The sequence below is a fragment of the Oreochromis niloticus genome, linkage group LG19, assembly GCF_001858045.2.
Source record: "Oreochromis niloticus isolate F11D_XX linkage group LG19, O_niloticus_UMD_NMBU, whole genome shotgun sequence".
NCBI lineage: Eukaryota > Metazoa > Chordata > Actinopteri > Cichliformes > Cichlidae > Oreochromis > Oreochromis niloticus.
In genome coordinates, this window is record NC_031983.2 from 13,340,472 (window position 1) to 13,478,143 (window position 137,672).

Consider the following 137,672-nt stretch of genomic DNA (forward strand, 5'->3'; position numbering starts at 1 on the left):
CTCACAGTGACGTGTTTAAAGATCAGCAGAACCATTTTGCTTTCCATAATAATTAAACCAGAAAGACTTTTATCGAGTCTGTCTTTTAATCAGGATTTCTCATTGCTGACTTTAATCAATGAAGATTCACTGCAGCTCAGGGGAAAAAGTAATTTTATTGACTGACTCACTTATAATTGTAAAATTAAAAATGTAGCATTTTTTTTAATTAAATAAGAAACACACACTGGAAATGTTTTTTCCCTAGTAATCTGTGAAAGTGAATTTTGATGCAAGCATTTGTTTCTTTATGATTTGTTACTGATGCTCCAAAAACATGTCATTTTCCTGTGTAGCCCCAAGGTGAAAAGGTTTCTGTTACGGCTATGACTGATAAAAACACTGCAGGCATATAGTAAAAGAGAATCATACAGCATATAGCACCTTAAGCTACTTTCTGTGGATCCAATTCACAACTAAAAGAGAATGCTCAAAAATGTCTAAATGGTTGCAACTTCAATGGCATGCTGGATTTTTTAACTTCCTTCTTGTGTGTGTTTCTTCACTCTGCACTCTAATTATCAGAAACTATAAAAGCTTCAAATATTTGTTTGTCAGTATGGTAGCTCGAATTGTCCATGTTTGAAAAGTAGCGATAATTTAATCTGAAATTGCATAAATATGAATCCATGCCAGATTGATGAGCCAGTGTTACACCAGTATGCATATATGTATGCAAAATGTAAAACTTCTACACACTCTGCAAAGCTGTCCAGTGGGCCAGATTAGACCTGTGGTAGGCCACAGTTGGTTCTTTTTTTTTTTTAATCACATTTAAAATTACTTTTTATCAACAATGTATTCAGAATAGCTCATTTTGCCTTAGTAGTTCTCTTTCAGCCTTGTGAAGGATAAATATAACAGTCAAAATCCAGCACAGCTTGGCAGTTGGAGACAATAATTAAAAACTGAATAAGCAATGAATTGGCAGTTACCAAACAATGTAAATGCACATCTGTGAACAGTGTGTAGTGAGTTCACTTTCATTTGAATATTGGCTTCCCTCTTTAGTTGTGCCATACCGTCAGGTGTTATGAAAAGTGTTTTTTTTATTGAATTCGACATCTGGTGTGCTGACTAGCAATATCTGAACCCAATTTAGGTTGTAATAATGTTGGCAAGCAAACAGCATTCAGTTCAGGTTTTGTCCAAAGAGGTGCGTTTCGCCAAACTGTTGGTGGACTGGCCTGTTACTCAGCGTGCGCTAGATCCACCCTGCAGGAAGTCTTTATAATAATAGTTGGTGGTTTAGAAATTCTGAAAATAAAGTGATGATCTATAGTATTGTGCAAAAGTCTTGAGCTACTCCCCATTTATTTCTATTTTACTAGGAAAATGGGAAGTATAGTGATGTATTGAAACATCTGCAAACATACATTGAAATGCAGTATATAATGCAAAGGCGGAGCTTCTTGAAGAACATCACAAAGCTCTTTGGATGTTGGCTGACCTGTTACCACTGATTTTCAGTCTAGTTCTGGTGTAATTTGGCATACAGCAGCCTTTTCTCTGTTTCTCTTCCTTAAGAATGGCTTCTTGACAGCAACCCATTTCTAATGAGGCAGTAAATGGATCAACTTAAAGGCCAGTTACATCTTTCAGGTCCTGTGTCTGGTCTGTGCTATGTTTTTTTCTTATTTCATAAGGTTGTGATTTTCACTCTTCATCTGCCTCTAAAGATGCCACTTCTTCTTTTGTTCTCCACTTTTCCACCTTCCTCAGATTTTGTAAAGGGCACACTGCACACCACTTTAAGATATGCCACATTTTAAGTAAACTGGTCATTGGGTATCACCTTGTTGTTGTAAAAATACAACTATATGCCTGTGAGATTTAAATAAATTATCTGTGTGTTGGGTTTTTGGGTTGTTTTTTTTCTTTTATGACAGTCTGATAGTGTCTAAAGTGTCTAAAGGTGCTATTTAAATTTGGTTTTTAAAGCTAAGCTGTCTGTTATGTGTAGATAAATACTGATTCGTCCATTGAGTTAGGTGCCTTTTTCATGCTTGAGTGACTCATAGGTCAGTTTTAAGTGGCTTAACAAATAAAAAGAACATTACTCTGGAAGTGGCCAGGTGCAGGGATGGATTGGAAATTAGTAAAAAAGCAGCCAGTGTCCTTTAGAAAGCCTGGGAGTATTACTCAAGAGCAAGAAAGTATGGATCCTGGGAAGAAGAAATGAGGGGTGGCTCAAGACTTTTGCACATGACTGTAAATCTAAAGTAAACTTGGCTTGTGGAGATTTTGTGTTGTGCAGTTTTCTTTAAGATGCGAACATTTTTCTTTTGACACTGAAAAATACTCATAATATCCGGTTATGCTGAGATAAAGACCAGAGACCTTTAAAAAAACATGCAACATTCTAATCCCATTTAAGTTGCAGCCAACACAGACCAGAGCCAAAATATCATCAAAACCAGGCAGCTTTGATGCCCGGGCCAAGACTTTAAAGACAGAGGAATGTGGTAGTGGGGACTAGTGCCAGGTGTACAGTATAATTAGGCCTGAGTCAAATTATAAAGCAGCATATAAAATATGATGTTACTGATCAGCAACATATTTGAAATATGTTAGTGTTACTAAGCTAGCAGATGCTCAAGAAAGGAGTGAGAGAAACCATATCAGCTAACAATAAAGTACGAAGGGCCAAACAACTTGTCTGCTCATTAAATGCATGGCCCTTGAGTGATCCATGTGCGTAAGAAACAAGTGTTCTACGGAAGTCGTCAACACTTCAGACCAGTATCAACTGGATAATGACTTGTATATTTCAAAAGGAGGAGACTTGTGAAACAGGCGTCAAGTCTTCAAAAGCACAAACTGACCCAAACTGCTTTTCACGGCTTGACAGCTCACTCAGTGTCCACACATTTCCATGCAACTATTCCCATGTGCGGTGCATTTGTGAGATTAAAAGCACTTCAACGCAACATGCAATGTTTGCATGTGAATAGGAGCCATACAGGCACTGTCACATCACTTATCTTTTGTATAAAACTGCGGCGTTCCTCTTGTCAGCTGCAAATAAGCCCATTGTATCCCGCTGATAAAAGGCAATCAAACAAAGTATATAATTGTGAAGTCAAGCATTAATTGCCTGTATAACTACCGCCTAATGCTGAAATAATTAAGAATGTCTCTTACTGGGGACTGGCAATGCAATTATCACCTTGATGACTGTGCCATACAAAGACATTCAGAAGAGAGACGGAAAACGAGCGAGAGGCAAATAACTAAAATGACGAGGATAATACAATTAGAACATGGCTGAGGGGGGGAAAGAAACAAAGGGGAGACAGCCTCAAGGCTTTTTTCCAGCAGGGTTGCCATGTCTACACACTTCATTTGCATCCTTATAATGTCACAATTATGCTTAATAAGCTTCCAGAGCTGTTCAAAAAGCTTGTGGAGCCCTTACATAACCGTTTTAATATTTTTTTATTTCCAACAGTACATTTAATATCTGCAAAATATCTGCTGCTTTGGAGTTTGTCTTCCTCCACCCACCAAAGTCAACTTTAAAAATAATTCAGAGTTAAGTGTCAAACAATGCTTCACTGTACTACTTAAACCTTCATCTTTCTGATTTACTGCATTACAACTGCGACCAGTATGCTCGAAGGTGTGACATAATGTCCACTAAAGCAGGTGCCATTATTAACTACACCTACATTACAGGTACTGATATATACATTCGTGGACACGCAACCATCTATAGGAGAATGGGCAATGTTCTTTTCCTCATCTTGCATTATTAAAGGTGCAGATCAAATGAAACATTCAACAGATGATATGCTGCTTTAATATTCATAGAAATGAACTTTATATTAGCGAACACATTTTTATGGGAAGTAGACTGGAGGCCACTGATTAAATTTCATTGTTTGATCACTATGCAAGGACATTAAGGGGTATTACAAGGACTAGCCAGTGCCCCCTTTAGCAAACATTTAGGGCCAGTGTGCAAGGCTGCATGACTTGAGCAGGGCACATCATGAGATTACAATACTTAGATACGTTTCAAAAATGGAAAACACAGTATTTTAATGCAGTGCCTCAGACATTTCTGCATGAATAAAAGCAGGAGGTGCGGTGGAAATATGTAAGTCACAGCATGTCTGAAAAAGCAGTAATACATATTCATGTATTTACAAGCAAAGATATCACCTAAGGCAATCATGATTCTGTAAATATGAATAAATCAGATAGGCCCCTGTAGTGTTGTTTCTTTACTTTCATATGCTAGGCTGACTCTGGTGTTGCTTTGTTTTATTTTGGTTTGTGGTGTTTACATAAGAATATTAAAGAGTTAATTAAGTTTAAACTATAAACAAACAGGAACCATTACCCAACTATCAGGAGAGATCCTTCAGATACTGATATGTTTTAGAAGTTGGATGAGATGCAGACTAGCTGCTCTATCTGTCAAGACTATTTTTCAAGCACACACATCCCTCCCTGACACACACACACACACACACACACACACACACACATACACACTGGCCAGAAAGATCAAGAGGGGTATAGGGGTCCCTGCTGCGACTCTTAACAAGATGGCATTCTCCAAGGTCGCAGAGGTTGCCAGAGTTCGTGTCTACTTTTAAGGGACGTGAAACTCTACTCAAGGTTTTCTAACAGTTATCTAATTGGATTAGGCCTCAAAGAGAGGCCCCTTTTTCATCCTCTGCTTTTGTGCATTCACCTCAGTGTCGAATGGAGCTTAGAGGGCTCCAGACAGTGAGAACGAGAGGCCATGGATTAGGTGAAGTATCCTGACCAATTAAGACGAGGCCAGGTGTCGTGCTGATTGCGGGAAAATTGAGACGTCAGCCGCGATGTGTCTAACTCCCCATTCACTGTCCCACAACCACTCATTTGCTTCTCAATCACATACTGCTTTCCCCTTTCCCCTCCCCTTTTTCCTTTCCTTTCCTCCTTAAAGGTAACCTGAGCTGTCTTTTCTTGACCCTTCCCTTCCGTAGAGAACTAATCAGACCCACCTGGAGCTCCCCAGGGTTCTGTTAGCTGCTGGCTCAGCTAGCAACAGCTGATCCTAAAAGGATTCTCTGGCACCCTGCGCACACTGACTCAAAATCAGTTGGGGAGATTTTTCTAACTGACTGAACACATTAAACCTTGAGAAGACTTATAACTACCTTGCATCAAAAGCAGGGAGTGCGGGTGCATGCTGTATGGGTTTGCATATGCACCCAGAGTCTCTACGGGGTTTTGTTTGTTTGTTTGTTTGTTTTTTTAATGCATTCCACTTGTCATTACGAGACCCTGCTAGATGTCAAACAGAATACATAGAGTCATAGGGTCTGCTAGATCCCTCTGGGCCACACAGAAATGAATCTACATACATAATGTGAGGAGTTTGTACATATGAATTATATGCTGACTAAAATAATTTGGATGAAAACCTCATTTTTTCCCCATATAGAAGCTTCTGGAAGGAAATGACTGGCTTAAAACTGAGTGTCTCTTGTTTCTTCCAATAGATGCCTGCCCCTCCCCACATCTGGTTCTGCAGGAGGTCTTCCTACTACCAGCAATAATAATAAATACATTAAACAAGTACTGGGAGAAACACCCTTCAATTGTTATTAGTGTTGATGTTGCAGAGTTTGTCCACCAGAGGGCACTCTGTAACCTCCCCATTGGTAACAAGTGCTTGGAGAGCCATTAACACAACAATCAGCTGGTCTGTTAGCTGATTGTGAGCAAGAGCTTAATCAAGTAATCTGCTGCTTGTTATAACATTAAAACAAGACTATTATAAAACTGCAAATGCACATAACAATCGTCAGGGGAATGTGTTTATTTTTGTGTCTGAAAGGACAAAAACTATCAATGGACATATCAAATTTTTGAATCACTAAATATTGAGTTGAATGAAGAAATAAAAGCATTATAAGAAAAAAAACTGATTAACCAAGTGAGTGACTATTTCCATGTTTTTGAGTCTATTTTTAATATCTTAAAATTAGCAGTTGATCACGTGGCATTGTTTTAAATCCACACAGACACGGTTTCAAACACTGCAGCTTAATCACACACCAGTGTTTTTCGTGTCAGTTTTTTGGTTTTCTGGTTGGGAACTTTACTGTTTCACTTTACTCAATTTGCTCCAGTATTGTGTTAAATGCTACCTGCCATATAAGGATGGTAATGACAGAGTAAGTCAGTATGTTACAGCCATGTAGAAAGGTATTGCAAGATGTTCATAGGATACATCACAAAATCTGTGTAACCAAAAATGAAAACACAAAAAGCAGGAATTATGTATTTATGTTTTATGATCATTATTCAGTTTTCATGGCATGTCAGTTCAATTAATTAGCTCTGTCACTGACTTAACCCCACTGCTTGCCATTTTCCTCATGGGAATTCCTTCTGCTTCAGCACAAGCTAGTAACTTTCACTGACTCTCATTCATTTGACAAGTGCCACTGAAATGATGGGAATCCGTTTAGAGTGGCTGCATGTTTTCATGAAAATGTTGATCTTATCAAAAGTGTATTGCGAGAGCATGTAATACAATATACTGTTGTTTTGTCCCAACCTTATTGCTCAGCATTACAAAGCAGAACACCGGCGCTGTTTTATTTATCAAAGATAAAACATAGAGATATATATATTAGAGACTGAAGTAATCAAAATATTCAGAATATAGGTTTATTAGTTTATTGGATGCCAAAACACTGAAAACTGTTTTGTTTTGATGACAGAGGCAAGAACAAAGTCAAAGGGACAGTGATTATTTAACATATATTTGCAAGATCCCCAGATTTCATATGAATACTATGTATAATATGAATATTATACGTATAACATGTATAACATGAGATATGTTGTTTTAGATCCAGAAAACTTGCTAAAAAGTTTTCCAGACTTGATTAGTGATAATGCTGACCAAGTAAAATGACTAAAAACATAAGTGTGTGCACTTCATATAAAAATATGTAGGTCTCTCTACAGGACACACAATTAAAACTGCAAATAGTTTATCGTTTCATTATGAATATGCAGCACTGTACAGAGATATGTATATTAATATCTTTGGCTCTTTGCTTTTGCTTTGTACATTTTGCTACGCTGCTCTTTCTATGAAGGAAAAGACCAACATAGTCAAATAACTGTCACATGCAAACAACCTCATTTTCTATAACGCAACTTGGATTCCCTTAACTATTTATCAAAAGAAGCAATAATAGCAGCTTTTTTTCCCATATTATTTGGAGCATTAAATTATTTTAATATAGCCCAAGGCCAACTGAAATGGAAACAGGAACATGCAGATTCAGTCCATTATGCATTGTTAAATGTTGATCTATGGTTTAATATTTGCTTCCCAACAGCAATGACAATCTGTTATTACCTTGACAGAGGGCCATAATGTGCGTTGACATGCTGGTGATTATTTAAATAAGCTGCGACAATAAATACGACTCCACATGAGCTGGAGATGGAGCCTCACAGAGAGAATGTGCAGACAGGAAAGTGAAATCTAAGTGTGGAGCTGAGGTAATCAGAGTGTGAGGGTAGAAAATATCAATCAGGTATATCAAGCAGAGAAAAAAATAAAACCTCATTGTTACACTAGGATTAGACTCCAAAACAAAGCTCAAGTACAGTGTGACAGGAAACTACTGATGAATGATTTAAGACTTTCATGTGTTAAAGCGAGCAAAAAATTGATTGTCTTAGTTGTCAACATGGAAATGACTAGTCCTATATGGCTAAGGCCTAAGGCACTGGTGAAACCACTAAGGCTCCTCAAACACTGCTTTATCTCCACAGCTGTGCCACAGTCTCCTTCTCCATGTGCAGAAGTTTGCTTTAAACAGTTACAGAAAAATATGAACACATCAGACTGTTGCTGGAAGTTTCACTGTGAAGCAGGTTGGGGCAGCTGGCATCAACATCCATGAGGAACGCACGCATTTCAATTCAAGAGAGGATGCTAAAGCATTCCTTTGACAAAGACAAACTAAGTAGCAAAGCATCAGCTAAAATCAACATAAAAGCTTCCTGCCAAACACCAACTGTTATGAAAGGCAGCGGATAGCGAGCATACTGGCATCCGCAGCAATTAGACGAGAAGGGTTAGTGAGGACTCCGCCTGTCCCAGACTCACGCCTGCTCCCGCACCTGTTTCTGCTCCCGGTCCAAAAGCGAAGAGAGGGAGAGGGAAAGAAAGAGGGGCTGGTTACTTTGTCGCTGTGCCATCTTAGCCCAGCATCGTCTAATGAGATTAGATGGCTCACTAATGAGCTCTACAGTGAGGAGAGTCAACTGTGAAGTGAAGGTCAGAAATGTCATCACTCAAATGTGCTGTTGGACTTCAGGAGTCATTAACTAATAACAAACAAATGATTTAAAAGAACTGGCTATGGTGTTTCCGTCGGTCCCTCAAGAATTTCTCTCTCCACTTTGTGAATGGAAACAATTTGGGAAACAAAGTCAGTTTAATTTTTCTTCCCAAATTATTTTCTATAGGAAGCCATACGTGTAAAGAAAAAAAAACGCAGTTTGCGCAGTTGCACAGTAATTTATGTTTTCTGCAGATTGAGATCAAATCACACACATAAGCACATTGTATTCATTATAGTCCTTTGAGAGGGTACATAATCTGCTGAGAAAGACCTCAACCTTGTCCAATAACTTTTCTCTGTGTGATCTTTACCAGATGCCTCAGTGGTGAGGTAAGCATCAAAGCAGAAAACGAGCCTTTTTGCTGGCACCTTTAATAATGTGCTGACATAAAGTCATACATCTTTAACCAGGTAACAGAAGGCTGCAAAATAATGATCCATATTTGCTGTTAAGACAAGTATTAATCTCCAGTCTACTTTTGCCCTTTTTCTCTATGACTTTGTTAAGCAAGGGTTAAAACAGATTGACCTCACTTCAAATAAAATTAATTGTTTTTTTCCATTCGTTTTATTTGCCGCAGGTAAAAGATGCAATGCTAGTAGAATTTCTTACCCGTTTGTCAGCATTTCCTGTTATTGACTCCCTACTAAATGTTAGCTTTTTTCCTACCCCGGAAGGATTTCTTATTATATGTAATACCCTGTTAGCCAATGGTAAAATTAATTTTAGCAATACCAGGCAGATATAATCAACATGCAATCTGCTTAAGTGCACAAAACTATAATTTTTGTTAGCACTGCATATTTGCTGAAGACATATTGCATACCAGAGTGTATTAACACAAGGGGGCCGCCTTGTCTTTGAGTCCAACCTGAGAGATCCTTGTCACCACTATCTCCTGTAATCTGTTTTAATACTGTTTATGTCCATTGGAATTGAAGGTGTGGTGTGGAATGACTAACGCTCGTGTCATAATTTAGTCATAACAGCCTGTACACTATAAGGGCCTTCACTGGATGCTCACTTCATGAGCAAACTGCATGAATAGTGATCCATTCACCCCTCACCTTTAAGAGCCCTGATGGCAAGCACCATCCACATGCAGCCCCTCTATCAAGCACAAGCCATTCTTCAGAGACAACAATAAAGATATGATGTGAATATGTGTGCGTGCGTGTGTGTGAGGATGATCTCACTGACCCACAAGCTGAAGGAGAAAGAAGAAGAGAGCGCTCGAGGTGATGACTTCTCCACTCACTTAAGGAACTTTGACTTATGAGGTGCACTGCATTTAGCCAAGCTAATGCAAGTGAAGGCTGTGCCATTAACCTCAGGAAAAGAGGCAGTCCTAGGCAGTATGATGCATTCAGATTGGCAGAGGACAATATTTCACTATGACAGGCATTACCAATGAATAATTAAGTGTTTAATATAATGATCTTGAGAGAGAGAAAGCGCGAGAGTAAAAAAGAAAGAAAGAGAGAGAAAAGAGAAAATGTCAATTCCGCAATTCATTGCCCTTAAAACCTATCTAGCATTATTACCCAGCAGCAGTGCATGGGGGAGAGGGCTTTTGTTGAAACAAATAGGTTTTTGATGGCTCCGCCAGAGTAGTAACGGTTATTAGGTTTGAGAACTCTTTCATGATGGAAGTGGTATCCTGCAGAGCGGAGATCATGAAATTTTAAGTGGGGAATTTACAGCAGAAAGGCTGCGGGACAGTGAGGCCGTCTGGGCCATGCCTGGGGACACATGTGTTTTGGTGAAGCATTATGCTGGTCTAATGTCACCGCAAATAAATAGTTAACAAGCCAGAGATACTTGTGCATGTTTGAACTGCAGCCTGGCTCACAAGGACATCTTCCTTCCTTATTTTTCACCAGAAGAATTTGGGTTTGGAAATAAAGTGACAAGTCAGTCGGGAGAAATGAAAAACATCTACTGCAGGGCTGAATGTTACTCTTACAAAGCCATACCTAGTTCCAAAGCATATAGGATGGACTGCGTGCAATCAAATTCCAATAATATCAAGCTAAAAAAGATGCTGACATAGAGCAAAAGTACTGAGGCTACTGCAGTGCAACTGCCAACATCCCAATGTTGTGCAGATTTTTTATTCAGTGTTTAATACAACAGCTTCAGAAGGAAAAACATTGAAAAGAACAACTAAAGTTAACAGATAAAGTTAATAGGCTAACATTTCCTTGCAGTTTTTCTTCATTTTTTATCTAACGTGATCAATTCACTAGTCCCATCACTCGTGCCTCATGTGTCACTACACTGAGTTCCTGATTCCTGCCGAGCAGAGAACGAGCGACCGTCACCATCTTCAGCATCACTATCTAACCTCCTTATCTTGTGTGAAAAAATAAAACTTTACTGTCTTTTTGTCATGGGACAAAAACAACAGGGGATTTTTGGTATTTTCGCTCGGTGTGAAAAGCACACAGTGGGTGGTCTATATTTACTCATGTAGTTTAAGCCAAGCAGGGAGGCTAATGAAAACTCAGTCTCATAATGTAGTGTTAACACATTTCACTTAAATTTCCACAGCTTTTGCCCACCTTTTATTATAACCAGGCCTGCTGTTCCAAAAAAATATGTGAAATAGTTTCAATATTTGTTTTCTGTGATACACTATTACCAGTTGTTTCTTGCTCTCCCTTTTTATTTTCACTTAAAAATACACCTCTGTGCAAGTACATTAACTCTAAAAGTATACCTCAAAAGTATACCTTGTCATGCTATGGCCTTGTACAAATGAAAGTTATTTTTTATATCTTAAAGATTGTAAGCAGTTTTTCCCTGTAGCATCAAAATTGTTAGAGAAAATGAATATTTTTAAAGCATTTCATAGCCATGGCCAGAAATTTCAAATTATTATTTTTTTAAAGTTTGTGAAAGCAAAATATATGTTTTATACATTTTCTCTTTTTATTACCAGCACCTAGTAGTATGTAATATGCCACTACTACCTTAAATTGACAGCATCTACACTAAAACAATATGATAAGATTTTGATAATTACCGCAGTGGCCAGGTAACAAGTGGGAAGGACAGCAACTCATCCACAGAGCAGGTTCAGCAGATGCTGAGGTGCATGGTGCACAGAGGTGGCCAACTTCTTGCAAAGTCAATCACTACAGACCTCCAAACTTCATATAGCCTTTGGATAAGGCCAAGAACAGTGGATAGACAGATTCATGGAATGATTTTGTATGGCTGAGCTGCTGCATCCAAGCTTTTCATCACCAAACGCAACGCAAGGCATCGGATGCAGTGGTGTAAAGCCCCCCTACCGGACTCTAGAGCATTGGAGAAGTGTTCTCTGGAGTGATGAATCATGATTCTGTTGTCTGGGTTTGGCCTTTGCCAGGAGAACAGTACTCGTCTGACTGCATAGTGCAAAGTGTAAAGATTGGTAGAGGGCGGATTATGGTGTGGAGGTTGTTTTTCAGGAGTTGGGCTCAGCTCACTTCCAGAGAAAGGAACTCCTAATGCTTCAGCATACCAAGGCATTTTGCACAATTTGCTCCCGACTTTGGGAGCAGTTTGGGGATGGCCTCTTCCACCATGACTGAACACCAGTGCACAAAGCAAGGTCCATAAAGATGTTGCTTTGTCCATGAGCGAGGTGTGGAATAACTTGACTGGCCCTCACAGAGTCCTGACCTCAATCTGTCAGAACACCTTTGGGATGAATTAGACTGGACACTGCGAGCCAGGCCTTCTCATCCAGAAGACTTGAATCTGTTCTAGCTGCAAGGGGTGGGCTGATATCATATTACACCCTAAGGATTAAGAATGGGATGTCACTCAAGTTCATATACATGTGAAGCCAGACGAGTGAATATTTTTGCCCATAAAGTGTATGTTAGTGTGTGGTCTGTCAAAAAAAAAAAAAAAAATGGCAATGAACTCCAATGCAAACTACTAGTGCTACATAAAGCTAGCATATCACATTTCTAACACAGTCATTGGAGAGTGGGTGGGATGGAGGGAGTCTTCTGAGAATAGTCAAGTAGTTAACAATGAACATCAATCAATGCTACTTTCAGCTGCTTCCTTATTCACAAGGGGATGCTCCAGAAAGAAGCTTTACAGGTTTGATTTAGCAGATTCTTTTGCCAAATGCCCTTCCTGATGCAGTCCCCGAGGGATCTGAGTGTCCTCCCAGAACTGAACCAGGGGTCTTTCACTGGATGGGCAAATAATTTATAGTAAACCACAATAATATAGATCCACTTAAATGTCTAGTATTGTATTGAAATTTGAATGAGTTTCCCGCAAAAACATTACAACACTACACTACACATTACACTGACACCACTATGCTAAACAATACTATTCTATGCTATACTATACTGTAGCGTTAGTAGACATAGAAAGTCTTATTACAGTGTGGTTAATGACAAACATAGGACTTTGATTCCTGACCAAACACTGTGTATTGAATTCTTGGGCAAAAATAGGCATACTTTTATATATCCTTGTCTTTAAAGCAAACCTGAGTTTACCTAAGTATCTTCTTGGGTTTTCGAGAGGCACACAATCCATCTTTTTCCATTTCCAATATGATGCAGTACCGATCCACTGCCAGCGTTAAATGAATTATTTGTATTCCCCACTGTGAGGAAGAGGATGGGAATCATTCTTTATGTGTAAGGAATCATCAACCTCAAATTAAACACTGCTTTCCTGACTTTCCAAAATGAAATCCCTCTGTTGTATCACTGACTTCACTATCCTCTACCTCTCAATGAATACAGATAATATTAAGTAGCCAAAATTCTCAATCAATGTTGTCCTCTAAAATTGAGCCAAGGACTAAACTCGCACATTAGCATGATTCACAGTCTACCCACGCCTTCCAAACATAGTCTTACATCTCCAAATGCCCAACAGAGAGTCAATTTCACTCCTCACACTGGTGGCCTTTGGCATCATATATATGTAGTCCTTGTTGCCTGTATGACAGATTCCCATGCATATTCATACCTACATATGGCCCATCGGAATGAAGTCTGCCTACTTGCTGCAGACTATAAAGCGCACGAGGAACTTCATTACTGGGAGTTCTCAATTGGGTCCAGTTAAACCCTGATGATTTCCTTTTCTGTATGTGTGTGTGTGGAGAAGTGTGTGAAGGGACTGTTGGTGGTGGAATAATTTTTAGTTAGTTGTATACGAGCTTGTGTGGGTGGAGGATGGATCCATGTGAGTTTTGCTGTGGGTTGCAGGGGAGAGTGGGATTGTGTTTGAAAAAAACAGGGGGGTATATAAGCGTGTGCGTGTTTTCACGCATCTGTCGTGGAAATGATGGCGGCGGTGTGAAGCGTGCATGTGAACGGTGGGGGTTGAACATGTCTGCATTTGTGCGTGTGCTTGCGTCTTTGAGCGGTGTGTGTGTGGGAGTGTGTTTGTGTGTGTGTGTTGTGGCACACGCTCACAGCCTTCTCTTGTTTGTGAGGTGAGAAGAGAGAAAAGTGGAGTCCCTCAGCATGCCTCCACCTCCTCTTGCTCCATCTGCCCATTTCGCTCAGTTCTCCATAAATTAAAAACGCCCTACATCTGCTTTGGGGTACATTGTTAGTTGTGTGCATTCGGTGGTTCCTCTGTTTATGAAAAATTAAACACTTTTTCTGCATTCGATTATTTCCCCACTCCCGAGAGCCCCACTGCTGCATGACAGAGGCCCATGCTTCACCCCAACATGTTAAGAAGACGACCAGGGCTTCCACCTTCAGGAGGGACGAACATCTCAAGTAAAGTGGAAAAAATTAACATCTGTTCATGGTAATGGTAAGCACGTGTGGAGTCTGGAAATGCCACTCATCACTGGTATGATTATCTGCATTCACAGCAGCAATGTGCTATATCAAAATAGCAGTTTGATAAACACTGACACCAAAATTGCATGTGCTGTACAACGTGCTATTCATATTAGTATATTGAAACTAATAGAGTAAAATGGCAGGAAAATTGTAATGTTAACTCCATGCAAATACACGGAGTGTTCTGCACAACAGCAAAACAATGTTAAAACAAAAAAGTTCCACTCCAACTGTCAATTAAATACTCGTACACTGAAAAAAATCCCAAATGTGCACTCGTTTCTTTCCCTAAATGGATACTCACATAATAGGGCTGGCCCGATGAAATATGCTTTCCAGTAAGCCAGAGCATCTGTATGCAAGAAGACTTGTATCTGGAGATGAATGGACATTTTAAGGGACACTGTAGCTAATTGGGACAAAAGGGACCACAGGATGGCCCCAAGAGCAGCCAGGCTTGAGTGGAATAATGAGTCTAATCAGAGGTTGTGGTCACAGTGTTGCCCCATACAGCACACCCAGGCCACTGGGGAGGACCTGTGTTTGTCTTTGACATTAACATGCACGGCTCCAGGGCAGTCATATTTGGCCATGGTTTGGTAACTGTGAGCCTTGTAGCAGAACAGGTGTTGCAGGCCGATGAGGCCATCAATCTCTAGCACGCCTGTCTCTGTAGGATTCAGGGTTAATTATCATCAAATAAGCCATTAAAGAGAAGGATGGAAGCACAAAGTATGAGGGGATGCTAACCTTGGCAAGAGGGGGACAGCTGGGTTGTGGAGTTAGGTTAAGTTGGCTTTTGATTGTGTTGCTAAGGTAACTAATTTCTGGAAAGACTACTTTTGTAGCAGTGCCAAGTTCTTAGAGGCGACAAGCCAATTTCAGGGAAGTGAGTTTCTAAATTGGGTTTCACTGTTTAGAACATACCATAAAAAAAGTTTACTACTATATAGTCTACCAGAAAGCATTAGTTTGGCCATTTACTAGAATAAATTACAGTTACATTAAATAGATAAATGTAAAATTTACGGTGTAACTGTAACTACAACTAATGTTTTTGTAAAAACTAGTGTGGTGCAGTTTTAGTTTAATCTTGTGCATGTATCTAATTAGTAACAATTACCTTGTAACTGTGACTGAACCTCCTGTTGCAACCAATTTCAGGTACAGCACAGATGCCTTTGTCCAGTGCCGTGACATACTGTGAACTATTTTGACCACTATGCTCAGGTGATCAAGGAGGAACATGTATTCAGGTAAAAAGTGACAGGAAGGTGAGGGACTATGTTAGAATTATATAGATTCATATCTATATAAAACACCCTCATAAAGCACCTTTTTACTGCAGTGCACCTTTCGACTTAACAGCATCTATCTTAGTGTGGACTACTTCATAAAGCATAAATGGAAAAATGCCATTTGGGTTACTTTTCATGCTCTTAACATATTAATTGGCATTACGGTGAATGTCAGATCATACAGTAAATTGTATCCGGTGGATTCAGTGACATCTGACCTATTGAAAATTTTACAGTGTGCTTATACCTTCATTTATCTACTCAATGTGCCCATGAATATTAAAGGCTGACAATTAAACCCCAGCTGACCTGCGGGATGGGGCGAGACCAGCGCTGTCAAAGTGAGGCAGCATAAATGCACCCGCACAATCACACTCATCTAAATCGCACAAAGGCGAACACCCCCTTCCCCCCACGCCCCCAGACTCCCATCTCACCCGTACACAAGACTGCACATAGGCATACAAGCTCTGTCACGGTGTCACACGGTCACAGTGACATGGCTCATGTATGACAGGCACGTCACGCATGTGTCATGTGTATGGTGGGGTGCATCAGCTGAGTTGGTCTGTGTATGTAAATGTTTGGGCAGGGTCAAAGTTAATGCATGTCTCCACCTTGGTTTAGTGATGCAGAACAGAATGTGAACAAGCCACGCTGCATAAAAAATACTGTGCTGTATCTTAAACAGGTTCCCATGATTAGAAAGACATTTTAGACTCATTTGCAAAAAAAAACTACACACTGAATTATTTTAGATCTGTTTTAAGACATTATGGCTTCATAGGCACCATTTTGCTTCTCAGAGCAACAGTGTATAACTGAACCATTTTAGTTACTCTCACTGATTACCTCACCATTACTTTTGGCTACGTCTCGCTGATACATAATGTATTTATCGAATAATTGGGAGTTGGCTGAAGCCAAAAACAGATCTGAAAGGAGAATATTAAGACTAACAACTCAATATTGTGCCTGAATGGCTCTGCCCGTGAGGACACAAACAAAGCACCAGGGCAGCTGCTGCTGCTCTGCAAACCTGCTGCAAACACTACACCTTCTACGCAGACAGTGTCAGACTTGCGCTCACCAGGTGGTCAGAAACAGAGCTCCAGATGAATGCTAATCTTGCTCTACAGCTGTTAGATGTGCAAACAATTTGCTAAAAAATTTCTCATATTAAAATAATCTTTAATATTAATTTAATTGTCATGGCCTTGGGACTTCTACGCTGAGTTTAATATTTCATTTCTGTTTATTATTGTGTTTTCTACCCAGTTTGTTTTTTGCTTTTTATCGTAACAAGTTTATTCTCAGTTTTAGCTCTATCACCTTTCGTAATTGATTTTTAGAGCTAATTATTTAGAGTTTCAGTTTTCCTGCCCTCCTGTGTTCCCTCTGTAAAGTCTCCATTTCTGTGTACTCTTGTTTTGTTACTTCCTGTTTTGTGTGCTATGTTTCCAGTTTTGCTTCCCTCGTCTCATCTTTTTAGATTAGATTAAGCTGAGTTTTGTTACCATGGTGTTTCCAATATCTCTGACTACCTTGAGTGTCTATTTATAGCATCGACCCACCCTTTATCCAGTACAGTACAACATAATAAAGTTGTACTGTTTTCCCAACATGCTCTCTGTCAGTCACCTGATTTAGTTTGCTATTTCAAGTGCATCTTTGCCATTGTTTTTCATGGAAAAAAATAATGCAGGATTAAGGCTCATTGAGTTATTGTCGAGAGGCAGAATAAAAAATATAATATCGTTAATTTTCATTTATTGAGTATTATAGTACAAACTCATAAAAACACATTTCATCACTAGCAAATGCACAGAGTCCAACCAATGTTTCCCTGATGTCAAACTCTCAGGCTACATTTACTGTAATGCTGTATTTAATCCACACTAACTGCATTGCATATTCCCCGAGATATTTATATATACAGCCTCGTGTAATCACATTATGCTAGAATGATCAGGTTGATTTAAGATGACTCTCTGGAAAGTGCCTCCACTGTCACCTTATTTTCCTCTCCAACCTTGTATTGGTGCCTTTGTCCTCTGAATATGTTTTTTTTAACAGTCCGTCTGGTTTTTAATGACGTAAATAATGCAGTAATTCTGTTGAAATTAAGCAAAAGAAGGTTCTCCTACTTCCACATCCAGCACGAGCCACTGTGTCTATAGGTCAGATTACTTTTTCATATGGTATGAAATATAAATGAACTAAAGCTTTTTCTACCCCCCTAATCACTTTCTTATTTTTTATCACTGTGGCCATGAAGGTGGAGGGGGAATGACTTCCCATTCTAATCATATTATCATACCCTCAGGTTAGAACTTCCATTTTGCATACTAGAAGAAAATGGCATTGAAGGAGAGCCTTGATATGTGGAAAAGGTGCTCCATTTTTTTTCGTGCCATAGCGGAGCATTGTGCCTGAATGTAAAGCCATCAATAAAAGAAAAGGCAAAGTAAGACAAGACTGATACGAACTTGCTCAAACTTTTTCTTGTCTGTCAACAGTCTTTTCTCAACTTCACCGTGTGATTCTATTTCAGCTTTATTACCTTAAAGCATCCATGATGCAGCAATTTAGTCCAAAACATCTTCTCTAAATTGTTCCACACATCGCCATACCCATAGTCAACTCTTTTCAGGCCCGCATTCCAGTTTCCATTTATGGAAAATGTCTGGTTAGGGATCTATCATTACAGCAATCACTCTCACTGTTGTATCATTTTTTCTCAAACACACATCACATCTGAGGGCCCGCAGACCGTCCCAGGGCCAGCATTTCCAGGCACCCTATTATTCTTCCACAAACGGTGAATCTCCACAGGCAATTTGCATCTAGCTGTGGTGTGTGTTTGCCATGGGAATAGGTATCAGACACCTGACAGTGGGACACGAGGGTGGGTTTTTGTTGCCATTTTTTTCCCCTTCGACAGCTACCAAGCAGCCAGGCATATCAAAGAAGAAGAGCGAAAAAGTCTCCTTGTGGAGTACGAGGAATTTACATTGTAAAAAAAAAAAAGAAGAAGAAAAAAAAAGGAAATGTATTATGGTTGTCAGGCTTCAGGGACTAATATAACAGTCCTCCTCGATGCCTCCATCATCACTGACATCTGGAACAGTAATCATACCTTAAATGAAATCACTGCAATGGTGTCAGCGTTTTGGATTTATCATTTTCACTAAACACTGTTATACTACTTTCATTTTCTATCAGGTGCAGGGGATCATTCGGCAAAATAGTAAAAGAAGTAAGCATTCTTCAGTGGCAGGAAAAGCAAACTTTCAAATGAAACATTCTTCAAGAGAGAAAAGAGAGAAACTTTTTTTTTCTTTTTCATGTTTTCTGTGCACATAAAAAGTCACATACTGTGGCAGTTAGGATGTCTGCATTTATCTACCCATTCTCCTCTCATTATCCTTCCCTTTTTTCCCTATTTTACAGTCTGTTAAAAGCAGCTGTGTGACGTGAGATTTGAGTTACAAGCAGTTTTGATCGGCCCATTTTCTAAATATACCCCCGGAGGAATGCTTCAAATGTGTGATTTCAGGTCCTGGGGGAAATAACAGCAGTTGCGAACCACATATTGACAATGTTCCTCGCCCAGGTGTTTTCACTGTCAGATCAGGATCTGCTGGAAAGCACAAGGAGAGAATCGTGTTAGAAGGTCACAGAATTAAAAAAAAAGATCACAAAACCTGTGAAGAAAAAATAGCTTTGTGGTTTTAAAAATATATGAGTGCTCTGAAAAAGGTAAGTGCATCCTAACTCAGTAGATATCATGAATTTATTTTTCATTTAATGCACACTGAGGTAGCTGTGCAGACTGTGGACTGTATACAGTTATGGGTAATTTATTCAGATTTATTTATACTGCCAATATTTCATACTGTATATATTATTGACTCTTTTCGAATGTCTTAAGCAAATTCATTCCGCTCCTACCTCTGAGGCTTCATTAATCTCCAGTTGCATCCATCCTTGTATATTCGACTGTTCATTAACCGAACCTTTTTCCAGAGAATATTCAGTCGTAATGTGAGTCAGGTCAGGCAGGACTACAAAGCCACGAATTGTGATTCTAATCATGTCCAAGAGGACAACATGCACCCATACACATTTAATTGGCCTATATACTGATGTTGAGCAGGTGCTGATAACATCCCACATGCACTATTTTCCACAAGTGGGTGGCTCCTCCATCTTTGCCTTCCGTGTGTGCCCGAGAGAAGAGGGGAGTGGAGAGGGTAAGTAAATGGATATTCTGCTTTACATTTTCTTTGAGTAATTTCTCCCTGTATGTTTGAAGCTTTTCAGAGGCCCTGTTTAAAGAACCCCACCCCCACCCCCATCCCTACTCCACGCCTGCACACTATTATATAAAAAACATTATTAATATTCACCAGAATTTACTAAGGAGAGCAAGAGAGGAGTGCTGCAATATCCAGATGGATGCCCCTTAAATCTGTGTTCAATTACTCTCCACTAACTTACATCTTCCAGTTGAATCCTGATTAGCTGATCTGGCAATTTGCTCAGCCTGGCTGGAGAGCACTTGGTTCCCCTCCTGAGTGCAACCTCGCTGCTTTTGAGTATTGTGCACCTTTGATCAGTGCCCCCTTATTACCTATAAAAGCCAATACCATTAAATTTAGCACTGCCTCATCTCCTTGTCCGTAGAGCTTTCCTCTCTTCTTCCAAAGATCATAGGCTCGTGTAAAGGAAAAAAAAAATCCTAGTGTGATCTATAAATGTAAGGCTGAAGATAATATCTTTTAGTTAATATATTTCAAATCTCTCCAGTGTGAGTATGAACCTGTGGCCTGGCTCCCATCTCTGCAACTAGCTGCTACCCTCTTGTGGCCAACCAGGACACAGAGATGCGCTTACTAAGGTCAAGGTGCTCATTTTCCTCCTACTTGCATGTTTTTAAAGCAACATGAAGATCAGAAATGCGTACAATGCAACAACACCCTACAGATATTCATCTTTAGTGCTGGTAGCATGCCCCTCTCCTCCCTCCCCCCTCCTCTCCGCTTGTATCTCTATACAAAGTGGATCTCAGGGGTGAAACCTGGCCATTAACATATAGAGTTTTTATTCAAATCCCATTCACTTTGCCATCCATTTAGAAAAACGATGCCAGGAGGTTACAGCGATGCCGTTGCGGGAGGACCTGATTGAGCTTCCATTTTAGCATTTGATTTGATTGTGAGGCAAACAGTAACATGATGGATAAGATCTCATTACAACAGGAATGTGAGAGTTTAATTTCCTGTACATGTTCTGTCTTTATTAATGTCACAGGCTGCGGGTCTTCAATTGCAGCGCAGGCCGCGGCGCTCTGGCTCCAGCTTGACATAAATGAGGCAGAGGGATTACATTTGGCACCATCCACTTGAGCCAGTTTTAATTTAGGTTTGGTATTAACACGGCATCTCTCCGAGCGAAATTAAGTTTGTGTGAAAAATAAATAAATAAATAATTTAGTGCCATTTTAATCAAACTGCGTTCTTGTTACGAGTCCCCTCTTGATGTCTTCGCTGGTTTCGAAACAGTAGCCTTGTTGCATGTGAAGAATGAAACTGCAGAACATGGTGACTATCGCACCCTCACTTATCTGGTTCAGGGGAAAAACAGAGAGAGGGGGAGGACAAACTTCAATAATAAACCTGTCAACACTCCAATTTGAATACCCAGGAGTCACAACCATCTCAACTCTCCTCCACTGGCAATCATCATGATCACGGACCCTCTTGAGAGACAGCATCTCATCTATCAGTCAGTCTCACACACACACAAACACACAGCTCCTCATCACACCATCTCTATTTGTCCCATTATATCCTTAACACAGTGTAAAATACCTCTGCTTCTCCAATAAGGGAATGGTTGAGAGGCAAGGGCCGGTAAAGTCTGTGTGTGCCTGTGCTTATGTGTGTGGCATCAGGGGCTTCATTGCAAGCATGGGCTACTGCCTGCGCCTGCTGCTGAGGTTCTGAGACAGCCCTGCTTGTTTGTTTCCCCTTACTGTAATCCTCAGCTCCTCAGAGGTCTGACGTGCAGCGCAGAGCCTTAGCTGTGTTACCCGCAGGCCTCTGGGAGATAGAGCACCGCAGCATATGCTGGGAAAGGGAAGAAGATAGATACAAGAGACCTACACCCACTGCACCTGATCATTACCATGCCAAATTTATATTGATTGCTGTAGCTTGAGAGCTAAACTGTGACTTATTCCCCTGATGCAGTCCCTGTGTGGAGTCTGCGGTGAGGGGCTGTTGGTAATCCAGAGAAACCATGACACATGCACCATGTTTGGCCACAGATATGGCAGCACACATTATACTATGGCAGGGAACATTTACGGGAAGCTGGCCGTGCCTTGCAGCAGTGATTTTTATTGATGATTGCACAGCTGTTGGATTTTATCCACATCCATATCAACTACATCCAAATCTGAATACATCAACTCTCAGCGGGGTGGCGGTGGCCCTAAAGGGAACAAGAGGGGAGTGGACAAGTAGTGGGTACTTAAACATATTCACCATTTTCCCTGCCTTTGCTTTGCTGGATAAACTTGTATATTTGTGGTGTCTCTCTCCCCACAGGCACCTTTCATCACGCATATGCATATGTGCTTGCCCTTGACATTATCATCAGCAGATTTGTGCAAAGGGCCCTGAGGTAAGGTTGAAATACTGCTGAGGCTTCTGAGGAGAGTGGCCTGCTTTAGAGAGGCTGTCCGTGGGCTAAATACGCACCAAGAGACAGAGTCAGAGGAAGGGAAAAAGCTCAGTAACTGAACCTAGCAGAGCGCCCCTCTGGGGACAGCAGTAATTAAACAGTGATTAAATTAAGGGGCAATGCGGGCAAAACGCTGGCTGATTGACACTCTGCTGGTTCCTCTCTCTCGCCGTCTCTCAGTCGCGCTCTCTCTTGCTCTCTCTGCGGGTTCAGCTCTGTCGTGGAGCATTGCTTTCTATTGACCTCCAATTACTCACCCACTCTGAATTCTTCAAGGTCCAATTTTCGAAAACTATTTTCTTAACTGTGTTAAGAGCATGGATCACTGCACATTTGTTTCTGAGAAGGCTGAGCAGCAGGAGTGAAATACACAGAAGTTGGAGGCGGGGTAAAAAAGAGACACTTGAATGTATAGTCTCATTGTGCTTCCAATGCTATCAATGTTTGCACTCACAAACTGCAATCACTCTACCATTGCACCCGCTATCAGTTTTTACTGCAGATAGATTCACAAAAGTACAATCACGAGAAGCTGGTAGTGATTTAGAAACTGTACTCATGCAGAATCAAAAGTGAGTTTCCCTTTCTCGAGCCTGTAGTCGGGCAGCTTTCGAGTGCCCCATCAAATACTCTCCTAAGGGGGGAAATACTATAAATTACCTTTGGCGACTCCTTAAAACCCAAAGCAAATAGAGCGACAGAAGAGCCGAGCAACAGCAATAAAACCAGCTTTAACAAAACAATCAGAAAAAGGCAAGATGCTGAAATTGCCTTCCTCCAAATCTGAAATTCTCCACACGTTCACGGCTTACCCTTCCTGCCACACCGCCCCAAGTCTCCAGGCCCTTGTATAGATTTTTATAAACCAGGTCTTGTGCTTATGAAAATAGTACTGAGGGTCCTTAAACAATCTGTTAAATCTTCTGATAGTGAAGAAGGTCCTTAGGTCTCTAATACAAATTCAAATAGCAGTATGGAGATGGATTAAGGGGAAGACAAAGAACAGGGGCCCACTTTAGAGGATGAGATCAAGATGACAGGTATTGATTAAGTGCTCAATGAGAGCACGCCTATGAAAGGCCAGCCACCACACAGCTCATGAAAGAATCATACACAAGGTGCTCGGCAAACATACAGGCGTGGCATGTAGGTGTGCGCACATTCAGGCTAAATAGTAGAGAACCTGCCTGGTTTTCTCTGATTAAAAAGTCATTAAAAATTGATATCAAACTTTTCTCGTGTAGTTGAACTCCTACTAGTACCTACATATCTCGTTAACTATTCAACAAAGACACAGCAGGTAGATTGGGGCACAGCTGTGGATGTGGTTTGGCCCACAAAAACATTTTTTTTCAATCCTTATGTCAGAATCCACTACTCCTTGGCTTGAAAAGTGCAGCTCGACACCACACATTCCTTTACTTTGGCACTGTTGTTGGAGGGAAAACAGGAAGGATATTCTCAAAGATTACATGTGAATGTAATTTCTTGGCGAAACAGTCGAACTGGAGGACTTAGCCCTTTTCAGAGTTTGTGATGATGTAGTGCGAAGACAGCCGTAATCACAACAGCACTGCCAGCCTGACCCACCTCATCATCCTTGACATTTAGCACAGCGCTGTTTCTCTCGCTCTTCCCTTCTTCACTGTAAACAAATGGTTTAACCCTGATTTGTGTAAGTGTAACCGGAGGACATGCAGTGACACCAAGTGTGGAAACCCTCTGAGAGTAGAGGGAGTAGAAAATAGAAGGAGAAAGGCAGGGAAGTGAGTACTGGGAAGAGAGAAAGAAGCTAAACAGACACTAAACCCTAACTAAAAAAGAGAAAGTGAGAGAGAGGCGGCATGGTGAGCAACTTCACCAAGACTGCCACCACCAAAGGCGGGGGGGGGGGTATCTGAGATTAATCTCTATGGAAAGCTGTTGGGTCTCTGCAGACAATGCTCTGATGGAAACGAGGCAATAAATGCCTCTTAAAGCCATCATAAATGCAGCTTCCTGCTTAACAGTCACTACTCAGACCTGCGTCCAACCTCATTATCCTTCGTCTGTGCCGGCTGGTTTGCATGCCAACTTACAGGCAGGATAACTAAAACCCCTTTCACTTAAGCCTCAGCGGAATATGTGGTTTACTTATGAGACTTGAAAACAAACTCATCAAATCAAAGGATGTTTTTCCATAATTTAGAGGGGGGGGGGAATGACGCGAAATGATGGGCATGACGTGCGAGGTGTGCTTAAATCAACATCTCCAGTTAAATTAAATATATCAGACAGAATTCACAGAAATGTTACCTACATACAGTATTTCCTTATACACAGTTTTAAATCCATTGACAAATGACACATTTGACTTGATTACCTCTTGACATTTCCCTCTGTGAATGAAGGCGGCAGTAGATAAGGCAATCATGGCACCTACATAGTGTAAATATAAAAATATGCTCATTTGTCTGGTCTCTAGATAAAGACATAAGGTCACATAAACGCATGAATGGGCAACTCTCAGCACACAGCACCTCCCAGCCTGCCCGCTTCCCCTGCCTGTCTGTCTGTAGTGGCTGACGGTACAGCAGCGTGCCCTTCATTATCACTGGGTAATGCTCATCACAACGGCCGTGGCTTTTCTCCATAAAAACCCCCAAGTCTCACTCACAATGAGAAATAGGGGAGATAAGGTGCAGGAGACCATTTCTTTTGACATTCACGATGGCAAACTCATCAGTCATGCTGTCAAAGGCACTGGTCTTGGCTAGTTTGGGATTTATGAGAAATAATGATGGGTTGAAAATAGCTGGTAAGGGCTTTGCTTCTACCTTTTGGTTTGGGAGTGTTGTGTATTGAGGCACGCTCTGCATAAAACCCAATTTCTTTTGTCAGTGACCCTTGCACTGATTTCACATCCAATCTCGCCATGTTCGGGAGGTTTGGCTGGTCCTGTTTGAGCTGGCACTGACATTTCCGACTCACAAGATAAAAGAGGGAAGCAGGGCAGCAATAGTTGTTTTTTTCCCCCCCTTAAAAGACAGCACATCGCCACAGGAGCATTACGATATGGTGTACCACTCCCTCTGATTCACTGAGCGTTATTCAAGTATTCAAGGCCTCAGTGCGGTTAATCGGACTTAAAGTCGTCTTCAGAAAGCTAAACAGCTCTGACTGAAGAATATTCACACAGAACTCTCTTCATCTGCCCATACCTGAAAACGGGGACAATAACAAACAGTAATAGCATGTGTCAAACACTTAGATTTTCTCTTAAACTAGTGACAGGCAGTGACAGATGCTCCCATTGCAATTCTCTGTAAACATTCTGGGACACAATATATCATTCAGTTACTGTGACGCACCTCAAGGTCTATTAAACTTAACATAAATTATTCATTTCAAAGTCATTTCAAAGTGGATTTGAACATGTTGAAAGGGCAGCATTGTTGGATTCTATAGAACAATTGCACAACTATAGATTATAGTCAGTAGGACTTTTAATGGAATCCCTATGGGAACACACGGAAGGGATGTCCTCAAGCACCAAATTATTAGTCAATTTCAGATTATCAGATTTATTAATTACTATTCTTAATATATCTTATGAAAGTGCCAGGAGATATAGCCTAACCACCTAAAGGCTTTAACTGAAATGGTCGACATAAATTTATATTAAACATATTAATGAAATGCTAGATTGGCTGGGTGTTTAGCTCGCCTTTTACTTGACAGTTCAGGGACCTGGTAAAATTGCTCAAAACGTAACATTGCTTATAACCAAAGTGTTGCGAAATTGCAGGACAAGAGAGTTTGGGGCAATTTTGATTCAAGTGTGCGAATGAGACCTCTTAGAGCTCAAGGGTGCTTGGATCTGTGTGGAAATTAAGCCGTGAGATTGTAGCTAAGGGGACGCTGGATTGACAGCGACATTAGCCCCACGGCACCCCTGCCGTAGCGCGCTATAGTCACGTAAAATAGATGGACAGGAATAGCAAATTAAATCTTCTTAATAGTAGCAAAGGATGTACAGTCAGGTTAGACTGAACTGTAGGACTGTACAAGTGTGGAGATGAGGGGTGGTGTTTTTAGTGGGATGAAATGAAGTGGCTCTGAAGTGTTTTGGTTAATAAGCCTACTCCAACCAACTTCATACAGAAGACCCTGCCATCTTTACATCAATTTGAAATTAGCTCCTTCACAATGTTTCATGGCCCCTTTCTTGAAACACGTTCACAGGTCATTTCAGTCGTTGCCATTAATTTGAGTATATTTATTAAATTCATTACACTGCAGACTAAAAGAGTTACTCAGTAACAACAGAGTGAGAAAACACTCGTAGCTGCAGCTCTCACAGCACCGAGCAGCTGGCGGCGGCTTTGTTGATGCGTTTGTCACAAGTTGTTTTTTCTCCTTTCCAGGTTCAGTGACACCGCATTGCTTTGCCACAAAGACCAACCTTAATGTAGACAAAGCCAAGTCGGCAAATCTTTGCACAGCATGCACGCACACACTTCTAAAAGCGGGACGTACACAGAGGGAGCAAAGCGTTTTTCAATGCATTTAGATGAGACCTTTGACAAAGGTCCCTAATGCAGATATCAATGAACCAAGGGACTGTGCTATCGGAGCGAAATTGGCTGACGGAGGGATGTCACCCTTGTGCATGAAAAATGATGGATCCCATTTGTAAACTTCTCTCTTCTCTTCCCTCCTGCCCATCCTCTCCCCCTCTACCCTTGAACACATGCGCAACACATACGATTCCTCCCTCCACCGTCAACCCTATTTTCCAACACTGGTTATTGAACAAGGAAGCAAACCTGTGACTTTGCTGGCAAATAGCAAGTGGTCTGGTAAAATTGGCACTTTAGCGACCATTTCATCCGACTGTCAGGGAGCCCAAAAAGGACCTGTGAGATTTCAGTGATGACAGGATAGATTAACATCACAGACTTTGTTTTTTCATCTTCCTTTCATTTCCTATACTATTCTCTGAGGAGATCAGCAAAATGAAACCAATATCTATGAAACCAGAAACAAATAACCAGAGCTTTCCAAATATTAGATTTTGTTTGCTGGATTGGACGATCAACTGTTTCTTTCCACTCGCTTCATGGTCGGTGTTGACTTGAGAGAGAAAAGAAACACCCTAATCCACCTAATAAACAGGAAATGAACAGCTCGGCCTACATGGCAACATGCACTCCTGTATACCCTGAAATAAAATAAATTTCGCATATAAAATTCCACACATTTTGAAAGTGTAGGGCTAGGCTCTGAATGCAAACATCAAATGATTCAACACATGTCTGCACAATAACCTATAATTTACAGAGCTTGCAAAAATCATGCTAAGCATATAAAGTGTGATAAGCAACGTAATATGCATACTGAGCACTTCTAAGGAAACAATGATATATTGCTAGTTATCCTAGAATGAATTACTGCATTCTTAAGCAGCATGTTGAGTCAAAGGTGGGGAGGTTAATATAGGCAAACAGGCATCTCTGCAGGAAAATGAAAACTTCCCAGTGGAATGTGATGGCCAGCCTAAATGCTGACATTGTGGTTTCAGTGATGGAGTGACTTTGAGAGGGTTTGCGGTCTGCCAGTGTTCAAAGCTGTGCCTTGAGGGTAAGGGGTAAATTTGCTAAGTTAATCACATAATGAGGCCAATTAAACATCGGAGAACCCAGGTGAAATGGGAGCTGCCACTGAGCCTCCACTAAATGAGGCTCTGTGGCTCAGCCAATTCCCTCTCCAGACCGATGCTGGACAACCCAGTTTCAGCTCCAATAATCTTCTATAAAATTCAGCAACATTTATAGGCTTTATCCTATTGACGCACAGGCATATACATCTTACAGGCCAGGAAAAAGAAAAACGTTGTCATCACTTTACTTTGTTCATATTGATATCTATTTTTTTATTATTTTTGTTGGGTACATATTTTCATTGCTTTTCATTCAAAACTATAAATTTATAATAGCCTATAAGAAAACACATACATACATATATATGTATATATAATATATATATAAATATCATGCTGTTTTGATAATTCCAGTCTGCATTAGTACAATATGTGTTAAACAGTCTGATAAAAAATAAAAAAACCTAAACACTTAGATTCATGCTAAGGTTACACATACATGATTAACTGAGGACAACATGAGATTCGAAACCTTGGTTTAAAAGGGATTTCAAGATAAACCAAATACTTCTCAAAAAGTGATCTAGGCTAAGTTTAAATGATTTAGTTGTTTCCACACAAGTCTAAAAGCACCCCAAAGTTCAGAAGGAGTTTCAGGCACTCTGTTACTTGAACTTTGAACAACACCAAACCTTATTCACCCCCAATTAATGCTAGAATTTATCAAATATCTCCTGACATTACACCTCTTTATCACATGAAAGCATTTTGGAGACATAGACCATAGTACCCCTTAATTATAATTGCTGGGGTGTGTTGTTGACCAAAGCATCTGAGTATTCAAGAGCCCTTGGGGGGTCTAGAAGAGGATAAATCACTCCAGCAGCACTTACACTTCCCTGAGTGCTTCCAACATACCTGTATTTCTACAGGCGCAGAAGGCTTAGGGTCAGAGAATGTAAAGGCTACACACTGAACAAGATGAATAGCGGTAAAACAGTAAATTCTCGTGGCATCCTCCAGTACATAAGAGTACCTAGAGCTCAATAATCTTGGCATATAGCCCCCTTTCAAACCAATTCCATTTCCCATATGATGTGAAAGGCTGGAGCATTATAACACTTTGGCTTATGATACAGAAATCCCAGCTTTACCTGTGCTCATCAACTGAGAGGTCTGTGGGTGTGTTGGTTAATTTTGAATGCCAACCCGAACCAGCCAAGGATGAAATATCTTGCTTGCAAGCTGTAGGGCTCATATAAATGAAAAGCTGTATCACTGTCACGGACACAACACAAGGCAATAAGAAACTGCAGAGAGAGCAGTTCATTAAAACGTGAATACATGGGGACATATATGGACACTGATGAAAGAATATTTCATCACCATCAGGGGTTTATAAAAAGGCCCACCACTCTGCCCACCACGATCCAATAATCTGGATGTAGAGGATTTGCACAGAGTAAGATGGACAAGGGAAATTAAGGCAGGCACATTTTACCAGATCATATTGCCATGATTTGTTAATAAAATGCAAAACGACAGGCTAGATGTGAGACAGCGACTAAAGCGCGGCGGTGATTTAGACTTAATCCGTCATTATCCCGCCTTTGAAGTGACCTCACTGTGCATGTTCCCACTGTGACCCAGAAGCACACTCACAGCTTCTTCATTAGCTGGGATGAAACAGAGCCAGTGCATAGACGACTTTGATGTCCCGTCCTCCTCACACAGACCAGTACGCGCGCATAAATGACACCTACATGCACGCACTCACATCACAGATATTCTTATCACTGACTACACTGAGCCATGAAAAAAACATGGTTTTAATCAATTATGGCTCTCACCTTTGGGGCAGCACATTCATTACATATGATAGGAGCAGCTAAGGGACAATATTCCGATTGTGTGCTGAGATTGAAATGAAAGAAATTGTATGGTTAGAGGGTAGACAAAGACTGCAATTTCACTCAGCTGAACATCGTTGGCTTGGATTTACATATGTGCACACAAAAGGCCTGCACTGAATGTGATTTCACTGATATAATTTATGTGTACCCAGCGATTTATCATCCTTACATCACAGCATGGAAATCAAGCAGATGACCTAAAGAGATCCACACATGTTGCCTTTTAAAGGATAGCTGTTCTTAAAGTTTATCATGGAAATTGAAAAAAAAAAAAAATCAATCAATGAGACACAGTTTGTCAGTATGCAAACCAGTGACCAGTACAAGGCAAGTGGGTATGACATTATATATAAGCTTAAAGACAGATCATATGGATTTGTGCACTTAGTTTTTCACAGGGCTCTATTCAGGCCTGTGAAAAACTAAGTGCACCCTTACTGCTTCCATAGGAATTAATAGGGTAGCAGCAGACAGGTGCTGCTAATCACATGCAGTTGATTAAATGATCATCGGCAAGTGTGACCACCTCCATAAAGGCAGATGTTCTGGCATTTTTACTGCTCTGGAGCATTCAGATATGTGTTAACACAAAGCCACACTTTTCCCAGGAGTCAATATCCCAGCAATTTCACTCCAAGGTCAGACTGTGCAAAGCAAAGGAAAACCCAAGAGGTGCCTCTCAGTCTCTAATGGCCTCAGATGGCACGTTAAATGTTAAAGTTCATGACAGCACAATTAGAAAAAGACTGAACAAGAGAAACTTGTCTGGAAGCTTTGCCATGAGAAAGCCTCTTCTTTCTAAAACAAGCATGGCTCATGTTAGGTTTGTAATGTTGCATCTGAATAAACCCACGAAATGTCCTTTGAACAGATAACACCAACGTGGAGATGCTGTGCTATAATGCGTAGCACCACATTTGGAGAAAAACAGATGCATCAAATCGGCATAAACACCTCATACCAACTGTCAAGCAAGGTGGTGGAGAGGTGGTCACTGAGTCTAACACATCAAGCAAACCTAGAAGAGAATGGCCAAAAAAGTAAATAATAAAGGTTTTGCAATGGCCCAGTCAAAGTCCAGACCTCAAACTGACCTCAACCGATCTTGGTATAAACAGATGTCCACAAACATCAATGAACTAAGGCTACGTTATAAAGAATAGTAAGCCAAAATTCCCCCACAACCACGTGGGAGACTGATAGTCATAAAGAAAATGTTTACTTCAAGTTATTTCTATTAAAAGTGGTTTTACGAGCTACTGCATAGTGCATTTATACTATATACTGAAGTTTTTCTATACCAACAACCGTGCTAAAACAAATCTATGTGTGTATCTGGTGCACAGACTGTGAGGGTCTACCAGTAACAAAAAAGGTGTGAGCACCCATGCAGTTAGCTGCACGACACACGTTTTCTGCACAGTGTATTGGTAGAGTTCTTTCCCCAGGCAATGGCCCGTCAGGCCAGACAAGGAGGCCGGGTGTTAAAGTGCTAGCCGGGTACACGGAGTAACAACAAAGCCATCTGCCCTGGGAATGCACACATCCATCTTACTAAAGACAGCCAGTGAAGGAAAAGACAAAGGGGGAAAGAGAAAGGAGAGAGAGAAGCAATGAAAAAGAAGCAGTAGGGAAACTAGAAAAAAACAGAAATGTAAAAACAAATTTGTAAACATATGTATGGGCACGCTGCTGGTGGTGGCAGGGAGCTGCAAAAAGGTGAATGAGCAGACTACTGGTGTGAAAGAGTCCCGGGAACTATACACTTGTTTTCGCCTTTCTGCACAGATTAGATCTTTTCGTTTTTCAGCTTGCCTGATTGCACAGCTGCTGAAAGCCGCTTCCCTCGTTCACTATAGACGGTAAAAGCCAGTGGCATATGATTGGCCATAAACTAAACCTTGCACTGAATGTATATGCCTGCAACAAAGTAACAGATGAGAGCATATGGTATGAGAGTATGTCTGGAAGTGGGGCATGCCAGAGCTGATGGAGGGACCAAGTTAGTAAGTGAAAGGATGAGAAAAATTAAGCCAATTTTAGACCAGAAATAAACATATTTACATCCTGACACACAAAAAACAATCATCTTTATCAGGGATGTGGCCTCTTTTATGTAACGTAGAACAGGCTGCTAGGTGGACTGTTTAAGTGCGCCAGGAATAGCGATTCAAGTCACTGAACAGGATTGTTTTTCTGTGATGTTGCTGTCTGTTGGAACATTTTTAATTCGGTTACATAACAAATAACAGGACTTGCGTTGGAGACTGTCCAGTGAATTTTCTTTTATTTATTTGTTAGCAGGTATCTGCGTCTGTAAGATGCACCCATACAGTCTATGAATGCATCTTGCCAACCTAACTGGCTTTGACAGTGACTCACAATCGCTGTAAACACTGAACGTCATAATAATAAAAATACAGGTAATTTTTTTTAATGAAGCTCTATGATTCATGAATCTGTTTGCAAAGCATAATGTCATCCTCATTTATTTTATTAAGCATGACATCAGGTGAGAGGACAGCAGTAAGTCCCAGCTCCCACTGTCATCCCTGCTTCATAGCCATCTGGATGTGACTCAAAACACTGTCGTCAGCATTCCGGGCTCAGTGATATCATCACAGCATTTTCCATTTGTTTTTTTATTTTTTATTTTTAGAGCATTTCCTCATCCCTGTATAGTCTGAATATATATCCCACTTATATAGCGCTCTTAAACTCGCTCGCTTTCTCTCTGACTCTATACTATCTTATCAGACTGAGAGCTTTCAGCTGTGTTACCAGCCATTAGCTTTAGACAGTGGGTAGCTACAGAACAGAGTGAGGGAAAAGTGGCCTCCTGGTGGCTCTGGGTGATGTCAGTTGTAAAAAGGTCTTTTTATAACACCAACTATCCGTCCAGGTTTGAAGGCCCATGATGCCTCTGTATAAAATGACCTTCAGCAATTTTCAAATACGTTTCTGATACAAATGCTAATAGAAGATTTTGTGTTACTAGGAAAAGGGCACTCAGTAACTTTTTACCTGCACAAAGCTGCCCCATACTTTATCATACAAGACTGTTGTACAGGTAGCGCAACTACCATATGCTACATTTACACTGTTTCCAAATAAGTAAATTTAGCTGGGTAAAGATTAAAAAGCAACACGTGCAGTATTGTCTAAACGTCTTGAACCATCCCTCACTTCTTTATTTTATATCCAAGGAGCCAGACTTTCTTGTAATTCTTGTAAAAAGTGATGATGAGTATCAAAGCTTTTTCAAAGTCTTTAAAGGTTTTTCTGTGGACATGCTATGGCTGCTTTTTCACTCATTTTCAGTTCAGTCCTTGTACCTGACCATTTTCAAAGGAATGTTTTTGTGTTTTTTATGCCACATACTTTAACACTGACATATATCAGTCAAGCATAAAAAGACATCTAACTCAAGAGATGAACCTAAAGCAAAAGCATATAATAATTAGCCAAAAACGTGGCATATCTCAGCATGGTGTGCAGTGTGTTCTTAAAAAAGTTTGAGGAAATTGGACGAGTGGAGGACAAAAGAAAGTTTTTGCATCTACTGTTTGCAAAAGCCTACATAGAAGCCATTCTGAAGGTAGAAAAACAGGGAGAAAAGGCTAAGGTAAACCAAATTACACAAAAACTCGAGTGAAAAATCAATGGCAAAGGTATCATGTAGTTATGAATCCAAATTAGAAATTTTTGGTCATTATGTATAGAGGAGGCCAGTGTTGGGGGGAGGGTTGTCAAAATTGTCAAGACTGGATTGGATTTATGAAGACAGAAAAGTACCATCAGATTTTTATCCATCCTGCAACATCATCTGGAACGTGTCTGATTTAAGCATGACACTGATTTCAAACACACTGTCAATACAGTAAGTATATTAGGGTTGAAAAACACATAATGAAACACTATCAGTCATGGATCGGCCTCCCCACAACCCAGACTTCAACATTATTGAAGCAGTGTGGGATTATCTTGACAGAGAACAGAACAAAAGGCCTGGAAAACTATTCCTGAAGACTACTCAAAGAAATTACAAGAACGTTGCCTAAGGGAGTTGAGATTAAGAAGAAAATACCCAATACTGACTTTCAAGCTCATTAGATTGTACAAACTCTTTCTTTCCTTATATACTGAATTTCCATGTATGTTTGCTCATGTTTCAGTAAATCACTGCAAATAGTTCCCATTTCCAAGCAAAACATAAACAAATGAGGCATGGCTCAAGAATTTTGCAGAGTACTACATTATGTATGTAGATGCATCATCTGTTTCTCTGAGTTCTATAGATTGAATGCAAACACAAATCTATAATTTATAATCACTGCAATTATATCACAACTAGAAAATCGAATCGGTATATACCCATTACTTCCAGACAGCATTGCGGACCCCTGACTGAAACCAACCTGAAACACTTCAAAGCAAGCGTCAAGCATCGGTTAAAAGCAGAATGTGTGATTTACAGAAACATCACACTGAGAACAATTGTTCAGCTCTGTGAGCCAGTCAGAGTGCCCGCCGCGCACGATGACTGACGTGTTATTGGCAGATGGCTAGACTCCTGCCCTCCATGGGAGGCTTCCAAACAAACAGCTCCTGGTTACACTTAGGTGATTTTCACATCAATATCGATCAATTATTCACATATTTGTGCTGTCTGAAGAAAAGCAGCTGCAATCCCTTTCATATGTGCTAGACCAGTATTCATTTTGTGGGAGGTGAAAGGAAGGAGCACCGCTATTCCCTCGCATTTTATCCCACATTTATGGTGAACTAAATTTCGCAACGTCACAGCGTGATATAGAACTGTGATAAAGTGGGTCAGTGACTCTTACTGTCAGCATTACAGCCATTAGCTTTTATGGAAGAATACATCAAGTGCAATAGTTCTGTATTTGAGGTAACATGCGGAGAAGTCTGTTTTATCCATTTTTGAAATGTCTTTTGACATAAAACTGAGGTCAACCCTTAAACTTTTCTCAATGCAGTGAGCATTTGAAGCGAATATATAACACTTGAGCAATACTGTGTGGGTGTCTAAGCTATAGTACATGCTGGAGAGGAAGATGTGGCTGTAGCAAAGTGCTGTAGTTACACAAGCAACTGTGCTTTGTGGATTTGGCAGTACTTGAGGGTGATCTAGTTTATTATTCCTTGTTTAGTCAGCCTCTCTGGACTTTTTCCTTGAAGTGCTTTATATGAAGTATAAAGTAAAGCACTATGACACTATTTAAAATGAGGTTTGCTTCAGTACATACCATCACACACTTTCCCTCCCTCGTGTTACAGAGAAATATTAAAGCTGTGCCCCAAGGTCAACAGCAATAGCCCTCATTCTACCCATCACTGTGCCCTTGTGTTATTCATGACCAGCACTATGAGAGGCAATGATTCTTTTTTTTTTTTGGGCCACTCCAATATCATTAAGTTATTAGTTGATTTCAGTGGATTTAATCAGCATAGTAATTCCTCTCCATGGGAAGATAAGTCCCTCTCAAGAGCAGTTACGCCGTCCACTATGCCCGCTGATTAGACACAAGCCCCCAAAATAATTCATCAGAAAACTACAAAAAATAATTTATCAAAAGTGCTTCTCGCAAAGCCCGCTCAGGACCTTTGCTTCTTAATAATTAAACTCTGCAATTAGGCGTCTTACCATGCACCCAGTGTGAGGCTCCATGTAATATTCATAACCATACATAATTATGCAATATATTCACTGGAATAAGAGGCCATATATTCACGCCGGGGCTGTCAAGAGAAAAGACATTTTTATTTGGTTTATAACACTGTTTCATCTTATACATGAGCAGCTGGCTTCTTGAGACAGAAGAGAATGAGGACGTCTGGTCCTTAGCAGTGTGACACTGTATTCTATGATTCTGAGAAACAGAGAGAGGGTTGAAAAGAGAGGACAAGAGAGAGAGAGAGAAAAGGCACTGAGGTTTTCTTTTTTTGTGGTCATGCTCAAATGCCACAAATTTCAAAGTCTGTTAACTGGACACAACAAAGACATACCTGAGTAGTATCATACACTGACCACAGTCAATGCAAGATACGGAAAGAGAGAAGAGGCTTTAAATTAAAATGGAGTGGAGACAGGGTGCTGTCTCAGGATCCACTGTATGATAAATTATACATAATGCAGTATGGTAAAGAACTGTAAAAAAGAATAGTCCCAAAGCCCTTGATCATGCCTGAAGCAAATAAGCAACAGCAGCGGTCTGCAGTGGACATACTGTGGACAAGGTTGGCTTTCATCTTGAGACACAGTTCAAAGCTGCGGGGCCACGCACAGAACAAACTAGCAATCAAAGCTCATGTGTAACTGGGCAGTGGTGCACTTCACAGAGCCTGTCGTCTCAAGTGTTGCGAAGATCACACACAGATGCCTCTTTCACATCACAATGGCTGATTTCTAACACACAGCCTTTGGTCCTTCTTATTCTTCACCATGGTAAATTAAAGAGAAAAAAAAACATATTGCTATTGAGAAGCGCAGCTTCTTGAAGGCCACTCACGACATGTATATGCTGAATAAGAAGAAAAGCATATGTTTTCTTCCAACTTTGAAGAAAGGCTGCTTTTTGTCATTGGAAGTGGAGACAGTCTGATATTTGATTTAATAAAAACTGAAAGCTAATAAAAAGCAAATGAAGAATATGCTATATATTCTGTAGTAAACTGGATTAACAGCCATTGAACATGAGATTATTTACTGCCAAAGCTATAATCAGACTCTTTGTAGAGGGATTTCATAATCATTTCCCACCAGGTAATCGTAACGCTCACAAATTGTTATAATTTGTACATGCTGTATGATTAATGAACACTGCTGTGCTCTATATGCAGCTCGACTACACAGCAATATGTTTTGTGCATTTGAGCTAAAAGTTCAATCGATGAAATCATTTATAGTGTTTGTATAGAGCATACCTCTGGAGTGAATCTCATGCAGATCTAAACAACTAATGTTGAAGTTTCAGTTTTCTTCCTGTAAAAAGAGTTTGAAAAAGAAAAACACAAAAACTGGTAACCATTCAAGATTTTGAAGTCTTACTTCACGTGCTAATAAACAAAGCTTGTGTGTGTGTGTGCCGCAGTTCTACTCTTTTCCAGAAAACAATGACCTTTTCAAATATGACACAGTTTTACTGTGGGCATAATACAGATGTGATTAACATAAATAAGAGTTAAAGTCAAATAGGCGTAAAGGTCGTCACTCAGGACTAGTCTCGGGTCCACGAGGTGATTTACAACAACTTAATTTGACTGTGTGGAGTAATTTATCTGTGACAGAGCAAGCCGTGGAACTGTGCATGCCGCGCGCACATACAGGCAACAATATGCCATGACTGCACACATCTTATATCTACCCAATCAGTCAAGATGCTTTACAACTTCTGTCAGAGGGCCTAACAGTTCTCATAAATTATAAAGCCATTGTACATGGTGCCAATAACTTTTGAAGGAGAATCTCCACCAAACTGAACCCAGTATCTCTTCCTATTATATGTGGACATCAAGACGCAATACTCCTGAGATGTAAAAAAAAATGTGAAAAAAGCAGGCCAAATGCTTTGATGGTAGATTTGCTCTTAGAAAACTGTGCCAACAAAAACCTTCTAGGATAAAAACTCGTTCAGATATTGACATTTTGATGCAAAGCAGGTGGCAGGCAGGTATGATTCTGTTAGAGATAACTTGCATTTCCTATCACATCCCTCTTCCCTCCGCTGAGTCTCCAGTTATGCTGTGCATCTGTGTCATCTGCAGATCCACTGTGACAGCTGGAGAATATGAGGTATGAATGATGCAGAACCATTCATAAACAGCAACAACAACGCAATGTGATAGGGACAGAAAAATGTGGATGTGGGTCTCAAGTCGGCAAGCAATAACGTGCTGTGATTTATTTCGAATGCCCCCTATAGTGCTCACTGATATTCTGCAGGGAAATCACTCACTGGAGTGCACGGGCTGCCTTGCATCCTCTGCTACTATCAATATGAAGATAATTGAAAGAGAATACATGTATGTACACAAAAATCATGTGCAGCTGTATAAGAGAAACGTTTAATCTAACCTCCTGTCTGTTAGATAACTCTGTGCATATGTGAGTGTATATGGATGGCAGATGAGGGAGATAGGAGGCCCGCTGTTAGCGCTGGATGCAGTGATTTCCTGGACACCGACAGAGCGAACCTCAAACTGAAGGGCAGACAGAGATAACCACCTGCAGGGATTCGCATCCTGCTTTATTTAGTCACCTTCGGAATTTCCTCCAGGGACAGAAGACGATATTGTGAAACCAGTGAATGGTCCTAAAAATCAAAGCCAATGTTCTGTAGGCAATTATAACGAAATTGCTTGAACCAACTGCAAGGCACATTCCCCAAGAAAGGAGAATGTCATTGTTTTGGTTGAGGTTACTCTCACCTCCATAAAAAGGAAAAAAAAAGTTCATGGTACATTTTTTTCATAATTCTTTCAGATATGTTCTTTTTTAATAATTATATAAAGGCCAGCTCATGTAAAGCCACTTAAAACGGCAATTAATTAATTTTTTTTTCCTAATGGTAACATAAGTATGTATGACTCTTATTCTGTCTGAATGGTTCAAGATTGCAACAACATATAAAGAGTGGTGAACAATGCCAGCCCTCAGCATGGCACACCTTGATGTGCAGGTGCCTTTAATACTAGAATAAGTCATCTTAGATTAAGGAGTCAAAAAGAAAAAAAACTCAACCACATGCTCTCCATAAAGCACGCCATAAAGCTCTCCCAGATGTTGAGACGTGGTTGCGGTTCCAGCGACATGCAATGTCAGGGAGGAACTGGTAATGCCGAGTGTATTAGTGGTCTCTTTATGGGTGCATTAGGTGCTGTGGAGAGGAACATGGGGGCTGCTACTGATCTCCTACCAGGCTTTATGCTTTGATGAACATACCCTTGAAAAACCGGGACATCTGCGACCGTATTCTGCCGAGCTTGGAAGACGCCTCCCTCTCTTTAGCCTCCTGGAAAACATAAATCAGCTTCTCATATCATCATCTAGTCATATTCAATGCATATGAAGCTCTAATCAGTTAATCTGTCAGCTTTCTCCCCTTTCGGTGATATATCAGATTTGTAATACTCTCCCACATATGCAGTAAATCTCTGACAAAGCCCATGTTTTTGAAATTCAGCGACGGGGCTGCGTGAAGTGAAGAAGTTCACTTGAAAACAGATACCAGGGAGAGTGGAGCACTGAAAGCTTCAGCGCGCTCCCATGTGTCATCTCTCTCCCTACCACTAAACAGTGGCCTAGACAGGAAGCCAGAATAAATTTCCCCAGTTCATTGTCCCCGCTGAGGACTAGCAGAACATCTCAGTCTGATTAATGGCTGTACACTGTCTAATGAACAGTAATTGAATGGTATAATACTGCAGGTCCTTAAAAGCCCAGAGGAGTCGTCTTCCTCTGCCTAGCTCTCTGGAAAAGCAAGGTGGTGACATTGTCTAGAGTTGATTATAGTTGACCTTGCATGTGGAGACTAAGGTCTATGAAATGGCTAACCTAAGCTTCATGGAAGAGGAGCAGGAAAACAGATGAAAGACAAATGCAACAGACTCGCACTGAAAAAAGAAGACGAATGGATCAATGGCGTGGTCAATATTGATTTGATTTTTTATCACAAAATTCTTAAGGAGAGGAAGGCAATTGATCAAGCATACCTAGTTTCATTGGCATTTCCAACAATATTAATTAAGAAAAAATGCTTAGCCGACTGGCTGATAAATCAGCCGATACTGTTAAATCAAAACAAATGATAATTGTGAACACAATATTACACCGGTGAGTACAAATCTACCCTTGTCCACATTTCCTCAAAGTGTATGACATCTACAATACAGACAGAGTAGGCCGTCATGAAATCAATCAGATCCTTAACAGAGTGCACTCTAAAGGAAAAGCCAACCTTCAGAGAGCCCAACAAAAGTCAGTGGAGTGAGTGTAAGAGCAGCTTTGATAAATGTGCATCAAGCTCCAGCCCGCCATCCTTTGCTTCCTAACACCAAGATAGCCTGTGTTCACTCTCAGCGGACATCTCCACTTGGCAGAGACGCTGAATCTCGTTATTCTTTCCTTGGCCTGGACCACACAGGTCAATACCACATGCACACCATCGCCTCACCGCTGTACTGTCTGCAAATGTATTCACTATTTAAATGCACTGCAATAAATCATTTAAAGCTTCAACTGAAAATGTAATCATGTAATTGAATTTGGTCATCAATATCTACCATATACATGCACGTATACAGAGTACACGGGGCATTTCACGAGCATATATGAGCACCGCAGTGGGAGGAAATCTGTCTGGACTCAGCTGAAAGTATGAGTCATAGCAGTGCAGTTATCCCTCATTATTATTCACAGCCCTCTAAATGATGAGGTTGCTGACAACGAGACAGCGACAGCTTGTTTGGCCTCAGTGGGAAAAAACAAGTATGAGTATGCATGAAGGATGATTAGACTTTAGGTAAGGTAGGTCTTACCTGCAGAGCTATTATTTCTGACTTGACAAAGGCATTTAACTATACTGTAAGTACAGTGCTGATTAAACATTAATGAACATAAGCAAATCAAAGTTTAGTAAGGCAGCCGGTCTGATTAAAAGTGCTGACATAGTTTTACTGCAAACTAGAGTTATTTTTACTTAGGATTTGTTCTTTCAACTAAAATTCCATCTTATGTCACTCTCCATTCGCTGACAAATCAAAAGCTACTTTGCAAGATGATTATTGCAAACGTCACTGAGTCCATACAGGGATTATTATTATTATTTTCCATTATCTAATGGTCACTCCACCCAATCCATAGTAAATCTGAATCAGCAAAATTCATGTATGACTAAAAGTGATAAGTAATGAATTAAGCTATTGATGAGGTCTTTAGCCAGGGTCATAACCGACCCCCAGAAGTCAATAATTATCCCACGAAGAATATCTTTATTGCAAAAGTGCATACGGCAGCAAAATCATCACCACACCAAAACATTCCCCTACGGTGTAATTGCCACTGCTTAAAATTATAGTTTTCATTAAAACGAAATGTTCTAGGTTATTGATTGCTTAAATAAGACTCAATATCTTCTCATTTCAAAGCCGAATGAAATTGCATGGAATAGTAATATCACCCAACTATTGTGTGCATTTATCACAGTTACACGGCTTCATATCGCTGTCCCTCGAGGATTATTAGAGCAAAATAAGTTTATTTAAATGAGCGTAATTTCGGGGGGACCACAGATCCGTGCAACAACATCTGTATACACAGCTCACTCCCCACTTCATCAATGTTAATGCGCACAATAACCAGAGTAAAGGGCAGACATCAAATACAACTGCATATTATTATGGGCCTCTTTTTCAACCATGAAAACTCCATGATTTGCAGGATCTGGGGCGACAGCTAGGCTCTAAACGCATCCTACAAAAAGTTGTAACTGAGACACAGGTAATTTAAATCCTTCGTAGTACTAGTAATGTGTTCTATACCTTTTAAAGTTCCCCTCTGCACCTTAGAAAGATTGTGCTAGTAAATAGCAAATACACCAAAATAACCATGGAGACAGAAAAAAATGTTACACGCGCATTAAGTGAAAGTATAGTTGCTGAAAACAGGTCTATGTGACCCTATTACAATTATGGAAATGATGATTACCATAATTGCTGGTTAGACCATTTTTTATGTGACCTAATCCAAAAGAAAATGAGAAAATTGGACATAATAATAAAGTAAAAATGAACTGAATGTGAAATACTAACTGCATTAAACTAATAATAAGGGTACTTACATTTTTCCCGGAATCTGTGGTGTAAGACCTTTGCATACTCGAGTCATCTGAATCACGGAGCGAGGCCTTGCAGGAACTCGCACAACGATTCCCATCTTCATACTCCTCTTCAACTATCTTGGCCTCAACCTGCAGGGAGGGGAAAAAACACACAAGATCCCCTTTGGCTTACACTGTACTGTAGTGCTGTATTGATTTTAGAATATTTATATATTTATGTAGCTTGTGCTGCTGAGCATTCATGAGCCCTTATTCTGAGCAGAAAATGGTATTATACTGTACTAGAAGTATATTCGCAATTCCATTTGATGTTGGGAAACATACAGAAAGGTAAAGCTTAATAGGAAGAACACCGATGGGGGAGAGAGAGGTTACTAAAGCTGCAGGCACGTCTTTCATCTAACCCTTTCATTTTACATCAAATGCAAACAGCTTGTTGTGATGATCAACTTGTATACTTTAGTGTGTCTCCAACGACGAGCTGTAAAAATTATAATAACTGACATATAAAGTGTAATAAAATCCGCATGGAGCCAAGGAGCTTTACATGTTTCTCCATGTTCACAGGGGTTATGTTTTTCTCTGTCAGTGCTGTGTTTTCACACTCAAATCACTTCCTATTTCCTGTCTGATATCAGGCCAAGCAGTTAAATAACTGGACCTCATCAGACTGTAGCGCTACAGTATGGGATTATGTTTTACCTGATCAATTGGCAGATCCACCTTCAACTGGCGGTCTTCCTGCACCTCTGCTGCTCCTGCCATCTCACTCCTTTTGTTTTGTGCATTGAACACGCTGCCCTCTGAGAAAAGTGATTAATCACAATTACCTCATCTGCTGGCAGTCGCCGTCTCATTCTTCTACACACTCGCTTTCTCTCTCCTCTCTACTCCTGTTCAACTTCACAAGAGATCAATGTTGCTGTCAAGCCATTTATTTATTTATAGTGGTCCCCCAGACTTAAGGGCCACAGAAAGCCACAGCTGCCCTGCCACAAATATGGCCAGCCGGCGTGAACTTTTGGTCCAGGGTTACATCCTGACAGTGACAGGCTGCTCTTGATGCATGTGGGGACGTGGCTCATACAGCAACGTCACCCTTGTAAACAAATTCCTTTTCGTCTGCGGCTGCTAGATCCGATACAGCGTGGAATGTGAATAATGAAACATGCTCTTGAACTTAAATCTACTTCAATTGCCCTAAGTAATTTAATTTAAATAATAAATAACCACACATGCAAGATTTATCACCGAAAACACTAAAGGACAATGTAAACAAAAAATGCATCTGCTTCATGTGTTAAGCGAAAAGAGACATTTACACAACCACAAAAAAGCCTAGAATTACTTTTTTGTCTAGAAATCTATAAAAAGTCTTAAATCTCTGACCTCATTCCAGATTAATCTTGTGAACACTGCACAGCGCTATTGTCTATATGAAGGGTTTTAAGAGCTGATTTAATTATAAAGAAGACATGAAACTTTGCTTTTTAACTTTAGGGACTTTGCTAATGTGGTTACAGATACAGTATAAGCAGAAATGTGTCCTGAGAACTGAATATCTCAGTCACAACATATGAAATCATGGCAGGATTCAAACAGTAGCAATTAGCCTGCGAATGCTACCATACCAGTATGTGTTTTTCAAGTGAAGCAATCCTGCTACTGCGCACAGATGGCACAACAACAACTGCATAACTAGATACAGACAGTCTTATTATTATTGATATACCAAGTATCACATTTAAAGCACACAAAGAATATTTGTCACTTTATTTACTTTTGTCAGTGTTGCTTAAGATTAATAACTCATTACCATCTTGATTCCCGCATCAAGAGAAAATGAGAGCATTTTTGTCTCCCCCTAGATAGTTAACCAGGCTTTCAGGATACGTATTCAACAAAATGGCCTGATTGAATTCATTTATGATTTAAGCCCCCTTGATAGTGTTTGAAGTCTTTTTCTTTATTAATATTCACAGAAAAAAGAGCAGTGTTCCTTTGAAACGGCGCACAGCTCTGTTCTGTTTGGACTTAAAAAGAACAGGCTGAGATTCCAAAGAAATCTCCTTCACCTGCCAAATGGCAGATTTTCTGCATTATCAGCACAGACTAGGACTTGCATCTCTTTACTTACACACACAGAAGACTTACAAATGTACAGTTGCAAACACAAACATGCTTTACCCAAAGCGCATAGATGGTCTTCAAAATCCAACAGGTTTCTTTCTGTCATCATAGCGAAGAAGTAAGTGTTGAAGAACAACAACAACAACAAAAAAGGAAGAAAACAAAAACTCTGCGGACAGAGGGGCTAGAGAGCAAGACAGTAAAGACAATATTTCTATAGTGCTCTGCTTACCCACTGGGGGGAAGAGAACTGGGTTCTTGGACACCTGCCCTCGTTGTTTGGTTCTCTCTGCCTTGGCTGTGAGTTTCTTTGTCTGGCCCCTGGCTGTGTGCTCAAGGTCTTCTCCAGAGCTTGTCTGAGCAAACCACATGGAGGTACAAAAGAGAGGAGAGCAGAGAGGCCCGGATTAAGGTATATTTCCTCACATTCGGTCTGTGATTCATCATTGACGTATTGCTCGTTTTGTAAAGAGGAAACAAGAAAACAAGACAGGGAAGCTTGTTTCTCCTCTCTTTTCTGCAGCTTTTTTACATTTTCCATTGACCTCAATTTTTCATGAGCTGATATGTTTTGTAACTCCCCGCTGACTCCTACTGTATTGAATTCATCTGGTTCCAATACATCCCGTGCACAACCTATCAATCACTAGGGAGCGTGGCAAACTAATCATTTATTGATGAAATAGGGCAGCCATGAATTTCTAACTGCATTTGTCTTATTTATCAAGCCAGATCAAACAATGAAAATCCAAACAAGCTTAAAGGGAAAGGGAGGGAGTCGTAGGGAATAACTTATTCTTCAGCAGCAGACAGCAGAAGGTTATTGATGGAGAGGGGAGGGGAAAAAAAGAGGTTTGGGACTCAGTTGCATGGTGGGAGAGCAAAGGAGTGAGAGAGGAAGAGAAGAGAGAGAGAGCAGTGGGGAGAGTTCAGTGATGTTCAGACAGCAGGGTACACATCTGAATTAATGCTTCCACAAAAGGCAATTTTCTCCTCGCAGGCTCCTCATCCCCTCCGTAGGTAGCAAGGTGAGGTATGTCTCCCTTACAGAGAGTGAGAGACACAGACGTAGACATCGAGAGAGAGAGCTGACTTAATGTGTCTTTTCAGCTACAGTGCTCTTTACTGCAGGATCCCTGGGCTGGCTCGGGGGATAGTGTAGTGATCTCGGGCTTCCACCAGAATACACTTCTGGCAGTGGTGTTTGCAAGCTCACTAACATGGAGTCCGGGGAATAGCGGCGTTGTTTCTGCACTTGTTTGCTTACTTTAATGCAGAGGCAAAGTCTGTTGATATTCTTTTGAATTTATACAGCCGTTAGTGGGCTGAGGGAGAAAAAAAATGTAAAAGAACAAAAGAAGAGTGAAGTTTGCCTGCTATATTCAGAGGAGGAGAGTTGAAACAGAGTTCATGTTCTATCGCGGCGGTGTCCGCGGCCGCATGAGATCAAAGACAAAGGAGCAGTGGCACCGTCGCGGTGGTAAGCTGCTAATTCAGCTCCTGTAACCTCGGTTCATCTGCGAGTGATGTGAAGCAACTTTGCGATAAAGTTGTAAATCAAACTCTATCTGGCCCATCAAAAATTGAGCAGCTTGTTTTCTTGCTTGTGGTGAGATGTAAATAGATGGTATTTAAATAAACCGAGCTCAATCCAAAGCTGTCTCGCTCAGGGAGAGTGGCAAGCAGGGCAGAGGGGAGGAGAAAGCAGAGGACGAGGGGTGCTGAAGGAGCCGGAAGATTGCAAATACAAGCAGCAGCAGAAGTAGAAACACGGCAGTGGAAAAGCTGAGGTCATACAGTATAGCCTCTCGGTCTGCATTACATATCTACAGTACCAGGTCCTGCGGGAGCAGACAACTGTGTGTATCAGGAGGCTCCAGAGACAGAGAGAGAGAGAAAGACAAAGAGAGTGCTAGAGTTAGTGTGAAGGGGGCTCAGGAGGGCTGGACAGCAAGTAATCTGTGGCTCTCTCATGTGGCCAAAAACTGGAGTCAACAAGAGGACACGGTGATATGATAGCCAGGGGAAAAAAGGGGGGTCCTAAACAATTGGACTGACCAGCCTCCAGCCATACTGACTGTGATATCAGTCTGAGCCACTCCCAGGGCCGAGTCCTCAGTGAGTAGACACACTGGCAGCAGCGAGGGGGTAAAGTCTTCCTCAGGGCATTGCTATTTCCCCTAACCAATGAGCTCATACATGGGAAATAGAGGAAATGGGGAGAAGCAGCAAATCATCAATGATGTCAGAAAGCACAGATATTAAAGGTTTAGTCAGCCTTTCTGGGCTTTTTTTTTTTTTTTTTTTCACACGGGGCTCTTTATGTGAAGCACATATAAAGCACTGCTTAACTGCCATAATAACGATTGCCATAATAACTAAGTGTACTGCACGATGCACGCCGTTGTTCTCTTTTTCGCTTTGCCTCTTTGTATTCCTCTCTCCCCTATTAATCTTCTCTTTATGCTATGTCTACCTCAAAAGTTTCTACCTCATCATGTCTGTAAAACACTTAACTCAGCATATACAGCATGCTTGCTTCCAATGGGAACACGGTGTACTGGAGAGTTTCATTATTACACTCTGCAGAGCTGTCAGTTTAGTCGGTGGTTGCTCCACACCAGATGTCCCGTTCAGCAGTGCAGAAACGGTCCACCGCCGGTGCAGACAGGACACGACAGACACGGCTCCCGTGCAGAGCAAGGTTACATTTTACACAACCTCAGTGGGCACGTTTAAAGGGTCTTTTTTTACAGGCGCTTCAAATCAGACTGCTGTTGTTTTGTGAGGTCAAACTGAAATTAATGATGGACACGACCCTATAAATGTATGTGTAATCAGTAAGCTAAACAGCTGACAGATCAAGACAGATTGGGTAATTTTTTGTCACTTGCACCTCTCCCCCTCTGAAAGGCCCTTATTAACTGGTCAGATCATGTTTACAAATTCATGAGGGATGAGACACAGAGGCGAGGAAAGTAAAATGCGGCAGCCTCATGTCTAGTGAATGACTAATACTACCCTGAGCCGAAGGATGCAAAACACAGGCATAGCTCTGTCTCTGTCTCCACCTCATGGTACTAAGTGAAATGGCAAAAGCTGTGGTTGTTGTGTCTTATTAGCTAATGTATCAGATAAGTAAAGTTGCGTAACAATGTAATTTTCATCTACTGCTTTATGGCTGCATAGCTGTTAATATAATGAAGAGATCTTTGGAGAAGAGATTTTTTATATATAACTAATAAATATTCAAATTATTTCTAAATTCAAAGGCAATCCAATGCAGATAAAACTGGAGATAAAGCAAGGGCCATTTTTCTATATCTAACAAAAATTGGCATCTGCCAGAGCACTGTCATCTTTCATGGTTATAAAAATCACATGTCAGGCACATTTGTCACAGTGGGGCCCATCTCTACCTAGACCTGCTGAGTGGGCAGGTTCTCATCTTTATCACGTGATTTGGTGTTCATCTCGGGCCCACAGCAGCGCAATCCCCGTATGGATTCGCAGCATTTCACTGTCAACTTAATCACAATACAAATAGTCCCAGCTCTTGTTTGAATAAGAGATGGGTTTTTTTTTCTTTTAGTTTTCTGTGAACGAAGTCCCCCTTGTGCATATGATCTGTCTATGAGGCTCACTGCACTTGATCAAGTGGGCCAGCCTGTCTCTGTGGGAATTACCCATCAAACTGGAAAGCAATGGTAACTCAATGCCTCCTGCAGACAGTGATTGATGATAGTGGTGTTTCATAACGAATTGCGCCCCCACAACAAGTCTCACATGTGGGAAATGTTAATTGAAATGCTGTGTGTGCAAAGATACGCTTTTAAACTGTGAGTCTAACAAAGTGCTACAACAATGAACCGGAGGGAGTTCAGAGGAAAAAAGGGTACCAATTTAGCACGTTAGGAGAACGTGAAGGACCAGATGGCAAAGTGCATCAACACTCACCGCATTCTTTGCACATCTTTTGATTTTGGTACTGGGCAGGATGTCTTGGCTGCAGGGAAGAAAAGGAAAACCAATATTGACAAACGCATTTTTGCTTTCTTTATCGAAATCAAATCAAATCCAGTGTTTATTCTGGACATATAGAAAAAGCCACGAAAGATCACATCTCGTACCCTTCAGTCATGTTATTTTCCCTAAGCAAATCCCTCCTGGGGACACACTGGTAATATGGGAGAGCCTTAAACTTTTCTGAACCAACTGCAACATAGTAGTGGTTGTTCTCCAGTTCAGTGGGACCGGAGATAGGGCGTCCGTTCAATGTGCAAAGCCTGAAAGCTCAAATAAAGAAAAACAACACACTGCAGTAATGTTTAGTGATAGTTTCAGCTACGTCTTTGCCTGAATAAATTCTATTGAATACATCACAACCACACATGGTCTCGATCTCTAATTAATTGCAAAAGTCCCTCTACTCTCCTTCCCAAGTATCATTTTTCTGCATTTAAATTGACTGTAAAGTGTCCACTAATCACATTACCTTCTAAATTAGAAGGCAAGAGGAAAACAACCTTCACTGATACTCCACTTAACTAGTTTAAAAATGATGTATGACTAAATGTCCTGACATTACCTGAAAACAGCACCCGTGCGAAGACGCACTTTCTCTGTCACCATAGCTAAAACGTTTTCCCAGCTTCTAAGGGTATACTTTGGGATCCGTATTCGAGCCGGAGGAAGCAGCACTTCTCCGTTGGTGAAGACACTATGAAACAAAACACGACACACAACGATCCATGAATAAATAAATGGAATTGTTTCTTGCATTGCACAGCACGGCAGAGAGCATTATTCTTTTAACACCGTGGAAAAATATGTATGCAGTTTAAAATCAATACTCACTTTATTGTGCAAGACTCATCAGCAGTTCTCTTCCAGCGGGCAGAAACTACTATCCTGCTGTGAACAACAGGTTGGATCTGAAAATTTCATAAAGGAGGAACTGAGTGGGGTTTTTTCAGCACGCCACTCAAAATCTAATGTTATGTGTCTGAACAGGACCTTTGTGAGCAACTTAGGTTTTAAGGACGGCATCAGCATTCAGGCAGAATGGTTACACTTAAAACAAGGACACATGAAAAAAGTTTCACTATAACTGACCACACGCACAAAACAGTGCTACTACCTGTTCTTTTTTCTTATTCTGTGGCTTCTTGGCTGCTATTTCACAATAACTGGAAGGCAGTAAAAAAAAATCAAATTAGCTTTAGGTACAAGGAAACTTATGCAAGGATGTAGGTGTAAGGCATCATTAGATCTGATAAAACTAATTGAAATCAAATAGTTATATATGTAAAAGTATGCTCAAGATCAGTGCTCTGCTGACTAGACTAAAATACTGGGTCCAAAAGATTACATTTAAAGACAGATTAGACTTTATTTGAGATAAGCTGACCTACTCGGAGCGTTTTAATGAATATTAAGTACTAGCCTAGTCAAATCCCCATCCAACAAATGAAGCTAAAGAAAAAAACTTTAGATTCCATTATATACAAGTAAACTCAGACCAGACACCCCTAAAACATGACACTTACTTCAGTTTCTTGAACGCCTCATTTCCGGCCGCGACATACACACTCCCGTGCTGAAGGTCATCCAGATGGTGAACTTGGTGGCCTTGTGTGGCGGTGTAGAGCCTCCTCACAGCGCCAAAAGGTGCTTCAATCCCTTTGGTCAGAGATGTCAGAAAGTTGTCAAAGTATGGCACGTGCCGCGGATTCACAACTACTTTCCTGCCGGGAAAATAGGCATCTCCGTTCCTGTAGACGACGATTGTTTTTGTGGGTGGCAAGTCACTTCTCCCTAATGTGCTGGGCATACTTGTGTTAGCTAACGAGAACGGTTTAAAACAGCAAACAGCGGTGGCCCTTGGTGTCAGGAGTCAATGTGTCAGCTCTGTTGAGCCTCCGGAGACGTAACTGGAGACAGCTTCTCAGTTCTTCCACATGAGAGGTGTAGTATTAAGATGCGTATCCACCGTCTCTGTCGTGTCTTCTATTGTGTAGCTAAGGTTAATTTAGTGTTCGATTCCAAACCAGTGGGATGACCCCAGTCGGTTTTACATATTTAGCTAAACCACTCATAGGTCTGTATTAAAAAAAAACAAACTCATTTTTAATTTTCATTATCAACTGGCTGATTCAATCTCATGGTATTTAATGAGAAACTAATTGACAAAAACACAGCGGTGAATTTCATTGCTTAATGCATTTATTAGGCCACTACCCAATGTAAAGTAAGCCGTAACAATGCATATATCGTTTATTTTCTATTATTGTTATTATTTTCATTTTTTAGATTTTGCCCAGGTTTAATCCGCTAATATAAAAACACATTTACTGTTTGACTTCAAACTTCTCTCAGTGTTTATTTATATACTATACATCGTTCCTCATGATCCATGCCATATTGTTTACCATTCATGCCCCTACAAAATCTATTGTAAATGTATAACAGTATACTATCGGTGATAATAAATATAATAGAAAGCCAAAGAAGTGTATTCTTTTTTTGAAGAAAACATGTATCCCATTCAAATTTTTGACAGACTCCTATTGCATATTACAACTGTAGCAGAGTGACTGCAGCCCCTTCACTTTTAGACAGAGCTGTCCAAACTGTTTACTACAAAGGTAACCAGAGATTGCTGCAACAATGGCACTTAATTGGTTTATGCCACACAACTCCTGGTCAATTAAATACATAATTCATCTCAGCATTAATTATTCATTTCTTAAGGGACTGGTGTTCTGCTTTATTAGGAGAAATGCATCATGCATATTCAAATTCCTCTTCTTAGAGGGATGCAATAGGATATCATCTCAGCTGGGACACCCATCCTAAAACAATAGCTGCCAGGGCCGCAAGACATCTCCTATTAGTCACACAACCAAACCGTTGGAGGATTTTCAAAGATGAAAATGTCAAACTAATCTAAGGTATGTAATATCTTGTTTCTGTCATTCAGCAAACATTAGGCTGTAATCTGTTATTTTTATTTTAAACTTTAGGTGGTAAATTTTTTTTTTATAAAAAAATTAACTGACAGCATTAATTTAACACTATAAATCGAGAATATGTCAGTGTGCTTAGTATGTGATCAGGTTTTAGTCACTGCATCAAATGGTTTTCAGAATTTTATGCAAAGTCATAAAAGTCTCCAGCAATTAGTTCTTATCAGTTCTTAGCCAGGATACGTGTCGTAGTGTAACTGTGATTCAAATTGTGCTTAGCCAAAGTGTGATATGTCATGTCAGGAATCAAGGGGAAGCAGTGGGTGAGTTTCCTTTGGCGCTCTTAAAGGTCAGTGCCATCCATTTTAAAACTCCCATTTATTACAGCACACTAAGGTGCAGAGTGAATGTTATAAAGATGTAAGGTGACTCCGGTGTAATTGCATTGCTCGCTGGACAATACATGAGAACCTTACCGTGTTCACTCGTTAGGATGTTTGCATACTTCAGAAGGACATTGTCGGAATTATTTGACTTTGATATGATTCATGTTTAACATATTTAGCACACATACCAATTAATGCTTAATATTTATGCAGTGCTACAGAACAGCCTAAAATAAGCCTAATAGAAGAACAACTGTAAACATTAAAATGAAAGACTTTACTGGCTGCTGCACTTTCAGCATGACAGTTAATGTTTTTTTGTAACGCCTGTGCTTTCCTTAACATAACAGATAAAATGTGGTGCAGCCACTGACTTTTTGTCCCCTCTAAGGGATTTTTGCTGTAAGAAGAGCTTTCGTCCACTGGGTGGCGACGATCCATGTGAAAATTACAAAAGAAAAATAATCATTTTGTTATTTTACAATAATATAAAATGGGTCACTTTAATGATTAAAACATGATGTAAGCCATATAGGTATTTTGAGACATGCATGTATCCATGTTCATGGTCGCCAGTTTATTGCAGGGCTAACTCACAGAGACAAACAGCTGTTCACACTCACATCTGACCAATTTAGAACCAGCAGTTAAACTAGCATGCACGTCGTTGGACTAAGGGAGGAAGCCTGGATACCAAGAGCCCACCTTATGCACACAGAAGCCAGCCAGTGGATTCAAACCGAGAACCTTGTTTCTGTGAGGTAATAGCGTTCACTCCTGCAGCACTGTGTTGCATCATTTATCGTGTATTTCTTCCATAAGTTTGCTTTAACTGCTGCAGTAAATAAGCACAACTAGTTCAAGAGCATAAAATAATGTGCAAAAAATTTATTTTTAAACTATGTTTAAATGTTTATTGCACAACACATGAATGTAGAATGCATGCTGTATACCGTTCCTCTGATTAAATGCACTCAACTGGAATGAAAATCTGTCTTTTAATTGTATTTTTTTTCTACACAAGCCACAGCTCTCTATATTTGCTTATTTGCACTGTTTGTCTATGGTACTGCTACAAATATTGCTCAGTGGATATTCTGAATTAAATAAAAACTCAGTTCCTGGCATGCTTATGGAAACACTAATTTATCTCAGAGTACGTATCAAGGATGTAAAAAAAATATTACAAACATTTGGATGTTTTGGATGTTCAGAAAATAAATAGCTTATGAGCTCATAAGCAAAAAAGAAGTTGAAACTATACTACTTTGCACAACTTGTGTATCATTTTGTCGTCATATTTACAGATAGAGGATACAGCAAAATGATAAGATTACAGTTTTTGCTCCATTACATTTGTCCTGTCTGCAGTCTGTTAACATATACTGGCCTCAGATGTTGTCCTTGTCAAATTCACAAACAAAATACATTGTGGGATGGCACGCCACATCAGTCCACTCCCCAGAGGTCACCATCTCAGCACAGTCCTCATCATCATAGGCATTGTTGGGTTCTCCTTTTCTCCATTTGCTGAAAGTGGTCATGGGAGAGTGATCCACGTAGGTGAAAACACCTTCGCGCTCGAGGTCATGAATGCCAATGTAAACTCTGCTCAGGCCAGCGTCGGTTATGTACCCTGCGATGGCTGCGTTTGCTCCCTCATCCTTCGGCATGACCAGGTGCCCTCCCCTCGTCTGGCAGTAGCCCTCAGCCTCGGTGTAGCGCTTCGCTTCCTTCACCAACAGATAGACCTTACTGTCTGTTTCCTTAATGCCAGCAACAGCTGCAGGGGAGGGCAGTGCTGAAAAATGAGCACTTGTATTTCTATAAATTTCACATTGACATGCCCACATTTGCAATTCTATAGGACAGGAAATCAGCAAAATACCAAAACTGATAAAGATTTTTTTTTTTTTTAAATTCTAAAGCATTTTTTTAAAGACTGCAAATTTTTTACCAGTTTTAATGAATTTTAGTTCTGAGGAAAGCTGAGCCACAAGAATGTCCATTTCTCCAATCATCCTTCTCATTGGCGCACACTCACAGGGAACGCCTGATAAAGCAAAAATGTGTGGGACTATCACAAAGTTGACTTCATTCATTTACAGATGTGTCTGTCTAATCCTGCTGCCATCTGTTTGACAAACAAAATAACCCACCTGGTTCTCCGTCTGGGCCTCTTGGACCAGGGTCACCTGGATCTCCCTTGAATCCTGCGTCAGAGATGAAAATTTTCATCAATCATAAAAACATACTAAACAAATAATTGATGCATTCCTGAAAAAGTGTGCAGACAGTACAGTTCTAGTTATAGCACCTTTCATTCCACTTGGGCCAACTTTTCCATAACGTCCCATAATGCCTTTGTGTCCTTTGACCCCAGGTGGACCTAAAAAGAATGCAACATGAGTAAATTGTTCATATAAAGATAGAGACATACTGTATATCTTATAGTCAAGACAAACTTAAAACAGCACAAATTAAAGCAAAATTATATATATTAAACAACAAATCTTTACTTTCACTAAAGGTGCATTAATTAAAATGATGAATATGCTTCAGAGAACACCCTTCACTCCTCATTAAGGTCTTCCGTAAACACTTGTCCACAGCTCTGGATTCCACAAACCATTTGTCATATGACCTCTCAACCTAATGTAAACACTTGACCATTTCTGGATGGCCTGGTAGTGATGTAACGGCACATTATCAGCCTGAGAAATGTGATCTTTACCCCAGTTTTTCTTGTGTTAGTGGTAGTAATGAGAAAATGAGGAGATCTATAAATGTGGGCATGTAGAAAATATTCTCTCTTTAAAGATTTGCACTTTAGGGGAATGCACTTTTGCTCACAAAACAAACAAACACATTCTATAGTTTCTTTTTTTTTGGTGCAAGTGCATAAAATATACCAATCTCCCCTGGCGGACCAACTCTTCCTGGTCTCCCAGGTGCTCCCTTTTGTCCTTTTTCTCCGGGTTCTCCTTTTACAGCAGAAGAAAAACAATTATTATATCAGATAGAGTCTATTCTTGGTTTTTAAGGTGTCTGGCACGCATTTTTTGTAAGAAAGAACAAAGAGCTACATGCCTTTGAGTCCGGGGACAAGGATCTGAACAGTGCAAGATTCCTCTGGCAAGTGTTGTCCATATGATGTCTGCATTGGTAATAAACTCATCACTACAGACATTAGTATCACTGGCAGTAACAGTTTCTCACCGGTCATTCTTCTACATGGGATGATTAGGGGGCTATGCTGGAGAAACAAAACAATTTAAGGAAATGCTAATATAAAAAAAAATCGTTCATAAAAAGCTATGTGTCTGTATATTTCAGAATTAAAATAGTGGAATTAGAAGTGAAAATTTCTTCCACTGAAAATATATAAAAAAGAGACTCCAAAGCTGCATTTAGAACTACATTTGCATAAACCAAGTACACACACACAGCTTTTTGGTAACTCTAAGAAAGCGTGTTTACTTGAAAACTATACAGTATTTCAAAATCGGAAACGCCTACCTTTAGAAGTATTTTCCAGACAGAAGTAAAAAAGTAATGCTAATGTCCAAAGATTTGTAGGAGCTTTGAGTGCTGGTGGTCCTACAAGAGCATTTCATGTTCCTCTACACAGGCACCACAGAATGTGTGTGATAGGACTTTTGTAAACAGTTCACAGATAAACTCCAAAGCATTTGGGCCCCCACAGATAATTAGCTGGGAAAGCGGTCAAGAGATTGACAGCAGAGAGGCCTGATAAATATACTGACTCAACTTTTTAATGCTATCAGATAATTGGGAGAGTTAAATATATAATGCATTTTACAGAGCTAGCATGCACATTCATTTAGTAACAAGGTAACATCTATTATTTTAGCAAGTTGCTGTAGTATTTTGGTTTGTATAACAAACCAGTAGTGGTGATTATCATTACATATGCTGTGGTCCATGTGAAATCATTACAAGGAGAGTTGTTTTTTCTGTTATGTCTATCATATGATGTTATTTATTTAACATTAAGGATTTAAATCAAGGGTGTAAAACATAAGGCTCGGGGGCCACATTCGGCCCAGGAAAGACTCCAATCTGGCCTGCTAGAGAGCTTTGGAAAATGTGAGAGAGGGCATCGATTTCTAAGTTTTTACTGTTTTGTCATTGCTTTTACAGTTTTACCTACTGATAAAGAGCTCTCCCATTGCTATTCATACTACACCAGAGTAACTAAATAATACATAAACAATAATCGTTAAAACACAGAAGAGCGCCTGATTTTTCACTAGCTGCTGTAAATTTCTATGTTTTACAGTCAGTCCACAGAGGAAAAACTCTTTTGTGAATTAATGTGAATTACTTTTCCGTTATTGTAATTACTACCATAATTTTTTCTGTAACATTATACATGTCTTTATTTGTTTGGACAGATTTCTTTCATTCACTACAGCAATATCTCTTTATCCTGTAGCAAAACTGAGACAGCCGTTAACTGTTTAATGAATGTGGCCCATGATGCAAAATAAGTTTGACCTCCCTAAATTAAATTGTTTAAATAACTTAACAAATCATTTCATAAAGTAACAATGTGAAAGTATCAAAATAAAAGCACTAATTTTACCACAGAAAACGTTGAGTCCTGACCTTGTACAAAAAACCTTTGGCTTCAGTGGAGGATTTCAATTTATGCCATGCATTGTTTCTGTAAGTATACCAAGTTCCATTCACTACACATTCCCTACAAGCATATGGGTTTGAAATTATTGTGAGTTTGTGTTTTGCTTAACTCTGTGCTCCTTGGTGTCTCTATTGCTCTCATTTCCTCCAGTTTGCACTGGGTTCTCCCCATCATGAACCTTCTAGTGCATCCCTTCCACGTGAACTGTAATTACATGGGATGTGGTTGCTTATATGCCACATGGCCACATGGGGGAGACATTGTCCATCAGGCAAAGCAATAAAGCACAGCGTTCTGGATCTTGAATATAAAAGCTATACAGACCATTTAATTTTAGTCTGCCATTCATCAGTCAATATAACATTGCGTTAAATAACACATGATCAAAATCATGAACTGTCTTAACTGGCTGGATACAAAAAAAGGTAAGAGTTTTGTAGATTGGTGTTGGTCTGGGGGCTTAAAAAACTAAAAGCTACATTTTAGTGCTTGCTGCCAACTACTGTCCGTAATCAGATATGATCCAGTACTGCCGTATCAGATGTCCTAATTAGATTTACAAACCAAGTGGCAGCCTGTGTTTCAGTTGTGGATTGGATGTCTCCTTCAAAAATCCCCCCAAAAGTTTCAGATTACCTGCCACTCAAATATTCATGAAGCTCGAGGCAACATTTGCAGTCTTTTCTTCGCAGCCACGTGCTCTCTGCTAATCCACCGTTGTTTTTATAAGGATGACAGACCAAACAAATAGCCCATCAACTAGTGAAATAAAATACCTACATTCAGACACTCAAACACTGCATATTTAAAATTCTCCAAACCCATGTGGTGATATAACCTGTTGAAACTTGTGATTGTTTATACTGAACTATTTTTAATGAGATTCACATGCATTAATACATTGATGGCAAACAATTCGAATATAAAAGTATTAAGTGATATAACTGAAATTATTCACACTCACGATCGCCGACCTGAGCTGTTTTTGTTTAGATTTTTATAATATAAGTTGCTTTTTAATTTTTAGTTATCAGTATAAACCATAAGCCAAAAATAAAAACGTCACAGGATCTTACGAGGGACACTTTAACGCACCTTTCGGGGTGAGGGTGACGTCACCAGTGTTCACCGGAGCTCGACCGTAGCCTGTCACCCAGACAGCCCGCTGCTATCTCATCCGTCCTGTCCTGCTGCAGGAAGAAACACCGACAAAGCTGGGAAGCTGGACCAGTGCTACACACATACAACCGCATGAGGAGCATAAAACTTTTTACTGTCACCGTGAACGTAAATTTAACTGCTTGAAGGATTTCACTTGTAAGTGTGTTGTTTTTTTGTCTACCTGTTACGCTTTTTAAAATTTTATTCCAAATAGCTAACGTTACAAGTATTTTGAAGTACTTTATCTGATTTAAGAGTAATGTGGGAACTGAGTTTTCTGTGGGCTTCTGTTTAAACCTATACTTTTGACTTACTTCCACTGGTTGTACTGTTTGGTGTCTTGGTGCAGTAGTCGTGGCTTATTATAAGGTGCTCAGTTCCATGAGTTTATTTGAAAAAGTTATTTGGGGTTAATCGTAATTATGAAAACCTCATTATAAGGTTATCTCGAGTAATCACAACAGCCGACAGTTTAGCCCACATCTCGTTTCTGCTTGATTGCTATCAGGAAATTCTGTCCTAGATATTTCTCCTATACATAATTTAGCCGTGATGCGTTTAAAGTGTCCTCACGGGATTAACAAACGTAAACCAGGATTCTTTATTCTCATGCATTTATTTATTTATTTTACAGTTTCTTTCTCTGACATGTCACTTTTCATTCAAATTTAGGCACACCACTTAAACTAAATGCTTTCCTGGCATGCACTTCTGAAAGTGTACCCTCTGTTGTGTGTGCATCTTTCATCCTGTTGCTCTGTAGCCACCGTCCAATGCTTTTTCCATGCCTCCCTTCCCTGAGAGAGAACCGGAAACAGGAGACAGGAAACACGAGGGGTGTTTCACCGCGTACTGCTTTGACTCTCAAGCAGTGTTCATTTGTGTGGGAGTGTATATATATTTGTGTGTGTGTTTTCATATTTCCTCCTCTCCCTACTTTCTGGCTCTCTGTTTCAATGGATATGTGACACCCTTCTGATTTGCATTGTCTCAAACCTGCTCACTGACTTTTATTTGTGAGGTTTAGATCTCACTTCAGGCGTCTCACCTCTCTGTCTGGATTAGGGTCAGATACTAAGAGGATTTGAGGCTGCAGAGTCAAAGTTACTCATAAGGGGCTGGTCTGTTTTGTTGTACGCAGCCAAGGATGCAGACAGTTTGGAGGGTCTTCTAAAAGAGCCCAATATAACCCCCTGTATAATGAATGGAACTTGGTTTATAGAATGCTCTGACAAAGAACGGTTAATTTTATTGTGGTTTTGCAGTATGCAAAGTCTTGCAAAATGTGTGTAGCCATTTAAGCTTTCCGTGTTCATCTACCATTCAAGTGACTAAATTTCCTGTGTGAACAAACTGTAAATTAACTTGAAGGGAACTGTGGGATAGTTATGTGGTTATCAGTTATCTAACAAAAACAATCTTTAGGATTCCCTCTAGCCTTGATCTCACACTTGAAGGTTAGAGATAATGGACCGGGAATGTCATTGAGCGTTTTTCTCCTGCTTATGTTAGAATGTGATTTTCTATCTATCTATCTATCTATCTATCTATCTATCTATCTATCTATCTATCTATCTATCTATCTAGATAGATAGATATTTAAGATACAACTAGGATACTAAGATAGATCTATCTACCTGTCCTAGTACCTGACCTGCTACCTGACTTTAATGGTGCAGAGTCTTTGCTGTTATGAATCCAGATGGTTACATTTAGGCGTTTGATGGAACATTTATCCTTTGATATGTGGACTCTTTCCTTTGCTTGTCTGAGGGCCTACTTTGGGCAACGACATCTACTGTAGAAAGTTGAGCATTGCTCTATAAATATAAATAGATAGGCCACATAACAATAAACTGAGATAAGAGCATGTGTTTTTCTTCAATGCCTTTCACTATCTGTGGCAGCAGATTGTTTAAAAATGTAGAATATGCACTTCATTATAGCCAGACAGTGGATGTATGTGTATTTTAATGGCCTTACCATTTTAGCCATGTGTGTTTCCTCGACCAGTGCAGTTGTGTTTAGAAATCGACGTCATGCACTTCACAGACGTAGATGTACTCACCTGATGGGAAATGCGTTTGGTAATAAAGGAGTAAAACTGTGATCTTTGGTCTTTCACTGCTATTATCATGTAAGAAGTGGTAACTAAACCGACACAAAGAAATCACTTGTTTCAGTAATTGTTATCTGGAACGTAGAAGCAATGAAAGTGTCTGAAATGTTAACATTATCTCATGAGAAGGGTTTAATAATATACGAAGTGTGCTCATTTTTCTTATTGTAAGTCTGAACAAAAAAAGAAAAAGAGTTGGATCAGTTCTAATGCTGAGTGTACTCACCTGTTGAAGTTGTCGTTGAAGCTGTATCAGCAGTTTCCATAAGATGGTAAATGGTCTGTATTTGTATAGCGCTTTTATTAGTCCCTAAGGACCCCAAAGCGCTTTACACAACCAGCCATCCACCCATTCACACACTGGTGATGGCAAGCTACATTGTAGCCACAGCCACCCTGGGGCGCACTGACAGAGGCGAGGCTGCCGGACACTGGCGCCACCGGGCCCTCTGAGGTGAAGTGGCAACGGGTGAAGTGTCTTGCCCAAGGACACAATGGCCGAGACTGTCCAAGCCAGGGCTCGAACCAGCAACCTTCCGATTACAAGGCGAACTCCCAACTCTTGAGCCACGATGTCCTCTTTGACATTTGACCTCAATCCCTGAAGCTTATTGGATACTCAAGCATAACATCAGCACTTTTGCTTTGAGGAGCTCTTCAGTTCAGATTCAGACACATGTTGTCCACTCAGTGATAATATGAATCTTCCAGGTTCTAAATGTCATTTATTAAAGAATTACCTTACTCAGCCTCACTCATAAAGCTGTGCAGTTGGTAAAACTAACCGTTTTTAAAATAACCAATAAATAGAAAAATTAAGTACTGTACTTTATACCTCAAAAACCATTAACCAGTGGTTGTAGTGTACCATATTTAGCTTCTTAACTTGGCGTACCACTGAACCCTAGCACACTTGCAAAGTGGATTGTTTCTCTTGTCAGATTTGTGGGGTCATTTGGGGGAATGTTGTCTTCACTAAAGATTGCAGCAGACAACTCCTTAGAAATCCTCTCTCAAAGGAGTAATGAAGACTGTAGCAAGCACCGTCAAATGGTCAGATCCCAGTCATGCAATGCAAATAGGTAGAGAATGCCAGCAGATCAGTTTTATCATGAATTCTTGTATTTATTTATTTCTATTTAGGTGCGATTTCACCATAGTTGGTAGGCCTAGCTGCTGGCTACTTTAATATAGTCTTCAAGTGTGAAGTAATAGCAAACTGTTATAGTTCCCAAGGCGTTTTACAAGCTGCAGGGTGTAATGAAGACTTTGGCAAATTCCATGCAAATTAGAATAGATGGTAAACAAAAATGTTGTGGCAATTCTGAGAAGCTGCCCTCACAGGCGATTGAAGTTCTGACGTCAAATTTACGATAGTGATATCAACTTCCGTTTTGCAGTTGTGGAGAGTAGGTGTAATACATAGTAAGTGGCCATAAACATAGAAGCAGACTCTGTTTGCTTAAACTAAAATGCAAAACAGTGCTTTACATATTTATTTTAATTTACGTCTGTGTTCCTCTTTTTGCCTCTCTCTTTTGCAGAGTCGTGTGCCTGTGCTGACTGGAGGTAAATCATGGAGGATGGGAAGCCAGTGTGGGCGCCCCACCCCACTGACGGGTTCCAGCTGGGCACGATCACTGACATAGGAGCCGACACACTCACCATAGAACCGCTGAACCAAAAGGGCAAGGTGGGTTATCACACGAGTAAAGTAAAACACATGCGTACACACACACACACGACATTACTTTTAATATAAAAAATAATTCCAAATGACTGTTTTTATTAGGAATTTGAAAGTAGTGTGTTGAATGAAACGTTCAATAATTTTATTAAGCGTGATTTCAGGTAGAAAGGCGTTAGCACAACAATGTGTACAATGTGAGAAACATGAGAGACCACATGTACAGAGACATGAATAAATAAAGGGCAGCAGCAGGTGTGCTGATAGTGTTGCCAGGAGGGAGAGCTGCTCATTAGGAGGTAAAGGCCACCTGTTACACCTGAGCCATCACGTATCCCCAGCAAGCAGGGCTCTACTGCGTACAACAGACCTGTACAGTAGCAGCTGCTTCTGCCTCTGTTTTCAGGTACTGCAATGCAAAGTCATGCTATAAAACATACTTTGTTATGGCAGGCAAATGTCTGTCAAACCGCAGATATCATAACAAGGTAACAAGTTAGTCAAGAAGCGCCCACAAGATAATTTGCATATTTGCAAAAATAAAAGCATTATTATTAACTATAATGTTAGCTCTGTTCTGTGTCCTATGCTAACGCTGTGACAGTATGACTGTCATCATACATAACCCCAAGACCCAAAATTAGCTAAATTCAACCATCATTCATTTATAATTTACTATGAAATGTAGTCATCATCAATGTTAGAGTTCATGTAATATCAGCTATTATGCATGGTGGTTGTACAGGGAAAACATTATATTTACTGGCGGCATCTATGGCATATAAGAATCTACACTGAGTATTTATTTTTATTTTTATTTTCTTGAGATAAAACATGTCAATTTCACATGCTAAAGATACAAAAAATGTTTAGAAGTGTCCTGAGGATCTGGATATTATATTGCCATCAGAGGCAATAACATTAGCAAAAATATTGTTGACTAGAAGGTCAAAACTTTGTATGATAATCATCAGTTTATGCCTTCTTGCAAAGCTTATACTCCCATTCACTGAACAAATAAAAGGGCAATTGAGTGTTTTTTTCAGTGCTCTGTTGAACTCATTAGTGCCTCAGCTTTCTGCAAGACCCCCGGCCTGGCCGCCAGCTTTCCTCTGTCAGTTAACTGGTTAGATATTTCTCACAGGATTGTTATTGTGGATGACCAGTTTGTGCCAAGACCTGTTAGCGGGCACACAAAGCATATTCTCGTTACGCTTGCAGTCAGTTTTTGGCAAGAAACCATGCGTCAAAGCACAAGATGGATCAGTCTCACACAGATAAGCAGTTGTTTATAGTCAGTGTGTAGCAAACATCAATGTATATAAAATAAACAGATACTTTTAATATATACTGTATATAGCAACTCGCTGTTGATGTCAGTGTCGTTCTTGCATCACTGAATGATGGCGCCAAGTTGTCTGGTTACTGCAAGATCAGCAAATAACCTTACCACCATCCCTACCAGCTGTAACCCACCCACTTACTCAGTCAGGTGTTCAGATCCTGTTCTCTCCCGCCAAATTATTCATGATCCTGCCATGTCTCCCCTTGTTTCTCTCACAGCCGACTTGTTCCATTGAGTTTATTTCCATGAACTCAGACTCATAAACAATAGAGCGAGAATATCAGTAACTAATTTAGCCTGGGAACATGTCACACTGAACATCGTTACTGTGATCTTTAAGCATGGTAAACTTTTCATGTTTATTCACTCTTGCTTAACTGTTTATGATGTTTGAGAACTCTAATAAACATTTGTTTTGTGTCATAAGCTCTCTAAACAGCAAGGAGTAAGCAACAATTAATCTAGTGTATAATGTTGGTCGGAAAAAGCAAAGACAGTGCCACATGTAGCACACCTGTCTATCCTGGAAATGATATTATGTAAATGTAAAAGTGAAACTGTTCACGTTTCAGACTTTTCTTGCTCCGATGAACCAAGTCTTCCCTGCTGAGGATGATGTCAACAAGCATGTAGATGACAACTGTGAGTCTTCACATAAGCAATATTTGTTCAGCATATTGTTAACGTTAAAATGTTAATTATGTGTAACCCGTCTGTTTGCAGGTTCCTTAATGTACTTGAATGAAGCCACTCTCCTCAACAATGTTAGAGTGCGGTACAGTAAAGACCACATCTATGTATGTTGTTATTACCATCTACACTAAGCTGCCTTAGCACAAGTAATAATACGCCTGTCCTTTATGCGGCATATGCTTCATCATGAAGATAGAGTAACAGGGTTGAGTGTAAAAAACAAAGGATCAATTTTCTTGTTTCCCAGAGGGGAAAAGTACCAGCTTGTAAAGAGTGAAGGGAAGCTAGTAGTCATGGTCAGACTGGGAAGCCCAGTTCTGACTTCAGTCACTCACTTAGATAATAAGGGACAGCTGGTAGATGAGAAAAGTAAGAATGGATTATCTCAGCAGCCTTCAGTGGGGTGTTTTTCACTTCTTTTTCCTTTAATTGATTATTAAGACATATTTATTTGTAATATCTAGCAGTTCACTCAAATGCAGAGACCCTAATCATGCTTTTATTTATTTCTTCCACAGACATATGTGGCAAATATCTTGATAGCTGTTAATCCATACTTTGACATTCCAAAACTGTACGGCCCAGATGCCATCAAGTCATACCAAGGGAAGTCACTGGGCACCCTGCCACCTCACGTCTATGCTATAGGTGAGAGCTCACACCTGCTCAGTGTTAAAAAGGGGGGTTCAATATATAAGTAACTGAAATGCACATGTATAATGTATTATAATAATGAAGTGTATTCAAACTTGCCGGATTTTGGAAGTAACACTTTTGTTACATGATTCCTTTAAGCTTAAAAGCTACACTTTAAAAGATTTTCTGTCATCGTGTCCTGATTTTGCCGTTACATTACTACTTTTTTATTTTTGTGTCTTTGGTGTTATGTTTTATTTTAGCGGACAAAACCTACAGGGACATGAAGGTTTTGAAGATGAGCCAGTCCATCATAGTTTCAGGTGAATCTGGTGCAGGAAAGACTGAAAACACCAAGTTTGTTCTCAGGTAAGAGTCCGTATGAATTATTTTACATTCTGCCCCCAGTTTTTCCTTCACATTTGATCCTTTCCTTTCTGATTCATGCGAATATAACATTTCAGAATGACTTTAGTTCAAACCTGTTCGCACTCCCAGTAGCTCCTGTATTGAATTCAAAGACAGCCATTGGTAATATCTTGCAAATCAAAAACCATGCAGACAATGTTAAAAAGCCTACTGTATTAATTAATGATAATTTCACTATTTAACAAAGAACTATCAAATTGCCATTTAATGTTGATAGATTTTATAACATTTTACCAGCAGCTTTAAAGGGAGAGCTGCTGCTTTAAATCTTAATCTGACTTTTATTTTTAATGGATTTTAAACTTTTCAGATATCTGACCACATCATATGGAAGCGGTCAAGACATTGATGAGAGAATTGTTGAAGGTACTGTATTAAAAGAATTCAACACTTATTAGTAATGTATTAAATTTTTAATAGATAAGGTGATCTTGAGTGTATTTTTTCACATTTGCAAATGCCAGCAAACCCCCTTCTTGAGGCCTTTGGAAATGCAAAAACAGTCCGAAACAATAACAGCAGTCGCTTTGGGAAGTTTGTAGAAATCCACTTCAACAGCAAGGTAAGCAATGTTGACGGATTAAGCTTTAGTTTGTTATGTTTGTTTGTGTTTCATCAGTTTTAAAAGTTGCACTGAAGACTTGATTTTTTCCCTTGTGCCACCAGAACGCAGTTGTGGGTGGATTCGTCTCACATTACTTGTTGGAGAAGTCAAGGATTTGCATGCAAAGTAATGAAGAGAGGAACTACCACATCTTCTACAGACTATGTGCGGGAGCATCTGAAGACCTAAAGAAGAAATTACACCTTGACTCTCCAGACAATTTCAGGGTCAGTGGGTGCAGAGGTTTTATTAATTTGCCAACTGCCAACTGAAAGAAGTTTTTTATTATTATTATTTAACTATACTGACACTACAAACATCTTTTTGGTTTTTTCCTATTGGTTGGCATTTCTGTGGAGGCCCACTAGATGTCACATGAGGTTATTTTTAGCGATGTAATTGTCTTAAATCCAAGACATCCTCCCAAGTGTGATCAAAAGCCCTTCAGTAACATAATAGTTCACAATTGAATTTTGGCTCTTTAGGATGCAATTATCAGCTCAGTAGGGGAGAGAGTTAGAGAGTATTAAAGTGTTTACCATGGCTTTTATTTTCCTCTAAATACTCTACAAAACAATGGTTAACAGAACAACAAGCATTTCAAGCTGTTCCCTCAGATGTTTATCATCGTATCAAGTCCCTGAGGCGACACCCACATCAACAGAGGCAATTACTTCATGCAATCCACTACTAGTCAGCTGTGGAGCAATATTTGGAGACAGCAGAGTAAATCTTTTCAGTGATGAAAATCAATATAAACATCCTCAGTAGATTTGCCACCATGAGTAAATTGAATTTATTAAAATACTAAACGTGTTAAAATGTTTCTAAGTGGATTTTTTTCTCTGTTGCAGTACCTGAACCGAGGATGCACCAGATATTTTGCCAGTAAGGACTCCGACAAACAAATCATGCAGAATCGTAAGAGTCCTGAGGTAATGTCGTGTCCTGACTTAATCCTTCTGGCCCAAAATATAAAATAAATATCAATCTGAATTCTGTTTTAACACTTAAATTACCTTTGTAAGAAGAAACAAAGAACACTTTAGAGTTCTTTCTTATGTTGATTGAAATATAGATATTTTTAGGTTCCCAACAGTGCGTTAATATGCAGGAACTGGTTGATACCAATATTTTATGCCAAGATATGTGAATTTAATAAATTATAAATAACACAAAAAAATAATGCATTGTTCAGTAGACGTCTAATTAATATGGAACGATTAGAAGTTGGTCCCTTAGGGACTAATTATTATGTTCATTTTACTTCTTGTTTTTTTATAAATATCTTCTATGAAAATTTCATTCAAAATGAAAGAGTAATGAAGAAAACTGTGTTCTTGCAACAGCCTACTAGTAACAAAGTGTTTAAATTTACGATTTAAAATAGGTTTTTTGCTAAGTTATATGTAGTCGCAACATTGGTTCATCCCTTGGGTTTAGATGGCTTTTTTAATGCTCGAATAATTCATAGGTCAAACTTGCACAGTAAATGTCATAGGTATGTTTGTTTACATGCTTGCAGATGTTTTTGCTCACTAAATTTTAATTATTTAATGATGAAAGGCAAGTGAGCTCTGTGGATGTAAGGAAAAGTGTGCATGACTAATAAATGTGTGCTGCTAATTAAATAATTGTATATTTGTTTGTTCCCACCACATTTTTGTTATATATAGGACAATAAGGTGATGTTTCTTTCTGTGTGTTACTTTGTGTGCTTCCTGCTCTTTTTCCTATGAGCTTCCTAAACTGAAGACTGACACTCTCTGGTTTTACAAGCTGCTGTTTGTAGTTCAAACAGGAAACATGAGCGCTTGCTTCCTCTTCTCTGCGTGTGCATGCCTGGTTTGGATTTGCTTTGGTGCAGATGGTGTTTAAATAGAAATATAAAAAGAATCAACTTCTGCCAGTTATACAGTGCAGTGGAGCATAATTAGTGTATTTTTAAGTACAATTAAGTACAAGTACAATTAAGATTTAATTTTGAATGTTCTCATTTTTTGTCAGTTAACCTTAATAAAACATGAAAAATTAAAGGATTCAGTTCCCATCACTCAACCTGTGTTTCTTATATTAAAGTATAATCAGGTCTCAATATTTAGACATAACTCTACACGCCTTGGTATAGTAATTATTACTATATAATTAATCTCCAAATTTTTTTCCTGATGATTTCTAATGAGTTCTATTTCACTGATTAGATGATTTCACTGTATTCCTGGCCTTTCTGCTTTATTCAGTTACGACATCTGAGAGTAGCAGAGCAGCACTAGTTTTAAGGTTTTCCTGCTTGCTGCTGGTGAAGGTTCTTTTAACCTACTGTTGTAAAATGTTTTGGTTTGTTCAGTTTTACCTCATACGTGTGGCTTTCTGTTTAGTGGGAGCTGTTGGGTCCAGTTCAGCTCTAAATCAGATTTACTCATTATACAACATCAAGTTAATGAATCTTCTAGAACATAGATACCATTTATAAATGATTATATCATGATGCTTGAGTAAATCTTGATTTGAGCTGACTTTTTAAACACTTCCTGTCACTTTGTGGTTTCTAACTTTCATGTCTTTTGCAGCACGTAAAGACGGGCGCTCTAAAGGACCCTCTTCTGGATGACCACGGTGACTTTAACAGGATGTGTGAGGCCATGAAAAAGATTGGTCTGAACGACACAGAGAAGCTGGACCTGTTCAGGGTTGTCGCTGGTGTCCTCCATCTGGGCAACATTGATTTCGAGGAAACAGGCAGCTCTTCGGGTTAGATAAACATTATCTGTGCATTACCTTGCAACACATTTAGAATAACATGAGGTCATTTTCAAGAACTTTGCATTACAAAGACTTTTTTTGTGTGGGGTAGTGATTTTTTTAGCTGTAGCTTGTTTTTGTTTAATGTTTATCTTCTCAAAGGCAGTTAGTCTCACTTCTCAGACCAGCATCGTCCAGTTTTACCATCCTTTTCTGTTTTCTCTACTTATTTTTTCACATTTCAAAATATGCCATTAAACTTAATAAGCAGCCCGTAGTAATGAGCAAAACAAATCAATATCTATTTACTTTTTTATTGAATCTTAGCACATGGAATCCAATATGGAGTTTTAAGAAAAGTGTCACCACAGATAAATCTGAAGTGGTGATGAAAAGAGCATCTGTTAGCCGAGTAAACATGAGCTCGTGTTCCATTTACTTTTTCTTCCTCGTTCTTTCTCATTCTGTGTCTATAATCAAAATCTCTGTGAGTGTACTTTCAAACTCCTCTGGATGCCCAGTTTCTCTCTCACTTCGGTACAGTTCTCGCTCACACAAACTCCTTGTTAGAACACTTAGTCGTGCTCGGTGCTGCTATAAATCAAATTCCCCAAAAAGTTAGGACGCTCTGTAAACTATAAATGAGAACAGAATGCAGTGATTTGCTAATTTATTACATTTTACTGTTTCATGAAAACATGAATTTGATAGAAGGAACAAATATCAGAAAAGTTGGGACAGCTCCATGTTTACCACTGTGTAGCATCCCCTCTTCTTTTAGCAACAGTCTGTAAATGCCTGAAAAAGGAGGAACAATGTTGCTGAGGTAGGAATGATGTTGGTTGTCTGATATTGGGTACTAGCTGTTTAACAGTCCCGAGTTTTAACTGTCATTTCGTCCATTTAATGATGCATCAAATGGTTTTAGTTGGTGAAAGGTCTGGAGTACAGGTGGGTCAGTTCAGCATCCAGACTCTTCTACTATGAAGCCATGCTGATGTAATAGATGCGCTATGTGGTTTTGCATTGTCTTGCTGAAATATGCAAGGCCTTCTCTGAAAAACATGTCTTGATGGGAGCATATGTTGCTCTAAAACCTTTATATACCTTTAAGCATTGATGGTGTCTTTCCAGGTGTGCACACTGCCAATTCCATAGGCACCGATGCATCAAAGATGCAGACTTTTAAACTTGATAACAAGGTGGATAATCCTCGTCCTCTTGAAGATGCGGAGTCTATATTTTCCAAAAAGAATTTCACATTTCAATTCGTCTGAGCACAGAACAGTTTTCCACTGAGTTTTGACACAGAGAAAATGGCAGCGTTTCTATATTGCGTTCAAATATGGCTGCTTCTTAGCATGATAGAGCTTTAACCTGCAGTTTCGGTGAACTGTATTCACAGACAGTTAATTTTGGTGTTCCTGAGCCTGTGATTTCCAAAACAGAATCCTGTTTTTTTAATACAGTGCTGCAAGAAGGCTCAAAGATCATAGGCATCCAATGTTGACTTTCAGCCTTGTCTCGTACACACAGAGCTTTCTCCAGATTCCCTGAATCTTTTCATGATACAGACAATGAGATGTTTAAAGTCTTTGAAATTTTATGTGTGGGAAAAGTATTCCAAAAATGTGCCATAATTTGTAGACAGTTTTTTTTACATATTGATGATCCTCTGACTTTTTTCCCTTTTAGAAAGCTGTCTTTTTATACCCTTTTGTTATCTTGTCCCAACTTTTTTGAGATGCTTTGCTGGCATCGATATCAAAATGAGCAAATATTTTTCTTAAAATGCTAGATTTTCTCAATTCAAACATTTGTTATGTTCTGTTGTGACTAAAATAAGGTCTTATGAGATTTGCTTGTAAGATGCATTCTGCTTTTACTTACACTTTGAACAGCATCACAATTTTTTTAAATTGTGGGCAGTTGGCAAATTAAATATTTTTTTACTTACCTACTTTTCTTATAGTACAACTTGATTAAGTTTGGTTACCAAAACAAAACTCAGAAAAATGAGTCTTACTATTCCAGTTAGCTGAGTATAACGACGTAGAGAAGGACAGTCTTGCACATACAGAACCAAACTTTGCTATAAAAAGTCCTTTTTAATGCTTATGTGTGTTGCTATTTGTCTTAGGTGGTTGTGTCCTAAAGAATCAGTGCAATGACTCTCTTCAGTACTGTGCTGATTTGTTGGGGCTGGATCAGGATGACCTACGCGTCAGCCTCACAACAAGGGTGATGCTCACTACAGCAGGGGGCGCCAAAGGAACAGTTATCAAGTAAGAGGAACGGCACAGTTTTGGTCTTTTTTTGAGTGTTTTTGTTTAGAGACAAAGTTCATTTTATTAGGAAGCCACAGTCGTTTCAGTCAGTCTGAACTCACTGAACTGACTGAAGAAATATACTGCAGATAAAATGTCTGTAGTCAGGGAATACTATTAGACTAAAATTCAAATAATAAAATTCAAATAAGACCAGCAGTGGTAAGATGGGCTTTACTCTACTTAATCCTGGCAGTGAACAAAATCGAATTAATATAACTACTAAGTCAGTTACAGCCTTGTCTATTTGAGTACACCAGTCACACAAATGTATATTAATACTTTTAGTATTTTAACTAGTCAAGCTTTGTTATTGTGATTTTTTTTGTCAGGTTAAATAGAGCATGTTCAGACTAGAATATGGCATTCGCAGTGCTCTTGTGTCATTTTTGTGATGATGTGGTGTTGGAGTGACGGGGCCAGGTTTGGTAAATTAATATTTCAGGAGGGCCAGATGCTGGCCTGGCCTGGAAGTATTTTCTCCACATAAATAATGCAGCCTGTATCTGAGGAGGCAGGGAGGGGAGCATGGCTGCAGTACAGTACAAGCCCGAGTGTCAAGGGAGCAGGTGGAGATAAGAGGGGGGGTTGGTTTTGTCATTAAGCCTCAGACAAATCCACCCTGGCCCTGTAAGGCTGAGGATAACAGAGGGGGCGGTGAATGCATTGGGGTGTGCATGAAACATTGCAACACATAAATACGCCTGTCACTGAGATAAACTGTAAAGATCTCATGTGTTTTCACTGCAGTCTATTACTACTGTTACTGTTTGTAATGGATAAGGGCTTTTTGGATTGGGTGCGTTGAATATCAACAGAAAATAGAGGTAAAGATACGGCAAGAGCGAAACCTTTTTAATGAAATTCATCTGCTTTCCAGTTGGGACTGCCGAGTTGAACTCTTAGCCACTGTGGAGCTGCACTTTGTCATCAGTCCCCTCTTTAAATATTTAAAAATAAAGTTTAAGTTCAAGGTTCAGATTTTAATTTGAATATCTTGTCTTTGGCACAGAACTCCACATTTTTAAGAATAACCTGGAACAAAAGGTGGAACGATACTGGGCAGCAAAAAGTGTCACATCGACGCAACAAAACTTTTGGTTTAATTATAAAAAGTAAAAGAGGGAGGTTTAATAAGACACAGGCATGTCCCAGTTTCGGACTGTGTCAATGCCCCACTTTGTGTCTCTCTCCAGGGTGCCTCTAAAGGTGGAGCAAGCAAACAATGCCCGCGATGCCCTGGCCAAGGCTGTGTACAGCCGCCTCTTCGATCACGTGGTCAAACGAGTGAACCAGTGCTTCCCCTTCGAGACCTCCTCCAACTTTATTGGAGTGTTGGACATTGCTGGGTTTGGTAATAATATACAGAAAAAAATCTAAATTTACTGTATAATTTCTTTTTTCTACTGGCTGTCTTTAACATTTAATCCACTAACGTAAAAACTTTTCATTTTCTTAATTAATTAAAATGTGTGTTTTCTGTTTATTTCTTCTTAGAGTATTTTGAGCATAACAGCTTTGAGCAGTTCTGTATCAATTACTGCAATGAGAAACTGCAACAGTTCTTCAACGAACGTATTCTCAAGGAGGTGGGTGAGCTCTGGGTGAATTGAGGTGATTTTGGGGCGGTTTACTTCTTTATCCTGGGAAACCTGCCACATCATGTCACTGATAAGCCAGACTTACTGACTCTTTCATGAGGCAGGTGGAAGTTGTTGGCATGCTAAGCTTTTCTTTTGTTTCTTTCTCTGTTTTCTCACTTTTATCCTCACCCCCATCCCTCTCATGCAGTCTCTCATTAGAATACTAATTTCTCAAGGGACACGATAAGGCATGTTTCTCTCCTGTGATCTCTTAACGTTATTCTCTTCCAAGGTCTCCAATTAGTGTGCCACAATTCTGGCTTTAGCCTCTTTCTCGTTATCTGAATCACATATTGTTGGTTCGATGTTTCTATTCTTTTTTGGAGATGGATATTGTTATGGATATTGGATATTGTAAGGCCACTCAGAATAATCTGAATTAACTTTTACAAACTTTTAGAGTAAGTCTTGTTTTCAGTGTTGATTTTTGATATTTAATCATGTTTTTACAGGAGCAAGAGCTCTATCAAAAGGAAGGGCTGGGTGTGAATGAGGTGCATTATGTTGACAACCAGGACTGCATAGGTGAGTCTGCGCCAGCTTCTTTGCTTTGACCACATCTCCTCCTGAAGCTGATAAAATGGCTGATTTCAGCTGTTCCCAAATGACCAAAAGGGAACTTTGTCCTGTGATGAAGCATTTGTTAAAGCACTGCCCAAAATGTGGTAATATCTTTTGGAAGAATGGTGTTTAATCCCTCCAGAGACTTTATGTTGCTTTGCTTTTTTTCTTTAATTTGTTACCTGGTATCTGTCCGTACCTTGGATGGTTCTCGTAAGTGAAAACGGGTCGATAGACTGACACTCTGGGGCATCATAACCATGAAGTGTCACCTTTGAGAGCTGGCGCTGCAAAATAGCAAATGTACAGAGATTGTTGTGACTCTCTGTAGAGCTCACACACCACAAATGTACCGAGGTTAGTTCGAGTGTAACATCAGCTCACCCACATGACATTAATTTGGGCCATTCCTCTAGGCTTCGCGTCACAGCAGCGAAAATACACCTGTCAGGGGGACAAAAATACCGACTTCTCATTATCCTCGGAGCTGGCACATCCCTGTGTCTGAAGGGAGCAAGCGCGATGAGTATTTGTGGGTTTCACGGCCCTATTGTGCTATGAGAAGCCGGCGAAATGAAACCCCCCCCCTTGTTGTCGTTGCCTATGTCCTCGAATGAATCCTCGAATTAATGGGATGAAGTAGTCAGTGTATCAAGGTGAAGCAGTTTGATTTGTATTTCAAAGGCTGTGATTATTCAGGTTTGAGGTTAACTGACAGCCATGAATAACATTTATGACTTGCAAATGACCGTTTGGGTTGGCCATTAATTCACTCATCAATCTTCAGGATTTATGCACAGGTGCTTGTTCATGCAAAAAAAAATTTTCGGAGGTCCTTGGCCATTAGATTATTTTCTAGGCGCAGGATGTCAGATGAATAATTCAGTTATTTGGCTAAATGAGCATCCTGACGAACATTTTGTGCTCTGAATATTCATATTCCAGAAATGATAAGCAGTGGAAATTTCCAATAAATCTATATTGAGGAACAGAATGTTTTGTGATTTTTTTTTTTTCCAACTTGTTTCATAATTGCTTTTGTGATTTCCACATTATTCTAAGTGAATGCTCTTTGTTGTTTGTAAAGACGTCTTTAATTTTTTAAACTTTAAGGATGAATGGATATCACTTGCTTTGAGGTGTTAACATAAATTATTTTTCAGATCTTGTCAGCTAATATTAAGGATAATAGGAATGAAAGGATTGTTATTCACAAAAATCTGGACTTAATGTCACAATACTGTGGCTGATGGACAAATATTTGACGTTTCCAGATCTAGTGGAAGCAAAGCTGACGGGAATCCTGGACATTTTGGATGAAGAGAACCGTCTTCCGCAAGCCAGTGACCAACACTTTGCACAGGCTGTTCACAGCAAGCATAAAGACCACTTCAGACTCACGGTCAGACTTCATCCTTTCTCTCTTGTTATTCACTTTTCCCTTCTTTTTTTGCTTTTTTTGCTTTTTCTCCTTTGTTCTCCTATTATTCATTCTTTGTTAGACTAGAGACAGGACTGTCATCGTAATCATTCTTACTCTTCCTGTTTGTTACAACACTTCTGTGAATGACGCACAATCTTACTCCCTCCCTCTGTCGCTGCCTTTGCTGCTATTGTTTGTCACTTCGCCCGTTTTCTGCATGCATGAAATCTTTTTAAATATGTTGCGTTGACGCTAGTTCGGGCTTAAGATAAGAGGAGGCTGCTTGCAGCCACACTGCATTGGGGAAAGTTGATACTCAGATATATAGATATATAGATATTAATAGAGAGAAGAATTTAATCCAAGAGCTAAACTCTGCTATGCAGTGTACATAGGCTCTTAATGATGTTCATTTACTAACCTAATGCCCTGTAAACCCTGTAAAAATCCTGAGCTGCAAAGACATTTCACATTTAAAGTGAAATCATCTGATCCAGGTTACACCTGTTAAATAGCTAATGATGAAGATGAAGAAGCCCTGAGCACTCAGTCGTCATGTGGACAAACAAAAGTCTGCTGTAGACATGATGATGGATGGGTTTAGTATGAAATCAATATATATGTGTTTTAGCATGATATGATTTACTTTGATCGTCTCTGTCTTAGGTTCCCAGAAAGTCAAAACTGACCGTTCACAGGACTCTCCGAGATGACGAAGGCTTTATCATCAGACACTTTGCTGGAGCAGTCTGCTATGAAACAGTAATTATTAACACTCATTATCACGTATGGCTATTGGGACTGAGTTGTACTGACAAGATCCAATATGAAAATATGTTTCACCTCTATTTATACACAAAGTTCATAAGTATTTTTGGTATTTTGCCTCTGTACACCACCACAATGGAAAGCAGTTCTATGGCCAAATGAGCCCTGTTCCCTTGTTATTCCATGGCAAAGTATGAAGATAAAAGTTCTGGAGACAATTCCAAGTATTGAACTTTTGTTCCATTGGCTGCTCAGTGGAACTAAGGTCTAGAATCAAGACACATCTATTCATGAATGTCATGAATGGAAATACAGGGGCTTAGAATAAGGAGCAAACCACTAGTTACAATCAGGAACAGAAAAATTAGATTAGACTTTTCCAGGAAACACCTTAAACGCCTGCAAAATTTTGTAAAAATTCTCTGGACAGATGAGACCAAGATGAACTTGTAATAATGGTAAAAGAAACATATGGATAAGCAATGAAGGGGTTAATGATATGAAGCATAGCACATTATTTTTCATACTTGTTGGAGCCAATGTTATGGCATGGAACCAGGTCACTACTGTTTATCGATGATGTGACTGCTGATAGAAATATCTCTGTGCTCAGATTCAGCCAAATGCTCTAAAACTGATCAGACAGAGCTTCACAATCCAAATGGATAATGATCCAAATCATTGCAAAATCAACCTGAGAGTGTCTCAAGGCAAAGAAATGGGATATTCTTCAGTGACCAAGTCAGTCGCCTGATCCCAAACCAACATAGCATGCACAAACAAGAAGCAGCTGAAGGAGGCTGCAGTAAACAGCAGCGTCCTGTCTGAACAACTGAAGGGAGGAAACACAGTATTTGGTGATGTTCATGGGTTCTATACCTAAAGTATTTAAAACATTTATTATATTAATATACTATTTGGGCCTATGAATAAAATTGACCTTAACAGTTTATTCAATTCTTTTGTTACACCCCTTAAATAAAGCTGAATGTCTGCACTTTAATCACACCCTTACTGTTTGATTTAAAGCCCACTGTGGTGGTGTAGAGAGGCAAAACTACAAATACTGTGTCATTGTCCATAATTGTTAGAAACCTGAATATTAATGTCTCTTAGAAAGTTGCCAGTCGAGAGGCATTGAAGCAAAATAGATGACATATTAAGCATGCAGCTTGTTATTTTTATTTATTTTTGTTATTGAGTTATTGGTTTTTTCACAATTATTAATTTTTAATGCGTAAGATAGATAGTTAAAAACATTATTATCACAGTGAATTAAAAACACACGTGTTGTCCTGGTACAACATGTTCTGTACGTTTTACTGACTGACACATCCTGCATTTGGTTTGACCTCTATTAATATGTATAAAGGTCTTTCGTGATTGTACATGTATGGATTTGTCTGTGTGCACTCTCAGATTCGGTTTGTGGAGAAGAATAATGATGCCCTCCACATGTCCTTGGAAAGCTTAGTTTGTGAATCAAAAGACAAATTTGTTCGAGAGCTGTTTGAGAACTCCAACACCTCCAAGGACTCCAAACAGAAGGCGGGGAAGCTCAGCTTCATCAGCGTTGGGAATAAGTTCAAGGTCAGAGTGACGGTTAAAGGTAGTTTCTTGATTGTTAGAAAAAGTCCTTGAACATAAACATATCATAACTACACGTGAACGAAACCCCTTAACTTTACCAAAAACTTTAAATATTGCACTTTTTCATACCAAACACTAAGACGCTATAATATTTCATATTGTTGTATCACATGTCGTCCAAATTAAAGATGAAATGCTTTAATTTTGACTTTTGTGCATCCTGGAATTTTTCCACTGTTTCATTATGTAGGTTTACATTTTGAATTTTATTTTCCTGATTTAAGAAATTTGTTGTTTTAGACCATTTAAAAGTAAAAACACAATTATCACTATCGTTATTAGGTTTCAGATTTGTGATTTTAAAAAAGTAAACCAACTCTAACATCCAGACCTTTCCTGTGACTTTTCTCCTTTCCACTCTTCTTCTCATCCCTGTTTCCCTTCCTTTATTCAAGGTCCCCCTCTTAGATATCCTCCAGTCTTCCAATTCTTTCCTCTGAGAAATCCTTCCTTGGTGGATAAAGCTGGATAAAGTCAGCTTGAGGTATACTAGAGAGGAGTTAGAAAGCAGGGCTAGTGGAAAGAAATAAAAGAAAGAAGAGATGAGACACTCGGGGTTTCACACAAAAGCGAAAGTACACAACCTTCAAGTGCATTTCTTACGTATCACAGAGACCAAAGTAATACAAGGCTGCTCATGACTTATCTCCCAGCTCCATGTGTTGGGCTGTCTTTTTCAATGAATAAAAAGTGTTTGTGCACCATTTCAAACCTTTACATCATCGCACCATCTTTTCAAAGTCTCTGAGTTTCTGTATTACTAACGTAGCTTCTTTGTCATCATCACTTATTCACCAGATGTGCACTCATGCACAAGGACTGTGTGCATCCTCTTTTACACAGAGATAAACAGCTAGATTGTGTTATAGGGAGAGAAAATTAGAAAGATAAATATCCTTTGTTGTAATGATCAGTCTCTTTGCATAAAAGAGATATATTTACTGTGCTTTGAGTCTTGCATGACTGCATATAACTGCTCCCCATACTGTACGTGTTCTCCAGCATGTGTGTCTTGGCGACCTTCACCACAAATACCCAAAATAAAAAATAAGCATTTCCTTTTGTCTGTTTTAACACACAGACCCAACTGAACCTGCTGCTGGAGAAGCTTCGTAGCACTGTAAGTAAAATTTACATCTCTGTTTCGCCGTGTATTTTCTATCCTCCTTCTCAGAATCTAAAACACCTTTTACAAAAAGAAAAGAGGCATTATTACAGCCTTTGTGTGTACTGTGCACACAAAATGGATGTTATAAAATGCATTTTGTGTATGTTCGACCAATATTTCCTAATTAATCTTTGTTTTAACAGGGTTCAAGTTTCATCCGCTGTGTAAAACCCAATCTGAAGATGGTCAGCCACCAGTTTGAAGGAGCTCTTATCCTCTCCCAGCTGCAATGCTCAGGTAAAACCAAAACAGTTTTTTGATTAAATAGTTATAATTTATCATCTTTAAGAGAATTAAAATACTTCCAGTTTAGCTCCACTGTTAATGGAGGAGTTTCAACAGGTTAGTCTGACTTGCTCTTTGAAGCACTTCAGATGGTTTCAAGGTGGGAGTGGGATTAAGTCAGTGATTGGCTCTGAGCCTTTTTTTTATTTGCGGTGGTAATGGGCACAATAACACATGAAGTCAAGTGGGAGTCTACATGTATTGTGATATTTGCAGATGATATTGTGAAATGTTTCATTCTTCTTGGAGACGAGAAGAATGAACGTCACTAGAATAAAGACAGATGAGAGGGAGACAGGTGGAATGGTGAAGATAGAAGTAAGAAAGGTGGTGTAGTAGTTGTAGTTTAAATATCTGGGATCATAGTACACAAGAGAGGGGGTAGGGTGGATTGGATGACAGAAGGACAGCAGCAAGAGTGAAAGGTTTTCTGGATGGTAGTGAGATTTGCTATGGTGTTTGGAGATGGTGGTACTAAAGAAAAGACAGGAGGCCTAGCTGGAAGTGCCCAAGTTACAGACTCAAGATGGTTTGGACATATACAGAGGAGGGATAGAAAATATTTGGGTAAAGGGTGCTGGCATTTTGCTTTACATTGCTAATAAAAATAGTTTTTTATGTGCCAGTGCATCCTGCTACTGCAGAACTGCTGTAATAATGTCAATAATTAATGTCAATATAATCCTGCAACAGCCTTTGTGAATGAGAACACGTTAAAGTAGATTGTGCTATTGTGCCCCTCTTGGATAGGCATGGAGCTTTTCTCATGTACATGCATGTACATACAGACACTGACATGTTACCCGTCAGGGATGATGTGTTTTTCTGATTACCTTCTCTCTTTGTGTGTTTCTCTTGATTAGGAATGGTGTCGGTGTTGGACCTGATGCAGGGGGGCTTCCCCTCCAGGGCTCCTTTCCATGAGCTTTACAACATGTATAAGCAGTATATGCCGGATAAGCTGACACGGCTGAATCCTCGGCTTTTCTGCAAGGTGAGCTTAAGTGGAATAGTTTTCTGTTTCACTGAAGAAATCCAGCGTCCACTGTCAAGTTTCGATAACAAGCAATTGTAATTTGCAATGAAAAAAAAAGCCACACTGGCCCACTTGAGAAATGATTAACAACTATAAACAGTTTAGTAGCCTAAAATCCTGCACTTATACAGTATTGTTGAGTCATTGAATGTTGTTCTGTTATTTCTTTAGGCTTTGTTCAAAGCTCTAGGATTGAATGATAAGGACTTCAAGTTTGGACTGACACGGGTGTTCTTCCGCCCCGGAAAGGTAAAATATTAATGTTGTAGATCATTACATACGAATCTGTTAGCCGTATTATGTTCATTAATACTAAATTTGACTGAATTATAACTTGACATTTGGCTGTGTGTGTGCATCAGTTTGCCGAGTTCGACCAGATCATGAAGTCCGATCCAGACCACCTCGCAGAGCTGCTGAAGAAAGTCAACAAGTGGCTGTTGTGCAGCCTCTGGAAGAAGGTCCAGTGGTGCTGCTTGTCTGTCATCAAACGTAGGTTCAATTCGTGAAGAACTTAAAATAAGTAGCCAACCAGCTTTAGATATACCAGCAATAATATTTGTAATGTAGTCAAATAATGTCAGTTTTCTTTGCGTTATGTCATTCCTCTGCTTTTGCTGTAGTTTATTTGAAATCATTTACCATCTTTTAAGGAGACTGAACAAACATGAAATTACTGTTGAACATTAGCAGCCTCTTTGTAGCTTAAATAGAGAGTCCCTTTGTGCTGCCGTACACTTCGTCGCCTGGGTTTGTGCTTTTACACTGATTTTTCTTTCAGAACATTAAATGAAGCAGCCTCCAGCAAGATTGAATAGTATCCTAAAAGCAGTTCCTTGTACCATTACAGTCAGTGCCAAGCTATTGATTTCCACAATTTAACAAAGTGCAGGCTGGCTTCTGTGTGTATGTGCAAAAGCATAAAATGAAATTACATGGCAGCTATAACAGAACGCTGCCTCTGCTTGACCACATACTCTGTGGATAAGTGGCCTGAGTAAATTTATACCCCTGGTCCTGGACACTTATTATTTCCTTCCTGTGATTTCAGTGCTTCATCTTATTATCGCTGCTTTGTTTGTGTGGGTGAGCAGGTGAAAGAAAGCCTTTTATAGTGTACTGCTGCTGGTTAATAATACCTATTATAGTAGTTTGTGCACAGTTGTGTCATAATTGTAACTTTACTTCGACGCTCACTCTCAAGGTTTTCTGGTGTTTATCTTTTAAAGTATTGTTTTTACTACTGCACATCATATTTTATTTGATTCTTCAAAACCTTGTCCTTGCATAACCTATTACTAGAGCAGGATTGTTATGCCACCAAGTACAAAGATGTATATAAATTATATAGGATTTAAGGTATGCAGTCATTGAAAGTAGGTTTGATTCTATGCTTTGTGAAAAAGTATTTTTTTCCTTTTTAGTTAAGAACAAGATGAGTTACAGAGCTGTGGCCTGCATCAAGATTCAAAAGACTGTCCGCATGTGGTTGTCTAAGAAGAAGCATAAGCCACGGTGAGTCTCCTCCTGTTCCTGGGACCCAGAACATAGACAAGCCCACAAACACATGCAGCATCATTTCTGCTTTTCTGTGCCATTTGCTGTCTTTTTTTCACTTTGCACTCTCGGTTTGCTTTTTCTTGAAACTGGTTCACACTTGGTAGGTTTTGATGGCTTTCCTACATCAAGCATGTACAAGTTTAAATCAATCTAAAAAGTCATCAGTGGACTGTGGAGAAATGGAGTGTCACTATATGGGAAGTGTCTCACTGTACATGCGTTTTCAGATAGTTCCTCGCAATGAGATTTTGATTGAGAGTGGGTGAGTGGCAGTTTGTGCACAGGAAAAGTTTATGCTGGCATTCACACGTTCATATCATCAGTTCTACAAAAGAACCAAGAATTGAGTTCATGTGTAATATGCAAATAAAATGAATCCAAAGATGAGGAAACTATTAATTGATCTTTTAATTCCTTTCAAGTGCTAAAATGCAAAGTCATCACTTTCTTTTCACATAAATGAGGGATGTAATAATAGAGGGAAAACTAAAATGCATTTTCCTCAGTTGGACCAAATGAGGTCTTTAACAGGGTTATTTTATTAGTGGTCATTAGAATAAAACTCTTATGCTTTCATTTCTTAGTGATATACTCATTTGTAAGCCTGCATTTTTTTCACGGCTCACAGAATCGATGGTATGGTGAAGGTTCGAAGCCTGAAGAAACACATGGAAAGGTTCAATGAGGTGGTGAACGGGCTGAAGGAGGGAAAACAGGAGATGGCCAAGCAAGTTCAGGAGCTGGCTGCCGCCATAGATGCTCTGTTAGCGAAGATAAAGGTGAGGACTTTTAATTTTTGGTTCAAAGCATAAGACACTCTGAGTATTCTCTGTATGTACTGTATGTGGGATATTTTGCTCTTATGAACTATGTACTTTAAGTAAGGGAAGATTTTTCAGATCAGATAGATTGCTTTAAGCCTTACTGCCTCATATTTATTGTATGTTGCTACCTGCATGCACACTTTTAGCTCTGTGGCACTGACAGCCTTCTTTTAGACAAAGACCTCATCCTGGAGTTATACACTATAGTCTGTCTTGCAGCAGCCATTCTCATTCTATCCTCCAGAATCAATATTTTCACTCACCTGAGGATAAAAAGAAGAGCTTGTAGAGCAAGATTCGTCTTCTCTCCAATAATTTAATTTAGCGGGGTTGTTTTTCTAAATGATCGGACTTGGCTATTGAAATCCCAGCCCTCCCCGTGCAATAAGCACCCACCTTATTGGACCCTCTAGGTACAGCAAATCATCCGGATATCTGGGCACTGTATTCTCCAGTAGTTTTGATTTTCTCTTTGGTAGTGGCCTGTATCTAATTAACAAGTTAGAGAGCTCATAGGTTCCTTGAAGTATCCTGACTCACACTAAAGAACCATTGACTCCTAGCTCTTTCTCCCCCCTCTATCCCAATAAGCCACTCCACCCCTGCTGTTGACACTTACGGTGTTCTAAGTATGTAGAAGTTGTTTATGGCATGACACCTCGTTGTGAATAATGCATGAGATGCCAGTGCCTGTCAGTCAGACCATTGTACAATAGGGACAAGACCTTGTCATCTTCCCTCCCTGTGATGCTATTAGTGGCTCATTCTTATGAATGTGCACAATATGGTGACCTCTTCTCCCCCTGCTGATTGTCTGACAAGTGCGTGGAGAAGTGGGCATTGTGGCTGTGGCACTCAAGTGACACGTACACACAGTGTCAGTCAGTGTCTAACTTGTAGCCACATGGGATGGTTGTGCTATGGAATCAGAAAAGTGTGGCAAGTTTGGGCATTTGTGACTCTTCTTTATGATTCAAATTCAAATCAGCACAGGGCGTATTTTCATTCTAGCACACTCATGCTAGCCTGCTAACATCCTATGGGCATTTGATCAGTTTTTAATACTGATAAATACATTGTGAGAACCATGTTTGAACTCCACTCAGACCTGAGGCCCAAAATCTGATGGTTGAACAGCTGAATAAAGACATGTATTTCTACTTTATCCTTTGCAATCATGCTTTGCTGTTTTGTCGAACGACTAGACCACAGTGATGACCAGGAAGGAGATCGACACGGAGTATCAGGGACTGGTGAAACGTTCAGAGCAGCTGCTTGCTTCCATGCAAAAGAAGAAGCAGGAGGAAGAGGAGAGAGAGAGACTGAAATGCATCGAGGAGGAGATGGAGAAAGAGAGAAAGAGCAGGGAGCAGGAAGAGCAGCGACGCAAACAGGAGGAAGAAGAGAGACGACTGTAAGTGTTGTGTATAATGTACAGTGATTCCCCTAGTATTGCCTTGGGAGAAACAAACTACTACTCCACACCAAGAAACCAGAAGAAGAAAAACTAACAGTCTAATTTACGTGCACTCATTTCATACAGAGTGGAGTACAAAGAAGAGCAGATGGGTAAAGTGCAGACAGTGTTTCAATTGGCCAAAAAAAGCATAAGTGCAATAAAAGCTGCAGGGAAGCTAGTCCTGCACAGAGCTCTAACAGCTCTCCTGAGAAGCACAGATAAAACGCTGCAAGGTTAGATGTAAAATAAATATGTTCAGCTCCACTCAATCGTTTAGCAACCAAAATGTGATTATTAAACACAGTTTTTGTGTAAAACAACTGTGACTCAAAAGACAATAAAAGACAAAAGTGGGGTCTGTGCTTCACTGATGTGGCACACTGGCCTTTAGAGCAATCAGCCTGAGGAAGAAACATTTTTTGACACTTTCAGAAATGTTATTTTTAGTAAACATTCTGATTTTCCTTTTTGTCTCAACATTTTAGGAAAGCAGAGATGGAGCTGAAAAGAAAACAAGAGGAGGAGGACAGAAAAAAGAGAGAGGAAGAGGACAAGGCTATGCAGGTTTGGAAAATTTACCCATTGAATACTTTCGTGCTCTTCTGTTGAAAAGTTGTTAAACGTAAAAATTGGAAAACTAACAACTACTAACTTCTTCAAAATTCTATTTTAACTCCACTGAATGAATTTAATGAAAGCCTTGCAGTTTTATTTAAGCTTCTTATAAATGACCTGCACTCCACTGCAGTGGCAGACAATTTCAATCCTTGGATTAAAATAAAAAATAGTGCTTTACTGGTTCCACACATAGAATCGTGTGAAAAGACAGTTTTCACAGTCCTATGAAAAATCAAGTACTGCCTGTGATTCAGTTGCTTGTGTAATAATTTGAAGTAACCCTTTCAGTATGTTTTTGTCAGTCTCTCACATCGCCGTAGAGGAATTTTGGCCCACTCTTCTGTATAGCATTGCTTCAGTTCATTGAGGTTTACAGGCATTCATTTTTGCACAAATCGCTTAATGTCCCGCCATGGCATTTCAATCAGGTTGAGGTCTGGGCCATTGCAACACCTTGATTCTTTTCTTTTTCTTTTTGTTGTAAATTTGCAGCTGTGCTTAGAATTATTGCCCTGTTGCATGATCTAGTTTGGGCCATGCTGTAAGGTAGATGGTTTCAGATTTCACCCTAGAATACTTTGGAATAGAAAGGACTTCATGATCAACTCAACAACTGCAAGGTGCCGTGTCTGTGTGGATGTGGAAAGAAGCTCTAATTGTCTCGTCTCCACCAGTGTGCTTGAGAGTTGGTATGAGGTGTTTATGCTGATATGCTGTGTTTGGGTTTTTGTGCCAAACATGGAGCTGTTCGTTATGTGCAAACATCTACAATTTAGATTATTTGGCTCAAACTTCATTATTCCAAAATAAAATTTGCTGGGAGGTCCACTCGTGGAAAGTTTGTGCTGTTGTGTTAACACACACCTGAATGCTCCAAAGACAAAGCAAAATGCTTAAATCGCTGCTTTCATAGAAGTGCTCACAATTCGTAATGATCAGTTAATGAGGTGCATTTGATTAGTATCACCTGGCTGTCACTTATGCTCTTAATTCCTATAGAAGCTGTAATGGTTACTTAGTTTTTCACTGAGTGAAAACTTTCTTTTTCACACAACTGTATAATAAACAGAGCAATATACCGGCTTCACCTTAAAAGCCTGTTTTTAATATTTGATTTTGAGTAAAAGTGTTAAAATTGACAAATTACACACCTAAAGCGATGTACCTCCAAATAATGTAGCTCCCAAACCATGAAAATGGCTCTAATGTTTCCCTTTGCTGGCAAACTCTGCCTACAGCAACAGCTGGGTCATGACATTGGTTGGACTCCCAGTAGATTACCCACAGGGTCTTCTTGACTGATGACTCCACTTCCTGCCTGGTTTCTGTTAACTAAACTAGTTAATCCCACCTTGTGCTGTCCAGTGTTTTATTATCATGCCCCTTAATCTCATCTCCACTTTGCCACCTTTTCCAGCTCTATGTGTTTGCTGATTTTTGTTTCTGTACTGTATATCTGTTCTCTCCTCTGACCTTGATGCTACACCATTTTTTTCTTTTTCACTTCTATTTTTATATCTCACCTTTCCTTACTTTTCATGTCTAAAGCCCCCGCGACCCATCCCCCCACTTTTGTTCACCTCAGTCCAGCTGGACATCTGTATATGCACTTTTTTTCCCAGGCTGTCATAAGCCACATGTCTAAGAACACTGTTTGGAAAACTGGTTTGATCCACAGCTCAGACTTCAACAGTAAACTTTCCATGGGTGTCTGCTGTGACTTTCATAGAATTTGGCTTTATGTTCTCTGCTATTTTCAGCCATGACAAAGCTTACCCTAGCACAATATCCCTCACTTCAATTCTGCAGAGCTTGTTTTCTTGAAGGAACACCGCTCAGACAAAAACTTCCCATGTGGTGTTCCTGTAGTTCGCTGTTGTATAATGAATATTTTTCAACACAAATAACTTTGGTAATTTCTGCAGCTGTTTCCTTTTTCTTTTTCTATCTTTCTTTTTTTTAACTTGGAGTTTCTTGTGAAATGAATGAGGGTGTCAGTCAATGCCTCATTTTACAAACAATACATTCAATTTGGTATATTCAGGAAAGATTGTCAAAATCCCGAGGACAGTGCCAAAGAGTATGTATTGTTTCGGGTGTTCTCCAGTCGAGTTTCAGCCCTCGTGCTTCACTCTGGTCATGTAACACAGCTGCCACCCTACAATATGAATAATGCAGTATATTCTCACCTGGAGAAGTATTCATATTTAAAGCTCCTCAGAGAAAAGTATGCAATGAGGACTTCATTAGAGGCTTGCTATAATAAGAAACAGGAGAAGAATGCACACTATGCAGCCTATATACATGAATATTTATTGATTTGTTGATTTATGTTACAGCTTTCTCTTGGCTAGTTAAAATGAAAAAATGAACACATAAAAACCTGGACTTTGAATTTAGGTCAAGTCTATAAAAATCTCCCAACTTTTGAATGTTTCTAAGTTTTTTGCCTTGTTCTGTCTAGACAAATGACCACTAAAGCTTTATTAGCAGCCCAAAAAGTGGATAAATAAGTCTAATCAGGCTTGGGCACATTGGGCAAGCACATCTCTGTGCTGTCTGGCATATAATACAGCATTAGTTTTTTGACTGGAGCTAGGTTTATCGACACATTAGGCAGATGCATTAAGTACTGTGTTACGATACTTTTGTGTTTATGTGTCTGTTTACAGGCCGAGCTTGAAATCCAATTGGCTCAGGAACGTGAGGAGCAGGCCCAACGTGCTGCCGTACTCGAGCAGGAGAGAAGAGACAGGGAGTTAGCCATGAGAATTGCTCAGAATGAGGCCGAGCTCATAACTGATGAAAGCCAGATGGATGCAGCCCTTCGCAGGTAATGTATATGTAAAGCACAGTGCCCACATTTGCATACAGATGTATTCTGTACACAGTAAATAAGCACTATTGACGTCAGTTTGCTTGTGTAACTGCCTTTTCTCCTGTTGCTGTTTTCTCCCAGTGATGAGTTTTTTTCAGATCTTCCTATCTCTTCATCCTCAGCCAGAGCCATGTAAGATATCAGCGCAGCTTTCCGTAGCTGCCAGTGTCCAAGTGTACCTAACACCAGCAGTAGTGATTCGCTCACTAACTCCCTTACTCGCTTAATCGCTGTCGTAGTCCTGAATCGCTAAGTCGCTTAAAATATTTGCAAGATTATAGCAATGATGCAAAAACAACACACAAATCTGTAATCCTTATTCTGAAAAAAACGCTCCAGTCTAATTTTTTGATGATCTGCATGATTGCTTTTTCTTTTACAAAAGCACATTTTAACACGAATCAGAAGATAATTCATTCTGTGTAATCATAATTACCCATAAATTAATATGGCACACTAAATCATCAGTGTCAGATGAGCGCAGTATCTGATCTTTTTGTTTCTGCAGGGGTTAAACCATGACTGCAGCCATCATGGTGCTGGTGTACCACACAGACTGAACATACTGTCCTAAACGATGGGTTCTGATTTGCATGCATGCAGTAGTTTATAATTTTGCGACAGTATGACTTACTCCACTGTCGCTCTGTATTCTAACTGGTGGTGTCAGCGGCTCTTAACAAACAAAGTTTTCAATGGTAAAAAAAAATTGGACTGTATTAATTCTCTAGTTTTGAGAGTGTTTTCAGTTAGAGAAGTTTAACCAAAAATATGATTTATCCTTCCCAAAAATGTTTAATACTAATATAAAATGTTTAGTACTCGAAGAAGCCTTAAAGAGTAACACAGCTGCAAACAAGCTGTATTCAAAATCACGCTCTCATTCACTTTTCACTCTTTCTATATGAGGACACTTAGTATCTTTGTGTAGCTACAGAGCAGGAAACTGCATTTTGAGATTATTTGCGGGAACAACTGCACATCCCATGTGAATATACAGCACTGTGCAGCTAAAAGGGAAGTGAAAATCCATTTACATAAACTGCTGAAAGTTTAACAGTTCTGTCTCTGCTCTCCTTATACCTCTAAACCTTGTCCTAAATAAAGCTCGGGTGTTTCAGATATAATATGCATCACTGTATTTCTGCAGCTACATTGTGTTTAATGTTAGGAGAAAGCATTCAATACCCTATGTGCGCTTTTACCTGTAGTTTGCAGTGAGCACAAATTACATTGGATCAAAAAGCTTCTTATGTCAGCGCTGGCTCCAGAGTCCATGTTGTAGGTGTCTCTAACTATTCCTGTAAGTCAGGTGACCTCTGGCAACCAACAAGAGAAAGAGAGACACATGTTTTGCATGTGCCTAGCACAGAGATTAGGCCGATTTTGTGCAGTAGAGGTAAGCACATTGGCTGGCATGGCCACCTTAGTAGCTAAAGAATATTGGAAAGATCACAGCCTCCTTCTGTCTTCCTTTTCCTGAATGGGGAATGGGATTCATTTCACATTTACATTCTGCCAGAAGCAAAGCCCCGGGCATCACATCCTTTCCACATCTTTTTTTTCTCTCCGCAACAGAAGTAAAACCTTTTTTTCCTCTGGTTTATCACCATTACACGCTGGCACGCGTCTCAGCCAGCACTGATCATCATCCCAAATCAGTTTAATCTTTGCAGTCTGTGTGAATCTTAAATGGTAATGGTAATTTAGTAAATGATTCATAGATCAGCAATCCTTTACCCAGAGACAGTAACAGTTGTGCCAACTGTAAATAGAGGAGACAAATCCTTTGTATTGAATTAGCCGCCTATACTCAGCAGGGAAGCTGGAGACACGAGATAAGAGCTCTGCAGTAGTCTGTTAAGTAGCTAAAACACCATCAATTGCCATTAGTTGACTTAGTATTTGTTTATTAAAGCAGTGCACAGTTACACTTTGTTTTTCATTTATCTCTCTGGGTTGTTTTTTTTTTACATAAATTTAAATACGCTCAAAGTTCCACAGGAAATATTTGGTAAGTTGTGGAAGAGCTTTGCAGTAGTTTGAGTGGAATTTAAAAACAGGCCACAGAGATGTGGACAAACTCTGCTCTTCAGCTCCCCTGCTGTCTGGCTCCTAATGTGAATTTTAACAGCTGAGACAATGAGGAAGGTTTATAAGAAGTGAGGTGATTGTTTCATTTTTTCACTAAGGTTGGTATACTTAATAAATCTGCTGGTTGCAAATGTTCATCCATTCTTTCTGCAATTTAAACATTAGATCTTAGTAATCTTTTATATTTTTTAAAAGTACATTTTTTTTCATTATTTTCTGATTTATTGTTAAAAGTAGCTGTTTCTGTTTTGACACATCCCTAAAATGTTAAACCTGAATCATATTTGAAAGTAACAACTCCCAATCCCTTGATACTCCCACCTTGTCACACTTACCTGTCCTCACTCTCACCTTCTTTTTCTTTTTTGCTCCCTCTCGCCCCCGCTCATCTGTTCCTTGCCATAGAGGTCCTCAGGTGCAGGCAACCAAAGCTGCTGCTGGTGTGAAAAAGTACGACCTTAGCAAGTGGAAGTATGCTGAGTTGCGAGATGTCATCAACACATCCTGTGGTGAGAAATCCTGAACCCACCCAGTTTCACCTCACTCAACAAAACAGTGTCTGCACATTGACTCAACCGACAAATGCACATTTAGTTATTAAAGCCCTGATTGAAAGTCACTTTTTTCAGTGGAGGCTTCATCACAAAATTATTTACAGTTTTCAGCCCCCACATTAAATAATTCTGCATCAGCTCATGTTTTGGCCATTCTGGTACACAAAACCATGGGGTACCATCTCTCTCTGCACACGCTTTTCATCTGCACTCTCAGTCATTCCTCGAGTTGCCAAAGTGGCTGTTAAAAAGCTAAAACTGCAGCTGTAGAGAGTGAGAACACAAGATGTCTTCCCTGCAACATAAAAAAAAACCAATATGAGGATGTTCCCACAGCTGCTATGGCTCATCGACTTGTTTTTTACTGTTAGAGAGAGAGGAAATTATCATCATTATGGAGGATGGCTGACTTTTACTCTTTCTAGTCATTCCCAGCCAACCTTCTTCTCAGTCAGCATGAAAAGCAGATGCCTTTATGCCAATGTCTTTATAACTGCCACTGTATACAGTACTCTGATCAGTGTTAGGCCCTCTGATATCCCCGGTGGGATTCCAAGGACATCTGGCTAATTTGTGGAACCCATTTGCTTTGATGGGATCGGTGGTGTTACCAACAAAAAACTATGCTTTAAAACTGACTGATTATAGCCCGATGTTCACTAAAGGCGCTGTCGATTTTGAATGTTTTCTTCACTGAGATGGCATTCTGCACCCTAAAACAGACATACACACACAATGTTTTCTGGAAATAGGAGTTATATTTTTCAGTCCTGGCATTATGAAACTGTTGCCAGCCAACTAGTTGCTGGACCTCTTTACTGGTTCGTAAACTATATAAAATGGTAATTTGCGACTTATCTGTTCCAGATTTGGATTTTATGTTGAAAAACAGAAGATACATGTAGATTAAACCAGCCTGTGTTAAATAAAAATGGGCGCTCATTCTTCTCTCTTTCATTCTTTTGCCAATTTGTGATTGTTTTGATGTCATGCATGCTTACTGATGCTATGTTGTGGGGACAGACATTGACCTGCTGGCAGCCTGCAGAGAGGAGTTTCACCGTCGTCTGAAGGTCTATCATGCATGGAAGTCCAAGAACAAGAAACAAAATGATGACGGGAGCGATCTGAGGGCTCCTAAATGTGTCACTGACTATGGTTAGTAAAGGATATTGTGTTCTGTTGCTTCATAATTCCACTAAGTGTGCTGTACGTGGCTCCATAGTGTAGTGGTTTACACATTTGAGTAACAAGCAAAAGGTTCCCATTTTGTTCCCAAGAGGAGACACAAATCTGTTTGGAGTGCATCAGGAAGGACATCTAGCATAAAAATCTGTCGAATCAAATGTGCAGATCTACCTGCTGTGGCGACCCCTCGACAATAAGGGAGCAGCTGAAAGTTGCTTTAAACATGAGCATAAATTTGCACCCTCCCATACGTTGTATATGAGTACTGTAATAAACAGTCACTAATGCAAATCTTACTGCAGGTTATTTTCTCCACCTCAGCCCTTCACTTTTATTGGCAGAGACCCGCCTGTGTGACCTGCACACAGATAACCTGCCTATGTTTTCCAACACTCAGTTAACAGATGAAATGCCAAGGCCTAAACATTCAGCCACCTTCTGTCCGACTCTGTCAAAAATGGTTGTTCTAATTAGCAAATAACTGCCAGCCATGCCTCGTTAGGCTCAGTGGTTGCTAGTATGACAGCTTGCTTTCCTTCTCAATTCAACCGAGCATACTCTGTGCCACAAAACACACACGAGTGTTACTCGGCTCCTTGAAAGCTCACCGTCGTACTACATTTGTCTTCCTTTTCATTTCAAAAACAAATATTCGATTGATGGACAATGGGAACATTAGATGTTGCTTCTAATTTTACTATATTTTCTTGCCTTTCTCTTTTGATATGATGGCTCTTGAAAGCTTTACTTTGTTTCCTTATATTTGGATCCTGATTTTGGCCTGTACTGATGTAGCAGGGGTCTTATTTGAGACCACTTTATAAAAGGCTAAAAGCTGCTTTCCCGGCCTTTCCCTGTAGTGTTTACATGGGGCTTCCCTGGTCCTTTTTGATCTTGTATGTTTTAAAAGCTTTATTCTTTGTTTCCTGTCCCACTCAGTATGTTCTCGTCTTTTACCAAAGCTAGTACAAAGCTACATTAATATAAGTCCAAATAACAGGTTCTTTGTTGTGAATACTTAAAGCTGTTGCTGCAAAAGTACAAAACCATCTCCTCTACTACTACTAAGTTTTGTAATGATTGCACTGTGTCACTGCAGCTGAACAGAACCCAGCTCCTCCGATGACGGCCCAGCATCAAGAGGTAGCCATGAACCGGCAGCAGCGTTATTTCCGCATTCCTTTTATCCGACCCGCTGACCAGTACAAGGATCCCCAGAATAAAAAGAAGGGCTGGTGGTATGCCCACTTTGATGGGCCCTGGATAGCCAGACAAATGGAGCTTCATCCAGACAAACGACCCATCGTGCTGGTCGCAGGTGAGTCAACAGTTAAATTTGTTGTATGTATATATATAATTTGTTGATTGATTTATTTTAGTAAAAAAATGTGTAATTTAACTCAGTTTGTTTGTTTCTTTGGTCGCCAACTAATGTATGATTAGGAGTTTAGCAACCAAATATGGCAAGTATACGTTAGGTCCCTGAATGATCTCATTCATATCACATGTTATGACATTATCGTCATCTTGCCTACGAAATAATTTGCAGCCAGCTGTTTTTTGCATTTATGAACCTACAGCGCCTTATAAAAGCATCATATCTGTTTTATGTCACCACAGTGTCATCAAATTTATACCCAAAGAACAGCAGTTACACATAATATATTATAACACAATGGCAACCATCTACCATCAGGCTAAATTTACTTGTTTTTGCCTTTATGCACCTATAACCCCGTATGAGCGCATCCTGTTGTTTTATTTCACAACAGTAGCATCTCATTTATCTCCACAAAAGTTAAATTATACATGATATGATATAACGTCATCACGTTGCCAAGCAACCACCTAACAATGAGCTAAAACGGCCCATTCTTTTGCTTTATGCACCTTTGGCACCTTATAAAAGTACTGTATCATTTTCAGTTCACTGCCAGCAGCGCAAACACACCAAGCAATGCTAGAGGATGGGCATGTGGTAGTCTAATAAATAGATGACTCTGGCTAAAACTGTGTGATGTCAAGCGTCCAAGTGAATGCACTGCTAGTAAATCTTTATCCTTATTCCCCTTTCGCTGCTCAGGCAAAGACGACATGGAGATGTGCGAGCTGAGCCTGGAGGAGACCGGTTTGACCCGGAAGAGAGGGGCGGAGATCCTGCCCAGGCAGTTTGAAGAAATCTGGGAACGCTGTGATGGAATTCAGTACTTGAAGAAAGCCATTGAGAACAAGCAGGCCCGCCCTACATACGCTACCGCCATGCTTCAGAACCTCCTCAAGTGAACCGCAACACACAAGATAAGGGAAAAGTCAAAAGTTTGGTCTACGCCCTGAGACACAACACAACACTACACAGAGACAAATATAAAAGATGCACAGTCAGGTTGCAGAACACTGCACCCACAGTAACCACAGACAAAGATGCCCTATACACACTCTTTCTGTAGACAATTTATGATTTACTTTATGCTGATTATTTTTAGATTTTTAACATTTCTTTACAGCTTGCGGTAGAACATCTCAGTGATGTAGCATTATGACTTGTGGGGGGTTTTCTCAATCGATGTTTGAATAGAATATCTGACCGTGAGGCCTTATATTGCAATAACATTACATCACAGAAGCCTTAATTGGTGCATAGCCTTTTTAGCTATAAACCCAAAACCTTAATGGTCTGCAAAAGCAACAATATATTAGACAGAATCATGAAAACCTCAGCAGACATGCTTTTAAGGGTCTATAACTGTCTTCTAATTCTTTATGGGTTTTCTGAATATTACAACCATAATTGCCATTTAGTGTCTATAAATAGCTGCGATGTGGCTATGAATAATTGCCCATGCACTAGCGGCTCGTATGAGATGACAGTAATGAAAAACACCACATTTATTTGTCAGATTTGCCTAAAGTACTTAAAGGTGACAATCATGAATACAAGGCCATACAACCAAGAGTCAAATTAAATTCACTTTGTATAGATTATGTGCATCTAATGTAATAATGTGAAATATCACAGGTCAAATATAGAAGACTGTAATGTTATAAGTCATACTCACAACTGCTCACAACACAGCCTAATGAAGTAGGATATATTTTTCTGGCAGAATAACAATAAGTTGATTTAATTATTCATTAACAAGCTCTGACAACTCAACGGAATTTCATGAAAAAAGGAAACTTCTTTTGTACTGTTGCTCATTTGTTATCTGAGAGGGAATTGTTTTCATGTTTGCAGTTTTCTGGGTTTGGGGTTGTTTTACAGACAGTCACTTGTGTGCGTGCGTGCGTGTGTGCTGTGTGTGTTTATGTAGTATTTTCTTAAGTTGATTACTTGACTCCTCAGTTGGTTATGCCAGGAATGTTTCAGTCATCTTATTCAAGCGTCAATCTTTGTTTAAAATGTAGTAGTCAAGAGTAATGTAACTATTGTTATGTGTTTTTCTTTGGTTTTCTCTTGTATGTTGGCCTTGAAACTGGAAGATTGTAGAAAATAAACATATTCCTGGATTTGTTTTTTCTTTTGAAGTTATTCTACACAGCTGAAAAATCACAAATTAATTCACAAATATTCACAAACAAGCTGTTAATGGTCAGTGCTCAGTAAATGGATCTGACATTCTGATGATAATTCCTGATAATAGGATTAACATGTAGGTTAATTAAACAACAAATGCTAACACACTGCAGATGTCACCGAGCTGATGCTCGTGAGTCCAATTACGTGATCAACAGGATTAAAACAAGGATGTTAGGCTGTTTCAAAGTACAGACTTTGCAGGAGCCTTGGCTCATCCCTTATTTCTTTGTATTTTGCTATAAAATATGAAATAGGTGCACTGATTTAATAAAGCATGTGCAAACATATATAGAAATACAGTTTACAAGGCAAAAGCAACATTTGTACAATTCTAATGAGCTTGAAAGTGAATATTTGGTATGACCTTTATTCTTTAACACAGCCAGAAATCTCTCAGGCAGCTTTCTCGTAACTTCTTTAAGTTGTCTTCAGGAACGGTTCTCCAGGTTTCTTGAAGGATGTTTAAAGCTCTGCTTTGGATGCTAGCAGGCTTTTGTTCCCCCTAACCATCACAGAGGCTCCAGCATCTTTTACAGATGGCTGTAGAAACGCACTTTGGCACCTCGCTCCTGACCTCCTCAATACATTTTGACTACAATTTAAAAAAGTAAAAATTCCAAACTTGGAATCATCGCTCCAAAAAGACCTCTTACCACTTACTGTCAGTCTAGTTCTTGTGTAATTTGACACACCCTAGCTTTTTCTCCCTGTTTCCCTTTCTTAAAAATGGTTTCATGACAGCTACCCTTCCACGTAGGCTATTTCTGATGATGTTTCTGCAAACAGTAAAGAGATCAACTGCATAGCCAGATGCATCTCTCAGGTCCTGTGTCAGGTCTTTGCTGGCTTTTTTCATGCTTCTCAAGAACATGACCATGTCCAGTTTCCTGGAATTTTGTATGCCTAGTTTTTGAGTGATAGTCCTGCTTGGAAAATAATACTTTTTGCTTGTCAAACTGTGTTATCTTTGGCGTTTTCATAGATTCAGCTAAAGAAAGTGGAAAGAATTGTGTTTTTGCAACAGGTTGATATATATGTGTCTTTATTTTTTTATTTATTTTTTTTTAATGGTTTAAAAACGTTTTCTGTTATGTGTAGACACAACAGGGGTTCAGCCAACTCACAAAGAGGAGAACAATTGCTGAAAACTACTAAAAAAGAAAAATTACTAGACTGCGTAAAGACTTTTACACAGCATTGTATGTTTTCTCCATATTATATTAAATTAATATCAACATAAAACAATACATCCTAAAAAAATAAAAAATAAACAGTAGTACATGTGAATTGACTGTAAGCAGAGTATACTGTACGGTGCTTTAGGACTCATAAACACAATAATCTTGATTTTATTTCAAAAACCAAGTTCGTTGACATCAGGCTTTAAACTCATTCTTTATTCGTTCTTTACATATGATCATATTACACAGATCTAACACACTCTGAGCTGCCAAAACAAAGAAAATGTTTTTGTTAATTCAAAAACTTTTTATTCTTTTGTTTTAAATAGAATGTGCAAAAACAAATGTCCTGGTATAAATGGACAAATGATTAGTGGTTAAAAACTGTAAATAGTACAGACTCCAGTATTTTTAGGAATAACGCAGTATGACCAAATATTTTATGCATTCAGTCTCTTTTTGGAACACAGTAATGTTAAAGGATGGCATTGCAGTAAACAATATCATAAAGTCTAAACAAAAGATACCACCTTTTGTAAGCAAGGTGGTAATAAACACTTTGTATTCATGTAAATAATAAATACCTCATTGTGAGGAAAGAAAAACCTTTGTCAAGGGTATACAGGAAATGTTCCTACCATTCATTATATAAAATAAATATTAGGTTCCACTTGAACACAAACTAAGTGCACAGCAGCATCCATAGCTCTCTGTCTAACAAGACACTTTCATCACTATGAACAATTAAACTTGATCACTGCTTTACGGTATCTGCACCCATATACAGTTAGACAGCAACATTAGTTCTTTTTTTTCTCCCTCCTGTTTTGCACCGTGTCACTGCGTTGACGGATCTTCAAACGAACAAGGAGTCATCAGAGAACTGTAACTTCGAAACATTCGTTATCCGATGCCCTTAAAACATGACACGTTCTGTATTCATTTGACAGTCGCCACGTCTGGAACAGACAAGAGGAAGAATAAAAACTGACTCATTTCAGGTGGAATTATACATGACAAAATGAAACTGCATCTACAACTTGCTTGCACTGCTTAAATCATAAGGTACGTGATAAAAGGCACGCTGCTAAAGCGCTGATCGGCACAATTTTATTTTGAAACTACTCATTAGAGGTCTAGAATTTATTTTGAAGGCGTTAATGCGATAGTTGCACAAATGTCAACAGTGATTTGGTTTGTGAGTAAAAAGAAAAATCGTTCAAACAGTTGCTTGCTCGGATGGTTTACCTTTTGCAAACATCATATAGCTGCAAAATATTTACAGTTTAAAGTTATTACATTTTCTTATTTTTTAAATCTTATTGAACACCTAAATTGTAATATCAGTGCATATAACTTTAAATGTATTCTACATCTTATAACAGCTCAATTTTACATTGTGCATTTATATTCCTTACCTCATTGTGTGGTATACAGTGATGAAAATCCACCATTTCTGAGACTAATCTTTCTGATCTTGTTGTGTAGAGTTGTCTGGGGATCTGTGTAGGCAGGCAGTAGAAAAGCTCCGTATTTACAGTGCGCTTCAATAATGTATTATTAAAACAAAGGCACTTGAACAGGATAAACATATAAAATGCAAATGAAAGCAAACACTTAACTATTCAAGGGTCTACTCCAGGAGATTGTACCTACAGCAATCAGCACACAGTTCACTGTTAAAACTACACACAGTGGTTGGGTTTTTGTTGTGGATCATGCGGTTAACTCTTTCATTTTGTCGATAAAAGCCTCTGAGTGTCTACTGAATATACCAGAGGATGTTCAGTCCCAGTGAATGATTTAATCTGCAGTATAGTTTTGACATTGTCGTGTAATTCGTCCACCAATCAATCCATTTTCTTTTGCTCATCCAATTGAGGGTCACTGAGCCTATCCCAGCTGTCATGGGTTGACATGGTGGCTGCACCCTGAGCAGATTGCCAGTCTATGGCAGATATTTTGAAGATACATCAGAGCAATTTTAAATACAAATGAAATGTCAGCCTGGATTAAATGCATGGAAGGATGGAGATCAACCCAAAGTTTGCTCTAAGTTAAAAAATACTAACGTATTTGTTAGAACAGAATTGTTTGGAGTATTTTAGTTATTAGTAGCCCAAGAGCTTAGGTTAGTAGTTTAGTTGGTTTAGTCTTCTGTGCGACGCAGCACAGTGTACCTCGATACTCAGATGTATATTTTCAATGGAGGCAAAATGTTCTTGCTCAGAGTGTTGGGACTGGGAGGAAGCAGAACTTGACGGGCATGGCAATGTGGACACGTGAGTTAAGACACCATCGTCATTCTCAAATACTGGGTTCTCCCTCAAAGTATTCTCAAAGGCATAAGGGGCAAGAGTCTGCCTACAATGTAAAGGAGATTATGAATGCTTTTGAAACAGTAGGCTATACCACAAAAAATGGCAAAATGGTCACGTATACAAAAGCAAATCACAGAAAATGGGGCTCATACTTACACCAAAGTTACAGCCTTTCTGGTTTTTATGCATTTCTTGTTGATGAATATTAAAATGCCAAGGATGGCGCACACAAAGCAGAGACTTCCCACAAGGCAGGTTACAATTAGTGACGGGTCTACCGGCACTGACACCAGCTCATTGCAGCGTTCCCCATGGTAGTGCCAATATTTACCCACGGGGCATCTAAAAGAGATGAGAAAAATGCATGCAGTTATGCACAATATTTTAATAAAATCCTAATATATAATAACTGGGTACTGTTATGGCCAAATGTGGCCTTTCTTATTTCATCATCAGTTGAGCAGAAAACAAAATCTGTGACGTTTCACTTGGAAGCTGTTACTGCGAACCCAAAATGTGGGGTTAAAAGAGCTTTCGATTCAAGTGATACATGTCTTGCATAGGTTGCAAAAAACAAAACAAGTACAAGAAACAAGAGAGTGGGCAGGAATATAAAAATGTCCAAATCAATGCTTTGGTACGTTCTGAGAACAAAAAGAGCCCACTGTTGAGCTTGGCCAATTAAAAAGGCCTGGAAGGCCACGCGAGATAGCTGTGTTGGATGATCACTTGGTAAAGAAAACCCCTTAACAACCTCACCCCAAGTCAAAAACACTCTCCAGCAGATGGGCATGTCATTAAACAATCTTCCACAAAGGCACGACTTTATGAGAGCTTCGCCACATAGTGAAAACCATTCATCAGCCTCAAGAATAGAAAGGCTATTTTTGCATAGTGAATAGCCTTTCAAAAACATCGAAAAAAGCCAGATGACAGATGGAATTCAGATCAACGTGTAACAGAATGATGCAAAGAAAAAAGCACGGAAGCAGACCAGAATGGTTAATGAGGTACAGCACCTGTGGAACATGCATGGCCATGCGTTCCAGTGGGACTCAGTCACTGAGTGTTTAGTGATGAAATGACAGGAGAACCTAAAAAAAGCTGTTTTTTCTACTCTGATTCTGCCAAATGCAACATAATTCATTGCATGGAACTTGACATTACTGTGAATTCTGACAGTAATTCTCTGCAATATAGTCTATAAAGTTGCAAAAACTTTCAAATGGTATATTTTTTTCAAACCCTGGGGTCAAAGAATTTCTGTACTTAAATGTGCCATTTAATTTCAAATCTATTACTGTGAAATACAGAGCTTATATTATGAAAATTGTGTCGCTGTCCAGATTTGCAGACCTAACTGGAAGTTAGAAAGAAGCACCCTTTGAAGGTAATGACATTTTTCATAGTAGAAAATGAAAAATTTGCTTTCTTTTTCCTGAGACGTGTTCAAAAGAGCTCACTATTGCTTTCAGGTTCCCGTGTCTCAATACATACCTCATGGCATACGTATAAATTTGCATAAACATTAAAAATTCTAAGCTTTCTATTTAAAAGATATGTAGCGTTCTTGATAAATGACTGAATGATCATTGAAAATAAATTTGTGAACAATTTAAAAAGCCTTTAAGAGTTGGATGCCTAACTATAATAATAATTGTTATTAATAAATACACATTTTCATCTCTATTGCACTGCCTCCAGATCCATCTCTTTAAATTGTGTTAAACACAGTTTTAGAATTCAACATTTTTCAGCAAACAGCTCTCAGGAGATGGATGTCCTTGAGTACACCACAAAGCAGCACGTTTACATCAGCCTTACAATTCAGGATAAAGATAAAAAGAAAAGAAAATCAAATGAAAAATAAAAACAAACATGGTGAATTTCCAACTTCAAGGCTCTGAAAGTGACATCAGGGATCAAATCCAAACACAGCTAAAAAACAAAAAAAACCATAAGGACCTAGTATAAACTTTAAGGTCATTTTGTTTGTGCTTTCTTTCATTTATCAGCTTGTGTGTACCTGCAGGTTGCTCCATGGCCTGGGATTATTTCACACAGGCCTCCGTTCAGGCAGTAGTTTGGCTGCAGGGTGCAAGTGCTCTGACAAGGCAACCCGTCCACTGTGCTGTAGCCCGGATCACACAGACACTCTGCCTCGTTGGTCCAACTGTTTATCACACAGCGTGAAAACTCATTGCAGGCCAGGAACTTGCAGGGGTCTGCCTGGTCAGCTAAAACCAACAGAAACAGGAGAGAGAGAGGTGAAAGAAATATAGACAGAGGGGTGAGTGTTCACTAGCATTAATGCAGTTGTGCCATGTTTGCAGATTCAGAGGGGAAATAAGAAGGTATGCTGACTGATATGACAAGAGGTGTCTGCTTCCTGTGTCGTGTGCTTTTAATATGGCTCCACGCAATCATGAACTCACAATACACAACACCTTTGTTGCAGTCTGTGAACACAAACTCCGACCTTGTGACATGGACAAGCATAATTCACTGCATATGCAGATTAAGGGTTTTTGTTCCCTATGCATTGCCTGCATATTTTATTCACACAACATGGGAATGAACTGTGATCTTGCTTTTGCTTGGAGACACACAAAATTAAAGGTAGTGTGTAAAGTCTTGCCACTAGAAATCATTAGATCTCACATTGGAATCAGCTGAATTCTGTTTTCTTACGCCTTCCAATTCAAGTGCATAATACTATCTACGGTGGCCCTCGAGGGCAAACAACTCTGGACTGTCAGTTAGCTGTTTACCTCAGTTGTCACATTGTTGGACTCAAACATTTAGTGAATAAACTCTCATATGATATGAGATGTAATCAAACTGGGAAAGTGTGATTTTTAGGACAGTTGAGCCTGACATTAGCTAGCGTAACATTAGCGTATAACCAACTCTTGTTGTTTAGCTAGCTTTATGACAGCTGTCTGGAGACAGGAAGGGTGTATTACAAAAAGTAATTGCAGGAATGTCAGAGATAAATAAACAAGTTTATGCATTTTTCATGTGTTTTAGTTCTGATTTCAGTTCAGGAGGTGAGACTTGAGGATGGGAAGGGGACGATGTGGAAATGAGAAAAGAGTTTGGGCAACAGTGGTGGAGGAGTAACACATAATGAGAAAGAGAGGATGGAAATACACATGCACAGATGTTAAATGGTCATATATAATTTGAAAGAGCTATTTGTGATCTTCAAATTAAAAGCAGCTTTTAAGGCACACTTTATATGCACCGGTCTCTAGCCACATACATACAGTATAACATGCAGTTAGGTGGAACAGCCACTGCATTCAAAATGGCAACACAACAGCTTCCACAAACTAGCCCTCACCTATGTCATGGTCAAGGTCATGGGAATACATCAGTTTGTCAGAACACATAATTACACAGTAATCAGTGTATACTTATTATTTATTTTCTACTAAATGGAAAGAAGAAACAAATCAGAGCAGTGGAAAGCAAGAACATCTCACCTGGTTCTATTTCCAAGGAGCGACTGTCAATTTCAATATCAAGCCTTTTGGAAGCTGCATTACAGAAGTCTTCAAGCACGCAGTGCACTGCTTCTGTGACATTATAAGGTACGGGCTTGTCCAGCTTCATCCTGCTGTTTACCACAACACTTCCATTCCTGAAGTTAAGAATTTCCAGCTGCTTAAATCCCGTCAAGTTGGACTGCAAATATGGCAAAAGCTGTGGAGAATGAGAGGAAAAGCATATTCATTTCTGAGAAGCTCCTATTTCAGTATTTGATTTAGCAATTCTCTTTCAATGTTTATTTAAAAGGCATTAGTAAAGTTAGTAATCTGGGGGAAAAAATCCCACAAATGTATTTATTGATCTAAGAAGAAAAAGGGAGTTCTTCACTTTGATTTTTGGGTGTAATTAAATTATGCCAGACACGTGCCACCCTATGTCAACAAAGAGCTGTTCCCTCCTGAGATTAAGTCCCGGGGGAGGAGAAGTATTTAATCCTGCCACTATGATACAACAGCTTTTTCTTCTTCTTCTTTTTTAATTTGCTATTCAGGTCACTTTTTACAGTGTTAATGCTATGAATAGTTCATAATTAAATTTTGATGCAAGCATGAAATCCTGGCATCACTGCTCAGGCTGTGTAATTAGATCCAGAATAAAATTAGGGTTATGTTTATAGGCATTAGTATAGGAACACAAATCATGCTAACTCTAGTCGCAAAACAGTCAGAAAACACAGGGACAAAAATGATGCACTTACAAAGCTAACTCAAGTCTATCTGTAATATATACTGTACTGTTTAGTGAAAGCTTTTATCTAAAGTGCCTTAAAGTAACACAAAGGCAGACAGTAAATGTTTATTGGATCCAGTATCTGTGCATCACTACAGCCTTACTGTGGTAACACTGCCCCACAAACAAAAAGCACAGGAGAAGCATAGTCAAGACTGATTTGAGACCAGTATCCTTTTTTTTCATATCCATTGAATAATCTGTTACATGCTAGCTGGGAAGAGGCCTTGGTGCTATTCCTACTTTTTTTTTTGTTTGTTTGTTTTTACCACTTTTTCCTTTTAGCTTTTTTTTTTTTTTTAATGTCATAGCATCTAATTAGAATCTAATCACAATGACACAAAAAGGAAAGAAAAAACTACATACAGAAGGCCTGCTTAGCATATTTAGCAGTAACTGCAGGGTCATTCCTATGTTGGTTCTCTTCCTAAGATGTTACATTACCTAACTGACCAACGATGTTGTTGAGCTGTCATTAATTAAGGTAATTAAGGAAAAAGAGGTGAGGAACCCAAGCAGCAACTCATTTAGAAATCCTATCAAAAAAATAAAGTCCATGTAGGTCTACAGTTGTGATAGATGACTGGATCAACACTGATTAAATCCAATCAATTGATTTTATTTCTGTTTGTTTTTTTTTTTATTTTTTTCATTCATGGTTTGGGTTCAAATAGAATATTTCACAGTGGTAACCATGCAGCAGAAAGCCAAGCAGAAAAACCCGATGACAAACTTCTACACTGAGTAGTATTTTCTCTAATTAAAAAGCTCTAAAATCTCAACAGCTGGATTGATTGTCTCAGAAAAACATTATAGTGATGCAGGAACAACGCTATGTTGTTAGGTTGTTCTCCAGATTTACATAATGGAAACATGACAAAGAAGTATGAGAAATATAAAAAGGGTCATGATCTCTCGAGTTCTACATAAATGTGATGTGTTTATTTACTTCAATTTTGGTATTATCAACAACTCAAAGTGCTTTACACTGTAATTAGAGGACTTGAGCTACGGCCACCCGCATATGCTCCACGGGGTCCCGTGCTCCCCAGGATTATATTGTATGGTACGTAATGGGAAAGGGTCCAGTGTTCCAAGGATCTTGCTTTATGTCAGTATTTGGACAACGCATGAGAACCATCAAAACATAATCTATAGTTGCTTATAGTGTATAACAGATGTAAAATGATAATGCTGACCCAAACACAATGAGAGGATGCTGGTTACCAGAATATTGAACATATAGACCCTGAGAACAAAGGATTCTGGGAGCACAGATAACTGCTATTCCTTTGCCACCTGACACTAGGGGGATTTATATCAGTTAAACTTGTTAAGTTGATGGTAAAAGTGTTAATTTACAAATAAATGCAATAAGGTAACTCATTGGTCCAAATAGCCAACAAAACTCAACAAGCACAAACACATTGGCTTCACTGCTTCTCTGCTGCCTTCTTCTTTTAAAAAGCAGTACACAACACAGCACCTGCCTGGAACTCTATATTTACACAGCCATGTCTTAGCTTTAAGTTAAAGTTAACTTCCCATGCAGACATGTTTAAAATATCCCCGCATACTCAGACTTTGCAGTCCAGATAAGTAAGAAGCCAATCTTTTGGGACTTTGAACCAATGATTGCAGAGCTGTTTAGGCAGGAAGGAAGTCAACCAGCTCAAGTAATGGGCCTACATCAATGTCCATCGATCTGAACCACTCTCCTTCAAGCCACTCCATGTTCACTACAGATGAGGCAAACATCAAACCACCACAGTGTGGGAGAGAGAGATTACGATGCTTTAGCAGGCCTGGCTGTTGAGAGGGAGATAAGAGGCCTTAAGGAGCTCTGCTCTGATCTGGTTATTTCACTTATCATTGACAAGCAGTTTACTCTCAGCTAGCTCCCTATAGCTAACAGTCTTGCAGAGAAGGAAGGTGGAGCTACCACCATCCAGAACAAACAGGCCACAGCTTGCAATATAAATACACATGCAGACTGTTGTTTGGTCATCCATTTGTCTCAATGCAGAAAATCGTTGAGTTATAATCGCCCACTTTAGATGACCAATCCAGCTATATTGACTTTCATGCAAGGTCAAAGCTTGTTTCTTCACAAGAATTCTCACTAGAGTCTGTACTGAGACTCTAGAGATACTGTAAATTGTTATGTTGTATATATACACTAAACCTTTGCAGGATGCATGGCACAAACTATAATTTCATCAGTTTGACACAATCACATTTGCTTCTCTGAGGTTACACATGTATCTACTGGTTCTTGCTTTGGAAAACCCAAATGAAACATCCCTTCATCTGTGTCAAAAGTACCAAGAAGTATTTCGCTTCCATAAGTTTTTAATTTTTTTGATTTGCAGTATCAAACTAAGTCCCTCCAACCTCCATATCCAGTTTTATTGGTTGCTTCACAAACCAGTAGGTACAGGAGTAATGGGGGAGTGTGGTAAAAGGTATGAAGGCACTGTAGGCTAATTGTTCATGTATATTTGAACAAAACAAAGAAAACACTGCGTCCGTTTAAATGGGCTGCATCATATGCATTATTTGACATTTCTTCGTTATTGTTTCAGTGATTTATAACCCCGCCTGGATACACTGGGGCCTGTCTTTATTTAAAAAGCCCATTTAAAGGAAGACTGTAAAATCCTAATGGGTGCTGACAAAATAATATATTAAGTATTGTAAATACTTACCAGTGCAATCATCTGAAAACAGCTAAATACATTAATTAACAAGGAGAATTGCAGAAACTGGGGTTTGGGCAACCATTAAAGATTGGAGATGGAGTGTTGTTTGTGTTATTGTTTCAGGATTTTTATACATATTTTTATATATATATATTTATATATTTTTTAAATACACATGCTCACATTCCCTATGCCCACTGACATGACTGCAAACACACAATCCAGTTTGTATTGCTGCTTCTTCTCAGTTTGATGCTAAGGTCTTTACATAACGCAGAACGCAGGGCTCTTCTGAGTGAGCCTAAAAATAACTAGGGGCAAGCATCAAAACTAAACAGAGATGTCAAGTGATGCTTCTCTCTTTGATATTTGTAACAGGTGCAGGTTTAAAGAGACATTGTCCTTATGTACATACATGCCAGCAGCTAATGTACACTTCTTTTTTTTATGGAAAATAAAATATATCCAGTTCATACACTCAAATATCCAAATAAAATAACATAACATTGTCCAGCTTGTGATTGGCTTTATTTCATTTTCTCTTGGCCAATAGTGGTACATACATACAGTGTGCCTATTTTGACAGGTACCCATTCAGTATAACTGATGCAAAATGCATGCAGATGTCCATATAAACTTGACTGCCATCACACTAAGCAGATGGAAACCATTAATAGCATAATGTGTGTGGTGCTGGAACTGACTAGAATTACCTAAAGCTTCTTACCTCGGGTCACAACCAATGACTAAGGCAGACCAAGGTCCCATGATTCACACTACCCCGAGCTAGGTTGCTTTCTAACATATACAAAATTCACAAAGCTATGTGACATCTCTACTATATTTTCCTGGCCCACTTATTTACTATTTACTCAGTCACTCTCTGGGTTAATCTTTAAGGCCCCAAACAAGCAAAAATCACACATACCAATAAATAAATGACAATGCAAAAATAAATAGCTAACTGCAGGAGACTTTCACTGCATACTGCATTTCCCAGTTTAAAAGATAAAACCTGAAGAAGTATACACTTTACACGTAAATTTAAACTCACAGGCTCACAAATAATAACAAAGCAATGTCAGCTAGTAGCACATTTGCAGTACTTCCCACAAAGCTTGTAAGCACAGATAACTACATAGATGTTTTGCTTTCAGTGTTGTACTTTAAAGGAGTAGGTGCAAAGATTTATATGACTCTCTCTGATTTAGCTAGCTTAGCATAAAAATGTAGGATCCTTAAAGTTTGCAGACAACCTTTAAGAGCTGAAATGTGGGGAAACAGCTAGCTAGACTGATTTTATGAGTGGTGATGTGATGTTCTATTACTTGGTTGGGAGCAGTGACCTCAAGTGGCAAATGGGATATGTTGTGCTAAGCTAGCCTGACACAGATTGAGCAATGAAGAAAATCATTACTGGTTTTTTATAGAGAAACTTTTGAGAAACCCATGGCCACCCCTCCGTTTGCTGCAGAAACCAGGGGTATGCTGACAATGAGTCAAAGAGAATCTAGACTTCAGAGTTGTACCAGGAAGCAAGATTAATAGGTAAGATAAGTAAGCTGAGGCCATGCAACAGGAGTTTTTTGTGTCACAATGGTGACTTTCTTTTAGCTTGGCCACATCACCATGGTCAATTATGCCGAACACATAACCTAGACAGGAGGTTATTTCTTTTTAACATGATACGCCCAGTGACTGGTATCAATTCTCAACTTAGAGAAAATGTTCTATCTGAAAACCTGTTGAGCTGTCTGCATGGCGGCACAAAATTTCTCATGCCTGGTTTTGAATTTTACATATTCTACATTTAAAATTTTGGGATTTGACGATTTATTAAGCAAAGCGCTAACAAAAAAAAACTATCAAATTTGCTTCATAGTACATCTTGCTGTAAAAGCAAAACTGCAGTCAAAACATTAAGGCGAAACACACAAAGTCAAACCCCCTAAACAGAATCAGACTTACAGATAAAAACTTTATGCATTATAGCAGCTATAGCACAAGAGTCTATGGTTTACTACAAGGTTGAAAGTAAAGCTTAAATTTAAAGCTGAATAAGAGAACTGTTAGAAATATTAAGTAATGTTATGATTTTTTAGTTACTGCATTTGGAAAAGGTTAGTTAGGAAAAGGAAAGACTGTGCTTTCTCTGAGGCATTAGAATTATATTGCAGTTCCAATATGGAAAAAAATACCGGTATGGAGGCTAAAGTCGTCTGTCTCCTAGGCCCAGATTTACTGGAAGCTCCAGGGTTTGGCGAATTTCTGGACCCAGAGTGCTGTGTCTGAGTGAAACAGAATCATTTTACCACCTTGGCGATTGTTTAAAGCTTTACCTCTCCTTACAAAAATAATGAAAACAACATTTAATAATGAAAAATATAAATTTTTATAATTCATTACAATAATTTTTTGGGATTAAAAGCTGGTGTGAGGATAAGGCTTGTTGCACTGTGCTTCCTCACTAATATAGAACAACAAAACACCAACAAAAGTTGGAACAACAACCTTTTTAAGGTGTTTTATATAAAAAGTAAACACATTCTTAAAAAAAAATCCTGATTTAAACATTTGATATTTCTCTTCATATAGGGTTTAATTGATTGGCAAATTATTCAGTTGTGCTTTTATTAACACAAAGTGACTCTCAGCGTTTTTGGAAACATGGTTGCACTTTCTGAAACTTTTCATCTCTGGGCTACAAAAGCAAGTATGAGAATGAAACATGGAGAAGCACGATATCAAGCACAAACGCTTGTGTACCTACCAGTTCAAGAAACGTATTCTCCAGTGTCTTATACTCAGGAGAGCTCTTGTTGAACAGGTCATCAGAAAACATCATGTTAGTGACCCTCAAGCTAAAGAAAACCACTAACTCTTTGCTCTTATCCACTGCTGTCATCAGAGGTGTGCTGGCTTGTCTAATGATTGGGGCAGCAGTGGACTCATATGGGCGTTCTTCAGACTCTGAGGCGACTCCACTACCGCTTTCCTCTTCATGGGGCTTGGACACCGACTCTGTACCATTCTGACTCTGTCCTCCTTTCTTTTGACTGTTTGAACTCTCAGCAGTAAGGTCCACTGAGACCGGGGCTACTCCACTGTGCCCTCCACTTGACTCATTGGCATCCTCAGGGGCTTTGCTGCGGTCCACAGGGGATGGCGAAGACTTCACATCTGTTTCTGGTTCAATGCCTTGGACTTTGCCCTCAAGTGATGATGGTGTGGAAACTGGTGCTGCTGTTTCTGTGATAGACATCTCCGAAATTGGGATGGGGTAAGTAGGCAGTGATAGGTCAGTCAAAGCCTCAGCATCAGTCACGAATTCTTTAGGTTGGAGGTTTGGAGTTGTTACAGAAAGGTCCTCATCCTTTTGATCTGGATGCTCATTCCCCCCATCAGCTTGTCTGGGTTCTTGAACGTAAAACACAACAGAAAAAGGAAGAAGATATTTTGCATTTAAATGTACTTGTACACTTATTGTTATGTATGACCATAACTGCAATACAGGCAGAGCCAGGATGATACAAGGAGTGATCAGCATGAGCAATCATAGAACTTGAGTTACATTAGTAACTATAATTTTCTAGGAGAGCTTTTATGTGGAACCATTCATCTACAGCAGTTATTCCCATGTGGATATCTTATAATCTTAAATAACTTATACAAAAAACACTTTAGCAACAGTGCTAATATTTCTCTTTATTTTGAGTATCTGAAGTTTACCCCAAAAAGCATATTATGTATAATTTTTTGTGGTGTACTTCCACATTAATTTGTTGCACGGAAGACAAAAATAACTAGTTGTCTAGCTGCACCACTTGCAGGCGACTTATGAATCACAGGATGCTGTTTGAGCCAGATCTTGTTATCTCCCTGCTTTGATCATTTGACTGTATGTCTGAGGCCATGCCAGTCACATTTATTTAATACCCTGATCTGCTGCTGTTGCTGTTAGCCAAGTCACTTCAGTCATTTTAATATTCACTCCATGTTCCATTTCATTAAACCATAGTTACTCACAGCTCTCTTTTTTCTTTTATTGTTGTGTCTTCTTATAATTATTACATTTATTTTGTCATTTAGAACAAGAGTAAAGAAACAGTTAGCCTTGCTTAGCCTACAAACTGAAAGTAGAGAGATTAAAAAGACAAACTATAATGCCCAAATCTCCCCAAATTTCTCCACTCATGTGAAAAAGAAAGTTTGCACATCACTCTTGCACCTTCCATAGGAATTAGGCTGTAAGTAGCAGCCAGGTGCTGATAATCAAATGCACTTTGTTACTTGTTCATCAGCAACTTTCACAACCTCTGTAGACCAGAGGTTTGCTGGTCTTGTGCATTCAGGTGTGTTTTCAAATAATGCCAAGGAGGAAAGACATTAACAATGATCTTAGAGAAGCAAAAGTTGTTGCCCATTAATATAGGAAGCATCATAAGGTAATCTTCAAACAATTTGAAATTCACCATTCTGTAGCGAAAATGATTATTCCCAAGTAGAAAATATTCAAAACAGCTGCTGGCAAATTCATCCCAAGGTCAGAGCATGAAATGCTCAGAGAAATTGCAAAACAATCCCAAAAACTGTCTTTCAGACTCCGCAGGCCTCAATTACCATGTTAAATGTTAAAATACATGAAAGTGCAATTAGAAAAACACTGAACAGATATGGATCCTGAGGAAGGGTTATGAAGAGCTTTGCAAATATGCATCTGAACAAATCACATTATTGTGAAATAATATCAACTATGATATCATTTATCAGAGTAAGCTAGAGTCAAATCTGAGGCAATCTGTCCGACAGCTAAAGTTTGGCTGAAACTGTGTCATGCAACAGGAAAATGTTCTAAAGCACAGCAGCAAATCTATAACACAATGGCTCCAATGAAAAGAATACAAATTTTACAGTGGCAAAAGGTCTACAACTTAACCTGACTGCAGTGCTTTGGCAGGGTTTTAAACATTAGTGAACTTAAGTGGCATTGTAAGTTTTCCTACTCATTCCTCTAAATAATAATACAGCACATGTGTTGTGCATCATTTTATATACACATTTCTCTCAATGCCCGAGGACATGACATATTGTGTCTCTTTGGAAACTCGTCTGGAATTTAAAAATCAAGTTGTTGCTGGTTTAAGTTGGCCTGCACAGCATGAGAATGTAACTACTTGACCACCGGCAGGTTGTTACTTAGTAATGGGTTCTAATATAATGTATCCTCTCAGCATGAAAAATCTCCATGTGCACAACTGAACCACCACATCTAATTGTACTGACATTCCTATTTCCTCTGAAATAAGAATGTTCTGTACAAACAACTGGGAACACATTTCATATATTACTATCTGTATTCTTATTTCCCTGCCCTTTTCTGTTAATTTAGCAAATTTACCAATGGTCTTTTTTTTTTAAATTTGACTGTAAGCTCCTCTTTACTGCTTTTCTTGCCTGGGTGTCTTTTGTTTTTCGATCCTCACTAATGTTGTTTATGTATCTGAGCTGCCCAGCCCTTAACAGCAGGTCATCCTTCAACAGCTTTACCACCATTAAGAGAAGCAAGATATAGAAAACCAATAATGATGGCCACATTGTTGAGTTGCTCTGAGGTTCTTCCTGTTATTTGTCAATACCTCTTAATGGAATCCCCACTATGCAGACTGGTGGGTTAATCAATAGAGCTTTCACTTCTTGAAACATCCCGCTTTATAAACATTTAACCTGAGGAAGCCTTACCTTTTGTCACCTCCTCCTCTGATTCACCCTCACCTCCTTCTTCATGTTCAGCTGATGGTATTTCCTCCACCTCTGTCTCTGCTTCCTCCACCTGCTCTGTGAAAGTCTCCACTTTTGCTCCTTGTGTAACGGCTTCCTCTGCAGCATCGTATGTGGACTCCTCTTCTACAGCTGCCGATAAAGAATTCTCCACTGTGAAGGCAGAAGTGACTTCTGGGAGGATGTTGGGGATGAAAGGCACAAACGTGTGTGTTTCTGGTTTGACAGTAGAAGCTTCTAATGTGGTTTCAATCACTCCCAAGGTGGGGAAGAAACTTTGGGTGAGAGTGTTGTCCTCTGTTGGTGCCTCTGTGGTGTCATCCTCGGATATTACAGTCTCAACCGGATTCAAGTTGAGCTCAGCAACTGGATAAACTGTGGTTACTGAGAAGGAAGTGTTAAAATACTTCAATGTTGAACACAAACTTATTATCTAATTCAGGTAAACGTGTGATATTTTGCTTACCAGCCTCAAAGCTTAGTGTCTGTATGTCCAGTGGTAGTGATGTCTCCTGCTTTAACGCTTTTACAATGATGTGCTTTAGTTTGGGAGCATTTACATCTTCCCCTGTGTTTGTGACATAACCCTCAGGTTCCTCATTCAGCTCTGTTTCTCCATTAAAGACCACAGCATACCGTACAGACACGTCCTCCAGTCTGAGCAACAAGACAAATCATGTCAGAAAGCCTCACAACACACAGACTTCAGTGGTAATAGTTGTTCACTCAGGCAGAAATTTCAGAGCCAAGAGATGAAACAGAGAAGGAATAGCTTCTCTCGAGACATAAGCAATGAAATATTTCAATAAAATCTATTTTAAAGGAAAATTAAAGAAGGATATGTTTTCACTGTAATCAATGTTTCCATTTCTTTGTTCTTATTTTACTTTTCTTTTTTTACTATAAACCTAATTAATCCTCATTCAACTCACCGAAATCCCAGAACACGTATCTCTTTGAATCCTGGAACTTTTTCAAACACATGAAGCATCTGCAGAAAAAAATGAAAAGAGCATCAAAATAATTAAAACAAATGTGAAAGAAATCCTAGAATTTTCTGTTGTTACTGTAAAAAAAAAAAAAAAATTAGAGCAATTTCTAACTTGGATTTTTGGAGGATTTTGAATCCAGCCTGGACGTTATGGAGTTCATAACTATGGCAATCATGAGGCCTATATGGAAGTTTTGTAATGCCCACAGTGAACTAAAGTCAGCATTAATGCAGTTTTCTCAATTCACCAGATTTAACATTATTCCAAGATCTTAGGCCTTATAAGCTATCTGAACTAGGTAAACAGCTTCCTGACACTACACTTACTAAAAAATCTTTCCACACTCTTTGCAGCCCCATGCAGAAAAATGCGTGTTTAGAATGATGCACAACACATCTGCAGCATTTTTATTTAATGGAATGGGACTTTCATACACTCATACAGCTTCAAACTGTTGGAAAAAGCTGATAAAGAACATGTATGGTACTGACAGAATAGTTTAGGACTCTGTGGAGTCCTGTAAAAAACTAAGTACCTCATGCAAGCTACTGAATCACCTCATGACTCAATAGCTGCAATAACCACCTTTAGCAGTAATAATTTGAAGTAATCGTTCTCTTAATGACTTTATCAGTCTCTCATATCGTTATGGAGGAATTTTGACTCACTCTTCTATACAGTGTTGCTTCAGTTCATTGATGTTTGTGGGCATTCGTTGATGCTCAGCTCTCTTAAATTGTATTGAGATGTGGACTTGGATGAGGCCATTACAACACTTTGGTTCTTTTCTTTATCAGTCATTCTGTTGTTGTTTTGCTGCTGTGCTTAGAATCACTCTCCTGTTGCATGACCCAGTTTTAGCCAAGCTTTAGCTTTTGGAGAGATAACCTCACATTTAACATTAGAATATGCTGTGTTTGTTTCTCATCGAATGTGGTGCTGCAGATTGTGATAAATATAAATATCTCCACATATCTCATGGAGATGAAGCTTTTGGTGTTTTTTGCTTTGTTTTTTGCAATTTCCATGAGCAAAAAAATATTGTACCGTGTTAACACACACCTGAATGTTTCAGATGTGCAATCTGTCAAAACTTGCTATTGATCAGTTCATTAGCTGCTACTTACACTCGTAATTCCTGTAGAAGCCGTAAGAGTGTCTTTAGTTTTTCACAGACCTGCCCAAATAAAACTTTATTTTTCAGCTGACTGTTACGCCTATTTCTTTAACGAAATTCTGCGTTAGTGGCTGTTTGAACTGTGGTGAGAATCTGTCCCGGCCTTCTTAATTAGAACTTACTATTCCAGGCTCATGCTCATTTAGAAGTCTTAAGTCCTTCAGTTACCCTTAAAGCTGTTAAATCAATCAGGGTGTGTGTTAGACCTAACACTGCAATGTAATACAAGCTGGCAATCACGAATACCTTGTTACATAACACTGCCATTAAGAAGGACTTTTGTTTTTAATGACAGAATAAGACGATCACAGGAGTAAGATACAGAGGGGGACTTGATGCTTAAACTCACCCTTTGTTTGAGGTCTCGGGCGATGTCATTGTACTGTGCAGTCTCGGGGTTACTGAGCAGTTCGCTGTATGTCGGATCCACGATGGTGATCCTGAACTCAACAATATACTCTTCATAGATTTCTTTCATCATGCTGGGGTTTATCTCTTTAACCTAGCAAACCAAAGTCCACAAGGCATTTTTTTACTACTAATTTAAAAACTGAAACTTGACCATGAGTTAATGTTCTAGCTGTTATAGTTGACCTACCACATCAGCCTCAGTTGGAAGGAGAATCACAGGCGGAGTCCAGGTGCCTGACACAATAAAGCAACATATAAGTTAAATCATAATATCTTTATGAATGTTTTATGACGCCCAAGACGGCACAACTACTCGCCAACCAGTCAGGAAATGCATATTTTTCCCTAGCGACTGTTGGTTGCCAACGGATTGCCAACCGATCTCTCGGCGTGTGTGGTTGTGGCGTAAGTCAAGTCTGTCTTGCTTCAACTTTAATGTTGTTTATCTGTCAAACTCACATTCACTTCCTGGCTCTTCAGTCCCAGATTCAATTCTGAAAATTGAAGCAAAATACTATTAAAAAACTTCAGGGATCTTCACCTTCACCATTTTTTAAAAATCCGCAACATTCTTCTATTTGTAATTGAGTGTAAAAACATTTGCTGTTGCAAAAACAACATATATTAAAAAACTGTCAATCTTCTGGCAATTACTAGGCACTTTACACAGTTACAGAGAAGAAAAGAAAAGCCTTTCCTTTCAGGAGTGTAGCTGATTCTTCAAAAAATGACTCCACGCACAGAAAACACTTTCAAATTTCAGAGGGAAGTTTACCTACCCTTCATTTTCCTCAGCTACTCTCTGGAAATTAAAAACAAACACACACGAAATGATATCAGCTATTGCATTACTATTACACCAAACAAGCACAGAGTACAAATGTACTGTTATGGAAAGTGGACTTCCACACTCACTCTGGCGACCATGTCCAGGTGCTCCTGAGAGCTGCTGAAATTCTGAGCCAAGTCGTCCATGCAGAGGTTTTCATGCTGGCAGGTGTAAACCCAGGCCCTGTACTCTTCTGAGTTTGGCACTCTGTCCAAGAAGATCCGAAAAGCTTCCCAAATTGCTTCCTGACAAACTGAAGATAAATCACAATTTTTTAAAGTACTACCAAAAAAGACACCATCTAATCTAATTATATCAAAATGACAGGAAAAATAAATAGACAGGAGGTGAATTCCTGCTAGAAAACAATTACAATACTCGTTGATATTAGTCCTGCCATCTGTTAGTATACAGAGCTAGTCATGATTTACAGGTTACAGTTGGCTTATTATGACATTTGGGGAGGAATTTCAGTGGAGTTTTACATATGAGCACACATACAACAGTCCCTCATAGATGTATTAAATCACAAAACAGATTTAATATGAAATAATAGAGACCGCAACAAACAGTATTATAGCTGTTGTTTCATAAATGTCAGAGTGTATATTTAAAAGTCATTCTGTGTCTGTGACATTTCTGCGAATATTAAAATTATAAACAGAAAGCTATCCCGAAGCGACATTATTTTTTATCCGGATCTGCGGCTGAAACAAGCACCATATTGTTCAATAACTTGATGCCTATGGGAAATTTGTTCTCTTATAAACTCATTTCTGTAATGATTTGAGCATCTCCCATACACCAAATTAATCTGCCTCATTTTAAAATCATATGCCACTGCAGCTGTTTTGGGACAGTTGAATAACCAATTGCAATGACAACGGTGGCAATTTTAGCTTATTAAATCACTGATAACCCATCTTTCTTACACAAGGGATTTTTGCAGTGTAGCAAGACTCTAAAGACTTTTTTTAAAATATCAAAATCATACCATGGATGAGGGAGTATTCAGTGAGATTCATTAAGATTTAGAGAAATAGCACCATTAAATCTATTGTGGCAATGTGGTCTGCGACCAAAGCAATGAGGGAACTTAGAACAAACTCTTTTGCAAATAAAAAAAACAACTTGATGTGATTTAAGTGCAGAATTTCAGCTTTAACATAAGGGGAGAGGCTCAAAGGTAAAAGAGAATTGGCCCGATAAGGCCTGTCTTCTTGTTGTTCTATAACAAATAGACAGTGAAAGATCATTAGTTTATTTCAAGCAATGAACTTGTATTTGTTAGATGTTCACTGGAACTCTAAATGTAAGGTCCAAAGAGTGTCGATGCAAGTGAAGGGGCCATCATTACAACGAGAAAACAAAATAAACTCTTCAGAGAGATTGCAAAAACTTTACCAGTGGTTCAATCAACAATCTGTTACATTCTTAAAAAGACTGAATTCGCTGGCCTGCTCTGGACACAGAAGATAGCTAAAGTAGATGATCCCCAAAGTCTTCTCTTGGTTAAGAAAAACTATTTCACAACATCTAACTAAGTCAAGAAACTCTCAACAAGACTGTCAAAATCAACAGTCAAGAGACTCCTTCATGAATACAGAGGATTTATAACAGGATGCAAACCACTGGTTACACTCCAGGACAGGAAAGCCAGATTAGCCTTGCATAGTCCTGGAAAAAAAACTCTTTAGCAAGACTAAATATAAATATATGTCATCGACTGTCTGTCAGAGACGGTCGCACGGGTATCTACAGCTTCCAGTGGAACCAGGTCACTAACTTTTATTGATGATGTGAATCCTTGCAGAAGTATCAGGTGAATGTGTGGGACTATGTTTAAAAATTGCTATAATTTGCTTTTGTTAAAACTCCTGAATTACATGTCAGTCACATATCGATTGCTCTAAAATCCACTGGTTCAAAATCCTATGGACCTAGCTGACTAAACTTTGTCTTTACAAAATGTTTTGATTGGATAAAACATCCAATTTGGTTGCTGTTCATTCAACTGCTAGGACATCTCTGTTTGCCCCTTATTCTAATTCAAAACAGACTAAATGTTTCAGGACAGGCTTGTTATACTAATACAGTCTGCTGTGATTAGGCATGAAGTAAATGTTTAAAGACTCCATGTACAGTATAAGTTTACACTAAAGTCATCTCACCTCTGAGTTTGTAATAGGCCCGGTGGCTGCCGATGACTGCTTTCACACTCTCCTGGGGACACACTTTGACACCCGTAGTGAAGGTTGTTGACCTCTTTCCCCGATGTCCACCCTGCTCTGCTCTGACATTGGTTGCATGTGGGATTGGTCTGGAAGCTTCCAGAAAGTGTCGGTACTTTACATCCCTGAGTCCAGAAAAACCGTGGTCGTGAAGGTCTGCAAGAGTCACAAAGACGAAGTTATTAAGTCAGGTGGAAATGTTTTTACTCGCAACATGAATAATCAAACACTTCATGATAAGTGGATGTAATTCTGTTGACTGTCAGGTTGGTGTGAGATTTCTCCCGCAGCAGCACAAGTGTTTGTGTGGATGATTGGGATAATTAACAACTGATGGGTGACAACACAAAGGTAAAATTGCACTCCATGTACTAAATGCTCCAGAGTGAGTCACATACTGTGCATAAATTAGGCTAAATGGTTTGCATTAAACAACAACGTGTTTCTTTGTTATTTGCATTTTTAACAGGTTCATTATTTCTTGCTGATGGGAATCCAACTAATCTGGCATAAGCGTATATTTGTTTTTTGAATTAGCCATCAATTTCCTGTTTAATATCACAATGAATTACAGACCTTGCTAAACAGGTTTGTCAGTCTTCACTAGTGTTACAGGATAAAATTTAGATATTTTCTGCTTCTAAAAAGTGAAGTCAAAGCACAAATGCCTTCAAAAGACTTCTGGTTCCATAGAAGTCATGACCTCAGTGCTTTCCTGATGAGTTTATGGTCTCAATCACTAGGTTCAGGTCATATTGAATTGAACATTAGGCTCATCTTGTAAATTATGATCATTTATCAATTATCAGTTATATTCAATTATCATCATCATGTGATCAAGAGTCAGATAAGTGGATTATTCAGGATATGTTTAGTGACTAACAGCTTGTCCATCACATGTCAGTAGCCAATGAGTACGCAGCTTCACAGTCGCAGCAGCAATGGCAAAAACACTGAGGCTTCATGATGGGACTTCACAAACCAATTGATGGTATCCTGGTGGCTCTATTTTTTATACCGTCTATTTTGATAATGCTCCAGCTTTATATCATCTCATCCTAATATGGTCTCATCCAGGTTTAAAAAATTAAAAATAAGACAGAGACAGCCAAAATATATTTCACATGTAGAATTCCACATTTTAAAAGGTGGCTCACAAAAAAATCCATCCAGATTTAAAGAAATGCAATCTTGAAATGCTCTCGTGCCCTTTCAAATAACTCTTGTTAATCTTGTCATATCAGAAAATGGGCAGCCAGCACTCACTATCACCAGAGAGAATTTAATTTGACAGGTATTTTATCCGGCAAGGTGCCATCTGTTTAGTTGTGCTACGGTATGTTAACTGCTGCTTGCTTTACCGCTGCTTTTAAAGAGCATTTGTAGTGAAAAGGAAATCACACATAAAGTACATGTATGTTAGGACTGTATAATCCAAAGACAGCCTCTGTGTGTGTGATTTAATTATTTTTTTACATCGCAAAGACTGATTCAAGCTTCTAAGTTTACTTCAATATGAAGACATCCAGAGATTAAATCTTGCAGGTGCTTGTTTGTGACTGGAAAAATGCAGAGATGTGGAGAAAGTCTTTCTAAGTTGAACTGACCTTGTGCAGCTTAACCCACGTTACATCACTGAGACTGGTGAGTGGGCAAAAGAGTAAGCGATAAGATCGTACTGGGCCACGTCCAAGTATGAATGAGCAGAAATGCGTGCGTGTGGATTGCTGTCGAATAAGGGTGTGCATGTATAGCAAACCTTAAAGAGATTAAATTTAGCTACAGTGGTTAGAAAAGAACAATTCTGCAAATGAAGGCATTGAAGAAATGACACAGATTCCCCTGTTTCCATGAATTATACCGCTGAGATGCTGCACAGAGGATGAGAGCTGCTCTAATTTTCTGATCAGTTTAATTAAATAATCTTTACGAGGTTCAGTGACACTGGTGAATTACAGGAAGGTAATTGTGCGCCATTACAAAAGCTAGTGTGCCAGTCAGTTCTCTCCAACACAGTTACCCCATTGAATAAAGCTATTTTAGAAGAAAGCACTCATTGTCGTGCCAGGTGGCAAACCTTGGAGGACTTCTTAAGAGAATAAGCTGGGATTTATGAGCCCCAAAACAGAGTCTGGAGGTCATTGAACCCAAACAGGAAACTGTGCCTCTTCAGGATTAGGAAAGAGAATGAAGAATACAGACAAATAGAAATAGCGAGTGTGTAATTACTGTTGCAATTGTATTCGACTCAGAGCTTTTAGCTGAAGCTGGTACATTTCTGGGGAGATACAGAGAGTGGGCTATCTCAGTACTTAAATTTTGCATATCTATAAAAACAAACTGAGCTGTTCTGCACGCTGCACCAGTGCATTGTGGATCACAAACATTGTCATACGTGACAGTTTCAAGAAGTGAGTTTAACCCTTGCAGTGAGTGGATACTGTACTTGAATTACTGTTATTGTGCAATACTATAAATGATTTTTATTGCAAAGCTGTTACATTTATAGAACATGTGTTGCAATCAAGCAGCTGGTAATGCTTTTGGACACTCTATCTTTGTCCACCGTAATAATTTATGTTAACTTCATTTAATTAATACCTTAGACTGTACATAAAAGATGGATACAGTATCACTATCTCCATCTTAGTTCTGCCACCTTATAAAAATAAGTTTCTACCGTCTCATCAATTCCTCACTTATCATGTCTTCTTTGAAATAACTCAGACAGTGACAGGCCAATGCTTCAGTTGAAGGTGGAAATCCAGGTGACATCACTGTGGGTGTGTCCATCTTAAATATATAGTCCCAGACTGAGTCCTAGTTTCAGTCTCATAACCTATTTGGAAGTCATACAGTAGATTGGTGGGGTTTCCATAGGGTCTCCTATTTGGGTTTTGCCCACATGTGACCACTAATCAGGTGGCATTAACTTGACCGCAATTTGGGACGCGTGACAATCACTGTAGGTTTGAGTGAATAAGGTGCACCACACAAAGGCCTAGGGACCAGTCCACAACCATCAGTCATGAGGGGAAAATAATTATTCACTGACTGGTTGCTGGACAGTCACCGTTCCAGTCACACAGATGTAGATGGTTTGGTTTCTTGTATATTGCCACGAATGCCTGTGTCTTCGTCTGCAAATTCTTGCTAACAACTAGCCTTCAAAGTAAAAGTTGTGGCTTAGTGCTGCAGCTTTTACTTTGAAGGCTAGTTGTTACAGAGCATGAAAGAGCAACTACACGAAACCGTACTTGCAGTCTTCAAGCAACTAAAGCAACCACTGTGAGTGTTTTGATGCTGCACCTTCTTTGGAACCCATTTCTCCCAGTGAGTGTCAGAAACCTCTAACAACACATTTCCCCAGTAAGAAGTGGTTGTGTCACGTGCAATATGCTAAACAGCGCTTGAGCACTGTGCACATGACATCACATGAGAAACCTCATTATGCTTTTGGTGTTATTTTTATGTAAATACTTGGAAGTTATAAAGAAGCCTTATTTAGACAGATGTTCATTACTTTGCATTTGTCAGTATGTTGCATGTGTAACTCCACTGCATCAATAAAACCCTTTGAAATGAACAGTACTGTTAAATCCAAATTTAGCATAAGACCAAGAAAATGCAATGAATGCTTAGCATTGTAACCTGTAGCTTTATGAGGAACATAGCCTCCAGTTTAGAGACTGTCAGGCAGACTCATTGAACAAAATCGTTTCCAAACATTTCAGCAAGTTAAGCTGCCAAATCATGTTTTTTTTTCTAAGATTCATAGCATAACATTTGAATTGGTTTTGCTTGAAGCCTCATTTGCACATGCACAGACACGAGGGCCTAGGCAAAAGGAGGGAGCGTTGGCACGGGCCTTAATGCCCAGTGCATCCGCAAAAAGGCCCCACAGCAGAATTACAAGCCAGAAAAGATTAGCGTCCTGCGACACTGGGAACAGAATGGCTTTTGTTTCCTTCAGGATAATGAGCTCACCCGGGCACATCACACTGAACAAGACAACCAGTGCGGATGAAAATGTTATCCCTGTTGAAATTTCACTATCTTTCTCAGTGAACACCTATTAGATGTCACGACCAGTTTAATTCACACTGAATATTCATGACCTTAAGAGTGGTTCGCTATCTGCTTGACATTTGCTTGACATCTAAAAATCAAAGATCTTTCCGAGGGTGAACTGGCATTTTGTAGCCTGCCGGGAGAGTACTTTAGGTAACAGAGTCTCATGCACATAAAACAGAAACACCCTGTTGCTCCTCTAAATTTCACCTCTAAATTTGCTAAAAAACAAACAAACTTGCAGGCAGATCTTTGCATTAAAGGATAATTTGTCACTGGCCAAACTTAAAGGAATGTGAACAGTCACTTTCATTTTCTAAATTTCAGTAAGCTATCAATCAGATGCATCTTAAAGAAAGTTTCTTCATTCTACAAGATGATTCTTACCTTTGATTTGACTTGCTTGGAGGGTAAACAGACACAAAGTTAAGAATAGTCCCGACTTCAAAAGCATGATGGGCTAATTTTTCAAGTGTAAAGTTATCATTTGTAAAGAGACCGTGGCAAAAAGCAATAAAATCCAGAATCTCCTTATCTCGAGTCCTTTAGCAGAATGTATAAAAGTCTCCTCATCGGTGCGTAGGAGTTCTTGGCAGGCACCAAAACTCAGCTTCTGCAATCGTTAGTTCCTGGATGCTGTGGGATCCCAGTACACTGCAGAGGTGATTGCATGAATGGACGAGCAGTGGGAGCAAGGGAGGGAGGAGAGGCAAAGGAAGAGAATCCGGGAATAGATGATATTTTGGCTCAGGAGTTTCCTTCCATGCTGTCAGTGTAACAACAGTGACAAGGTTAAAAAAGCAGGCTCTGCTTTGAGCGTAATCTCTTTACCTTCTTCTTGCTGCTTGTAATCCTCGAGGGGGCCACGTGGCTCCCTGGCCTCATCCTGTTAGTCACCTTCTGGACCCTCGTCTGTCAGCTGAACAAAAGTGGGGATCTGCCAACCAGCCCAGACCAGATAACTACTCCCCGCAGTTGCTGGGGCTTGATCACTCACGACCAGCCTCTTTGTGTTTTTGTCTGTCTCTTTGTGCAACTGTAAAGCTGCCCAACTCTTCTTCTTCCTCACCTTTGGGTGCCCTCAGCAAAGCCAAAAATATAGATGTCAAGAGAGGTCAGCAGTTTGTTTCTGTCCTACACTCCAAGCTACCAGACAAACAATGTGCTTTGTTGCTGTTCTCGCTGCACAGGCACATTGAGCCTCTAAGGCTCTTTTCTCTAGGTCCCGAAGAAGAACATTACTGACCTTCCTTCCCATTACCAGTTCGGTAAATTACTTGAGAGCCTTTTCCTATGGTGTGTTTTTGTTCTTCGGTTGTAATCTGTGACTAGTTCTTCTTGTGTCCCATCCCATGATGATGTGACACTAACAGCTGTGAAATAAGCAGCATCCTTGAGATGTGATGACTGCGCTGAAGTGAGTAGGCCTCTCCTGGTTTGGTGTACCAGGGTGGAAAGGCTCTGTGTTGTTAGTCTCCACCCCCACCCACATATTTTAGTAAAGAGGATTAACTGCTGTTGTTGGCTGTTAGAGTTTTTTCTTTCCTTCTTTCTTTTGCAATAAATAAGCCTGTTCATTATATTCATAATCCATCCAGGCACTTTTTGTACATACTAATCTGAACAAATGACTTTTTCTGAACCTTTCAAAACAAAAGTAATCATTTATTTTTGCTTTTTCTAGGCACTGTACCCTAGACATAGTTTTGTGTCTAAAAACAATTTAACATCCATCAGACGTGACAGAGATGTTTCCAAAAACCTGTCGAACAAACATCCAGTTTGTAGTCCGACTCCTTCCCCAGCATTTTTCCCCAGCTACTTGTCACTACACATGGCTATCTGTGAAATGATTGCGATCCAACCAACCATCAACAACAGCTTGGTGAGAGCGCAGTCACGGGCTTTGCAGAGCTACTAACAGGCAGGGCATCAATGTGCATGCAATAGAAGGTAGAAGATCAAATGTCTTGATCTTCTTTTTCTTTTTCTGTAAGACTCTATTTCAAAAACGTAAATAAAAGAGAAACTGTGTTGTTAAATCTGACTGTTCCAGGATGTCTCTCCAGTTTGTGACATTGACCTGAATCCTTCATGATAACACGAAAGGTAAAGTCAGAGATTCAAGGTTCAAGGTGACGATTAAGAAGAATTGTTTTTAACATCTGATATGAGATTAGAATAAACTGAAAATAAAGCAAAACACTGTCAAACCGAAGCATTGTTCATGCATAAAAACAGCTAATCTTGGAGCTGAGACTTGCACATTAATAATGTATTTCAGCTCTGTTTTCATGAGTTACTTTGATATTGTTCCCAAGATAAACAAAGCTTTGTCGATCTTAACTAAGATTTGATTCGGACAGGCTTGACCTTCTCCCACTGGCTGATGACTTGAATCATTGTCCAATTAGAGAGGTCAGTTTAAATTATGCAGCAGAGGGAAAGTGGTACTTGCCATCTGTCAGAAGGGGTTATTTCATTAGGGACAGAGCCTGGGTATTGCTGACTGCCACAGTCTGGCACAGCAGAAAAGACACCTGCCGTTAAATTCATCACTTGTCCAGAGGGAGACTGAGAGAAGATTTCAGGCTGAGAATTTGACTCCATCGTTGGTCACTATTTGTTAATGGGTACTAGACAACTGTGCTGATGTAGGAGGAGAGATACCCAGACTGACTAGCAGCCTGAGTACCGAGCTTGAAAGTGTGCTTAGGCTATGGGTGCTCACTGAAAAACTCACAGGGTTGGAGACACAAAATGATTAGTCTATACTTTAAAATACTGGATAAGAAATAGAGTTTGTTCTCTGTCGAGAGACAAAATGTCCTCAGGTTGCCAGAAAATCTGCAAAGGAGGGGCTATTTGCATGTGTTTGTAGCTGTTCCATGATTATTCTAAATGACAGAAGTGCTCCTTACACCTTACATCAACTATGTGTCTTAGACTCTGTGCACATGCTTTGCTACACTAAATGGATAACACATCAAACTTTGAAGCAGATGGGCTACAGCTGTCAGGGTGCTGGGTCAGTGTCCTAGCATTTTGAGTTTATTTTGTATTTTTGATGTCTTTTGATGTATTGGATACATTTTTAGTTCTAGTGCTTACTGTTAGTATATTTTAGTTAGGTTTTAGTCTAGTTAATGTTGTCATCCATGCTTCCTTGTTTATGTGTCTTTTCCTTTTTCCTGTGTAAGTCTGTCTTGTCCTCTGTGTATGACTTTTAGTTATGCCCGTGCCTCGTCCCCCTTACCTGTTCCCGTGTTCCTCTCCTTGTGTTCCATTCCGGCTCCCCAATCTGTCACGTGTTTCATGTCTGCGTGTTTCATGTCCTTTTGTTAAGCGCGTGTTGTCACAGTCTGCGTCTCAGTGCGTTTCCTGTTTTATTTTGACAGTCTTGTGTTCCATGTTTAGTGTGTTTAGTTTTGCGTCCCCTGTGGCGTCGTGTCAGCTGTGTTTTCACTTCCATTATTACCCATTTTCGAGCTTTCTGTTTACCTCCTCAGGTCTCCATGGTTCATGGCGTCAGGATTTTCAGGTTTCATGTTTTAGTTTTTCCCAGTTTTGGTTTTGTTAGTTCTTGTTCACTTTGTTATCACATATTTTTATATGTTTCATTGGCTATAATAAAGGCTCATTTTTTGTTAGACTCAGTCAACCCTGTTGGAATTTAACATAATCAACATGAAACCAGGGATCTGTTCTGCTTGTAACAACAGTTCAGACTGGTTATGGTAGTGATACTTTGAACATAATAGCAAATTACTGAAGTCAGATGACCTCCATGGTCAACAGATCCCAATACCTTTCCCAAGATTTACATCATGGATGTGCAGCTGACAAATCTGTTGCAACTCCATGATGCTATCATGTCAGTATTACATAAAATCTGGGATGGTAGGGGAAGGCTATGAAAGTAAAGACACTTTACTGTTTTTAAATCTCTAAACTATATAAAAAGTACCTTCAGCTGCTCTCCTGACACAAGATGTTAACCCAAACAGTATGGAGCTACAAATATCTAACCTATTCTGTACTGTAATTAATTAGTGTCCTTTTTCATTTTTGAAAATGAAAATTTCCCCCTCATAAAGTACAATTCCCTAATGCAGTATTTTTATACATTTAGGTCTCGCGTTCACTGCCATTAATGACCCTAAACAGACATAAAACGAAAACATCTAAGAGATTTTTATCCGATTTAACTGTTTGCAGTTACGACTCTCTGCACAAGAGTAACCAAAAGATTACAACACATCATTTAAAAACCTGTGTGATCTGCTTCAACTGAGGTTCCAGCTTTTAACCTTCCCTTGGAGAGCAGAGAAGACGAGTGCCTCAGGGCTGGCAGTCTAATATTAGAGTCATGTTTGTCGTAACACTCCTCTTTGAGAAAATCCACTCTTGGCTGATTATCAGTGTGATCCACTCCAGTAGACCGGCAGCAGTGAAAGTGCCATCGTAGCTAGTGCCTTCATCAGCTCTGTGAATCGCTACTGGCGTTCATAAGCGAGGACGTTCTTTAATAATCTTTTATGAAGATAGGTTTGTAAGTGTAGCAAACTGAACTTGTGAATTTCTTTTGAGGCTGTTAACACATGTAGACACATATTAAGAGCTGTGAATGGTAAAGGTCAGGTTGTGTTCATGGATAACCACCACAGTATTCAGTAGCAGCACAGGTTGTTACATATTTGAGACACTTTTTACTATATTGTATTTCACAGTAGAATTATGGGAATTAAAATAATGTTTGTCTACAAAGTCGTACTCTGCTCTCTAAGGTCGAGATTAAGCAGAGGAAACTTTAATGGACACTTTAATAGGAAAGTGTTTTTTGACACATTAATCATGTACTTAATTCCTCATGTGGAGGCACTCCTGCCTACAAGAGGCCACTCCTGCCTTGTCTGAGAATCGTAGGGGCTTTGGCATCCTTGGGGGAACTGATTTACTACACAAACTAACTAATACACTAATTAGTCAAATACATAAGACAAATTAATATTTTAAACTCTGAGTTAATACCCTAAATTAAACTGATCTAGCAGTCAAATTTACTATATTTCTATGATCTATCTATCTATCTATCTATCTATCTATCTATCTATCTATCTATCTATCTATCTATCTATCTATCTATCTTTTATACTTGACAATCATGTCAAGTATAAAAATGAGAATAGAAAAAGATGAATATAAATAAACATGTATCTATTGATATAATAAATATTTTGTGTTTTTTGGGCTTTGATACATGTCTTCAGTAATATCTACTAAAAGAAGCAATCTGTACCCTACAGTCTTCTTCCCTTCCTGTTATTGTGCACCATTGTGGCCAAAATTGCTGAACCACCAACAGAGGGCAGTATGCTGAGCAATCCAGTCGGGAGGCAAAACCTGAACTATTTTGAGTCAATGAAAAGAAGAAGTGTTCAGGCTCTGCAGATGCAAAAATAATTCATTCAGAAATAAACCTCTTATTGTCCAAGCTACTTTTACCAAAAACTCATGACACACTCTATTTATAAGCACGTAAAGTAGGAAATATTTTAGAATAATGTGGAAAAATCACAGACATATACTCTCAAAGAAAGAAAGAAAGAAAGAAAGAAAGAGAAAGAAGGATTATTTGAAGATTGGACAAACATGCTGAAAGAGCATACTAAAATGATTAGGAACCTGGAGCAATGCATTTAAGCATTTCTTTCTACAGAAATATTTTGGACACCTCTTCATAAAAAGAAGTATACAGACAGTGTGCATGCTTACTGTATGTATACCCCTTTGCATGCATGCACACATGCAATATATGCAATTGTAAGATAACAGAATATGAGGGGAGAGGTTGTTACACGTGGCTGGGACATGGTCGGTTCCTTAACCCTGTAAAGGCTGAATTATTAATGAAATAATTGCTAAAAAATGAACATTTCTAGCAACCTTCTGACCTTCTGACAAAATACAGATAAAATTAGAGATTAATTTGCATATATGGTTTTTAATTTGTATAATATTTCGTACATATTTTGTAGTTTATTTTTTAAAAATAAATGTATTGTGCAATTTATTTGGGTTTTTCAAGGTGTAACAGTCACAATGGTGTGGTGTCTCTTTAATGTAACATAAGTCAAGGGGTCATGAGGTCATTAGTGTGCGCCACTGCCCTATCTGTGATTTATGGGAGCAACGTGCTTGCACGCGAATACATGGAGAGTTTTATCTCTCCAGAAAACCTTTGCAGCGTTACGGGTTGTATGAACACTGTCTGTCATGTTTGATAAGCAGCAGCCGTTCAACCGGGCCTTGTATGGTTGATGAAGAGAATGTGCATTAAAGGATACACTGTGGAATTCCCAGTACCAGTGTGATCGTGTATTCTTCCTACGATCCTGCTAAGGTTTCTACCGCCTCCTCTCAACCACTGAACACAACCCAAACGTTACAAAGGGAAAGGTATCACAATGATGATGTAGAAGTCTCAAAGACTCACAAAAACCCTCATGTATCAAATATGGCACACTTAGTGTTACTGGGTTAAAGCCGCAAGGTTGCCAGGACTCCCAAATATGCTTCTGTTCTGACAGCCTCATGGGGCTCAAAGGAATTTACTCATTGAGTCTGATCATGTTAGCAACAGTTCCTAGGAGGGCCAAAATGCATTGCACCATTAGGCAGTCCAAAACTCCAAATACTTAATCCACACAGACAGAGGTCACACGCAGAGAGGCAAAAAGTGAATGGAAAAGAAATCCAGCATGATTCAGGCAAAAAAAGGAATTAGACAAGAAAAAATAATACACAGTGAATAACTGCAAACACACGAAACACAAAGAATACAAGAGGAAATCTGGAGGAAATCTCTTCTTTTCCTTGACCTCACTGGAAAACCTCATGAAGTCAAAGAAAGGTGTGAAGAATTAATAAGAACTTGATAAGGTGAGCAGAGGATCTGACAGCACTTACCCCGGGCTCCTTAACAGTATGATGGAGGCTCTCTGCCTTATAACTCAAACAGAAGATTGACTAGAAAACGTGCATCTTACTTTACTCCAACATGTACTCCTGTTTTTTCATGTAGGTCACATGAATTAGAACCACCACTGAAGTGTAACATTTTTAAAAAGGTTAGATTGAAGAGAAAAAGGAACACATATGGTGTTTTTTTCATACTGGAGAGTGATCCTGGAATACCTCCTTCCTCCCATTTTTTTAAGATTTAAGATAGTAGCAGTATAAAAAAAATTCCCTCCATCCATCACTTATGCCAGCTGCTCTGAAATAAGAATGAATTCATGATCCTAAATTATATTTATGGTTCACGTTTAAAACATCAAAACAGCTAATGCCATTAAATGGAAAACACACATTTAGTTTACGTTAAATTTTGTAGGAAGTAAAACTCAGTACTGTGTAAAACAGCTAAGAATTAAAATAATGATAATAATAATAATAATAATAATAATAATAAAACAAGAAAAGACTTAATGGAAGTCAAAACTACAGCCATATTTAGTTATTGCTTCATCTAGAAAGACAGCTACAGGATGTAAAGTCATGAATATCATGCTCTCTTCTTTTGGTTTTACTTTGACTCAAAATAAGGCTGTAGCACTGGGCTCTTTAACAATGTGATGGTGTATGTCTACCTTTTAAATAGAATAGAAAATTGACTGCAGACTTCTATTCAATCTTCTATTCAGACTGGCTAAACCTGTCTGAGTAGCAGTGATTGTTGCTCCTTCTGTTTCAGAGACGGTGCAAGGACTTTAGGGAGTTCAAAGTTATCATTGGAATCAATGACCTTAGTTACAAAAACACAATATTTGAATTAGAAGCGGTTTTAGATGTTATTTTCTTTAAAACATTCATAAAGAGTGAAATTACAGAGTAAGGCATGCTGATCTGAGAATATTTGCACCTAACAGAGCTATGTCAATCTTCTTTGCATCAAGACGTGCTGCGCTGCATGCTTACTGCTCAATAACACTAAAAACAAAATCGAAATGATGGAGAATAAAAAGTTTTGATGAGGAAAACTAATGAATAAATTAAATGAGTTTCATTGTACGAGCTGGGTCAGATGCAGTTTTTATTGAATAGATTTCACATCAGGTTGGGTTTGTCTCACCTAATGCTAATCCAATCACAATGCACCTCAAAACCAATCAATCAGAATATGATAATGATGCAGAAGGATAATTTATTCGAGAAGACAATGATTTCAAACACTGATTACTTCCATCACTGGAGACAATGACAAAATCAGCTCATACACCAGGGAGCGCTCTCTCAAATTAGCAATCATTAAGTTATCTGTGATATGTGACAAAATGAACATCATCAATGACCCCTTCAATATCCCGTGTAATTGGAGCTTAAAAAGGCTCGTGGCTTCTTGAGGGAGTTTGTTGACAGGTGGAAGTCTAGAGATTAATTCTTCACGTCTTTGTTCTCATAAGAGGTGCCAGTTTAGATTCCCATGAGGTTTTCCTCATGCTCTCTTAGTTGGAGAGAAGTGGAAAGGCTACACCCCCGTGTTCAGAGAAGCAGGATGGAACTGTGGCTCCTGGTATCCAGTCTACTGTGTTCCCAGTGGGCAGAAAATAAAGAGAAGGGGAAGAACAGATTTACATGGAAAAGTTCAAAAGAACAATAAAGGAAAAAGAGAAAATAAAAAAGGAGAAGGAGGTCAGGTCAAGTAACAGCCCATCAGGGTAAATCTCTGTCCCACCATATTAATCCACACCAACTTAGAGCCCACAGCAGGATGACACGCGGGCAGCACGGAAACCATGACTAAATCAACCTCAGAATATAAACTTGCCAAAGCTGCATCAGCCACAGGCAAAAACATATATCTGTAGCGCTGTTATGACAGGATTGATTACAGCAGAGTTAAGCATGAAAAGTGCTGAAAACATGAAACGAATACAGCGACCGATGCGACTGATGAATTTCACGGCCATCGAAGCAGACATTTTGCAGAAGTACGCAGCTAATCCGAGACTGCCGCACAGGTGATCTGCGCTCTTGTTCCCGTGCGCATCTGCTCATTTATGTATGTTTTCCCATCTCCTCTGAGATTAAGTGGATCAGGCGTTTTTAATCTTGTCAGGGGAGCTTTACTAGAGAGCTCTCGCTTTGTCTGGAGATCCTCTGCATCTTTCTCAGTGCCTTTGAAATCGTAGTGGCGAAACACGGTCTCTTTAACACAAGTAAGAATACACACTTAAAATAGGGGTGACCAAAATGTTAACCTCTAACTGAGCATGAACAGTTTATCATAGCATGTGAGGTTTATTTTTAACATGCTGCAACAAAAAAAGACCTTTTGAAAATAACCCTTTGATGACATTGATCTTTAGATCCCAGCCATGTGTCTTTTTGGTTGTCAAAGCTGTGACTTTACTGGTTAATCTATGTAACAACCTGAGATTTGAATAATAACCTGAACTATTCAGTAAGGAAGCAAAGAGGGAGTGCTAGATATAACCTCAGGCTCGTCAAAGAAATACAGCATTACTTTCATTTGATTTGATTTTTCCGTTGGCCCACATCTTTCTCCTCTTTAAGACATTTCAAATCAATTATCTACTCACCCATCACAGTCATGAGATGTGTTAAGGGGAGGCAGCGGGGTTCCAATCAGATTTTCTAATGGCGATGTTGCCACTTCCTGCCCCTCTGGACACAAACCAATTGAAATTAGGTGTGAAATCTTTTTTCCCTTCACGGTGGCAGGCCGTCAGCAAATCAGGAAGGACCTGCAGCTTCAAAATGTGTAGTTAAGATGAATTTGTGGACCTCTGGAATGAGATAAGGCTGACCTGAAAAAAGCAGCTATGAATGGAAACTCTGTAAATAAAACACACTGCAACCACATCATACACTGGAGCATGATTTACAGCTATAACATTTCAAGGTGTAGTACTTTATGTTACACAGGTTTCAAGTGGGTGTGGGTCAGTCTCCACAGTTTTGACTTCATTTAATCCTGATAGACAAAAATCATCAGTTAGCAGAAATAGAAAAAAACTGGAACCTGCTAAAACTCTACAAAAAATGTAGCTCCTGATTAAAAACAAGATCATTCCTTCTATTTTATCTTTTTGCTTCAAATATCTCAAATTGGAGGACATGATTAATTTGTTGAGATAATATGGTAACCGCAACAATTCAGAGGTAATCGGTAAAATAATTGAGAAGTGGTACATTTCTAAGTCTACCACTCCAACGATGATTAAAAAGTACTTTTAATCGCAACCTTATACATAAGAAGTCACAACACTGGGTAGGTATGCATGTGAGATTTGGCAGATTTTCTCACACAATCCTCGAGGGATTTGCGTCTTCCTCCTCGAAATGAGCTGTCTGGCTCATTTCGAGGAGGAAATGAATTAATGCTTATGATAGGACACACCATAGATCTGGTCATTTTACATTAGAGGCCTTGGGATGATGGAGTAGAACACCACGTTGACCCGTGCTGCTGTGAGCTTGGACACCGCAGATGCTTCGGCTGAATACTCTTATTTGGTCCGAAGCTGGTGGAAAGCTGGGTCAGGCAGCAGCATCGGTTGTACATATAAGGTTGATTCATAAATGTGAACATGGCGGTGAGCAGATTGGAGTTTCAAGGAAGAAACACAGCTGGAAGTCATCCAGAGGTGCACAAGCAGATGATTCAGAGAAGAGATCTGCCAAGTTGAAATTAAGTGTGTTTTTTGCTTTTTATGGGCATAGCTGAGGAACCCGATTTGGCTCAGTAAGTATATTTTAATTCTTAGGATGATCGCAAGGGATTGGTTTGAAAAGGTCAGCTTCTTTTTTTTTCCTGAGTATTAAAAAGAAAAATAAAGTCCTAGTTCTTCTTATATACAAGGATGTGTGTCACAGCTACGCAACAGAACTGCTGTCCCGTTCTGCCCTGTCAGTGAAATGAAGAAAGAAACCAAAAGGTCAGTGTGGTCAGACGTTTGCATAGACTCATCATGGGCATCGAGGTCATGGTATTTTTGAGAGTTTAAGGATTTATTTAAACTGCCCACAACAGTGAAATGATTGTGCAGCATCCAAAATTTTTGTCTTTATTGGAGAGTTTGATGCTGAAGATCTGGTATGTGGTCCTTTGCTCACCCACTGAGCTAAAGTGGTGCAAATTCAAATTTATTTCAGATTTTATTTTCAGGGTCAAAATAATAGAGAGGCTAAAATATAGGCAAACAATCACTTAAATATTTTTTTGTGCTGAAGGTTCTATAATGTTGTTTAACCAACTCATATTAACTTTATGATTATGACTGACTATAACTGGTAGTTAACATAAAAAGATTTTTTTTTTTTTTGGTAAATGATAAGTGGACATGTTTTTTTTGTTTTACTTTTCTACTCTATCTGAGCACTCAAAGCGCTTTGCACAACTTGTCATATTCACCCGAGGACTTTTTCTATGCTCTTTCTATGTAATTGATTCATATCTAGCATTCACACACATTCAAACTACAATGGATACATCCGAGAACAATCTGAGGTTAGTATGTCAAAGGAGTTTGCAAAGAAAAGCGTCTGGACTTCTTTGAGTTGCTTGAAGACGTTTCACCTCTCATCCGAGAAGCTTCTTCAGTTCTAAGGTCAAATGGCCGAGAGTCCCAGATTTAAACCCAGTGGGAGTATCCCCCCAAGGAGGGACAAAGGACCCCCTGGTGATCCTCTAATCACATGCGCCAAGGTGTGAAAGCGGGTGTGGGACCTAATCAGCCAGGGTTTCGGGTGAGCTCATTGTGAAACCTGGCCCCACCTTGTCATGTGATTTCTTGACTGAGAACCTTAACAGACATACTGAGGTTAGTATCTTACCCAAGGATATTTTTGGCATGCAGACTGGAGGGATCGAACCTTGAACCTGGAGATATAAACAGAAAAATTGTAGATTTACACAAGTTGAGAGAATCTCTTGGAGCCTTTCTAAACAACTGCAGATTCCAAGATCACCAGTTCAAAAAATTGTATGGTAATTGTTTAGGATGTTCAAGATCAACCCAGGAACCACCAAGACTCAATCCTACCATAACATGGAAACTGCTGGAATGCAATAGTGGAGCCAATTTAACATCACCATGGACTGTATGTCTGGAGCTGTAAAGATGAGCTTTTCAGAGCTAAGAACACTGTAGCAACCGTATGCATGGTGTTAGTAGCATCATGCTCTGGGGCTGTTTTGCTGCCAGTGGATCAGGTACACTGCAGAAAGTGGATGGAATAATGGAGAAGCAGAACTACCTCAAAATTCTTCAGCTTCAACTAAACTGCAAGACAGTTGAAACTTGGACACGAGTGGTCCAAGAGGACACGGATCGAACATTAAAACTGGTTTTGATAAAGAAGGCTGACATCAAGCTTCCAAAACAGCCTTCCCAACACCCCAACCTCAACCTTATTGAAAATTTATGGGTTATGATTAAAAGCCAGGCCTATACCGGGAAAGTAATCATTTTAAATGAATTCTACCAATTTTGCTATGAAGAGTGATCAGATATCCAGCCAAAATAAAGCTAGTTCATGGCTACCAAAAGCATCTGGTCAAGGTGCAACTTGCTGAGGGACATGAACCAAATATTAATTGGGGTGTATGTATATATTTGAGCTGGTATACATTAAAGAAACTAGTTTCATACTTGTGCATTCAATTCTTGTTTTTTAAAGTGATTAAAAATGCATGCTGTTCAGTCATTCAACCCCAGAAAGAGAAAAGTTCTAATAAATCATTAAAAGCCCCAAATTACCATGACATTTACGCACACGATGAGTGTATGCAAACGAAAGATTAATATAGTTACTTTAAAATAAATGATCCTTAATTCAGTGTTTTAAATACCAAACCATAGTTTAACACAGGCAGGAGGCTTAACTTAAATGTTTTTTGTAAAGAGGATGCTCTTATTCAAGTGACAGAAGCTTGGGGGTGTTTGCAGACGAGCAGAAAAAGAGCTGAATTAGGTTATGTCAGGCGAATTTCATGCTAATAGCTCCGGTGACATTTTGTGTTATTATTGCTTATGAAAATGGAAAATTACGAATATGCTACTCAAGTTTCCATCTCAGCGCACCTTCTCATGCTTAATATCAAAAGGTTAATAGACAATATGTAAATGATTCCAGAAGAAAAGGGGAACCCCTCATTTATATTCTTCAAAGCTCTCAGTGAAACTGAAATCCATATGTGGGTGATGGGTGTATTCATCACTGTGTTGGAGAATATGTGACTTGTTTAGCCAAACAAGTATAAGACAAAAACTTACTTGCGTTGTTAATAGTCTTATACAAGCCTCTCCTTGCAAACGAATGCAAATAAAATGGGGATTTTGCTCTATAGAATGGGAGGGTGTGATAAAAGAGAGATAAAAAATGACCTTTTTAAGTTGAACTGTCATCTTTTTTGTTGTGGCAGTCTCTGCTCTCTGCCTCTTAACGAGGACTGAATAAAGTGTGGTGAGCTTGACCTCTGAGCAGGGCCGTTTCAAGTTCAGCACAAATGTCAGCCGAGAACAAGACATCTAACTCCCGCTAGTTCTTTAGGTCTTACACGACAGTTTACTTTCCCCTCTTACTTTTAACTTTGTGTGCCCTGAAAGCCTCGGTAAACAAAGAAAACAGGCTGCAGTAATGGCAGCGAACCAAGCCCATCCTGAAAGAAAAATATTCAGATTTACTCATCAAAACTAAGAATTATCAAAAGGCACTTAATACTTCAAGTTAAACTCCTTATAGCATCATAAATAGAACGTCAACAATTCAAACAGTTGAGATCTGCATCTGTGAATGAAAAGAATTCATCATTACCCCCACCACAGCCACCTCAAGAGATGCTGGGTGTAGCTACCTGCTACCTAAATTCCTGTCTTTTGTGCCTTATATACACTATATGAACAAAGGTATTGGGCCACACCTCTTAATCTTTGAATTGAGGTGTTTGCAGTCCTATTGCACCGGTGTACAGAACCAAGCACCCAGACATCCAGTCTGCCTTTACAAACATTAGTGAAAGAATGGGTCATTCTGCAGAGACACTGTTGCCACAGCTCTGTTTGTGAAATTTCTTCCCTCTTAGATATCAGCTGTATGGTGGTATTATTACCACAGCCAAAGAGGTTATGTTCTTGGTAGTGCTTGCGTGCTTGCTTGCTTGCATACGTCTCATTCTGTCTGTAAACACGACAGCTCAGAAAGTTTTGAACAAATTCTGATAAAACTGTGTAGGGATGTAGACTTGACGTCCACTGAGGTCTTCAACGTCAACTTAATTATTTATTGGTGAAAATTTACAAAAAGCCTTATAACTTAGAAACCATGATTTTTACAAGTGTGATGTGTATTGCCAACATATAGAACGTACCATATAAATAATTTAAAGTATCATGTCACATTTGACCTCTCCTTTAAAGTCAATACTTTGCTACTTTGCTTTTTTGTTTTTTGCTATTGTTTGGGCTGAGAATATAGGCATATAGGGAATGGTATATGAGGTTTCTAAATATCACATTACTTTTGACCTCTGATTTATTCTTCTAGGTCAAATAAGTTTTAAATTTGTTAATCTTTAAAATTATGCTTAAATTCTACTACCTTTGTCTGCATAAGCAAAATTTGGGAAATGATACTGGGGGTTCTAAATATCAGGTAATAGTTTGCATCCAAATGTGTCACATTTTACCTCTGATCTCACTTCTATATTTCACATCTGTGTTTCTTTCAAATTGAGCTCAAAATGCTGTATTGACTTAAATAATTATTGACAAGAGAAAGATGGAAGTTTGTGTTCTCAATTCATGATGCAAAGTGGAAGCGTTGAGGAAAACCCAGTATTACGCAAAATGTTTAATACACACACCGGTCCACTGTGTCCATTTCACGCTTTGCCGCTCCAAAACATGAAATGGGCACGCATGCAGAAGCTGCATTACCAGCAGGGGGAGATAATGTATATAAAGCCAAGAAGTTGGTAGTGAGCAAGAAGCATATAAAGTGCATTCCAGGGTCCTTAATTGCCTAAATAATGAAGCTAGGTGGCTAACATGAGTTAATAATGTCTGTTTAAACGTTTTCCAATGATTGTTTTCATGTTGGCTTCAAATAAAATATCTCCCTCTGCTGTTACTGCAGCGTACTGCAACTTTTCCATGCCCTTTTCACACTTTGGAGAGGCAAAGTGTGAAATGTACACTGTGGGCCGTCGTCTCTATTACACAATATCGGGTTTTTAAGGAACCATACCAAGTTGCATAGTGCATAAAAGTCTCCAACACTGACCTGACTCAGTAATGGCAGAGCTCCAAACTTCCTCTGCCGTTAACATCAGTACAGAAACTGTGACCCAGGAGCTTCATGGTATGGGTTTCCATGGCCAAGCAGCTCCTATAGCTCTAATGTGTAGGTGGCCCAGTGCTTTTGTCCACTGGGCCACCAATACGTTACAGAAAACACAAAGGGTGTCAGCTCACCTGTTATCTTTACAGCTTCTCCCTGTTTTCTTCCAGCAGCACCATGGGTGGGTCATCAGACGTGCTTGAACCTGAGAGGTGGGGTGCTGAAGGTATAAAGCCTGGTTCTTCAATCCATTCTCTCTGGGACGCTTTGTCTTGTCTATGATCATGCTGCTTTGTTAGCTTATTTTGTCTCTTGTACCCTTGTTCAGCATCATCCATTCACAGCATGTACAGCTGACACCCAACACTGTCATGCGAAACTACATGTTTAGTTATATAAACTGGTTGGCAAATTGGACTGCGTGGATTTGTTATTTGCCAGCCTGAGCCAAGCTGGTAACAATAAACAGAATATTTTCCACTGCAGAAAAATTGTGTTTGAACATTTACGATGCTGCATGATAGAATTAACCAAGAATCATCTCTGCAGAGTCAGAGCTCTGTAGCTTTTTTATCAGCTTTTTTGGAAATTGTAAAAGTATACAAGAGTTTTAATGAAGTTTAAATTGTGCAGAAAGTTATCAAAACTTCTTGATTAAGGATTTAAAAACACGCAATATTTGGAATTATGAGATTTTTTAAATGAGAATGAGAAAGTAAATATAGATCACGCTGTTACTAGGTGATAATGGAGCAGCCATTACCAGTGATGCACACACAGTGTAAATGGACGGGTCATAAAGCAACCAATCCTCAGCAGTATGTGAACTCGTTATGTCACTATCTGGCTAATTTGATGATGTATTGCTTGTCAGGTAAAAGCTTATATTAAGTGTGACAGATATGCTAAGCTTTGATAGTAATAGTCCTACAAGTGTAAACACAGTCAGTCAGCTGGACCACCAGAATGATGACATTATTATAAATACACTACGCTCCGATCTCCTTAATGCAAAGTACTGCAGGACCTTTAAATTAAGCCACTATGCTGTAACACAAGTAAACTGCTTGTGGCCACAGATATGCTATGAAGCACGGAGCAAACATGCATCAATGAAGACTGTGATTTGACACACACACACACACGTGATACCCATAGGCAATAACAGGGGGTGCATCAGCGACACCTTTATGCACGCATGAACTGAGATCTGTTTAATGTTTGTGGGCATTTAGCTCGATATTTTGCTGTCATCTCCAGAAACTGATGTTAGAGTGCAGATTTATGGCCCTGTCAGGTGGTTTCATTCACAACTAATCTGACATGATGGATTTTAAACTACTGTGGCTGTGCAATTAGCATGAGTACAGCAGGTTAACCATACATGAATATTCCAGAAAGTGCTAAAAACTGCAATTAAGTGAATTTTGAAAACATAATATGCAAAACGGCAGTGGACACGTTTCAAAAAGTACACATTCACAGGTAAACCACACTGATTTCCTGCAAACTTTTACGAGTACATGTTAATGACAAAGTGTCACATTTGTAACATTGCTGAGTGATTCAGAATCAGGATTGCTAAACAGTAATATAAGAGCCCACGTCTAATTGTTATTCACCATCAATCTCCTTTCTTTTTCATGTCGCCGCATAGATGGCTTGCACAGATGACTCGTTTTCCTTCCTGCCAAGGTCAATCATTACCACCTTGGAGAGATAATTTATTAATAGCAGATTGCCCTTTGTGCCTCCATTTTTTCAGGTGATGAATGCTTCAAACCTCGTTCAACCTTTGTCAGAAAGGGTGAAACAATAAAGCTGCTAACCAAAACTAGATTCAGTCGAGGAATATTTTACGGGTTCATCATCCATGTGTTCGGCCTCACTAGCTGTTACATCAGCGGTGTCCTTCACTCTACAGCATATATGTGGCAGATCAGTAATGGAAATAGAAAAAAAGGAAGTGTGTAATTAATGTATTTGCTCCCACAATGCAGTCGTAGCATGTTAATCACAGACGCCTGCTGCTCTGCAGCTGGATTAGCAGCTGTACCAACAGTACATGTATCATGCAAAAAAGCTTTTTAAAGATCAACAACCAAGTGCAAGATAGATTTATGCAATGCATTATGAATCCACTCTACTCTGCATCATTCTGTCCCTCCATTCAGCGCTACAGTATGTGGCTTTGTGCTACACTGCACAATGGCACAGGAAAAATGTATAAGGTAATGTGTATGTGAAAAATGCTGCAGAAATCCTGACTTCAGGGGGGGAAACCACTCACACACACACATGCACAATGGCATTTAAGTACCAGACTTCTGTAACCTGCTGTTTATCTCTACTTGAGGCTAGCTGCATGGCAACACATTTGAGGGTCCAATCTGCTCTCAGGGCACCCAGAGGGCTTTGAGTTGTCAGTTCATCAGGTATATGAGGGCTTCTCACAAACATTATGAGCCCCTTATTCACATACACACACAGATCAGCTTTGTCTGAGGGGAACAGCCACAGGTCACAAAGTTATGGTGTCAAATACAGAGTTAGCAGAGCAAAGCAAAAGTCATAAAAAATGGTAATTAAACAAGAATTAAATAGAATTAATTACCATAGTCTAATAGAGTTTAAATAGAAGAAGTAAACCAACTCCAACATTACATGAAAGAGGAAGAATGCAAGCATACACTGTAATACATACCAAGTGTATTAATCAACCAGTAAGTCAATTTCTTTCTTTTTTTTGCTTAATGATCTTGATTATTTAGCCCATTACTGTATGTCTTCTCCATTCTGTAAAGAAACTTAGGCAGGTGGCCATTAAGTTCCTTGGCCAGTAAGAAAGTGTAAAAGTCTCAAACCTAAAACAGAACAAAAATGTTTTGGAATTGTCCTTTTGAAGTTACGCGACACGTCCCACAGCGCTGTGCCATTCCCACGAATCGCATTTTGAGCCTTTGCAGTCTCTTGCACTCAGCCACTTTTCAGGTGAAGTCAGTTAAGTCTTTGGGGGTTTAGAGCTTAGGCCTTTGGATGGAGACTGGAATTGGGCCTAGTATAACACACTGAAATCTCCAACTTATCTGTCTGCTGTCAGTTCTCTTTATGGTCGGTGCCAGTGCCAAGTTTTTGAAATCTTTGCTAGATATTTCTGGCTCCGCTGCATCAATTTTTATACTTTGCATGTATGCTTTGTTACTTTCTTTTATTTTTCGCTGCTCTGACAATTGGAAGAATTGTTTCACACAGACAAGAAAAGCAAAAGCTCAACTTATACTTAAGAGATTGCATAACCCCCATTGTGTGCAACTAAATTCCTCTGCACAGAACAAACATACTGTATACCACAAAGAAAGGCCCATATATGATATATAACTCACATAGTCGAGCATATCTTACCTTTTCTGCAAAGATCTTTTTCAT

The 137,672-nt window shown here is 39.3% G+C and overlaps 4 protein-coding genes across 15 annotated transcripts; 1 reads left to right on the plus strand and 3 right to left on the minus strand.

Annotated features, from left to right (window-relative positions):
* Positions 1-35,618: 35,618 nt before the first annotated feature.
* On the minus strand, positions 35,619-49,994 carry dcdc2c (doublecortin domain containing 2C). 4 transcript variants are annotated; one of them, XM_025900755.1, is made up of 12 exons: positions 49,401-49,993; positions 48,992-49,040; positions 48,709-48,785; positions 48,440-48,571; positions 47,982-48,137; positions 47,809-47,857; positions 44,084-44,207; positions 42,424-42,524; positions 41,722-41,850; positions 38,826-38,913; positions 36,809-36,866; positions 35,619-35,754 (listed from the first exon to the last, which is right to left on the minus strand). In XM_025900755.1, exons 1-11 carry the CDS (start codon positions 49,682-49,684, stop codon positions 36,841-36,843), a joined length of 1,215 nt encoding a protein of 404 aa, XP_025756540.1. In that variant the 5' UTR covers positions 49,685-49,993; the 3' UTR covers positions 35,619-35,754; positions 36,809-36,840. The 4 variants fall into 4 exon arrangements, with proteins under 4 accessions (XP_025756540.1, XP_003453311.2, XP_005477159.1 ...); XM_003453263.5 differs by having other exon boundaries at positions 38,826-38,895; positions 49,401-49,989; XM_025900756.1 differs by lacking the exon at positions 35,619-35,754 and adding an exon at positions 35,780-36,319 and having other exon boundaries at positions 49,401-49,994.
* Positions 49,995-52,081: 2,087 nt separating this feature from the next.
* On the minus strand, positions 52,082-54,872 carry colec11 (collectin sub-family member 11). 2 transcript variants are annotated; one of them, XM_003453234.4, is made up of 7 exons: positions 54,725-54,872; positions 54,296-54,461; positions 54,118-54,189; positions 53,523-53,594; positions 53,365-53,418; positions 53,163-53,258; positions 52,082-52,988 (listed from the first exon to the last, which is right to left on the minus strand). In XM_003453234.4, the coding sequence occupies exons 2-7, from the start codon at positions 54,429-54,431 to the stop codon at positions 52,597-52,599; spliced, it is 822 nt and encodes a 273-aa protein (XP_003453282.1). In that variant the 5' UTR covers positions 54,432-54,461; positions 54,725-54,872; the 3' UTR covers positions 52,082-52,596. The 2 variants fall into 2 exon arrangements, with proteins under 2 accessions (XP_003453282.1, XP_005477160.1); XM_005477103.3 differs by having other exon boundaries at positions 52,082-53,006.
* Positions 54,873-56,986: 2,114 nt separating this feature from the next.
* Positions 56,987-92,830, plus strand: myo6b (myosin VIb). 4 transcript variants are annotated; one of them, XM_003453231.5, is made up of 34 exons: positions 56,987-57,188; positions 60,696-60,844; positions 62,756-62,825; positions 62,907-62,980; positions 63,395-63,524; positions 63,776-63,881; positions 64,252-64,307; positions 64,406-64,503; positions 64,608-64,772; positions 65,400-65,480; positions 66,222-66,230; positions 67,116-67,296; positions 69,428-69,572; positions 70,811-70,968; positions 71,112-71,203; positions 71,710-71,782; positions 73,093-73,220; positions 73,908-74,003; positions 75,429-75,599; positions 76,741-76,779; positions 76,971-77,064; positions 77,976-78,106; positions 78,320-78,397; positions 78,511-78,640; positions 79,573-79,663; positions 80,337-80,487; positions 81,738-81,946; positions 82,477-82,555; positions 85,282-85,442; positions 85,569-85,619; positions 87,987-88,090; positions 89,159-89,293; positions 90,423-90,641; positions 91,407-92,830. In XM_003453231.5, exons 2-34 carry the CDS (start codon positions 60,728-60,730, stop codon positions 91,604-91,606), a joined length of 3,822 nt encoding a protein of 1,273 aa, XP_003453279.2. In that variant the 5' UTR covers positions 56,987-57,188; positions 60,696-60,727; the 3' UTR covers positions 91,607-92,830. The 4 variants fall into 4 exon arrangements, with proteins under 4 accessions (XP_003453279.2, XP_019204696.1, XP_025756913.1 ...); XM_019349151.2 differs by lacking the exon at positions 85,569-85,619; XM_025901128.1 differs by lacking the exon at positions 66,222-66,230.
* Positions 92,831-94,556: 1,726 nt separating this feature from the next.
* impg1b (interphotoreceptor matrix proteoglycan 1b) lies at positions 94,557-120,386 on the minus strand. Of its 5 annotated transcripts, XM_025901215.1 has the most exons (19): positions 119,265-120,386; positions 114,747-114,962; positions 112,662-112,828; positions 112,526-112,548; positions 112,206-112,240; positions 111,934-111,980; positions 111,685-111,837; positions 110,099-110,157; positions 109,633-109,823; positions 109,128-109,550; positions 106,159-106,805; positions 105,587-105,676; positions 99,891-100,110; positions 98,429-98,639; positions 96,559-96,744; positions 96,262-96,445; positions 95,500-95,583; positions 95,330-95,349; positions 94,557-95,040 (listed from the first exon to the last, which is right to left on the minus strand). In XM_025901215.1, the coding sequence occupies exons 1-19, from the start codon at positions 119,329-119,331 to the stop codon at positions 94,998-95,000; spliced, it is 3,066 nt and encodes a 1,021-aa protein (XP_025757000.1). In that variant the 5' UTR covers positions 119,332-120,386; the 3' UTR covers positions 94,557-94,997. The 5 variants fall into 5 exon arrangements, 4 of the variants coding, with proteins under 4 accessions (XP_025757000.1, XP_013131822.1, XP_013131823.1 ...); XM_013276368.3 differs by lacking the exon at positions 95,330-95,349; XR_003215368.1 differs by lacking the exon at positions 96,262-96,445 and having other exon boundaries at positions 94,943-95,040.
* Between the last annotated feature and the right edge of the window lie 17,286 nt (positions 120,387-137,672).

Coding starts and splice junctions, on each gene's coding strand:
- dcdc2c (XM_025900755.1), bottom strand. CDS start 49,684: ATGCCCAGCACATTAGGGAGAAGTGACTTGCCACCCACAAAAACAATC. Junction 48,138..48,439: donor CGCACGGGTGCTGTTTTCAG/GTAATGTCAGGA, acceptor TTGAGCTTTCAG/GCTTTGCACATTGAACGGAC. Junction 36,867..38,825: donor GATGTCCCGGTTTTTCAAGG/GTATGTTCATCA, acceptor CTCTTTTTACAG/GAAGAAAACTGAAACTTCAA.
- colec11 (XM_005477103.3), bottom strand. CDS start 54,431: ATGACCGGTGAGAAACTGTTACTGCCAGTGATACTAATGTCTGTAGTG. Junction 54,190..54,295: donor CCTTGTCCCCGGACTCAAAG/GCATGTAGCTCT, acceptor CTGCTGTAAAAG/GAGAACCCGGAGAAAAAGGA. Junction 53,419..53,522: donor TGGCCCAAGTGGAATGAAAG/GTGCTATAACTA, acceptor TCTCTGACGCAG/GATTCAAGGGAGATCCAGGT.
- myo6b (XM_003453231.5), top strand. CDS start 60,728: ATGGAGGATGGGAAGCCAGTGTGGGCGCCCCACCCCACTGACGGGTTC. Junction 63,525..63,775: donor ACCTCACGTCTATGCTATAG/GTGAGAGCTCAC, acceptor GTTTTATTTTAG/CGGACAAAACCTACAGGGAC. Junction 79,664..80,336: donor AAGAAGAAGCATAAGCCACG/GTGAGTCTCCTC, acceptor CACGGCTCACAG/AATCGATGGTATGGTGAAGG.
- impg1b (XM_013276368.3), bottom strand. CDS start 119,331: ATGCTTTTGAAGTCGGGACTATTCTTAACTTTGTGTCTGTTTACCCTC. Junction 106,806..109,127: donor AGAGGAGGAGGTGACAAAAG/GTAAGGCTTCCT, acceptor TTTACGTTCAAG/AACCCAGACAAGCTGATGGG. Junction 96,446..96,558: donor AGAAAGGCTGTAACTTTGGT/GTAAGTATGAGC, acceptor TTTACATTGTAG/GCAGACTCTTGCCCCTTATG.